Source organism: Ambystoma mexicanum, chromosome 1q (assembly GCF_040938575.1).
Source record: "Ambystoma mexicanum isolate Mex_15411 chromosome 1q, UKY_AmexF1_1, whole genome shotgun sequence".
Taxonomy (NCBI): Eukaryota; Metazoa; Chordata; class Amphibia; order Caudata; family Ambystomatidae; genus Ambystoma; species Ambystoma mexicanum.
In genome coordinates, this window is record NC_090922.1 from 363,100,590 (window position 1) to 363,244,768 (window position 144,179).

Here is a 144,179-nt window from a genome sequence, read left to right on the forward strand (position 1 = left end):
CTTTTCCTTTAGGGGTGGGGTTAGGGGCCTCCGGGCCCTCTGCTGTGAGAATGGTGGGGAAGTTTTGGGTCCTGGGGGATCTGCTTCCCTGCTTATGCCGCTGTAGCATCCAGGCAGCTTGCTGCCCCTCGCGGCTGATTTCTCTGCACCGTGACTTTTAGTAGCCCTTTAAGGTCTGGGATGGTCTATGAGCGGTGGCGTCTCTGGCTGCAGGGTAAGGGTAATAGTCTGCTGGGGTAGTTGGTCATCCGCCCCTGTGAGCTTGCCAATGTGAAATGGATTGCTTGCAAGGAATGGGGAGAGCGTGATGGCCTTCTCCTTGATTCTGGGCCTTCTGGAATTGAGGTCAGTGTCTGAGTTGCACCGGCCCTTTATATATGGCGCAGGGGGTGGTGTGAGCATGGCCTGCTGATATAAGACTGCTGTAACAAGGAGAGGGGGATCCTGTGCACCGTTTGGCTTTCCACTGCATACTGTAAGGCAGTTTGGGGAACAGAGCACTCTGTTGATTGTCCTTGTGGTGTTTGCTCACTGCTCCCAAGGAGGCCGTCCACTTGCTATTGCGGGAAGCCTCACGGCAGTGGCATGCTTTCTTCAGGCTGCCTGGAATGCTGTTGGCATCTGCGGGTTGAGGCTGGGTGGGATGACGGCTCCCAGAATGGAGACCACTGAATAGCGATAATGCAGGGGCAGGGATGCTGCCACTCACGCTTGCATGAAGGTCTCTCCGGGCCACCGTTTGCTCCGGTCTCTCTGGGCCACCGCTTGCTCCGGTCTCTTCTTCCTCCGGCTTGCCCTGGGTGCCGGCAAGCGCACGCTCTTCTGTGGAGCTGCGGGGGATTCACCACCTGCAGCCTTAGCCTTCACTCAGGCTGCCCACTGTTCGTTCGTTTGCTTGGGCCTTGGGGGTGGGAGAGCCAGGCAATTCCATTGTTGTTGAGGAGTGGGGAACGTCTAGCCCGATGCTGTGGCTGGACATTTAATAGGCATGTGTGGGGGTTCTCTCGCCGCTTCTGCTGTTGGGCGCCGCCATGTTGCCAGGCCAGGGGTACCTGCGTCGCTTTACAAACAGGCCCGGTGAAGCTTGTCGTCTCCGGTGTTCTGAGCGGAGCATTGCAATTAGTTCCCCTGATCTTCTGCGGCCGGCGGCACCATTCAGGGTTGGCAGATGTGCTCCCTACATGGCAGAAACAGTCATGAAGGCTCGGCTTCCACCAAGACTCTCATGGAGGCGACTGTCTCATCGGCGCTCTGGGCCATGCCCCCACAGGCATATTTCTGTGAGCTTAATTTCTCCCCGGTCCCAGCAGGCATCAGAGGGCTTGGCTCGCCGACCATGTATGTATCAGCAAGTTCTATTCCCAGTGACTGTTTTCTCCTGGGATCCTTCTGTCTGAGTGAACCTCCCACACATCACTATCGTGAGGGGCCCATGCAATTCCCATGCACATGATGTCTGGGTCCCCCATGCAGTCTACTCACCTGTCATTTTAACCTTATTCACCCTGCGCAGCCACACCCCCTATCGTTGCACAATCATGCTCATCACATGCCCTCAGTTTCGCCCTGGAGCCTCTCAACCCCCCCTTCATCCCTCTAGCTTCTCAGGCTCTGTGAGTGCTTGAGGCATGTAGCATGCTGCTGTCAAGAATGCCCTATCCCTTACCGGGGTGTTCCCTATCCTTTCTACCTATTCCTGCAACTGGTAGATGCGCCCCCTGGGCAGCGCTGTATCAGCACTTTCATTGCACCACCATAAACCTCTGGGCAGTGATGAGGAATCACTGCAGATCACTACATGTACCAGCGAGAAGGATGATATCATAAAGAGAAAGATCTGGTGCATTTGTAGTCCTACCAAACATCACAATGTGGCAGGGGCTTTGGTACCACCCTGCAATTCAGTGTCCCATTAGTGATCAACATTCTGCAATTGTAGGACATAACGTTCCCCTTTAAGTATGTCTGTGTCAAACAATATATGTATTTTTAAGTGTGGATATGAGGAGGGTAGCAACGTGAGTAATTGTGCACGGTTCATCACCCAAGTCTGTTAATTCACAAAGACATGATATCAATCCTTATCTAATTCCCAATCAATCCCTGTAGACAGGTGTGGCAAGTTCTGCATCCACACAAATCAAAGGATTGTGAACAGCATATGGATATACACAACTCAATTGTCGATTCATGAGACAGGTGCTTCTTTGATCACCATTCTCAGTGGTAAACTCAAATGAAGGCTTACAGCAATGGTGAGAGTGAGTTTGGAACCAGAAAGGAAAAGCAGCAGATGTGAAAAAGTACATTTGCAAGGAGCGTATTGGTGTTTTGTTTTGACCCAGACCATAGGTCTTCCATTTGTTCTGTTGTGTACTAGTATTTCCTAAAGCTCACACAATTGCTCCATCGTGTATTATGCACTCATGCAACTGATGCAGGACATCAGGAGTCTGAAGTTGACATGGGGACGGTCTCATAATGTTCCTACTTTTGCTTAAAAAATTCTTTTGTTATGTTATGTTGATTTATACCACCCACCAATACCACCCAAGGGCAGTCCCCAGGCGATAACGTGGCTCTGCAAGAAAAAGGACGAGGTTGGATAGTGAGGGAAGAATGATAGGATAAGCCCAGAACCAGGAGAAATTTGTGCCTGTGTGTGTTGGGTTGCAGATGGTAGGTTGCATGCACTGTCTTGTTGTATCCATATGGATAAGGTCCAATGCCTGGGATGTTTCTATGTGACCATGTATGTGTAGATTGACAGGTGTTTAGGTTGTGCGCACTGGCTTGTGTTCGTATGGGTAATGTCCAGTTTCCTGGTTTGTTTGTTGAAGGTGGGTGTTGCTTGTGTTGGGTGTGTGTTTAGGGTATAGGTTGGCTAGCCCAGTGGGCTTGTATCGTGTTTGGGTGGTGTATTTGAAGAAGTAGAAGTGGGTGGTTAGTGCTTTGGCTTACAGGAATGTTAAGGGTGTGAACTCCACGACTAAGCAGTCACCTGCCGCTAGTGAGTTCCGCAGATCTGGTTTGGACATCTTTCTGTTGCAGGAAACTAGGCTTATAGCAGGACAGGAACATTGTATCCAATGCACACAGATTGGCCAAGACTATTAGGCTTCTGGGCATACTAAAAAAAGGGGAGCTGGAATCCTCTTGCACAAGCAGTTGAAGGTTTGGGACCCGAAAGTGTGGAAGGGAATGGAGGGATGGGTCCATATGGTTAATGGGTGTGGTCACACTGACAGCAACAGTGTACTGTCCAAATCAAGGGCAAATGACATTCTTTCAAGGAGCTCTGGACCGGATCCTGTGGAGAGTTTAGTCTGTTGATACTCTTGGGTGTTTTCAATATGTGGGTGGGGCTGGACAAATTCTCCTTGCGAGACATGGGGCAAGGGGGTTCCCCGCAGGTTCTGGCGTGTTAAGGTCCTCGTAGTTTCAATGGGGTTGATAGATGTGTGTGTTATCAACAACAGCATTGTGCACTTGTTAACATTTGCTTTATGTTGGGTTCTGTGAGGTTTTCAGACCTACAATCTGAAACCCTAAGAAGGAGAATAATTGTAGAGGAGAGGAGTGCCGCTGTGCCCCTAGATGAAGTACGGGGTTGGGCTTTGTGTGATTATAAAATTGGAAAAGTCAGCATTGTAAAGAGGCATTAATGATAGGCACATAACAAAACAATCTCCCACAATTACAAACAGTGCACATGTACAGAGGAGAAAAAGTAGACTCTTTTGAATGCAAGGTTTTACCATATTTCCAGCCACAGTCTAACCATGGAAGGCACACAAGCGATGAATGTTGATGTTTCTAGGTTCAGTTCACCTAGTTCACTCTCATGAATGGTACTTTTCCAGGCCAAAACCCAAGCTTTGCTTGGATGATGTCTCCTTCTATGGAAGACCCAGTTGTGTTCAAATAGCACGATAAGAGAATATGGTTGCCTGGGTATGATGTGAGGTGCAATTGATAATTTCTCCCACTGAATGCCTTGTAGTCCGATTTAGTTTGCAATCTGATGTAAACAATTGTTTACAGTATAATGTTGACACACCAAGGTTTCAGTATCACACCTGCCACTAAGATCCTGCCTTGAAAACCATCTTCTCCAATATCGCCATCTGCACCAAAAAAGATCACATGGTATCTATGGCTCCCTGGATCAAGACAAATCGAACCCTGTGCACTCTCATGAAAAATGGGAGTACTTGAAATTCGAGCTAAATCCAGGAACGGAGTTGGTCTCAAGCAAAATTCCATTTGATACAAGAGTTTGTCCTCATAATATTTAGGGCATCCTTAATGGTAATCAGCTAAAGACTTCAGGGAGTTGTAGGGAATGGGTAACCTCACTCACACAACTCATGCAGTCTTAAGCTGCTTGCTGTAAAGATAGTGAGTGAAAGGATGGCAACCAGGCAAGGTGTTGTACCAGGGCTGTGGGATGCATCAACCCACTTATCCAAGCCCTGCAACAGTACTGTGCATTGCTGGCAGCAGAAACATCAGAATGGCCACTGGAAAGCATGCTGCTCGCTCAAAACAAGCCAAAAATGCACAGTAAAAATCTGAAAGATAGGCTTCCATCCACTTTTGCCTATTTTAGGGAGCACATGTGATCACTGCCTAAAACCACCATTGGGCCATCCACAAAGCAGCCTGAAACCACTTGGAAAAAGCAATGCTGATTGCCAAAAGCAACACAGAGCTGTTTGGGAATTCATTTTTTTGATTGTCAAAATGTGCTAAAATCATGGCTCACAAATCACCAAAACGATCCAACCTTCTTGTTGGGTGTTCCACATTATTCTACTGCAAGAATCCACATCAGTACAATATCAGCGAGAATCCTATGCTATCAAAGTAAAATCCCCTTTTTAAAGATACTTATGGGAAGACAGCTGTCAAAAATGGGTTTAGTACCATTGCTCCCCTCCAACAGGTGCTGGCGATCTCTACATTCTGACAGGAGAGCTGTGTGTCAGAAGCTAAATATGCCAAAGAAGAGAATTCCATCAAAATGCCATATAGAGTGCCACACAGTGATTTCATTCTGAAAAAGACTTGATTTTAAGATATATTGCTTATTTTAAGTTATCAAATGCAATTCTTCACAAGGAACTCTGTTGCAATTGACTAGAAGGAATCTGATTTAATTAAAACCTCAAGAGGCCTTCTGTCCATGGGAACCCTTCACACCTTGTCCTTCCTACCAACAGGAGAGGCTATAGCATGGACATGTTAATTAGAACTGTTGTAAGAGGAGGAGATTTCCCCTGCTGGCAGGAGGAAAGAGACAATAGACTAAGCTGAATAGAATATGCTGATTTGGGTGTGCCTGGTCAACAACTGCTCTAGCAGGAAGGCAGGCCATATGACCATCTGACTCACACAGCTCTGGGGGCGGACCAGACTGGGATGTGGATTTAACATTGCACCAAATATATGTTTAAGGAAAATGGTTCTAAAATATTGTAACAAGCTGACAAAAATATGAAACTTTGAGATTCTTAAAATGACAAATTCACTCACAATTTAAGACTAAGCTGGACGTCGTGTGATGTTCTGAGACCAAACCCTGGGATTTATTAAGATTGTAGCTGTAGTGTTTTTGCTATAAACATAAGAACGTACAGTAATATGCCCAGGGAGGATCTGCATGCATGTATCAAATTTGGTGCAGAACCAATATTGCGAAACCCACCAAAAGCGCAAATAGGTTGTCATTTCTGAACCCAAGCTCGTAGGAACATGGAACTTGACCAGAATGTACCTTAAGTAATATGTGATGTGTATATGTATTATGAACAACTTGTGTATCTGGGAAATATGTTTGTTATGAAAAATTGATTTTCTAGGTAAAAGCAGAGGGGAGGGATTTCAGCTAAGCCATAAACACAGCATCAATATGGCACCTCATGACACGCTGATCATTTTCTCCAGTCAGGGGACAGGAGATTCTCTGACCTATCAAATCCTTAGGTGGTTGGGCATGTAGAATCAGCCTCCACACCCACTTTGAAAACACATATAAAGAGACTGCTTAGGACAGATAGGGGACACATTCATTCCACTCTTCAACCGATTTCTTGGTGCAGCACCCTGCCTGAAGACTCCAGATCCAGATAATATCCAGACAGAGACTCCAGATAGATCCAGAGACCAGACTCTAGAAGCAAGCTCTAGAACCTGAAGCAGAGGCCTAACCCAAGCTGAACTCTTTTCAGCAGGCCTGTAGAATCTAGCAAATGAAAAATACAAAAAGAGGGGGGGAAAAGTCCCAAGAGCAGTAGGGAAAGGGACTACAAACATACTACAACAAGAAAGTTTGCACTGCTTTTAATACAAATCTCAATAGGTTTAGTTTCAATTATTTCCCTGAGCGTACCATTACGATATCACACATTTTGGGATTCTCTTAAAGCAATCGAAGCAGCCCCAAGTTTGTGAAAACATTCTTTGAATGTTTATTTCATAAGAAACAGGTATGCATGAATATTTAGTGAAAAAATAAAAAAAACATAAATAGTTTGTAAACAGGGAAAGATATAATACAAAAACCAACTGAATATAATAACATGTGATTTCAAAATTGGTGAAAAACGAGCTGCAACAGAAAATTAATTATCGTTTCCTGTATTCCGTTGACAGGTCTGCAGACCTGTCAACGAAATACAGGAAACAGAACGAATTCAGACTCTGCCCTTCGTTTATGAAAATAAGCTCTATAGTTGTCCCTCACTAAGCCACTAAACTATGTATGTGGACTTATAATTAGTCACTCTCCACGATTGGCAGTCACTGGGCCTCATTACACGGACGGCGGTAAGGGTTAACGGTCACCGTTAATGGCAACGGTGACCGTTAACCCTTACCGCCGTACTACGAGGTCCCTTAGCGGGTTGGTGCTTTAACGCCTGCTTTTTGCAGGCGTTAAAAACCAACCCGCTAAGGGACCTCGGAGCTAATTACGGCACCGCAAAATTGCGGTGCCGTAATTAGCGCCTTCCCCATTCCCATAGAGCCCTATGGGGCAGAAATGGGAATGGGGAAGGGCAATGACGGAAGGGGGATTTACCGCCCCACCGACCTTGGAATGGGGCGGTAAATCCCCTTACCGCCAAGGCGGTGCCGGTAATTTGGATCACCGCCTTCCGTGTAATGAGGCCCTCTATGTCTAGTTTCCTTTAGTATTTCATTTGTTCCAAGAAATTGATAATTAATTTTCTATTGCAGCTCGTTTTTTCACAAACTTGGGGCTGCTTCGATAGCTTTAAGAGAATCCTAAAATGTGTGATATCATAATGTACGCTCAGGGAAGTAATTGAAACTAAACCTATTGAGATTTGTATTAAAAGCTGTAGAATCTAGCAACCTGATTCTCACATTCAACAGCCAGGCTGAGCTGTTCTATTCTAGCTAAGAACCCTGTGCTAGAACCGAGGTCCAGACCCAGAAAGCAGAGCTGCATCCGGAACCCGTCAGATCCCATCTAAGAGGCCACAGACCGCCATGCAGTGCTGAACGCAGAACCCAGAGGGCCTGAGGCCTGTCCGGTGGCGAGAGTGAAGCCAAAGCTTTGACCAGATCTTGATTGGGCCCATTTCCATTCCTTTCCAAAACTACGAGTGAGTATCTAGTCTAGAACTGTAAAGAACCAATCTCTTAGTTTAAAGTAATCCTCTTCCATTCAGTTCAACCTATCCAGAATTGCATTATAGAATCCTGTGTTCATCCTGTTGATTCCATATCTGTAAAGCGCCATCTGTCATTCTGAAATCTTGACTTTATTTCTGAAAATCTACCTTCATAAAAACATCTGTAACTTTTGAAGCGAAATTTAACTGTCATTTTAAAGCTAAGATCCTAGGCTTTCCAACAAACCTAAAATTTCCAATTCCTTATAGTTTTTCCTTAATCGCGATTTACGCATGCAGAAAAATTGCCACAAATTGCAATTTGGCTAAATTTCATTTCCTGTTAAAATAGCTGTCTCTTGCTTTCCACTGCTGAGTTTCGTTTTCAATCTGATAATCATTCATGAATCATTGCTAGTGTTGACCTGAACCAATCCAAAGTAACTATCACTTATTCTGAATATCCTTTAGTGAATTAAAATCATTTTAGCATATTTTTCCATCCATTGCAATCACATTCCAAAGCATTTTGACCTGTGTTTTAAAATCATACCTGTTTTCTCTAAGCTTGCTGGGGAAACTGGAATTGAACTGCATTCTTGATTGTATCCCTGAAACCTGTGTGCCCTCATTTCCATCTCTTCATATTGCATAGTGGGGAGTGAGTAGTCACAGGGGAAAAAGTGATCATATTATCTTTTGATTGAAATCATATCAAGTCTATTTCTGTGTTGCATTCTTTCCCATTATTGCATTTCCTTGAATTACACAAAGTATTCTCTGCTACAGTATCCTCCATATTCATACTCCTAAGTGATTAAAGAGAGTGTCAATTTTGTAATATTACCCATTGTTGATTACGTCCATATTCATAAGCGTGCTATTCAAATATTATTTTATTCATAAAAGTCTGATATATATATATATATATATAGTTTAATTATTCAAATAAACCTTTTAATTTGCAAAACAAACGTACTTCTTGTCTCAATGAGGTCAGGGAGATTCAAAGAGAGGGGCATTACATAAGGGTTCATCATCCAGATTTAACAAACTTTGACATAAAAATATATAAATAAGGGCTTCCATTGGGCATTCCATCCTAGGCATTGACTTAGTTGGATTGCTGGATTGAAGTCACTTACAGGGCAAACTGCCCAAGATATGTGAATGCTCCCTTTTTTGCAGACACATGCTTGGGGTAATGCTCAGTAGTCTGAAAAGATGAGTGATAATGGAGACAAACAATTCTATCCCCAATGCCCTTTTTTCCCTCAAAGGTACAGTTTGGCTCCATGGTGCAAAATGGATTCTGCACTTTTGAGAGAGTTGAAGGATTGTTTGATGTTAAAAATGGATTTCTAAACTCTGGCTTGGTGGACAGAGTTTAGGAGGTCAACCTAGTTATAGTGAACAGGGGAAACTGGAAGTTCAGCCAAACCAATCAAGGCAGAATGGAGAATGGTCAAGGCTTAGTCCCAGGAGCGGTGAATGGGGTCAGGGATACACAATGAGCAATCAAGTATGTGCAGTAAGTATACACATACTAGATGTATTATTGGCCAAATAACACACTATAAAAATGGCTCAGAACAGGTAATAATATCACACAATACTAATAATATAAAACATGTATACAGTCACACTTAGTCAATGGAGCATAATCAATTCACCCCCACAATACCTGGAAGGGAAGGCAATTAGTTATAGCACCAACCGTCCACAGCAGGAATAGTAACCATAACTTGTTAAGTCCAACCCTAAGTTAATCGTTTTAGGAGTTAAAAAAACGTAGGGAAAGGGTCCGGTGGTTGTCAGGAGATATTCAAAAGGTTGTCCATGGAGTTTACTAGTGAGCAAAATGTTTTTCTAGCTTTTGGAGGGATTTTGCAACAAGTGTTGGCAAAGTAAATGTATGGCTAAACCAATCAAAGTTATTCACAAACCTTTAAAGGATGGAGATAGGAGCACTGATAAGTATTGTTGCTAATCACCACCCACACTCTGATTTTCCCTCAGATTTGGCAGGTGGAAGGAGGATCTCTGGAGGTAGGTTTTACCACCATTGTTAATAATTTTTCAGCTGCTATAGTAAATGGCACAGAAAACTAGATATTCATGGGTCCCCTTGACATTGTTCACCCCACACACAATGTGCACTTTAATCTTTGGCTAGCGACAATGGACACATGTTTGTGAAAAATAATGGCACCAGCATGGTGGCCATCATTACAATGACTCTTTGGGGGTTTGTCATGCTTTTGTCTGGCATGAAAAGGCATATGGAATCCAACCATCTCACACCCCTCAAAATCAGATGGGAGCAGAGGTGTTGTTTTTTTTCCCTGCACGGAGCAAGGTAACGCCGGGCACGGATTTCCCTTTTTTGTTCCCTGATCCTACAATGGAATCACTTCCAAAATGTTCAACCAAAACTATAGGCCTGGAACCGAATGGATCTCAGAGTAGAGATGGTTGTTGCCTAGAGCATTTCAGTATTCCAGAGTGCAAGGGTGAGGAAAACCCTAGTTGTTCCTGTGCCCTACAGGGTCTGTATTAGGACTTATCACATGGGCTTATATTATGTTGACCTGCTTCATAAACAATTCTGTAATATATATTTTAACCTCTGTCCATAAAATTATACTTTCTGATCTTATATTAGAAAAAGGTTTATGTGCAATCTTTATACACAAGTCCAAACTAGAGGTGTACATTTGTTGACAGTTTTTATTGGTGTTGATTTTTAATGAATGATTACATTATAACATGATCTATTGCCAATTGTGACATTAACAGAACATATTCACCTATGGGTGTCTAGGTGGATGCTTGTTTCGCCCCTAAGGGCTTTCTCAAGGTAAACAATCTCTCACTAAATTGTCCAAGGTGGTTACTATAATACTGCTGATTTAGTGCATTGATTGTGGAATTAGTCTAATACTGTTCATTACTTCTTCACTTCATTCTAAATACAGTAAGTTTCACTTTTTTAATATAAGTAGCTTCCCTTGAAAGTGCTAATTGGAGTCAACGGCTCAGTGACATAACCTGTCTTTATTCTGAAGTAGTATGCCACATTAATTTTTGTGCTTTAATCTATATAACAGGGATCCAAACCATGTCCAGGCCTCGTTATCAAGCCAATTGAACACCAACATGGAAAGATTTCAGCTCAGGGGAAACCCATGCAACCTAACATGTGAAAGATAATTGATTAAACGACCTACATCAGGGGTGATGTTATTTGAAATTGTTGTGTTTGTATATTTATTGAACTTGTATAACACTTTTGCCAAAACACTTTGCAACCTTCCGAGCAGAGGAGCTTCCAAAGACCCTTTCCCATGGACTTCACCACTTTCTCATGTAATGCCTGCATGCACAATCTGACAGCCCCACATCCCATTAACTCCCAGTGCCAGATCTCCACCTCCAAAGGCATTGAAATAGTAATCTGAAATGTATGTCACTCGTGTGCAATAAGCCTGTGCCGTGGATAATTATTGTTGCCAACGCTCATTAGGCACGTTTCAGACCTACATATCTTGAAAGAGAAAGAAACTCCTTTCCCAATCTTGACACACAAAAACATGATAGTGTACCAAAGCGTTCAAGGCCTCTGCCAGCGTGAGGGGTTCTCCTCCTTTGAGCCTGTGGGAAAAATGCTGGCTGAATGAAGTAATTAGATATTTCAGTTTTAGTTCCCTCTTGATGCTTGTTAAAAAGTGAAACCCCCAAAACCTCTTTTACCGATTCCGATAAAAAACGCTTTAAATGATTCCCATATTTTCTACACGACTGGGGGTCTACTTTATTAGTGCGAAAGACAGACAAACAGACACACAGAGCGGTTGCAGGGCATGTTTACGGAGAATACAAATTAAAGAAACCAAACGACAACATGTTAAAAGAGTAGAAATGCTCGTGGCTGCTTTATATAGAACGCTAAATGCCTCGGTGCTGTTGTAATTGTAATACAGCTACCTAAATAGGTTGTATTCATTAATTTCAAACAAGAAGTGCTCGGTTTACTACAGCCGGTTCTTTTTTTAATACGTTTGCGCTTTTGAAAATAGCAACAGCGGAGAGGCATTGCTTTGAAAGCTGACAGCATATTGAATCATTTTTTTTTTCACTTTCTGAAGGAGCAGCTACTTAAGAAATCGCTTTACTGAACCGAACAAACGTACCATTTTCCTTTTGTTTCCGCGTTCTTCAGAGGGAACAGAATAGCTCTGTTTCAGAAAGGCAACTTGTAACAGACGTGTTATTTGTGTGCCTGCAATAAGACCCGAATGCATGTTTAAAATTCAAATACAAGCCCGAGCAATCTTTCTAAGGTCGGCAAATGTTTGCAGTGAGTGGACTGTGGAAGTTGTTGTGTGGTGTGACCCCCGACCCCTCTCGCGGGTCACAGCAAGCGACCATGAGATCACACAGTGATTTTGGCATGGACTTCCAGGTTGTGTTTTGAACTTCTGGTCCTTTGTTGGCATGCGAAGTGTTCTGTACACGAGAAATCGAACCTGTTTGCAAAGACAATTACATTCAAATAAGAAATCAACACAGATGCTCAGGCGATTCATTGCAGTTTCGCACACATGGATCTGTGATAGTGTCCCTTGCACATGGCTTCGTTCTGTAGCAGGGCCCTGACTTGGTGGACACAGTCTTGGGCACAAAGCCAGTGTCGTCCCCAGCCACGCCCTCATTTTCATAAGACATCATCTTGTGTGAACTAATCTTGGCTAATTCAATGCCACTCTGGGCCTGATTTACAACAACGTTTTTACAATGTTGCAATCTCATTAGAAAATGCTTTACAAATCAGGCCCTGAGTGTGACAGGCGTTTGCGCTTTACAAAAATATATAATCACATAGACTAACATAACACACCACAATGCGTGCTCATGGTTCTGGTGGCACTGGCTATAGACATAATCACAGGGGAGGGACGCAGCAACAATAATAACAGATTTTCTTTTGTGCAGTAGAATTATGTATTCTAAACTCCACCATTGTTTACTCCCAGGACTTTCTCCTCTTATTAAAAAGCCACTTACTCAACTATGGCATTGAACCAAATGGCCAGTGAGGTCGGGGGAGATGTACAGGAAAATCGATTCCACCAATGCAGTGCATATTTCAGTTGAGAAATGCATGAGTAGGCTGGATTTACAAAGAAAGGCCACCACGAACTAACTACGACATTACTTGCAGCCGTTGTGCCTACAATCTTTCCACATCTACTGGGGCCAGTGAGTATAGTATAGCTCAATGGCGGGCGTCATAAGACGTAACCGTATCATCTTGTGTTCTTTATGTCTCTGTTTTCCCTGAGCGTCTTGGTCCATTTCTTTGCTTGACTTATAGATGCGAATTAGTCGGACATTCCTGTCTAGATCCCCTCTCACATACTGCACTCCAAGCATGTATGGCAGTGATGGTTGCGTTGTTCATTAGATGATTTCTTTTTATAGAGCTAGAATTGAGAAAGGGCATGTCACTCATATCTCTCTCTTCATTGTATATGTAGAGTGTGAAGTATTGCCCCATCACATGGGCTTGTGTCATAGTTGTGCCTCTTTCTCTTGACCTACTTCATTTCGATGCCACATGTGGATGATACTGGGCGAGGCAATGCTTTCACTGCACCACCCAACACACCACGTGCAGTACAGCTATGCCATTCATTGTTTCTTTGTTAATCTGTGAGACTGGCCTTTAGCATTACAAATTAGAACAGGCATGTCCATCGTTTTTGTCGTGGTAGTCTCTAGACTTCTTACAGAGGTTTGACCCAGCAACTTCTTTGATGTCATAACTGTGTCTTTGCCCTTTGGAATGTTTCATTTATTTTACACAGGAGAAGATTGGGGCATGCGGTGCTGTCATCACACCCTCTGACACATCACAGGGCACACAGGTATGCCATTCAGGGTTGTTTGGTGAATTAAAGCGGTCGACCTCTGGGGTCATATTATATAAGATTGTATTTCAGTAATAACTGTCTGGGTAGTGTCTTGGGCTAGTAGAAAATAATGTCCCAGCCCATTTTCATGTGTCATAAGTGTGCCTTTTCCACATAACTCATTGTATTTGTTCTACTGAGGAGGAGACGGGTTGGCCATCGTTTTCACAGGACCATCAGACACATCTGAAAGAGTGAAGGTATGCCCCTGAGGCTGTCTTGGTGCATTTATGAGAATGTTGTCAATGTTAAAGCCCAACAGTGTCTGTCTTTTGATTTTATATTATTTCTATACATTGTCTTCCAACAAATAAGGAATCAAAATCTTAAAACTATGGCTCTTATGTCTTGATCCAGACATACAATATAGCAAGTCTTATACTACAGATATGTGTCTAATGTTTCATTTTTCTATTTGTATTGTTGTAGCCTGAGACTTCCACAGGAACACGTTTGGCTGTTCTGACCCATTGTGCCAAAGAAACAGCGTGCATACTAAAGAAACTGTACTGTAAAATGTTGGAATCAATTGTAATGGAAAGCTTGCTATATCTGACATGTTCACACTGTCTCAGTACTTGTTTCACAATTTTGAAAGTATAATTACTATTTTGAAAAACAACTGTTACTCAGAAGTTTACATTTATTTTTCATGGTTATCACACACCATTTATAATTTTGGATTGTATTACTTTTCTAATAGAGGCCTAGGAAAAGGAAGAACGGGAAAACAATGACCAGACCACAAATAAGAGATGTAGGCTGTCATACGACTGTAGTTTGGGTTGAATTGATGTTGCAGCAACGGATCTATGTGATCACTGCGCCGCTCGCAACTGCAACGCCGAAAATGCAGACGGCAGTTACGGCGCGTTGCAGTGATCATATGGATCACTGTGCCCGCTTCCCCTGGCCTGCATTACCCCTCACAACCCCCCACCCCACTTAACTTTAAGGCGGCACACTTCTGCGTGTACCGCCGCACTCTGCGATCCCTGTGGTGTCCGCTCCTCCCACTAACCTGGTGTGGAGCTGACGCCGCAGTGTGCTTTCCTTTTTATTTCTTACGTGTCCCCCGCTTTCCAAAATGGTAAGCGGTGGACACCCACGCAACCCCTTACCCCCATTATTGTGCCCAGGAAGAGCGGGGACACCCCCGCAACCCTGGCCCTGCTGGGGTGCAGTAAATGTCACCCTCATTTTGTGCACCTCCAAAGTTGCAGTGAATGCGGGGGCGCACAAATGATGGCAACATTTTTGTATGATACCGCAGCAACCAACACCATGAGGCAATATCTTCAACAAGGATGCCTGTATGCAGCAGCTTGATTATAGCCTTGTAGACTGAGGGTGGGCCATTATCTTCGGATATAATGACCCATCACCAAGTTGTGGCCCCAGTTAATGTTGAGGGCCATAAGTTAGGGAAGGGTCATTATCCCAAGTGGTAATGATCCCTCCAGAGGTCTGTAAGGCTATAAGCACATAGTAGTAGTACAAGTACCTGTTTTTGATTTTTGCTGGTGAAATAAACATTGTTACTTTACGATTGGGTGAAGTAAATAGGCAACTCGGTTAATATATTAAATATGGTTTTATTTTGAAATATTGAAATAACATAGCCATCAAAAATGATGCATTGTAATTGCAAACTAGATTGAACTGAAAAAGGTTTAAAATGAGCATGCATTCGGTGTTATGTAAAAGTAAATGGGTTCTCTATAAGAAAGAGAAAGCATTTCCCCATGTTTTAGTTTTTTCTTTTATGTGTTTGTTTGTTTGTTTATTTATTTATAGAGCGCGCAGGGCCGTTGGGCAACTGGGTGCTTGTGAAAATCTTAAGTTACAGTTACATAGATATCTTACATTTCTTATATTACAGTTACAGGCATATCTTACAGGATATATACATGATATTAGGATAAGTTTACAGTTATTGATAGCAGAAAGGGGAAAAGAGGATGTCATAGGAAAGGGGAGATGTCTAGGAGACTGGTCATTCAGAGGAGGGGAGTCAGCTGGCGTTGGTTTGTAGCCAGAGTTTAACATTGGTTTTGAACATGTGAAAGGAGAGAATGGCTCTAAGTGGGTCAGGAATAGAGTTCCATAGATTGGCAGCCAATACTGTACAACTTGAGCCTCCTGATCTTTTCAGATTGAAATTTGGGATTCTGATGCTATTAGATTGGGCCTTTTTAATGGGGCATTCAGATGTATACCTGTAAAATTTTCCTGTGAGGTATGCAGGTGCTTTGTTGTTAAGACAGTTGTGTGTAATGTTCAGGGTTTTAACTTTGATACGGTCAATGATAGACAGCCAGTTAGCCGATCTTCTTTGGTCAGATATATGTTGTCCTTTGGGAATGGCTAGTGCTGTTCTGAGGGCGTTGTTTTGCAGGGTTTGGAGTTTGTGGGTGTTGTGTTTGCTGGTGCCTAGATAGAGTGCGTTACAATAGTCTAATTTAGATAGGATCAGGGCTCGTGCAATGGTGATGCAACTGTCCATAGACAAAAATGGCTTACAAGCGTGAATTAGCTTGCAAGTGTAGCTGGTTGCTTAAACTGTGGCATTTACCTCCTTGTTAAGTTTGAGCGCCGAGTCTTAGTAAAAACCAAGCATTTTAACTTCCTTGGCTACTTTAATTTTGATACCATCAATTGCGAAGGATTTGTATAGGTGGGAGAGTTTGTTTAATTTACTGTTAGATCCAATGATTAAAAGCTCAGTTTTATCGTCATTAAGACAACAGCCGTGTGTAGCCATTCAAGTTGGAATGATTTGGTAGATTTTGTTTATGAGGGTGGGATCTTTGTTGTAATCTCCTTGGATTGGGATGAGGCTCTGGGTGTCATCAGCATAATTGGTATATGAGACACCCAGTTTATCCAAAATATCACAGAGGGGCTTTGTAAAAATATTATACCAGGTAGGTGAAACGCATGAGCCCTGTGGAACCCCACAAGTGATGGGAACTGGGTAAGTGGCTGAGATGGACGAAAAGACTCTTATAGTTGTATTGGTCAGGAATGAGTTTATCCATGCCATTGCCTTGGTGGAAAAGTTAGCAGCTGATTTAAGGTGGTTGCAAAGTACTTTGTGATCTACCAAGTCAAATGCGGCTGATAGATCTAGGAGTTGGAGAATGGATGAGTCTCCGTTGTCTTTGCACTCATCTGGTTGGTTTTTGAGATCAAGGAGGGCTGTCTCGGTTCCATGTCTCGGTCTAAATCCAGATTGTCTAGTACCTAGTAGGTTATTCATCTCCAGGTAGGATTGGATCTGTAGATAGGCAGCTTTATTTAAGATTAATAGGATGCCCCAGCAAATAAAAAGGTCCTCTCAGGAAGGAAGTGCCTTGTTGAAAGAAATATAGACTGCAAATGCCATTGCTGTTTACCTGTCCGCTTTTGAAGACCACATATTCAGAGCTCAGTCAATGCCAGTAGTTAGTGATTGCACTCTAAACATTCCGATTGAATGATTGGAGGTCAATATGAATCTCTGTGTGTTATTTTGAGTGAAATACCTGGGTGGAGCCTTGGATGGCTCTGGAGACCCATTTCTACTACTCAATGTATTTTCTCAACCACATTATCAGAAGAGGTGATGAATTCAGATCTGATGAATATATTTCGCAATCAGCAGCTTCAAAGCCTGATTTGCATGTTACATAGAGTGTTTTCCCAAATCTGCCAACTGCATCCCATGTACCAGAATTATACATTTCTGAAGCTACCAAAGAGTTTCAGGACATTACTGACCATAGATAACTGGACCCAGAGTACACTATATCTAGTGTGGAAGACATGATCACTATTTTTGAGGCTGAAGAAAGTGAATTGCCAAAGGGAGGTATTCTGCGAGAAACTAAACTATGGCCCTCATTACGACCCTGGCGGAAATCGAAAAACGATGGCGGAAATGCAATACCGCCATCGAATAGCGCTCGGTGCGATTATGACCCGTCACCGTAAAGTACGATGCCATTAGCGACACCGTAGTGAACGCCAACGCTAACTGCACCAAGTACGCGCACGCGCGCCATGCCAAACCGTAATTACCACCATGGCGCAACGGTACGCGAATTCTGACCCTAGCGGACATGTACCTAACGCCATCAAGCATGGCGGAAAGTACCATTCCGCCATGGTGAGAAGTACGGCATCGCGAATCAACCGTAAACGGCCCTACTGAGTGCCTGTACACCACTCCCTGGCCACATTGCACAACTCCTCGTAGGTGCAATGAAGTCACACAATGCAACCAGTGAAATGTACAAGTCACCCATGCATGCCAACGAACAAATGAATCCAGGGGCTCCAAGTGCCTTGTGAGTGGGCATCCATATTTGCTATGGCACCATTGCCGCACTGATGCAGCACAGGCATGTGAAGGTTCAAGTACAGCAACATGAGCAGAAAAATGAGACAAACAAAAACAGGCCCCCCCATCGACTGACACCAGTGTAAGGCAACATTCAAAGCAGTATCCTGAGTGAGACTGCACCAGCCCTGTACTCCTGCCAGTAAACAAACCAACCATCAGCATAAGCATGTACCACACAAGTTGGCAGAGTGACAGAGCAGCCAGGCTCATCTCAAGAGGGGCCAATGGGAGCTGCAGGGCACAGATGGCACGAATACAGAAGCTATTCCAATGGACATGACCTCAGTCTCCCTCCAAGAAACGCACGCAAACACAGGTACCTGTGACCAGCCATAGTCTGATAATCACATCATTCCACCAATCCACCTGGCTGACCGGCATCTGTTACACAAAAGCTAATCCCCCGCCCCTGAGCATGACATCATTAAAACAGTCATAATGGCAGGCCCCATTCCTGACCTTACTGGGCTTCGTAGGCAAACGCGGCCAGTACAGTACCACGCAACTATACTCAGAAGCCGGAACCCAATGCAGATCTCCTCACAATACACCGCTCCACAAATAGGAATATGCTACATTACTTGCAAAGAATAACGCTACACGGTTAATATCAGAATAGAAATTTAATGCACCACAAAATCACCAAGCCCATACAGCCATTAGGTCATGAACTCCAAAATACATTTCAGTATTGTGGGCTGCATCCGCAATAAATGACCAGCTTCTGCTTGTGTGACGCCCTATTCCTTCATGGTACACAGGGGCTACATTCATGTTCAAAAAGGCAACATGGAAGCGCCTAGAACCGCAGGGCCGTCCCATTAGGTAGGCACTAGTCCAGCTGAAAGGTCGAAATGTTGCTCCTAGCCACTAGTACTGCGTAAGGGCATGTGGCCCATTGGCGATCGTCCCATAAGATCGTAATGGTGCTCCACTGATTAACTCGAAGCAGCAGGTGTCGGGAGTAAAAGCCATCTGCAGGAGTGGCATACAGATGGCAGCGGCAAAAGGGGAGGAGATACCTGTCACCCAAATGAAATGAAAAAGAATAGTATGGCCATCAGAACTTGATTTGTATTACTCACTTCAATGATCACACTAAATCTACAGCCATATGCATGCTAGCCCACTCAAAAGGATTATTCCCACCCAAAAATCACTTGCGAATCACAACTATAAAAATCGAGGTGAAAACACTATTACAAACGAGTGTTTGTGTGCATGCGTCTGTTAAGACAGAATCCATTAGATGGGATTAGTAACGTGCATAGACACAAGTGTTTGAAGGCGCGTCGAGACAGGGAGGGTTCAACAAGGGCAGAAAGACGATGGTCCCACTATGGCAGCTCTGCATCACATAGCGCAGGGGAGGTGGATAGAATCCAAAAAGCCCTGTACATGGCAAACTCTCCATCAAATCATCTGTCCATGCATCCATACATCATTCCCTCATCCCGGTATGAAAACGCCTGATTATTTACTCACATAACATGTGAAATTTCCATTGAGTCTGTGCGTAATGCAGTCTGCAAAATCCACTGTGCTTCAGGCCGGAATTCCAGTGTTGTGAAGTAACCTGTATTTGGGAACGTCCGGCCTTATCGTCCACTACGCTATTGCGCATCCCATACTATTCATATCAATCATAGCATTCTCGCCATGGCCCCTGTCCCAAGGACATTAAACAATAGAACGTTATATTTGCAGTCAGACCTGTGGGCGTCTCCTCGCCGCTAGCTGAAAACCGAAAACGCTGTCCTTCGAATTCCTCATTTGCAACATCACGTCGAAAAGCCATCTGTGAGCGCTTGAAATCACAAATCCATCCATGTAGTGCGGCAATGTGTGAAAATGCAAACTGGCTTCACTCACAAATGGGACGCCCCGGCCGTCGGTGAACCGCGGTACAGTGCTGCATGAGGGTCCACCGTTAATCGAGTACTACATTCCAATGACCCTTCACAAGTTTGTTCGCGACTGCAAAGATAGTATGTGAAGCAATGGGACCATAGCAGAATGAACATATGAACCAATATCTCACTGCCATCGGGATGAAATACATGATTGTAATGGCAAGATGCCATGCATCGAATTGCAGCGTTGTGTGCGGGACGTGCTCGCCCAAAGGGGATTGCAGCTTGCACAGGTGGAATGAATCACCACAGGTGGAGGCAATACAGCTTGAAAACACATAAATTGCACACCCAACCCCCTCCCACAACCACACCCACTCCAAAATGCTACCGGCAGGACTAGCGATGTTGGCCCTGGGGGACCTGATAGCACTGCAAGTACTCCAACTTCAAGAAGAAGACGAACACCAACTACTACAACAACCGGCCGCACAGAGGAGACGCAGGAGGAGGAGGAGGGCAAGGCAGGGCCAGCAAGGCCCGCCAGCACAGCCACTACCACCACGCAGGCAGCCCGCAATCCCACGCCTCCGAGTACATCCGTTCAACCTCACGGATGAGCAGATCCACACCCTCTACCGTTTGGACCGGGACACCATAACCGCCATTGTGGACATGACACAGGCTGACCTTGTCAGCATGATAGATAGCCCAACCGCCATCCCACCCCTACTGAAGGTGGTGTCTGTACTCCACTTCCTGGCCACAGGCACCTACCAGCACACAGTCGGACAGTTGCATGGCATTTCATAGCCAGTGTTCTCACGGACACTATTGCAAGTGCTCGATGCCCTCCTGAAGCACGCAGACGACTACATCTCTCTACCACGCTCGGAGCAGGAAATTACGAACACAAAAGTGGGATTCCATGCACTTGGCGGCATACCGGGTTGCATTGGTGCCATCGACTACACCCATGTGGAACTGGTCATCCCACATGCCATGGAGGCCCAGTACCGCAACCGAAAACAATTTCATTCTCTTAATGTACAAATGGTGTGTGACTCCAACAGGATCATTACACATTGTTGTGCCCGATTTCCTGGATCAACCCATGATTCTATGGTCTTGAGGAACTCTACAATACCACGCTACATGGAGCGACACACAGGGAACAGATCCTGGCTACTCGGTGAGTCTCATTTCATGCATGATAATGTGGGGTATGTGATGCGGCAATGACCTGGCAGGAAGGGGGGGGGGTGCGTACGTAGCAATGTCATTCCACAAACATCCTTTATTGTCCACATACAGGTGATGCCGGGTATCCACTGAAGAGATGGCCCCTTACACCACTCCGGAACCCACAGAACCAGCATGAGGAGGACTACAACCATGCCCACTCAAGTACCCGTGTAGTCATAGAACAGGCATTCGGCCTACTGAAGACTCGTTTCCGCTGCCTCAGCAGGTCTGGCGGGGCACTCCTGTACCGCCATCAGAAGGTTGCAAAGATGGTCATGGCATGTGTCATGCTACACAACATGTGCGTACGTAGAAATGTGCCCATGCCCCCTGACGCAGAACTGAAAGCACCTGAAGATGGTCATGATGAGGGTGGGGATGTGGCAGCACCTCAAGGAGTCTGCGAGGCACAGGAGGGCCGTGACATTCGTCAGATTCTCATTGATTCATGCTTCTAGCACTCACGCCTGGTGGCTGATACATGGACACGGGACTTGTGGCACTGTGTGTGTCTGGAACATGCACAATATGGACTGTACGCCTATAAAGGCCTCGTACACAAAGATCAATGTCCACACATCTCATTGGATGATCGTGCATTGTTTATAGCATATGTGAAATTATGTTACACACCCCATCGACCCGCCACCCAAGTGAGCCCAACACACCCCCTCCACCCTCCTACCTCCCCCCCGAACACCAGTGTCCAAAGATGCTCATTGTCAGTGGGCAGACGCTATTGAAAGCCCCCTCTCCGGGTATCAGGGGCACCCCTGCCTGTGGAGCGCAGGTTCCTCCCAGATCTACGTTGGGGGCTGCCCTGGACGGAACTTGCAACGGATGATGTCTCTGCCTGCTCACGTCCATGCATGTCCCTAAGGGTTTGTGAGAGCTCAGTGAGCACACGGCGCACAGCGGCAAGTTCAGCACATACGTCTTTGGACGTCGCATGCAGTTCCCCCCTCAGGCTCTCGGTGCTTCTCTCCATTTGTACTCTCAGGCTCTCGGTGCTTCTCTCCATTTGTACTCTCAGGCTCTCGGTGCTTCTCTCCATTTCTGCCCTAAGTGTCTCAGTTGATGTTTCTATGGCTGCCTTAGTACCCCCACATTCATCAGCATGGTCCTTGAGGAGCGTGGCCACTTGCTGCTGTTGCACGATCACCTGGACGAGGGACTGTTGCCTCTGCTGTGCCATGGCCATTTGCGGTGGTGTCACAGAGGGGCTGGTCACCTCATGTTGCCTTGCCACAGGGCTTGTGGGGGATGGCCAGTCGTCGTCTTGTGGGTGCCCCTGCGTGGTATCCTCATGGTGTACGGGATGAAACAAACAGGGGGATTGAGACAGGTCATGGATGGATCTTACTTCGACATCCCCGTTTTCTGTGTCGGAGCATGCTGCCATTAATGCAGTGTCACCTATGGTGCTGCTGCCACCAGAAGCAGTGCCTTCTGTGGCATCCATTGGGGGGACCTGTGGTGGTGCTGTTGTGGGCATGCTGGCTGCTGGGGTGCCTGTTGAAGTTCCCTCCTGTGTGCTGCCACTTGATTTGTGCTGCTGCCGTGTCTTGATGCGTGCAGCTGAGGTGGAGGGTCTTTGGCCGTTGGTCTTGGCCCTCTTTGCAGGTGTGCTGGTAGGGGTGTCCTGGAGCTCGTCGTTTGAATCGGACCCTGTGGTGGAGTAAAGGAGGGCGAGCGTTATTAATGGGTCTGTTGAAATTGGAATGGCAATGTATCACATGCATTGGGGTGGTACCTGAGGGTGATTTGGGTCGGGGCCTTGGAGGTGGTTTCATTTTTGTGTGGATTGAGGATGCAGTTGTTTTGCAGCCTGCAGTTAGGGTGTGCCTGCTGCACGTGTAGAGGGTGTTTTTAGGATTTTTAATTATTTATGTATTTAATGTGAGTTTTAAAGTGCGCTATCAGGCCAATGTATGTGGACTTTCTCCTGGACATGTGTTACTGTTGCACTATGTGGACACATGGTACTTCACATGATTGGACATTGTGGATTTCGCATTGTTTTATTTGGGCCACCTACCTGATTCTTCGGATGTCTGCACTCCTTTCTCCATCCCTCCGACTCCCTCTATACTCTCCATTCCAATGGTGGAGGCACAGATTTCTTCCCAGGGGGTCAACTTGATGGGTGATTCTGATCCTCCCCCGGTAGCTGTGGCAATGTTACGGTTGGCGGATAGTATGCTCCGTACGTGTATCCGCAGGTCGTCCCATCGCTTTCTGCATTGCTGTGGGTTGCGGGGTGCGGTCCCCACCACACTTACCCGCTGTGCCACCAGGGCCCATATGGCCTTCTTGTTCGCAAGTGCCGTCCTGGTCATTTGCGTCGAGAAGACGACGGCAGCATTCTCCTGGAGGGTCTCTGTGAGCACGGTGAGTTCCTCACGGGAGAAGTGGACCTGCCGCTTGCGGTCGCACGCTTTTTTCGCTACTTTTATCATTTCTATTGCTTTCACTAGGGTGGATGACGGGTTGGGATGTGTCTCAGGGTAGTATTTTTAATGGTTGTGTGGGAATTCTGATTTTATAGGTGTACGGCGTGCTGTTTCCCGTTCCGGGACCATGTTTTTACTTCCGTTTCCGTATATTTACGGTCACCGTACTTTCCGATTGCCGCTCATTACGGTGACCGCTAAGATGGGTGGCGGAATTGCACCTAGGGCGCCGTACGACGGCGGTGAGGGGCGTTTTGGGGACATTTCCGCCATCGCGGATTTGCACTTCCGCCATGGCGTAGTGCTCGTGCCCGATGGGTCGGAATTATCCGCACTTTGCTCCGTCGTGCAATGGCGGAAACGCTATTTACGCTATGGCGGTCAGGTCAGTCACTTTCCGCCAGGGTCGTAATGAGGGCCTATTTATGTTGTGGGCTGCCTGATGGATATTTTAAAGCTGCTGATATTCACCACATTAACTTAGAGAAAGACTTGTGGTGAACTACCAGGGCTCAAGGCGAGGGTACATGCGGGTGGACGGAGTCCCAAAACCTTTTTCAGGTGTCCCCCCCACTCTGTTCAGAAGGCACCTTGATATACTGATTTCTGGTGATGCCACGTTCAATTGGTATGTTAATGTGTCTCCCCACATGTTTTCAGTACTTGACCCCTGAAAACCACTGATTGATTTTTATGAAAAATGTAATTGCAACCAACTTAACAGTTAAAGGTACCTGTGAAGATTAACACTACAGCTTTTCTTGATCCACTCAACCACTCCTTGGAAATGTTGCAGGAGGCATTGAGATAAATTAATGTCAACTTTTGTCTAGCAGTTCGACAGTCTCTAAAATCTCAACTATTGTAACTGTTTTGACTGCAGTTCATGTCAGAGAATACCTACTTCGGATAGCAGAGGATATTACTCTCAATGCGATAGCTGATGCATGGTGGCAAGTGCAGGCAGTACAGGACAATGTTTTTACAGGAAAAAAGGCTTTGGTTGGCAGGTGATGGTGAGTGTGACAGTCCTGGATTTAGGGCAGAAATGTGTACTTATCTTGTCCAGGACGTGTGCACTAAAAATACAAGTTAAGCTCTGTGGTGGTTTATGTCACAGATTGCACTTCCTATGTTGCGATTGGGAAGCATTGATTTGTTAAATCCATAGAACTTCTTCAATCAACACGTTTTGGGCTCAGACTGAGTCACTGACTGACACATGCACATAGCCAAAATCATGCAAGAGACGTTCCCACATATCAAGCATCAGTTCTACATTTGGCATGTATGAAAGTCTCTGGCCAGGCAAACCAATTCCGCAGGAAAGAAAAAACTGCGAGGATCTCATAGAATGGTCTCAGTCAATAAATAATCCTCTTTGGTTTAGTTTTCACAATTGTGAATAATCTGAAGATATACTGGTCAAAAAGTGGCAAGCACTTCTGCACCATACTGCCGACAAACATTCATGGCATGCTAATCCACACTACCATTCCTGTGCACACCCACCTCTGACCAATGAAGAGAAGAGGAGGAAGTAATGGCTGGAGCCTGGGTGGTGACCTCATGCAGCCTTTGTGAAGATTGTGTATGACAACAGGGTTAACCAGAGATTTGAAGGGCCCCACAGAATATTGCCACAAAGGGAAATTAGAAGTGTTCCATGAGAAATGTCTCAAATGTCCCAAAAGGTTGCATTCCAGCATCAATGGCCTGCAGTCGAGGACACATTAGCTTTGTTGGCACACAGTTAAAACCTGGGTAGACTATAGGTGTCCAGAAGGCACACAAATCACTCCAACTCTCAGAGGTGGTTCAAGGGTTTTTATGGATATGTGCATGGACCCAGGGCTGCCCCCCGCTAGATTTATTTAGCATCTCCTCTATATTCCCGGCATTCCTGACACCAGATTAGTATACACAGAAGGTTGACCCTTTCTGTCCAATTCTGTCTTTTGCTAGGGATGAGCACCTAAATGAAGATTGCTTTTTCTAGATAAACTCTGTCAAACACTCCCTAACTTTCCCTGCTGTATCCAGTTGTTAGTGTTCTACTGGGATTTGGGAATTGTACATTCTGAACAACCTATTGGATCAGTCCCCCATTGTATCATGCACTCTCTCACCTCTCTGTCTCCTGCTCTTCCTTCTTTCTACCCTCTTCTCACAACTCCTCCCTCCAATGTTCTGTCCCTCTCTTGTCTCCTATTTCTTATAGGCTACACTTTAATTTTACTCCTCCTCCACTACACTACTATTCACTCCTCTAAGCTGCTACTCTTCCCCCACTACTAATCCCTGCTTGAACCATACTACTACCTCCTCCATTCTACTACTCCATCCCCCACTCCTCTACACCCCCTCGCTCCTTCACTCTACTATTACCCTGTCTTCTTCACCCTGGATGCGTTGTATGCCCCCAGGATTACCAATAATGGGCTAAATCACACCCACTTCGTCTGCCTAGGTCCACTGTGGAACAACAGTGGCAGCCCCAAAGATTGAGTGCTCAATTTCATGTTACATGGGCTTTGATCTTTCTGCCACAAAGTAACATTTCATAGTTGGCGGGGCTTGTATCCCGGTTGAAAGTCCCTGGTTGTCTAGGGTGTATACCACCGGTTGCGGTGTGTGGGTGTGTTTTGTAAGGCATGGCTGGTTGCTGCATACTACTTGTTCCACCAGTGATCGCGCTCTCCTTTCTTTGGACGCTGGTAACACGTAAGTCTGAAGGGTTGCCGTTCCCAATGTGGGTCTCAGTCGCCTATAGATCTTGGAGCCGGGTGTCACTGACAGGGGTCTTGCTCTCTTCTGCTGTGGCTATTTTCTCAGGATAACATTGTTGGTTCTGAAACAAAGAGACTGTTGAGTGTTTGTTGTTGGAGAGATGGTATTTAGAAACAGACTGGCGAGGGTGGGGGGCTGGAATTGGGGCCCTCTCAACTTCAAACATCCACTTCAGGGGTTTGACTGGCAATGGATTTCTCCTTGGTAAAGGCTCCCACACCTGGATGAGAAGATTCCCATCCCCTCTTGACAAATCCAGGGTGCTTGCCTTGAAACATAGGAAATAACTGGTGCAGGGCCAATGTGAAAGGAAGGTAGTGTGGAATTGCGTTTCAGATTAGCCTTCACCAAACAAAAGGGAGAGTGAATAGTTAAGTCAAGATTTTAAAAAATGCAAGATGAGTTAATCTATCATGAGGTATTGACGGTGAAGGCAATTGAGCTACATGGCCTTAAAACATGAATTTTACCATGTGCAGAAAAATTGCTAGGAAAGAGTGCACACAAAGAATGTCCTCCAAAGTCTACCATTGTCACCAAACTAAGTAGTCGTTTTAAATGAACATGTTGTGTAGTTTTTGTTACATTTTCCATTGAGATCTAATATCCTTTAAAGGCATATTTCAATATCAAAAATCCTCCGATGACATATGTGACATATGAGAATAATGTACAAAATAGAGCTTGTAGATTCAATAAAGTGAACCAGTGTAATATTTCTCCATACCATTGGTTAGCATATTATGCACATAGTATAAAGCCCATTTTATGCATATCGATGATAAGTGAATGGAAATATTTTGGAGCAGATAGCTATGTGGGTGAAAGGTGCTGCTGTGCAGGACTACTTTGTGTTCATATTCTCTCCATAGGGTGGGCCAGAAACATCTATAGCAGTGGCTTCTTGAAACTGCATTGAAATGTTGGTGTGATTGAAAACAGTGTTTCATGCACTAAGCACACATGTTGTGAAGGGTGACCACCTGCTGTTTCAAAGAACTGAGCCCTGAACTTTTTGACTAGAGAATGTATACAGTTGTGTAGCCAGCAGGGGTGAGGGCGGCATATCTTACATGTGGGCTCTCAGGTAGATGGTTTATGAAACTAAAGGAGATCATTTATTTTATTGTTTCTTTTTCTTTCGTTTGCTCCTGAGACCATGGGAAATATTGAACTATTGTAGCCATTGAATACAGTAAAAAGACACCATTCAACCAAATGCTCAGTACCATTGTCTTTAAACATACATTAGTACCCGGCATGCGCGGCTGAACAGGAATACTGTGTGGTGATTGGCTCATTTGCGAGCCATACCACACAGTATTCCCGTCCACGCCGTGCGTGCCGGCTAATCTATTCCCGGCGAGGGGTGTGGCAGCCCCTCAGCCAATGAGGAGGCTTGAAACGGGGCAATCCCCGCTCCGAGCATCCCCATGGCTGGAAGCTTCCTTCGTCCCCCGCCGGGGACTCAGGTAAGATTTTTTTTTTCCCCCAAGCCTTTCCTCCCTCCTCCCTCCCCACCCCACTTACCTTCTATCCCGCGGTCTCCGGCGGGGGACGATGGAAACCTCCAGCCTTGTGGAGACTCGGAGCCGGGCCATCCCTGCCCCAAGTCTCCACACGGCTGGAGGCTTCCATCGTCCCCCACCGGAGACCGTGGTACGTTTTTTTTTCTTCCTCCCCATCCCCTCCCTTCCGCCCTCCCGACCCCACTTACCTTCTTTTCTCTTCTGGTCTTGGAAGCAAACGCGCTGGGAACACTTCTGTTCCCAGTGCGTTCGCTCCCGATGGCCACCATGGAAAGGGAAAATGGACTACGTTTTCCCTTTCCATGGCGGCGTCCATTTATTTAGCCGTTTTCATTTTTTTTCTGTTCCGAAACGTGTTTCTCCTGAGTTTTACGACTGTACTTTTAAGACAAACATTAAAAGAAATGGGGATCTTGGTACCTGCCTGGAATCATTGTAACGCACTTGCAGCTTTTGGTGTGTTCTGGTAAAAAAGAAATGGTATGCGGTAAATAGAAAGGAAAGGTGGTGTACTTTGAGATTGAATACTTTGTTGTGCAATATTGCCCAGCTTTCTGTGATGGTTGAAGGTCTGTGAAACCAGTTGCACAAACTGTAGTGGGAATGACTCAAACATTTAATATCACAAGAAATAATTGCCACAGACAATGGAGTAAGATTCACTGCAATATTCACTGCATCATAATGATGAGCAGTGGCTTCATAACATGATACATAATTCATGTTAGATTTACCCAATGAAGCAATATCCATGTCATCTATGGTGTAAAAATGAAATGCAGATTTTGCACGAGAAAAATTCAAGAATATTTATATTGTCTCTTTTGGCACAGAACAATACAATGCATGTAAAATAACTGCTGAATAAGAACAATCACAAGCCTTGTAAAGTTTGAAATGCAGAAAAAACATAAACCCCCTTTTTTAACCTAATATATTTCCTTCATGCATACCCCCGCTTCTTACAAATATGCCAAACAGTGCTCTCAAACCATGTGCTGTAGGCCGTGACTTTATATAGCATGCTATTTAGCATTCCTCAACATATTATACATGCAGGGCTACATGTCACAGAATGCTACTTGAAGTTAAACTAAAAGCCAGAATGTGGTTTATTATTTTACTGATGACATGGCACTACTTGATCTGTGCAAAATATCCCACAAATGGATGTGTTCATTTCGAGGTTAATGCTCAGTGTAGTCACATGTCTGTAGTCATCATTTGAAACATCAAGCATTTCGGTTCTATGAATTACGTGCACTTCCAAACAGAACGTCCAGGCTGATTTGTATAGATGGAAGGCACAAACATTGGTGAAATTATTTCATTTGATATAAAAGAGCATGCCAAACTGCACACAAACAGCTGGTGCAAATGGGGCTAAGGTTTATCTCTCTCCTGGCCTGTCCGCTGCTACGTGTGAGTTTGTGTTGGATCTTATTAAGTGTGGGCCATCTTGACATATTTTGGGACCCAGGCACATATGACTTTGAGGTACCCATAACCTATTGAGAGAATCCAGGACTAAATGGTCGCTAGTCATCCCCATCATCCCTTTGGCACTCCCTGAAACTACCATTATTTCTGTCACCCATGGTGGAATGAGAATAATAAATAAAGTGACATTTGAAGGACAACATCAATTGACTGTGGGCTGTTATAAAAGAAATGCAAAAGCACCCTCTGGTTCACTGCACTCCACTGCAGGCAACGTATAACATCACTTTATAAAGTAAAATGACATTGGCCCTCATTCTGAGGTTGGTGGTAGTCATGGCGCTATTTGCGCCATGCCTACCACCAATAATGGTACCGTGTCCAGATTGGTGAAATGGGGACTTACCGGTCCAGTCCGACCTTGGCGGGACCGGTAAGTCCCCATTCACCAAACCATTCCCCATTCCCATTTGAGCCCCCATAGAGCTCAATGCAAATGGGGAGAGCGCAAATAACGGGCCGGCTTATGCAAAGCCCGTTATTTGCGCCCAGGTCCCTTAACAGGTCCCGTCCATAACACCAGGTCAGACCTGGCATTAAGGAAGGGACCCGCTAAGGGGCCTCGTAGTAGGGCGGTAAGGGATTACCGGCACCGGTCTCCTTAGCGGTGCCGGTATCCCTTACCGCCCTACTCAGAATGAGGGCCATGTTATTGAAGGTGTATCGTACTGTTATGGCATTGCATTTGATTGTAAGGTTTAAAAAGCGTAAATCAAATCAAATTTGCAATGCGTCAGTTGAATTGCTAGCTGATGATTGGCTGGTGTTGACATTCAACGTCACAAGATCGATGTTACATTTGAGAAAAAGAGGCCTTTTAATAGTAAGGGGCGCGTACAAGCAGCTAAAAGGAGTTTTGTAAGTATTGATAATGCTGAAGAAATGTAACAACTACTTGTTTGTACAATACACTATTTTTCTGCAAGCGAGTATGAAAAGGTGACACACATTGATTTCAAATACTTACTGATAGTCTTGGGACACAGCAGGTGTTCGGGAGAAGCTGCATACAGTGAGGCCCACCAAGGTAGTGTAAGCACCGAACATTGTACATTGAGTGTCTATTTTTGGCATGGCCAGAGTACTTATTTAAAGTAATATTATTTCAAAAGCATGACACCATAACCAAATCAAAATTAACTATTGCATACTAGAACTTGTAGATTCCCCTTTTACATTGGTGTACAAGTGTCAGCATGCAATTGAAAAAACTGGACTGTCTTTAGGTTAACAAAGGAACATTTTTCAAGCTAGTGTATAGTAACAAGGGACATGTGTGGTTTGTTAAGGCGTGTGGGGCAAGGAGAATTTACATTGGCTAAAAATGTTTTATTTTTTACTTCCACAGATACATCCTGCAGAGCTGGATCTGCCATGGTGTTACTTTGTTGCCCGATGATGTCTTCCACAACTTTTTCAGATATATTACTTCCTAATGGCCAAGTGTTGTCAGTGCTGATGGTGGATCCTTCAATGCCAATTTTCCGTCAAGTAGTTCCAACTATTTACAGCGATGCAAGACTAAACAAGCTGTGAAACGCAGATACAGAATTATTCATTTTAAGAAGGAAAAGAAAATTAAAGTATTTCACACCCTTCTGTCAAAGGTGCCCTTGCGTAGAATGAACATTGCACTCTTTCCTCGCTTTAGCTGATAGCTGAATTTTGAACTGGCATTGAAATGACATGAGGCAGATCACCATTACTGACATGTCAAACTTTAAAGAAGTTTTATGAATTTAGAGACATTGGGCATACTTTTGCAGTCGGCAGTAACCCGCCGGTATTTGCCACCGACCCGGAAACACTGAATCCGCCGCCTGATTTCCCGGTGCCACCAGGACATTACAAGTCCTGGTGGGGCGGAAAGTCAGGCGGCAGATTCAGTAACTCCTGGGAGTGGGGAGACGGATGCACCGGCACCGTTCTTAACGGTGCTCGTGTTTCTGTGAAAAGTCTGCCTGCAGGGGCTGTTGCGTCCGGCAAGTTTGTCCCTGCCAGGCGCAACGGCCCTGCAGGCAGACTCGTCGTTTGGCGGTCTAGAAACAAGAGTGCCCGTAAGCTTACCGGCGCCCTTGTTTCCGAACCGCCACACGTGGAATGAGGCCCAATGACACAAACACACCAAACATATTTTTAATTACATTTAGCTTTTCAGAGCAATGTAGTTGCAGAATATAAAGGATGAACACATCATGTCATTTTTGTTTATTATGCATAATGATCACTGTCTGAATGGCTTTTGTAAATAATAGTGGTGTATATTTTCGTTTACATGGTGATCCAAATACATAAATTACGTTTCTGCGTCGACTGCAGGGCAATTCCTGCTCCTTTCCTTGGACGGCTTTCCACTCAGCTTCACCCCCTTCTCTTTTCCCCCACCGTTGTCTAGGCCCACGGCTTTGGCCCTGGCCCAGTGGTCGCAAGCTTTTTCTCAGCTCCAGTGGGGGAATCATCCAAGTCCAAATGGAGCGTGTCCGCTCCTTCCTGCAGCGTGGTTATCCGCTTTTGGGTTCCCTCCCACTCGAATACCAGTCTGAAAGGAAAGGTCCATTTGTATTTGATCCACCTGGCAGTGAGCGCCCTTAGAACCGGACCCATTTGGTGCCTCTTCATCAGAGTGCTGCTTGACAAATCCTGGAACAGTGCGACGTGATGCTTGTTGTACATTATTGGCTCTTGTTTTCTTGCCTCGTGGAGGACTGCTTCCTTTTGGGCGTACCTGGTAAACGCCGCCAGGACATCTCTAGGTCTCGCCGTTACGCCTCTTCCCCCTCTACCCACTCTGTGTGTACGGTCCAGCTCCACTTTATCCGGGGGGGGACACTCCCAGTATCTTGGCAAAGATGGTTTGGACCACTCCTTTAAGCTCTTTATCTTGGACCGATTCCGGCAACATTTTGATCCTTATGTTGATCCTCCGAGACTTATTTTCCATGTCCTCCATCTGGGTCTCCAGGTTCTGTGTAGCCACATTGAGCCTCTCAATGGCCTCACTGTTAGCTGTCACTTCTTTATCAATTTCCTGCAAGCCTCTCTCTAAGAGGCCTGTTCGCTCCCCCTGTTGCTGCAATTCCTGCTTAATTTCCCCCAGGGGCGAGTTAATGTCTGCTCGTAGGAGCTGGAATTGTTCCTGGAATGTTTTAGTTAAGCTGGCTTGCAAGGTGAGCATCTCCCCTCTTAAGTCCTGTCTCGAGATTGTAGCTGAACCTTCCCCCTCGGGTGGCGTGTCTGCATCATCTAAGCAGTCTCTCTTGCTTTTATCTGTCTCCCTCATCTCCTGTATCGGCCAAATGGTGGGGAGAGTACCCGGGCATCCCCATGGGTCTGCGGTGCTCTCCCGCCTTTCCCTTTGTATTTCGCGGCCATCTCAGCGTAGGCTCTTCTCGCGTGATGGTATCTCTTAGGCACTACTGTCCCTCTCCTCAAGGCTCAGAGTGATCACAACGGGGATGTTTAGGGGTCGTATCTCCTTTTGCTTCACTTCTTGCACTTCCTGTCCAATAGACTTGGTCCAATGACTCCCACTCCTTCCTCTCTGTCCTGCAGTCCCTTAGGTAGTCCCACTAGGTAGCAGGTACGGCTTGCCCTCCGCTCCTCTTGAGTAGACACTTCCTCAGGGTAGTCAGAGCTCTCCCACGCTGTGCCTCTCCTCCCCACACTCCGCCTGAGGCCCCAGTGGTCCAGGGGGTCTATCCCTGTGGGAGCTAAGACTGAGCTGTTCCCAGCTTCCTCCTTTCAGAGGTGTGCTTCACAGGGCTCTCCCCAACCTCCTGGCCTGATGCTCCATCCGCCTCTTGACTACTGCGGCTCCCTGCTCCGTACCTTTAAGCCACTGGGTATCTTCCATGCCAGAGGTCGGGCCTCCTCCGTTGCCAGTGCCAGACTCCTCCCGCAGACTCCACACTTCTCCAGGACCAGCCCCTCTGGGCCTTTCCATGACCGGCCCCTCCGGCTCTCACTCCAGATGTTGCTTTCCTCTGCGCTGCACTGTCTCCAGAGGGGCACCACCTCCTCCTCTCTCAGTGCTGGAGCCACTTAGAGGGGGTGCAGGGCCCCAGCACCTCGCTCTCCCGTCACCAGCTCCGCCTCTCCCCACACCGTCCTCTCCTCCTCTGGGGGCAAATAGACTCACCGCAGCCTCACACCGCCTCAGGCTGACCGCCGCCACACGCCCCTCGCCGATCCACATCCACGCTGCTCCCACCACAGCTCCTCCTCCTCCACCTCGGGCGAATCGTGTGCCCACTCACCAGGGCCGCGGCAGCCCCCTTCACACTCGGGTCCCGGCACGCTCCAACACCGGGAGCACCGCAGCTGAGCCGTGCCCACCAAGGCAGCCGTGAGGCAGAGAGCCCACCACGCACTCGCTGCCGATCCGCTGCAGGGACGTCCCCCCCACGGCCCCTCCTCTTCCAGTGCCGGCAGGCTGCAGGTTCTCTCGCCAAGGCCCCTACAGCCTCCCTCGCCCTCAAGCTCCGGCCCGCTCTACAACCAGAGCAGTCATGGAGACTATACGAGGCGAGCCTTCGCTCCGTTCCTTGCCTCGTTGGGTGTGCACCCGTGCACTAGTTTGTTTGTTTGTTTTATTTGTAAAGCACGCTGGACCCAGAGGTATCAGGGCGCAGTTGAAAGATGACCCACTCCGCAATTCTTGACGATGCTTGGCTAAGCCCGATGACCGGTTGGTGAGCAATTCCCAGGTCTGGGGTGAAGGAGCTCCGTCGGCACGTCTACCCCCTCCAGGCGGCCATCTAAAATCCGTGTTTAGGTTTTAACTTTATATTCTATCTTATTAAAAATAAATTAGACGTTTTATATTCCATTTCGTATTACATCCTAATTAATTCTGCTTGCTCTTTACCTGACATTAGTAAGAGTCATCATGCAGAGAAATTAATTAATTAATTTGATGTGTATATTCAAATCATATGCAGGTGTGAAACTGAGCGCTTCCTTCTTGTTATTCTGTTACCACATTAGTAATTTATTAGATTAACCTTGTCCTGCAATTATTAGGAAATGAGTGCTGGAGCCTACTACTCCCATTGAAAAATTGGCAGAAAAGATGTCTGACAGTACAGACATATTCAAATTAATCTGACTGACACCTATTGTGCAAAGAGGGATAGTATATTGCAGCATCTGTGCTTGTTCAAAGTAGCAGAACACTACTCATAACACAATGGGAAGGTGTACATGAAGTCTGGACATTTTATCAAGTTGTTTGGCTGTCCACATTGCCTGGTCAGACATGAAAAACATTTCTCATCAGTCACAGAAAAAGGTCTTGCCAAACATCTGAAAAAAGGAACTGTTTTAATGTAATCTTTTGTAGTTCTTACCTTGTTATAACGATAAATAGCGGCTTCAAAGTTCTGACAAATTTGATGTATCCTTTAAAGAAAATAAATAAACAATTAATTACTCCACGTTCAACATCATACAGAAATGTTATAAATGGAAAATTATGAAGAAGAATTGGCGGCAGCAGAAATAGCAACAGATGCAGCAGAGAGGATTCAACAGTCTCTACAAAGAAGCCAGAAAGCTCTTGGTGAAGCAAATGTGCAAACTGATATTGAGCTTGCAATGGAGGAAGTGAACATGCTATTAGGCAAAACACATAAAGGTAAAGACAATCACACTGCTGTTGGGTATTTTGTGTAGATTTGCGGCCTGGCAGTATTTTCTTACCACCAAAAATAATTTAGCAACAATCACTCCTTGTATTCAGATTGGGTTATGTATAATAATAATACAGTGGATATGCATTATTTCAGTACACAGACATGCGTGGTTGGTATGCGTGGTGTGTATGCGTGGTTGGTGGTATTTTGGTGAACATAATTCCTTTGTTTTATTTGTGGCCCCAATATCCAGAACCCCTTATTTTTGTTTAGATTTTTCGTGTAATCACTATAGAGACCTCAGGCTTGCATTTCAGGAACACCACATTTTCACTTTTAGTGTGCCACCATGGGCAATTTCTCGCTGTCTTATCTAAGGCAGCGAGCTATCATGTGGTATTTTTCACTAACTTAAATACGGTAGTGAACTATGTCCCGGGTCTCTATTTTTGCTGACTCATGTACCTTCAGCAAAAAGGCTTTGACACACACAGTTATTTATAATTGCTCATACTGAATGACATGCATGCAGCTGCAGCCAAATCTTATTTTTAGCTACCTTGAAAATGACAATTGCACTATCTAAACATCTCCCCACATCATCAGCACTGTATTGGTAAATATAAAACACACCACCCGTCTGCTTTCAGATATTTTTGTGTATTATAAAAGTTGCATTTAAACACGATCTCACTCTTTACAGAAATAAATGAAATAGCACAGTAACAGCATTATTTGTGATACACTGAAAAAAAAGTGGCGGAGACAAGAATTCAATTTGCAACATTAAACATGTGGGTAAAGCACAGGAATCTCCTTTCCTACACTGACTGAATATTTTCATACACACTCAGCCCCCACACCTCAGCGAGATAATTACCAGGCTTATTCAGTATGTAACTTCTTTGGCTGGTCGCCTTCTGGAGGGGTTCACCCAGCAAGGACAAGCATCTGCTGTCACTCAAACTGGGACTTGTTGACTGGAAATCCCAGTCTCTGCAACCAATTTGAATCTGCTTTAGGAATCAGGCATCCCCAGCTATCAACCCAGTCCTTCTTCCAGCTGTGTCAAGATGTCTCTCCCTAGCTCCTTCCTCGAGATTAAACAAAAAAACTCTGGTTACCTCCTACCAAAGGATCCTAACCAATAAAATTCTATCATGCCCTAACCACCCTCTGCACACAATGGCTTGGTTTATACAGTTGCAACTGTAACCAAACTGATTTCCTGCTTATTCAAGGTCTTTGCTTCCTGCAGTTACTGTGGACAGAATAGCAGAGCAAAAAGAAAAAAAAAACTGAATGTGCATTTAAATAATGACTTTCAGAGCCTGTCATTATCCATCCATGTTGCACTGAAGAACACATTATTATTAGTGGGTTATGATCAGGTTAGTTGTTAATGATGTTAGTTTATTAATTTTCAAATGTGTCTCTTGCAACATAGGCATTCCAGGTGAAAAATAGTGCGCATTTTGAATGTACAAATGTGTGCTTTTAATTGTGAAAAAAAATATTTGCTTTTTATATGTAAAAATCGTTTTTGACTGAATAACCTGCCCTCACTTATATGTCCATGTTACACTGGCAACACATAGCTTGAAACAATTGCATTAAACCCATGCAGTGGTGCTGCATACAAATGCTCAATAACACATGTCTTGCTGTACCACATTATATCAATGCACCAAACCCATGCAGTGGCGCTGCACTTCCAAAAAAAACATGCTATACATTGATCCTGTGCAGTGGTGCTGTACTCTGTGCTCCCAAAACACGCTAAACAATCCTACATATACCCTCCTTTTTTTTTTAATTTGGCTAATCCGAGCCACAATTGGAAAAAATCCAACATGTTCCTTTTCTTCTTTCAAAAATGTAACAATCCCATACAATTAACATTCTTGTTGTGAAGATGAAAATTGAAAGTCACTGTTCAATCAATATAATATTAAAATTCATCTGAATTTATCAATTCTTATAAAATGTTCTACATTTGCCTTCCCAATGGAAGTGTCCAGTCCAGTATTTCAATTTTATACTTGAAGTCAATTGAAAATAATAAAATAAAACAACTAACAAACAAATAATTAACATAACAGATTAAAACAATTAATTAAAATAATAAATACGTGGAACTCCATATGTCAGGACTCTTGTCTGCCTGTTTTGGTTCATTCGGGTACTCTTTCATCTTGGTACTCTTGGATCCTTCTCTATAGAAGTCATCTTTTCTTTGGCATTCTGGCTATTTTGTCTTCACCTCCACACGGAGGCAGGCATCTTTTGGTCTTCATCCAGGGGACTCCATATTCCATCGTCTCCCGTGACCTCCGGTATAAATAGTTAATGTTCTAAACCAAAATAGAAAAGAAACAGATTAAGTATATAGCACAATATTAACTTCACCCTTTTGCCAAAAATAAAAAAAAAAAATTTCTGAAATTAAACACAGGTTAAAAAGAAAATAAGCATACATGAAACAACATTTTAAATTTAATGCATTTTCATTCTGCACACCGACCATGAGCTTATATTATATATATATATATATATATATATATATATATATATATATATATATATATATATATATATATATATATTTTTTTTTTTACTTTTTATATTTTTTATTTATTTACATATATTACAGTGTTTATGTGCAATTATAATAATCAACTGTTTAACTTCTCTGTCACTGCCTCCTGACTGTACCCATTTATTTTATCTTTTTGTGTTCAAGGGACTTTCTGTTGTATTGTGTGCATCAGTGGGCAGTAGCCCCAGGGCTTTCTGTTTCTACATGCTCAAGCCGCCTGATCTCGTGTCTGGGATGGCATGGCTTGATTTGATTTACATGGACAAACTGCTCTAACGCTGTTTCACCTTCATTCTTCAAAATTTTATACACTACAGGAGAGATCTTATCTATAATTCGAAATGGCCCCTGCCAGGCTGCTAGAAATTTAGAATTTTTCTGTTTACTTTTTCCAAAATGAAACTTGTACACCTGATCCCCTACACTGTATTCTCTCACTGATGTTCTTTTATCATAGTATGTCTTAGCACTGTCAGCATCCCTTTCCAGATTTCTCTGCACAAAAGCAAATGCATGTTGCAAATGCTTCCTCAGTTCATCAATGTACTCATGAACTGTGGATGCACTCACAAGTGTCTGCTCATGTGTTCTGTATAGTAGGTGTTGTGGTAACACCATTTTCCTACCTGTCAAGACCTCATGGGGGCTAACACCTGTTGCTTTGGCAGGAGTTGATCTGATTGCCATCAAAACCAACGGTAAACGTAAATCCCAGCTGGAACCTGCTTCTGCCACGAATTTCTTTAAAATATCCACAACAGACCTATTGCTCCGTTCAACTCCACCTGAAGAGGCTGCCCGATATGCGATATGTAGTTTCCTTTTCACACCCAGTATTTGCCATACCTTACTCATTAGAGTACTTGTGAAATGACTTCCTCTGTCTGACTCAATTCTTTGTGGCAACCCAAACCTTGAGAACACATGGTTCACCAGCAATGTGGCTGTTGTTTGCGCACTACAATCTGGTGCAGGAATACATTCAATCCACTTCGACATCAAACATATCACACTTAAAATGTAACTGTGTCCTCTGCTCGACCTTTTTAAAGGACCTACATAGTCTATTTGCAAATCTGACCATGGGAGAGTTAGGCCTCTTTTCATCAATGGGGCTCCATGCATTGGTGAAGCAGGTTTAAATTGGGCGCATACTAGACACCCTCTAGTATATAATTCCACATCTTGGGACATATGTGGCCAGTAAGCATAATCTTTTAGTATTTCCAATGTTTTTTGTGAACCTCTGTGGCCTGCAGTTATTGCATCATGTGCATGTTGTAGCATTAGCCCTCTGAATGAAAGGGGTACCACCCACTGTATCTGTCCTGTTATAGACTCTCTAATCATGAGTCCATCTTGTAATCTAATTCGTTTTTTATTCTTTAATAGTACCCTCAACTCTTCTTTTCCCATACAATCATTTTCTGTTAAAGGGTTTTGTTCAGGATCTATCAAATGATTATAATAGATTCCCAAAATTCGATCATTCTTTTGTGCCTCAATCAAATCTTGGTCTGGCGTGTCATGGCCCCATTGCACCACTGGTTGATCTACCTCCTTTGGTGCTTTAGAACGTGTTACTGCATCAATTTGTATTTCACCCAGTAAATCATCAATAGGTAGCAATTCTCCCATCACAGCCCCAATTGTAGCCAGGTGGTCTGCCTTATCATTTCCCTCCTTATCCTCTCCTGGTGTTTTTAAATGTCCACAAATTTTTCTCCAGTATATTGTCAAATCATTTTCTGACACCAATTTGTCTATGGCTTGTATCATTTTTCCATGTTTAAGTGGCTTTTTGTTGTATGTAACCATGCCTCTCGCTTTCCAGCCAGGTAAATACTCCACAAAGCTATTTTGTGCATAGTCAGAATCAGTCACCAGGACAATTTCACTGAATTTATTATCAACTGCAGTAGCAATTGCTTTATAAATGGCCGCCAATTCCGCCACTTGACTGCTTCTAGCTCCAATCCTCATCCCTACACAGGGGACGCCTTCACATTTCAACCAGACATTCCCTATTCCTGACACTAATTGTTTATTACTGTCATTTTCAATGTGAAAAGCACAACCATCCACATATACAGTTGGTAGATCCTTGCATGTTTTTTCATCAAAAGCTTTGAGTGGTGATTGTTCAAATTCCTGCAAACTAGGTTCCACTTCCATTTCGTTTGATACTTGTTCAGCTGCAGAGTCATGTAAGTCAGCTAACCCTTGAGCAATTGGGCTATTTTTATTTTGTCCATATCTCACTTCTACAGGAAAACCTTGTAATGCCAGCGTCCATGAAGTGATTCTGGACTGCGCTAGATTACCTGACCTAATTCTTTTACTCTCTAAAAACTGCAAAGGTTGATGATCTGTTTCAATAATCACCTTTTCGCCCTGAACAATGGGGCGGAAATGTTGTAGCGCCCACACAGTGGTTAATAGGGCCTTTTCACATTCATTGAATTTCATTTCAACTTGGGAAAATGCTTTACTTGCATATGCAATAGTTTTGTGATTCACATCATGTTTTTGTGATAACACTGCTGACATACAATGTTCAGAGAACCCTATTTCTACAAAGAAATCCCTACCCTTTATGGGATATGCTAAATATGGTGCCTTTACAAGACATTCCTTCAATTTAGCTACTGCCTCAGATTGCTCTTTTTCCCATATCCAGGGTATATTCAGTTTAAGCAGTTTAGTCAATGGTTGAGTAATTTCAGCATAAATTTCAATGAACTTTCTATTATAGCCTGTCATCCCTAATAAACTTTTTACCTCTTTCACATTTTTAGGGTCCTTTAGTTTTTGTATGGCCTCTATTTTTTTCTTTTGTGGATTTAGCCCATGTTCAGTCACTTCATGGCCTAGAAAGGTCACTTTTTTCTTGCACCATTGTGCTTTTTGTAAAGACACTTTGGCGCCTTCTTTCTGCAATTGGCCAAGCACATGTCTTATTTCATCAAAATGGCTTTTCAGGCTTTCATTTTTTATCAGGACATTATCCACATAAACTATGGTTCCTCTTTCCGCTGAATCTGGCATTGCCTTTCTCAAAAATATGCCAAATTCACTCCCACTATTGATGTACCCGAACGGAGCTCTAAGCCAGGCGTATTGAGTCCTGTCAAATGTAAAGGAAAACAAGTTCTGTATCTCCTCTGCCAATGGCACGCACCAATATCCAGAGGTGAGATCTAATGTGGTAAACACTTTTGAACCATGTCCCTGAGCTTAGCCCTGATCAATGAATGGTAGTGGCCATCTGGATACTGGCACTCTTTTATTCAACTCCCTCAAGTCTACACATAGCCGCCATTGACCATTTGGCTTTAACACACCTAAAATAGGTGTATTGGATGTGCTATGAATGGGCCTGATGATTCCCCGAGCTTCCAAATTCTTTATAATCTCTGCTAATGATTCTAAACATGCCAGCGGTAGTCTATACTGGCGTACAAATACTGGACTTCTGCTACACCCTTCTGGTAGTGTGGCCACATGTAAATCAGTTAAACCACAATCATAAGCATCTTTTGCAAATACATCCTTAAACTCCATAAATATCTCCCTCAGATTGTTTCTATCCTCATCGCTGTCACACGCATCCGCTAAGGAGATCTGCTCTTCTACCATTTTGCAAAATTCTGGAAAATCTTCTGGTAAGGGAATCTCAGCGCTTTCCTCTAACTGTGTGGCTGTGTCTTTTTGTAAAGCTGCCACTTTTAAATATTTTGGCATATCAGCTTCCACTTCAATGGGCTGATTTCCTGTTTCATTTTCATTTAAATTAAATATTATGCAATCCTCTTGATGGCAGCACACTGTCTCATTTGAATCATAAGAATACACAGAATTAATTTTAAATATTCCTTTGGGCTGAGAGTCCAGGTGTTCTGGCAACTCACCCTTGGCATCTACATACTTTTCAGGGATATTTCCAATCACCATGTTATTTAAATCTGTCGTATAATGTGATTTTTGTATGGCCATTCCTAATGGGGAGTTTTCCTCTAAATGAATATCCTGACAACCTTTATTATTTACCATAATTTTTACAGAACCTTCACCAATATCTACCAATGGAATGTATTCATAATCCAGGCCTTGCTGTTTTATGGATTCATTCAGGCATACAAATGCATCAGAGTCTTTCATCTGCTGTCCATTTTTGCATGTTAGTGTTATTGCAAACTGTTTTGTAAATGCAGGAATAATAGTATCTTTCCTCATTTGTAATTCGATTGCATAAGGAACCAGTTGTGTACAATGATAAGCCCTTCTTTTGTCTTCGAATTCAGGTGCCGGGCCACCTAGGCGTGACCATATTTTTTGATTAAGGAAATCTAACACCATACACATTCTGTGCATGATGTCATTGCCCATGTAAAAGTCATTTTGTGCTCCACTCACTATCCATACATTATGGTAAATTGTTTTCTGCCCAATGCTAATTTTAAGCATGCATCTGCCTGCAATTCGGTTTTCAAAGTCTGGACTGTCCAACCCAGAAACATATTGGTTTTTAATCCTAAATTTCGGGATTTCCTCCCTCTCCATTATTTTTTGCAACAATTTCTCATTAATGAAGCTCCTCTCCTGTTCAAGCGCTAAAGTGGCTTTTATTGTTTTAAAACAGTCATTTATACCAACATGAACCCATGGTTGCTCATCTTCCATGTGTATTTCAGCAAGGGTGGTAATGTGTTTTTCTGAATCTGTTTTAGGAGCAATATTCTGTTTGATTGTTTTCTCTTTTAAATAAAAACGTAATGTGCGCTCATCTATGGCAGTCTGCCAATTTTTCCTTGGGTCCAAGTATATTTGTACAGGTAGTCCTTCATTGTCGCTCTGCATTTTGTCTTGACACATTAATATAACAGTGACACTAGGTATGCAACTATTCTGGAGATATACCTCCACAGCATCATTTGTTTTGGCAACGGTGTGACATTCATTTATGTTGCTGTTTTGTGATTTTAGTTTCTTAGGTCTCAATGGTTTTTTGGTTAAGGACCACAGCACTCCATTCACCCCATCTATGAGAGGAGACAATCTTTTCAGGCAATCTGTCCCCATCAGAAATGGAATTTCACAAATAGATGTGATCAATACCTCTTGTTTCATTCTGTGCTTTCCTATTTTTATGTCAACCTCAGTTACACCTATGATGGGCACCTCCTCCCCATTAAAGTTATGCACTGGACCTTGATTTTCCTTCACTGTGATCTGATTCTGTGGTGGTCTCCCTTCATTGATACTCTTTACCAGCTCCTTGGACATAATTGTGGCCTGTGCGCCAGTGTCAATCATAGCAAATGTGTGGCATTTTTCTTCTACAGTGATGGGTGCATAATATCTGTCCTCAACTTCCTCTAATACACATAAGAAGTGTGAATTCTTACTGATTTCAGGGCTCACCTTTCTCAGGCCTTTTTCACTTTTGGCTAAGCACATTGGAAATGGAAAGACATTTTTCCCTCCTTTTTACCCATTTCTGCGCGAGAGACTTTATTCATTTCTCCATGATCAGAGGTTTTTTGGAGTGTGGCCACTGTTCGCCCATCCATCTGGGTAACGTCAGGGACCACATTACAACCTTCCAACTGAACATGTGTAACAACATCATTTAGCAATTTGTCATTGTTTAATTCTGTGCATTTGTGATCATTTAGTGTGATACCAGTCCTTTCACCCTCTTCAAAAATATGTGGCTCAAAGAATTCTTCAGGTGATTGACCTGCACCCTCCTTTTGAGTATTTCCTTTTTCTGCCTGTGTTTGGTCATTGTTTTGCTTGCCCAGGGAAGGAGCAATAGCATCCCCACTTACTCCCTGTTCACTGGTATTCCCCATGCATGAGTAATTTTTCTTAAATCTGTCTCTTTGTTCTTTTGGCATTTCCGGGTGTTTCTTTTTTATTTGCACAAATCTTCAATGTTTGATTTAGTTCTAGGTTAAACCTTATCTCTTTTTTAGAAGTATTTGCATTTTCTGTTACATGTTCATTTATTGGTGCTTTCACTTTTAAATCATTAGGCATCTCAGAGTCATTATGCAAAATTACATCAGGGCAATCTGTCTTTTTGGCACTGCAGGTGTCATAAGTACTTAGTCACTTCTCAGAAGCCCCCCGGTCATTGCTAGGGCCATCAGCCCCCTCTTTAAATGGTTGTTTTTGCGCTGTATAGAGCTTCCCTATTTGCTCAGCTAACATTTTCACTTGGGCCTCAAGGCACTGGAACCTTTCCATCTCTTTAGAATCCTCTTTCTGTGGCCTAGGTCGATATTGGTTGTTTTCCCCCTGATTGGATATATTCTGATACCTCTCAGGTGATTGATGTCTGTTGGGATGGTTTCTGAACTCTTGATTCATTTGTGGAGGGGAGCGGGGTGCACCCATCCTTTGATTATAGTCCCCTGGTGGGGAATCATTGTACTGACGTGGATTGTAGTTCATGTTTTGCCTCATGTCCTGTCTCTCAGATTGTGGGTACTGGCCCCTATGTTGATTTCCATTATCAGTAAATTGATCCACATATTGGGGTCTATCCTGATTACCATATATCATGGTGTTGGGATCAAATCTGCTCTGTGTCCCCAATGTCTGGTAGGGACCATCATTTCTTTGATCTTGATTTTGTCTCTGGTTATTGTTCATACCTGACCTATCAGGCCGATATCCTACCCGGGGTCTGTCCCCTAAATACCTAGGGCTGATGTAGCTCTCCCTATTACTAGGATCATGTGATTGGAACATTGGTACAGGAAAGGGCGATCTTTGTTGATGACCCCTTTGTTCAGGTGTCACATTATTTTTACCTGGGCTTTGAGCAGACTCAAGGGACATTTTGGCTGACCTGATTTCCATTACTGTGGCTGAGGGTTCTTTAGATTTAGGTCTAGTATCTTTCATTTTATCACTTTCTCTACCCTGACAATAGAGTACCACATATAGTTTTGTGCTTTGATGTACAATCCATTCAAGGGACTTGTCACGTTCAAATTCACGGACCAATTGGGATATGATGTCTTTCTGTAGCCCATAGAAGTAGGCAGTTTTAAACTCATTGGAATTTGGGTCAAAAGATACATCAAATCGAGAAAATGCTCTTTTTAAGTCTTGTAAAAATTGGCGAGGGGATGTATTAGGCCCAGCAGTGATTGTGTAAGCGACTTTCTTTGCCTCCTGCAATGACTGAAAAGGAGAAAAATGACGCCTAATTTCTTTTTCAAACTCCACCCATGTCATATTCTGCTGTTCATTTAATCCCCTTATGATGCTGGCCGTCGGGGCATCTAAAGTTAAATGAAAATATTGTCTGTACTGTTCCTTAGGTATCTGGAGTGCTTTAAAAATGTCAAGAACTGCTTCTAAGTGATCCTCAATGCAGCATTCACCTCCCTTTTTAAATGGTTTGATCAGGGCTTTAATGGATTTCATTATTTTTATGGGGCTACTTGTCGCAATGCATGGAATTGCACTACTTTGTGATTCAATCCTGGTTTCAGGTGTATGGGATTGGTGGCTGCCCCCAATGGGAGTATCAAATCCCCCCACGGCGCTCCAACCAAGTTCAGTCACCGGTCCAGTCACTGGAGCACTAGCTCTTTGGGCAGAACTAGAATTCACCTCCACTCCATTGAATGTGGTACCCTGCCGCCTCTCCTGGGACCTGGGAATGCACATTTGTTGTTCTAAGTCTTTGCACTTTTAAGGAGCCTGCGTGCTTCATTTTGCAGATAGTTGTTTTCATCACTCATTTTATCTATCATCTCCTGCATGTCGCACATTTGCATTTGGCATTAATTGAATTCTTTGTTTCTCTTGTCTTTTTCTTGAATCATTTTAACAATTTCTTGCTCTGCACCTTGGAGATCACTTTCTTTTTCAAAATTTTCTTTTTGTAAAATCTGCATTTCTGAAGCAATCTCATCTTTATCCTGTCTAATGTGGTCCACTAAGGCTTTTAAGTGTACCAATTCTTGCTCACTATCCTCAAATTGTTTCTTGCTTTTGGATAACTGAGCATCAAAGTCTCTGCATTTTAATTGCATGTCTTTTTGGCATACATCCAATTCTGCTCTTAACATTTCCTGATTTTTACTTGCCCCATCTAATTTAGTCTTTAACCTTTTAATTAGCTGGGTATCATTTTCCTGCATTCGCAGGTACCTATTCAAAATAAACCATATTTTGCCGCATAGCCGTATTAGTCTTTCTCTGCACTTTTATCGGCTGCATTCAATAATCTTGTAAGGCAGACCTGAATTATGCTGCCTTCTGCAAAAATATTGTCTAGTTTTTCTTTCTGCACCTCACACTGAATGCGGTCATGCCATTCTAAGGTACTGTTTGACGACCACATCCCATGTGCAAACAACTTTGCCTCTAAATATTGCACTAGGTCTGAGAATGTGGTTTCCCTTTGTGACATTCTGAAATTCGTTTTTAGTAACACACTGCTATTATGAAATGGGTTCCCTTTAATGTACAGATGGCAGTGTGAGACACACTTGCCACGCCCAGTAGGTGCTCTGTGATCACTTTCCCCGCCAACGCACCATAAATATGTTGGGTATTTTGTGTAGATTTGGGGCCTAGCGGTATTTTCTTACTGCCAAAAATAATTTTGCAACAATCACTCCTTGTATTCAGATTGGGTTATGTATAATAATAATACAGTGGATATGCATTATTTCAGTACACAGACATGCGTGGTTGGTATGCGTGGTTGGTATGCATGGTTGGTGGTATTTTGGTGAACATAATTCCTTTGTTTTATTTGTGGCCCCAATATCCAGAACCCCTTATTTTTGTTTAGATTTTTCATGTAATCACTATAGAGACCTCAGGCTTGCATTTCAGGAACACCACATTTTCACTTTTAGTGTGCCACCATGGGCAATTTCTCGCTGTCTTATCTACGGCAGCGAGCTATCATGTGGTATTTTTCACTAACTTATATACGGTAGTGAACTATGTCCCGGGTCTCTATTTTTGCTGACTCATGTACCTTCAGCAAAAAGGCTATGACACACACAGTTATTTATAATTGCTCATACTGAATGACATGCATACAGCTGCAGCCAAATCTTATTTTTAGCTACCTTGAAAATGACAATTGCACTGTCTAAACATCGCCCCACATCATCAGCACTGTATTGGTAAATATAAAACACACCACCCATCTGCTTTCAGATATTTTTGTGTATTATAAAAGTTGCATTTAAACACGATCTCACTCTTTACAGAAATAAATGAAATAGCACAGTAACAGCATTATTTGTGATACACTGAAAAGAGAGTGGCGGAGACAAGAATTCAATTTGCAACATTAAACACATGGGTAAAGCACAGGAATCTCCTTTCCTACACTGACTGAATATTTTCGTACACACTCAGCCCCCACACCTCAGCGAGATAATTACCAGGCTTATTCAGTATGTAACTTCTTTGGCTGGTCGCCTTCTGGAGGGGTTCACCCAGCAAGGACAAGCATCTGCTGTCACTCAAACTGGGACTTGTTGACTGGAAATCCCAGTCTCTGCAACCAATTTGAATCTGCTTTAGGAATCAGGCATCCCCAGCTATCAACCCAGTCCTTCTTCCAGCTGTGTCAAGATGTCTCTCCCAAGCTCCTTCCTCGAGATTAAAAAAAAAAACTCTGGTTACCTCCTACCAAAGGATCCTAACCAATAAAATTCTATCATGCACTAACCACCCTCTGCACACAATGGCTTGGCATATACAGTTGCAACTGTAACCAAACTGATTTCCTGCTTATTCGAGGTCTTTGCTTCCTGCAGTTACTGTGGACAGAATAGCAGAGCAAAAAGAAAAAAAAAACTGAATGTGCATTTAAATAATGACCTTCAGATCCTGTCATTTTCCATCCATGTTGCACTGAAGAACACATTATTATTAGTGGGTTATGATCAGGTTAGTTGTTAATAATGTTAGTTTATTAATTTTCAAATGTGTCTCTTGCAACATAGGCATTCCAGGTGAAAAATAGTGCGCATTTTGAATGTACTAATGTGTGCTTTTAATTGTGAAAAAAATGATTTGCTTTTTATATGTAAAAATCATTTTTGACTGAATAATCTGCCCTCACTTATATGTCCATGTTACACTGGCAACACATAGCTTGAAACAATTGCATTAAAACCATGCAGTGGCGCTGCATAAAAATGCTCAATAACACATGTCTTGCTGTACCACATTATATCAATGCACCAAACCCATGAAGTGGAGCTGCACTTCAAAATAAAACATGCTATACATTGATCCTGTGCAGTGGTGCTGTACTCTGTGCTCCCAAAACACGCTAAACAATCCTACACTGCGGACAATTCAAGGTATTCCATGCATGTGAATTGTTACATCACATATATTGAATTAAACCATTCAATGTGGTACATAGTCAAACATAGTCAACAAGATGAAATGCTGAGGGGCCTGGGAGGTCGGGTAACGGCACAAACCAAATGCCTCATGAGTGGCGTATTCACAATCCTGTTATGATATACGCAAACACGTATATATAGGAATGTAAAGTAAAATATTATATGCACAGAAAATCATCAATGTGTTATACATTTCAACAAATTGCCATTGCGAAGAAAATAGAGAGATGAACACATAGGACATACAAATACACAGAAAGAAAAACAAAAAGAAAAAATTAGAAACAACCTTGGTTAATTTGTGTCCATGTGGAGGAATGAGTTATAAGGCAGCTAGTGTGGTGTGTCACATCACTTCCGCCAATTCAGGCTACATACTAGGTTTAGTACCTTAAGTGCTCCTCTGTTCCAGATATATCTGTATGGAGATGAGAACAATTGTAGTCAAACTCTAATGAGTCGATTTTGACTAAACACTAATCACAAACTCGAGACTGAGTCTGCCTACCACATTAAATAAGATGTGAAAACTGCTAAATGGCCAAAATGTATTGATAACCTTGAAGCCTGTCTTCTACAGAGTAACGCCACTTGGCATTGTGCCGTTATGGTAATGTCAATTAATATTCAGTTTCTGCAAAGATAAAGAATTTATATGTAATGGATTGGACCGTCACCAAACCATATATTGCTCATTGCATATTAGTACCCGGCGAGGGCGCAATCAGAATGAAAGAACATTCTGATTAACTCTCGCCAAGGCATTATCCGTCCGTGAATCCCTCAATCGGGATTCCACTGCCATTGTCCCCGGTGGGGGGCGTGGCAGCCCCTCAGCCAATGAGAAGGCTCGAAGCCAGACCATCCCTGCTCCGAGCCTCCCCACGGCTGAGAGGCTGCCTTCGCTCCTCGCTGGGGACTCAGAGCGGGCCCATGCTTAATAGATAAATTCATTCATTCCAGTGGTCCTCCTGATTATTCCAAAACAAGATCTACCCATTAGGTTGACAGTTTACTCCCAGTAATTTATCCAGTGGCTTTGTAAATATGTTCTGTTCAAATCTGGTGTCACTATGGGGTGATGTATTTAGTTTTCACAGAGAAGAGAGTTCATGAGAAGACCAGCTGTAGAGCAGAATATATTTGTGACCTGCCAACATAGCATTCTTTTAGTGTGGTACATAGGGAAGGAACCAAGCTTCAATAGCAATTATCGATAATCATAACTCTAGATTAAAGCAGAATCTGTAGATCTCACATGTATCTTTAGGGAAGCAGAATTTAAGAGCTTAATATGTGAAATGGGGGGAAAAAATCAATTGCCCCTTATTGAAATTTGTAACGATTTATATCGAGAGATCACCCTTAACCTGAGGAGTTCCTCCCCCTAGTCAAGGTGCCAAGCAATAATTTGTTAATGTTTTTAGTGCTAGCCATATTGACAACTCATATAAAGCCACGTAAATCTCTCCCCCTGTGCCAACAGTGAGCCAAGAACCAGGCCTGGGTATAGAAAGAATATATTTTTTTAAATTATATGCTTAATGAATAATGACTTTAACTGATTACACCCGCCACCTTCTATGTGCCAGACAACAAAGCTTCAATTACAAAACAGGTAAATAGTACTGGATAAAGCTTAGAGTGAAAACAAAGCACAGTTTTGACATGAAAACACTTTACACGTTATACATGCAGTCATTTGTTTATTTCCTGCACACGTTAAAATGCTTGCAGTTTTGGAAACACAGACTTGGACAAATGCATGTGGCAAATGGTGCCCTGGTTCCTTTTCACCCAAAAACTAAAATTGTTCTGCTAGCAGGGTCATACACTCATTCTCAGTAGAGAGTGTATATTGTTCAATGAAAATTACAATAGTTTCACTTTGCAAAGCACCTCTCGCCCAGCACAAAATACCCATGCATCAGTGACATGGAGCACCCCTCTGTTTAAAGGCCAGGGCTAGGGAGTGGGGGCAGTTTAGGAATTTTGTTTGGGGCCAAGGGAACCCCTCTGTTTAAATACAATGTTTAAGGAGTGTTTACAATTGCGACATTCATATTAGAATAAGTATATCTTGTATCTAAAAGCAAGTATTTGGGAGGGGGTATCAGTTGGGAATTTTGTTTTGGGGACAAGGACCTTTTTGTTTTAATGGCAAGCCACTATAAAGGGAAGATATTAAGGAAGGCAGATACCCTACACAGTTGGTTTCAAATGGATGAGTTCTATTTACATGGGACCTCTATTTTGGGGCACTCAAGGAAGACAGCCAAGCTCCTCTTTGGACAGCTCAGGGTCTGGTCCCTTCAGTCAGAGATCATCAACAGCTTTCCTCCTGATCAGGCTCACATTAAGAATCAGGGCCTAGTCAGTTGTTGGATTCCCCCAGTTTTCTCTCCCGGGCAAAGGGTAAGGCCTCTCAATGTTAAGGCTTCTCCGCCAAAGATATCAAGCAGCTAGCTCAGGATACCCCAGGTGGATTAAGGTCAAGTAATGGAAGATGCTTGGCAGCTCTCCCTAATGATGGTATTTTTTAGGCAGCTCTTCTCCTTGTCTGCTTTCCCTCTGCATAAAGCAAGCGTGTTTTAATGTACAAGCCACACCTCCAATTATTACAATTAGGAGGTGCCAGATTAGTGGTGCTAACTTTCCCATTGAAGGATCATTGTCTCTTACTCCTCGCAAGAGTCAACCCCTCCCTGCGGATAGACTAAGGGAGTTCTGTGATTTAAGTGAAGTGAGAGGTACGCACCTTCTATCAATTGTTTTTTTAACATGACAGCTTTCTCAAAGAGTCTCCACATTGCAAATGTATGTAACTTTCTGATGAATGCCATAATATGTAGCTATTAATATTCCCCTCCTCTTGACGGATCGGTAGAGGGTATTTTTATTTCGGCACCCTAATCAGATATTTGATTTCATATGTCATGAGCTTCCCAACTTTAAGATACAGGACATTTTCGGGGTAGCTGGAAACACCTTTTCGATTATAATTTGAGTCCCAAAAATTACATGTGAATGCAATTTGGCGCAACACAATCCCCTTGAAAGTAGCTTTAATATGATACCGGAACGAACTTGCTGTGACTTGTCGTTGCTGAGAACAAGGACAATTATTATATTATATTAAAGCTAATGGAAATGTTCAAACATGTATGCAAATTCAAACTCTAATTGCTCTCCATAGTTTTCGGTTCTCTGAAAACACGTGGCTCAGAACAGCTACAGTATCTTCGGCAATATATTGGTTTAAGACTGGGGTAAAAGCTTTAGCCTTTTGTTCTTTCAGAGTGGATGGGCTGAGGAGATTCATATCTCGCAGCAGACAGCCCACCTCTGCCTTCATGGAGCACAGCTTGCCTCTGACATTTTGTCCTTGTAAAATTAAAATGACCACAATTTTGATCTATTACTTTGTATTTTCAAGCATTTTCACCCACCCAAGTCTGGGTCTGTGTTAAGCTGGTCCATCGTAAATAGTTGGTGTGCACCAGCTTCACAGAGATCTCCCTTCCATATAAGGAGCCATGGTAGCCTTCCCTGGGGCAGGGTACTTGAGAATCCGCTCAACAACAAGACTCATTTGTCTGTGTTTAAGGAGACTCACATGTTTCATCTGAAAGAAAATACACTTTCATTTATTGCCTTCTCTTCTCAATGCCGCAATTTACTTATTGAAGCAACTTGCATCTTTCTATTCTGGTTCAATGCCATTTTTACTAATATAATCATTTCTTCTTTCTTATAGCATTTTCATTAATGTGGTAAACTGAATGTAAAGGGCTGCTGTTCATTTTGATCACTCACAAATGCATTTATATTTACATGATTTCTTTTTTTGTACTGAAAAGTGGGTCATAGCACATGAAAGGAAAGATGTTCACAAGTCTTTGAATCTCGCCTGCCAGGCCCACTTTGTACTCTGAATTGTCATAGTGCACAACATTTTGATGTGTGGCAGTTTCAATGAAAATGCTACGTTTATCCCTCAGCCAGCAATGTGGCTTTTCAATCAGCAATCTGATAATACTTTTCAGCATACTCTGTGTTTAAACTGCAGGAAGACACACACTTTCCCTAAGACACCAATCAGCAAGACGCATCTCTTCATACATTGTTCACTGTGTCATCCTTTCGTGTGCTGGGGCTATCACTAAACCCCACACAAATCCCCCCATATCTTTGATACTGATCAATCATGGGAAAGAGTGAGAGAGAGTGGGGTTTTTCTTGGGTGCTCTGGCCTCCACTTCAGTATTTTTTGTTGTGGTGTGTGGAATGGAACCCTCCTCCTTTTCCTACACTGGGTCCTTGGGGTCCTCCCAGAAATCCCCTCCCGCCCCTATGGTGGAAGTGAAGGAAGTTAGTCATTCTTGACATAGGAAGAAAAATAAGTTTCAGTATTTGGTATAAAATGTACGCCCCCCGGAACTGTTATGGAGAATTAATGGCACAATATTTGAGAAATACATAGAGCAACATTGAAGAGATAGAAAATAAATATGGACAGCAGTTTCAATGACAGTTTTACACAAAACCATTAATTTTTAGTTTTTTACATTTTTGTTTGTTTGTTTGTTTGTTTATTTATTTGTAAAGCGCTCTTGACCCAGGGGTATATGTGCGCTTTGAGCATCAGGTTACAGGCAACAATAGGGATCAATAGTACAACAATAGTGTGGCATAAAAGGTTGACAAGAAGGCAGTTAGTGCATAGATAGTGAAAGGCAAACACAATAAGAAGCATTTGAACATTGGGTGTGCATACATACATGGTTAGTTATTTGTTGAGTAACCAGGTGATGACCTTAGTTCTGAAGGGTTGGAAGGTAGGTGTGGATTTGATATCCAGTGGAATGGTGTTCCAGAGTTGTGAGGACAGAACTGGGAAGCTGGATCCACCAGCTCTTTTGAGGGAGTATTTGGGCACCGTCAGTTGTAGTGTGTTAGATGATCTAGTGGTTCTAGTGTTCTGTCTTAATGTGAATTTGTTAGTGAGATAGGGCGCGGCTAAGTGGTTAAGAGCATTGTATGTAAGGCATATGGTTTTTAAATCTATTTTTTGTTGGATGGAGAGCCATTTACAAGCAATTCTTGTGGTGGAGATATGTTCTCTTCTGAGAAGATTTAGGGCTGCACGAAGTGCGTTATTTTGTAAGACTTGCAATTTATTGATTACTGTTTTATTGGCACCTACATAGAGGCTATTACAGTAGTCCAGTTTGGATTGAATGAGTGCTCTGGCTAAAGTAAGGCAGTTGTTGGGGGAGATCAATGGTCTGCAGGCCCTAATTAATTTACCAGTATGGCTTGTTGGACATTTTCTCCCATCATTTCCCCCCTAGCGCATCAGACCTGGATTTGGGGAATTCTGGGAAGCAGGGTTTGGTTGAGGATTGGACTGAGGCCTCATCATGTGCCTCAGAGTGTCCATCAGTTGCTGGTCCTGTCGCTCCAGCTGCAAGACTTTTTCTGGGCTGTAGGAAAGTCTCGAGTCGTAACCCTGATGCTCCCAAAAAGAGTAACTGTCCCTTCTCCCACAGTAGCTCGGGTACTGGACATTTCCCCCATAATTTTCCCACCTGAATCTCCCTTCTCCTGGGTTCAGACTTCTACTTTGCCAGAAAAGGGGTGAGAGGAGGTGTATACTGGAAGTTCTGGTCCAGTGGGTATCTGGGAAAAAAGTTCAGGTTTGTAGGAGGAGTGATACTTCTCTCATAAGGGAGCTATGGAGGGAAGTTTCCTGGGGCAGTACTTACCTGGTTGGATCTACCCTCCAGGGCTGTGGGAGTGGATACATGCCCCTGGATTGGTTTGTTACCCTTATACCTTGGGCTTACATAGGCAGCAGTGTCAGAGGGATCATTGTCCTGGACCCCTGACTGACTACCATTCGAGTAGGATGGAGCAGGGCATCCATTCTGCCTCCCATTTTGCTTGTTGGCAGGAGTAGTATTTTTAGGCTACACCCATCTCCAGGACCAAAGAGAGGTAGTTCACACCTCTGCATCCTTTGCAGCAGCAGGGTTGTTAGATGTTTTTGGGGTTTTGCAGGTGTTTCTACTCTCAGTGGAATTCTGGACTTCATAGACCCTGGTGGCTTGTCCAACTAACCAATCCAGGGTCCTGTGCTCATGAAAATCATGCACCAATCCAGGCATAATGTATTTGGGGAGAGCATGAAAATAAGTAGTCACAAACACCTTACTGTGGGTATCACTGCCGGGAAGTCTGTACAAATGCACGCTTTAACTCCAGCTAAAACTCCCCAGGCACCTGATACTCCCCATATTGCAAATTATATGCAGCCTAATGGGCCTCTGGTGGGTTTCTGTTTGTGGAGACATTTTTCAAAATGGCCTCCTTATAGGTGGATCATTTATAATGTTCCTGGTCCTTGAGTCCTGCAATGAAACTGTGCGAATGCTATACAAATCACATAATTTCAGATCTAGAATTATGCTATCATCTGCTCATAAGGTTCCAAGTGCACCAAATATTTGGCATTCTTATGGTATGGGGTCAGGAAGCTCTTTCTGGCCTTGATCTGTCTTATTGGGTCTTTAACAAAGCCCTTTCCCTGTTTTGCTGTATTTTTCTTCCTCTGTATTGAGTCCATTCATTTTTTCACTCCATGCTGCTATTAAGACACCATTCCCTGTCCTCCTGGTGCTCCCTATCTCCATAAGATTAGGAATATCTACAAGACTCATATGATCTTGACTCCTCTCGCCTAGACTGCAGTGAATTCTCAGATCATTTTCACTGTGGTCACTTTTAAACCCAGGATAAAACACAGTTTCTTCATCTCTCCTTCCAGGGCGTCTAGGGAAATCCCCCTTCCCGTGAATTTATGAAGGATTTTAGTATGCCCTTCCTAGGCCGAAGCTCTGGCTTTTCTTCTCCAGCAAAACCGGCTAGTTGGTCTCTTTGTAGTCTCATAGTCAGCCAATCTAACATCCTGATTTTCTCATCATTGTAGTTATCATGTTCTGAAGTACTCACAATATTCTTTTAGACTCCCAGGACATGACGGTCCGGCCCCCTTCCCTTCTGTGTGGTAGAGATGAATACTCATCAATATCAGACAAGGACTGGTCTTTTGGATCAGTTTGGCTAAGCCTGGATAAGTTCAGCTGCCTCATGGTCCCCTGTCCTTTTTCAGTGGCATGCATGAGGTCAGTTCATTTGTGCATGGGAAATGATCGATATCTGGCCTGGTGTTCCTAATGGGAGGGGCATCTCTCCTTGATCAGAAGGCCCTACCCCATACCCTGATTGGTCAGGGTGCCTCAAAGCCTGTTTATATTTTTTGATGTAATTGATCAAACTCTCACACTGACTTCTCTCTGTCCTTATCTCCTATTAGTATTCAGAGAGCTAGCTTTTTGAAACTGACACCATGGCCTGACTAGTCTATTGCACCCTGCTGTGCGCCACCAATCGTCTCTTCGTTTGCTGTAATTCCTCCTGAAATGCTAAATTTTCTTTCTGGGAGTCCAGTATTATGCATGCACATTCTTGGCGTTTGTCTTTCAAGAAACTAATCTCTTCCTGTAAGGTGCCACTACTGTCAGTTTCTGCTTGCTTTAAACTCTCCACAAGCTCCATATTTTCCACTCTAATTCAGTTCAGTTCCTGGGAGCTTGATGGTTCTTTTTCTGCATGATGGTCTTTGACTAGCTGTGAATTCTGTTGATTCAGAACATTTGCATGCTGATGCATTTCATCAAACTCTTGTTAGGAGTCCCTTTGTTTTATGATGAAATCCATAATGTCAACCAACAATGTCCTATTGTGAACAGGCAGATCATTCAATTGGCTTTGAAGGTGACTTACAGTTGCTATATTCTCTGTGCATGTATCATGCAGTGCAGACAACTCTATTTCTCTCTCTGCACTAGGTTGCTGCTGTGCTTTCAGCTCATTCTGAATTAGCTCAGTGAGGTCAGTCTGATTCATCATATCAGCCACTTTATATTGCAATCTCTCTTCAAGAAATTGCACCTGAAAATATAAATGTGAGTTGAACAATTTGAATCTGCTCATCCTGAATATTTTGGGTCATGTAAAATGATGTTATTGCTTGAGGCAATGTCCCACCTTCAAGCCAAATGTCAGTGCTCACTGAGGTAACATCCTCAACCATTCTGGTTATCCATCTCCGAGATTCACCCTCACTCCATTCTCCACGAATGAAAAGCTTAGCCAGTAGATGTTTCCTTGCATCATTCACTTCTACAGTACTCATTTCTAAAATTACCTTTTCCAATTTTGTAACACTTTCTTTGAGCAGGGGCAAATTCACCATGTTCCTTCTTGATTTCCACACTATCTCCCTCAATGCAGTTACACCACAATGAATATCCTGTCACCAATGCACTTGTCATGAGTCAAAAATAATAAGCTAGATCCCACACACGCCCCCAATTTGTAACAATATATTGAGATACCACCCTTAACCGGGGGAGTCCCCTCCATCAATGTTCCCCACAATAATTTGTTTACATTTTTAGTGCAAGCCCTATTGATGACTCATATAGAGCCACGTAAATCATCCTCCCTGTGCCAACAGTGAGCCAAGAATCAGGCCAGGGTATAGAAAGAATATATATTTATTTAAATTATAAGCTCAATTAATAATTACTTTAACCGATTGCAGGCACTTCCTTCTCTGTGACAGACAACAAAACTTAAATTACAAAACAGGTGTATAATACTTGATAATGTTTAGAGTGAAAACAAAGCAAAGTTTTAACAAGAGAACACTTTAAACATTGTACATGCAGTACTTTGTTTAATTTCCTGCACAATTTAAAGTGCTTGCAGTTTTGGAAACACTGACTTAGACAAATGCATGTGGCAAATCACACTCGGGTTCCTTTTCACCACCAAGCAATCTAAAATGTATCTGCTAGCAGCTTCACTTGCTCATTCTCAGGAGAGAGTGCATATTGTTCACTGGAAATTACACTAGTTTCACTTTGCAAGGCACCTCTCCCCCAGCACCAAAAACCCATGCATCAGTGACATGCATCACAACTCTGTTTAAAGGCCAGGTTTAGGGAGTGGTTACAGTTTATGAATTTTGTTTGGGGCCAAGGGCACCCCTCTGTTTAAATGCAATGTTTAAGGAGTGGTGACAATTGGGATTTTCGTGTTGTGATAAGTAGTTTTGGGGAGGGGGTATCAGTTTAGTATTCATTTTAGGGACAAGGACCTTTTTGTTTTAAAGGCAAGGTGTGGGAATGGTGACAATTAAAAATTTCATTTTCTGTGGCTAGGACACCCCAATTACATTATGTTACTATACCTTTATACCCGCTAGGAGAGAGGGTGGACGTTTCAAACTCTTCCAAGCTCTTCCCTGCGTCACACTTTCTGGGAGTTAATTAAATTAATAGACAGTCAAATATGCTAAGGGTCTACACAACTTTCCCCCCCACCCACTATGAAGGGAAGTTATTAAGGCAGGCAGATTACCAACACACTTGGTTTCAAATGGATTAGTTCTACATACATGGGAGCTCTGTTTTGGGGTGATTGGGGAAGACAGCCAGGTTCCTCGTTGGACAGCTCAAGCTCCAGTTACTTCAGTCAGAGATTGTCACCTGTTATCCTCCCTGATAGGGCACTCCTTAATGATCATGGCCTAGTCAGCTGTTGGCTTCCCCCAGTGTCCCTCTCCCAGGCAAAGTTTAAGGTCTCTCAATGTTAAGGCCTCTCCACCCAAAATGTCAGGCAGCTAACTCGGCATACCACAGGTGGCTTATGGGCAAGTCCTCGAAGATGTTTAGCAGCTCTCCCTCAAAGTTGGTATTTATTTTAGGCAGCTTTTCTCCTTGTCTGCCCTCCCTCTGCATGAAGCAAGTGCTTTTTAATGTATAAGCCATACCTTCAATTATTACAATTAGGAGGTGCCAAATTATTGGTGCTAACTTTCCCATTGGATGGTCATTCTCTCTTCCTCCTCCTAAAAGTCAACCCCCCCACCTCCCAACCTGTGGATAGGCTAGGGGAGTACTGTGATTGAAATGAAGTGAAGAGGTACACACCTTCTATCAATTACATTTGTTTAACATGACAGCTTTATTCCTCAAAAAGGCCCTACATGGCAAATTTGAATAACTTACTGATAAATGCCATAGGGGCTTGAATGGTAAAGGGGATGTACCGGGTCCGGGTTCCTTGAATGAGGAATTACCGGCCCTCCAAGGTTAGAGTTGCCCAGTAATTCCTCATTTAAGGAACCCAGACCCAGTACCCGGTAAGGGGGTAGCCATGCCGCTATTAACAGCATGATTACCGCCTACCGTGTAATGACCCCCACTGTTCCTTGTGTCATCTTCAGCAAGACACATCATTTCAGGATACACTGTTCACTTTGTCATTCCTTTGTGTGCTGGGGCTATCAATAAACCTCACACATGAGTTCTTTTAATGTTCATAATGGGATTCTCAAATACAGAAATAACTCAGGATCTAAAGGTCGTAGAAACAATTAAAATATACTGATCTCCTTCTGTGTGCCATCTGCTGCTTCATATGAATGTGCCTGCCTGCAGTGATCCAGGGAGACTGGGAGCTTGTGCTCTACTCACCCTTGCTCCGGCCACTCGTGGCTTGATCTGGCTTGATTGGGCTTGATCTTGTCCCTTCTGTTGGGCCTCCCATATCCATTGCTTGCCAGCGGTATCTCAAAGCAGATCAGGGAAGTCATGAGTGGGCCTGCCTCATGATTGCTAGCCTCCCCCCTGCCATAGAGCCCATAACGATAAGAACCGGCTCCTGGGCAAAGCCTCAGTGAAGTCAGGCAAATTCCCTTCAACACTGCATGCAGCTGTCTGCATATGGGGGCTACTTCTAATCCTCTTACTGTCATGCCATATTAACCACTGCCATGTATCTCTCCTGCAGCATATACTTTGCCCCATGGTTTCCACCTACCCTACTTAACCCTCTTCATGTGCCACTAGTCTCTTCAATCACTGGTTGTATCTCTGCTATAATCCTAGTGCTTGCTTTTCCACTTTCTAGTCTGCTGTCTGCCATTCTCCTCATCTGACCTGTTCTAATGTCTTCCTCTAGTCCATCCTGACAATCGAAATGTCTCTAATCTCCTCTACCCCCTTGCTCAAAACTCACTTGTCCTGTCAATCTCACATTTTTTCAGGTCAATTTACAGTTTCTTTGCATCACTGTGACCTGGATTTCTCCTTTAATTCGCTCATATTTGGTACTCTGTCCACCTCACCTTGCTCTTTCCTACATACCACCCACCCTGAGTCGAGGGGCAGGAGTTGGTATTCTCTATCATTCTTCCTTTACTACTACCCCAACTCTTCCTACTCTTATATTTTTTTTTCTTCATTCAAGTGTCTCTATAATCTTTTCTGAAGCCCCATCATTTGGCTTTCATTTTGATCTACCACTCTCCTGGTCCCATCAGGTCCTTCTGTAATGACTGTGACAATCTTTTCTCTTCTCTTCTCCCTTCCTTTACCCCTTTAATCCTCCTGGGCAACTCGTTCTTCTGTTTCTTTGATTCCTATTCTCTCCCTTATTCATAATCCCCTTACCACACCCCTGGCTCTCATCTTGACCTTATTTTCTCTTCTCCTTAATCCACTTCCTATAGCTCTGCTCTTCCTGTATATTCTTCAGAGAACCATCTTCTCATCTTTTCGATTATTCCTTCTTCTAAACAGCCCCTGTCTCTTCCCTCCCCATCCATCCTCACACCTACTATCACTGTGATCTACAATCTTTCAATAATTCCTCCTTCATTTCTTCCTGTACTTCCCTTCAACCATCCCATACTGCCTTTGCATCTCTGTCCACTTACGATGATGCCTACACTCTTTCTCTGGCCTTATCCTCTATCCTTGACTCGCTTTACCCTGCCTTTCCTTTCTCTCCCACTCGTAAAACCCCCTCAACCATGGCTCACATCCCAGCTTCACTCTCTGCAGTGTACCATTTGCAGTGCTGAGAGTCACTGGAGTAAGTCCCATTCCGACTCTGAGTCCTCTATTCTGTTAGTCAATCACTCTTCATCTGATGCTGCTCTTCTCTATGTTAAGAAATCATATTATTCCAATCCTCTCAATTCCTTTTCTTCCCACCTCCTGTTTTAAACATTTAGTCTTATTGTTTATCTGCAATCTCCTGATCCTTTGCTTGCCTCTTCCCTCTCGACCACTGACCTGGCCTCATACATTTCCTCTAAGTTTACCCTTGTGCACTCTGCTATTACTCCATCTTCTGCCTCTGTCTCTTTTAGCCACTCTCATTCTGCTTGTATGTCCTCGTTTCATCCACTGTCCAACTCTGACACTGTCCTTCTTCTGTTTGGAGCCCATCCTACTTCAGCCCCTTCTGATCAAATCCCTTCCTCTGTACTGCGGGTTGCCTCAGAACTCACCAATAAAAATTACAAAGTTAATCCAAAAAGGAGTGTACACCAAGCAAGAAATAAGGCAATTTATTCTGGGCCCAGACACAGCTGGGAAATCAAAATTCACACAGAATGCGGAACAGAACTGCATGGAAGGCTCTGTCAGAAATACGCACCCAAGACAAGAACTTTTATAATCATGCAAACTAATTAGCGTCAAACCACATTGCAACATTAGGTTAGTCCTCCATGTGAGGGTAAGTGGTAGAGCTACGTTATTCCCTTATAGTGGGACATACATTATCCTGAAATGATAGTGTCCGGCAAACCTTGCCACCACACCACCCTTGACCACCTCTGTGATGTCACAGTCCAACCCCCAATTCCCACATCATAGTGCCAAAACATTGAGACGTTTGAGATGGCCAGCAGATCTTTATTCATCTGCCACAGGTCAACTTCATCCATTTCTCATAGAGATACAACCGATCCTGACACTGGAGGAGCCTTGAACCATTGACAGGTTACCGTTTTAATGTTGCATTTTAGGAACTCTTCAAACCTCTTCCAAGGCTCACATGTGCTAGGGGCAATTTGAAACTACAGTGGGACATTTTGAAACTGTCACTATACCAGTTTCATAAACTAATATGCCGAATTATAAAATGAGTGTGCATTCACTACCTTTCTCAAGCAATCATGAGCTTCACTTCCTGACCTCAAAAGTATCAAACATGTAATTTACAATGTGCTGCCAGCCTCTTTGGCTATGAAGCAAGTTAATAAAATGTGAATTAATTTCTAGTGAAAAGCATGCTCTAAGGCTTGTTTTCAGTGCCTCAGTCTAATGTTAAGCCCCGTATACTTACCTGTAACCCAACTTTATCACCTATATTTTATTTGCTTGACACACAATTATTTAGGGCATTCCCCAGCCTAGTGCATAGAACTGTGTTGCTAGCAACAAATCCCTCTCCCATCTTAGTAGGCTAATCCTGCAGCTGGTAAGTTTGCACCATTTTACCGCGCTGAACCTGCATTTTTACCACATTATTCCCCCCTTTTATTGATCCACCAATAACTAATTATTTTCCTTTTCCCAGTCCCCACTCTGATTCTTTCTGTTTAGGGATCCATACTCTGTTTAGTCTGCTCATGTCACCTCCTTCTTCTTCCCAGTCTTCCAATGATCCCTATATCAGCACACAACCCTACCCATTCGTATCGCATGGAATCCAATAGTCATTATAGTTCTCTATATCTAACCCAGTCAACTTCATCATCAACCTTTCACCCTTGGTTAGTTTCTTAATGGGTTTATTTTTATTATTTACCCCATCAACATTCAGGGGAAGCATAAATGTTCCTCTCACTTTGTTAGTATAGAGTCTCAAAATAGTTTAGCCAATGTAGAAGGTGATGAGCATGAGAACCAGCATGGAGACAGTCACTTTAAATACTCCTGAGAGCCAAGTGGGCACCCAGACGAAAAGAGTGTCCAACCAATTGTTAAACTGCACTCCAATAACTTCATGCGTCATCTTCTCATGGAATGTCTGTGTTTCATTGATAGCTGCTCTCAATGTTTCATTTGATGCTGCTCTGTCAGGCACAGCAGCTGCTCCCTATCTTGGTGAAAATTCCTCCCTCTATGGAAGTGAGAAGGTCAAACTCGTATCTATTCTGGAGTGCCACAAACCTAGTTTCCTCAGCTCTTCCTTCACTGCGTTTAGGCCCTTGCTGTTGAACTGGCCAGTCGCAGTAACTCATACTTGTTGTAGCCACTTGGCATTAGTTGCAGTTGGCACACCTGAAAGCAGTAAAGACATGAAAAAAGTGCTTGCCTGTGAGAACTGTCTAAACTCTTCTCGGACCAATACATATTTGCTCTCATTTTCCTGTTTAGCACTCTTCTAATTGATTGCAGTTTTTCCTTCAGCACGATTGACTGCTCCTTTAACGAAATACCATGTCCGTATTCTTGGATTTGCCTGTTGGAATATATAGGCGAATTTTGTGAGGTACATATGAAACTCCTCCTCCAAGATGTTAGAAGAAGAGTTAGCATCAGAAATGGTATGTGCCTGAGGGATAGGCAAATGCATTCTCATTAGGAATGGGTTGATCGTCTCCTCCAGGTGAATTTTGCAATGTAAAGAGAGCAAGCGGTAAGCAGTAAGCAGTACAACCATGTCTTACCAAGTGTCAGTGTTCGCTTAGCCAAGCACTGTTTTAGTAAGCCATTCATTCTCTCAGCCACACCATTGGCCTGTGGCTGTGGGTGATTAATGGTACATAGCTTGTACTGTTTTCCCAGAAGGGCAGTTATTTCCCCAATCAAATAATGTGCAAAATGCTGACCATTGTCAGAGCGAATTTCATCTGGGATCCCACGCCTCAGAATTACTTCCCTCACTAAAAGTGTTGCAGCTGAGCAGGCATCATTACGGGCACAGGGACCAGCCTCAAGCCAACGTGAAACGAGATATACAACACATTTCTATAAGAGGTACATCTATCTTGCAGTGTATACGCAAGTCCCGGAAGGGCCCTTCCAGTCGTGGTAATGTTCCTTGTATCACTCTCAAAGTGTGACGAGAGACATTTTTGGGACAAATTATGCAATTGTTCATAAATTCAGACACACATTCATGTCAATTTGGCACAAACTAATCGTCACTTATCCCTGCAGCCACATGTTCTTTCGATATGTGGGCAAGGTAGTGAAGCTGTTCCACGGCCACATTCAACAACGTTCTTGGCATTACCACCTTGCCCTTTCTGTCTTGTCACCAATCAAATTCCTTTTCTTCCAAAGCTCTTTTTCATCATTTGGTGCTTCTTCCTTTAATTCTATTTTTTGTACTATCAGTGTTGCATTGAAGCCCTCTGGCAGTTGTAAGGAAGGCATGATATCAAAGCAAGACAGACACAAGTGATCACAGTTCACGGGTGTTTATTAAACTGTCAGAATGGGTGAGATAAATGCCTAATCTAAACCTAAATCTAAGATGGGAGCATGCTACGACCATCAAATAATATTAATACAATCCTAGTGGAGTCTAGCCAAATAAAAAGAGACTATACTAAGAAAACCTATTTCCAATCCTTATCGCTATGCTACAAAAGAGTGTGGGATAATGTTCACAAGAAAAGAAATAAGTGTTCACAAAATAATAAGTCAGGAAGTTATGACCAGGGTCTCTCTTCCCCCACTTTATTAGCACAGGACAAGGCTGGAATCTTGAGCACAGCACACTCCTGGGCTTCTCTAGCATGAGCTTACAGTTCCTTTTCTCTGTATCAGGGCCCTCTATAACCAAGTCTCTTTCCTGCAAAGTCTCTTGTTTCAGTGGGCCTGATATGCCATGAAACACAAAAAAGTTCCTTCTATTTACCTTCACATGGGGTGATTATTCTTCACCCTAGGATCCCCCTCTGCCGGGCTCCGAACCTTCTTTCAGTGTCAGCCTCTCGAAGCAATTTGTAATGGTTTATTGAGAAGCCACCCTCAACACGGGGAGTTCCTTCCCTCCCCACTTAAGAGGTTATGCAACAAACTGTTTAACAAAATTCTTTTTTTAGCCCTATCTCAGACACATATCATGCCCCTTTGATCCCTCTCCCCTGAGCTAACAACGAGCCAAGAACCAGGCCGGTGTACTGGAAATATACTGGTATTTATTTAAATTAAAAGTAATATAAATTAGCACGAACTGGTCAAAACACTGCTTTATCCGTGCCACAACACAATCGACTTCTCTCAGCATAATCAACTCACAAAACTGAGTTAAAAAGACCACCACCCCAATTCTTCCATTTCTGTAAATTTCACTTCACAAAATAAATACACTGATCAATAAAGAAGGCACTTATATAATGTTGTGTTATTTTGATTTTTCTGCAGGCTTAAAAGGCTAGCAGTAGGATTTCAAGATTGGTTCAAATACATATGGCAATTATGATTTTGCCCAAACTTTTGGTTTAAAATAACCACAAGGTGATTTAGCGCTTTGATTTTCAGAACCTCCTTGCTTTGGTCTATGTTGGGAAGTCAGACAGAAAAATTGGAATGATTTGGGGAATTATGGATTTCAGACCCCCCCTTACTGAAAGGTCTGTTTTGGGGAAGCTGGATAAAGAGGTTGGATTGATTTAAGAACATAAACACCCCTTCAATATTCTGACGTCATGGGGTCAGGAGCAGTGCACATTGAGATAAAGGAAGGAGCACTGCTGCCACGAGTGAACCAATGCCCACTCTCAGGAGAAGCAGATGATGGTATAAATGAGACACTGTATGCCTTATGGCAGCAAGGTATCATTCAGAAATCTACATCAACATGCAATAAAGCAAATTTTCTGATTAAAAAATCAAAGGGTGGGGTGTGAAGATTCATACAGGATATCGCCATCTTAACCACATCATCGAAGCAGAATTTCCCCTAGTTCCAAATCCAGCAAAATATTTCTGCAGGATCCCAGCAGCGGCATGCGACTTCACAGTAGTGGATTTGAAGAATGTTTTCTTTTCCGTTGACCTGCATCCAGACTCCATGTATCTCACTGTGTTCACGTATTGCGGGATAAGATTCAAACACATGAGCATGCCCCAGGGGTACTATGATGGCCCTTGACCGAACATTGGAGGACACTGTGATGGAGAGGGAGAGCTGTGGAGGATTTGCCAGCCCAAGAAACAGAGTAAGAACGATTAAACAAGTAGGACTAGAACCAGTTTAGAATAGCCCCCGAACACCAAGAGAGGAGAGGGAGGAACATGGATGAGATTGGTCAACAGAATCGAAGGTAGTTGACAAGTCAAGAAGGATCAAGAGGGAAACGTGTTTCACTTAGCAGGCAGAAAGGAGTGAGTCACAGACAGAAAGTCAGGTTTTCTCTGTGGAATGGCAAGGGCAGAAACCAGAATGAAAACAGGGATGATGGGGTTAGAGGTAATAAAGGAAGCAACTTTAGAATAGACAAGACATTCCAGAAGTTTAGAAAGATAAGGGAGAAGTGATATAGGACAGAAATCTGAGGTGACAGTAGGGTCAAGTGAAGGTTTTTCAAGGGTAGGGCGAAAAGTGGCATGATTAACTGAGGAAGGAAGATATGAAGTTAAAAGAGAGACATTTAATATAGCAGTAAGATAAGCAATAGAGGAGGATCAATGTTAGAAATGAGAGAGGTGTGGTAAAAATGCAGGTTCAGCGCAGGAGGATTTGGAAAAAGTTCCAAAGAATTTATGGACCAAAGGACCCCATGACATCTCCCTCTACACCTTCCCTCTTTCTTCTATAATTTCATATTTTGGTCTGTCTCACCACCTCTATGCTGATGACTCTCAGCATTTTCAATCCATTACTGCCTTTTCTTCCCCCATTCACACTACCTTGACCTCATGGCCATCTAATCATAGATGGATGATCCTTAATCCTTCTAAGACTGAGGTTCTTTTCTTCCCTGCTTTAATCATCCCTCCTCTACTGTCTCCTGCTTCTGTTTCCTTCCATCCTTCCTTGCTTCCTATTTCCCTATCTGCCCATAATCTCAGCATCCACCTAGATTTCTCTCTTTCTTTTACTGTGCACATCTCATTTCTTTCTTGCTTTTGCAGTGTTCATCTTTTTAAGATCATAAGGCCCAAACTTTTCTCACATTTCATGCTTCCAGGGGGCTTATTTCATCTCTTATCTTTTCTCGTCTCTGTAAAGACCGGAGGGGGGGTCTGTACTTTCGCTCTCTATATGGTAGAGGGGAGGCCCAGAGACCCCTGCCAAGATTCTCTATTACGGTAGCAATGGATGAGCAATCAAGGCCTAGCTTCTCGGGAGGTGATGCGAGCTGGTTCTTAAGTACAGTGTAGTCCCCAAGCACCCACAAAGGAATGTCCACACACTGTATCGGGTACAACACAGTCTTTATATTATTAATGTTCAAAGGTATATACAATATCACGATAACTCACTTTGTACTCCGAAAATCAGCAATGGCAAATATATACAGTTTCTAAAGTGGTACCACTAACATTGTTAGATCTCATTAAAGTGCATACGGTCAGAATGACACACAGATCAGAATAAAGAGGAAACCAGCAGTAGAGAGAGGAAGGAAAGCAAGATGGTTGAACAATAAGCAGAATACTGGCCCCTACCACTAGACACAGTTCTGTGTGGAGATCCCACCACCTGGGCAACCTGTAGAAGAAAGATACAAGCCCAGTCCATAGATTGTTCCCACTAGACTTTCCAATAGTTCTGCAACCCCAAAGTACCTTGGCGTTGTAGCGTTCCACGTCGGGGAATCGTCGGCCCTTCTTGAGTGTCCTCCCTTTCAGGCAGGAGTCACGGGCCGTCGAACGTCTGACGGAGAACAGGTCGAGCTATGACAGTGAAGTGGCCGTGTCGTTCCTAGCAGTGCTCGTTGACGAGGAAGTGTAAACGTCCTGCAAGGAAGAGGCCTGCGCGGCACCTCAGTGTCGATAGTTCTGGACTGCAAAGAGTTGAAGAACTGTGGCCCAACAAGGGCATCGAGTCGTCGGCGTCTCTGTGGTCTTTGGGTGGCGGGTAACCCATCGGTGGATGCTCCTCAGCAGCTCCACGGTCAGGCCTTCTCCATCACGATACAGCGGCAACGATGCGGACGAGAGGGTCCTTGGATCAATGAAGTTCTTAGGCAACGGGAGCACGGCGGCTCCAGTCGGCGACGGCGGTCGTCGACAGTGGCGACAACAGTCCGGGCGCTTCTCCTTGGAATTCCGCAGAAATCCCCGTATCGGGTCGGCAGCCTGTCGAAGGTCTGTCTACCAGGGTGTTTAGGCAAAGATCCACTGTGCACGATGGTCCCTCGTAGCTCGGGAAGAGGGCACATTACCAGGTCCTCTCTGGGTCAGTTCTTGAAGCACAGCAGCTTTCAGATTGCGAAGGAGAGCAACAGCAATTCTTCTCGTCCAGCAGGGCTTCAAGGTCAAGCGTCAGTTTCACTCCAGTTACTCTTCGTAGTTTGGACTTCAGCTCTGAACACTTCTGAACACGATTCCTAGCAGTGAGAGGTCCCCAGATATAATGTTGATCTCCCATTCATTCCGCTGGGTCACACTGAAGCATCCAATCACTACGAAGGGCATTCATGCAGCAGGCAACCAATCAGGCACAAAACAGTAAAGGACAAGGATACGGAGGCCCTGCCCCTCCGATGCATTTCCAGCATCACAGTTGCCCCCCCCAGACTGAGGTTAGGGTGTCTAATCTCCCACAAGATCGACACCCTCATCCAGACGGTCAACATACCTTCTGGAAAGGCCATCGGCATTATCGTAACCCTTCCCTGGTCTGTGCTCAATGGTAAAGTCTAGTCCTTGCATACTAATGGACCACCTGAGCAGTTTCGGGTTTTCAGCCTTCATCTGCATAAGCCACTTCAGGGGCTTATGATCGGTTTGGACCTTGAAGGTAGACCCGGTAAGGTAGGGTCTAAAATGCCTAAGGCTCAAAACAATACTAAAACATTCCTTTTCAACAGTAGCCCCCCTATGTTCCCTACCCTAAGTTGTCTACTGATGAATATGATCGGATGTTCTCTTCCTTTGTCATCTAACTGGGACAAGACAGCTCCAATTCCGGTGTCGCAGGTGTCCGTTTGAACGATAAAGGGCTTGCTGTAATCAGGCACACACAGCACGGGTGCCCTACACAGAGTTCCTTTCAAGCCATCAAAGGCCCTCTGACAGTCTTCAGTCCAATTAACATTCCTAGGTTGTTTGGGCGAAGTCAACGCTGTCAGGGGTGCAGCTATGGTTCCATAGTCTGCCATGAAATTGCGATAATACCCAGTGAGCCCCAAAAAGGCTCTCACTTGGGTTTGAGTAGTGGGAGTCTCCCAGTCATGTACATCCTGTACTTTACTGGGGAGAGGTTGGATTTGACCCCCTCCTACCTCATGACCAAGATCTGTGACTTTCCCCTGAGCTATCTGGCACTTGGTGGCCTTGATAGTGAGGTTAGCCCTTTTTAACACCTGCAACACTTTATCCAGATGAGTCAAATGCTCTTCCCAGGTGGAACTGTAGACAGCAATGTCATCTAAGTAAGCCACACAAAAGGTTTCCAGCCCACTGAGTGCATGGTTGACTAATCTCTGGAAAGTGGCTGGGCGTTCTTCAACCCGAAAGGCATGACTCTAAACTGGTAGAGTCCCTCTGGTGTTGAGAATGCCGTCTTTTCCTTGGCATGGTCCGTCAGAGCTATTTGCCAATAGCCTGAGGTTAGGTCAAAGGTGCTCACAAATTTGGCAGCACCTATGGTGTCCACAAGCTCATCAGCCCGGGGCATTCGGTGCGCGTCAGTTTTGGGGCATTGTCTCCTCGGTAGTCCACACAGAACCTCCAATCCTTGTTACCTGCCTGGGAACTTGCCTTGGGGACAAGGACCACAGGATTGGACCAGGGACTGGTTGAGGATTCAATAACACCCAGATCCAACATCTTGGTGACCTCAGCCTGGATGTGGTTCTTGACAGTATCTGACATACGGTAGCACCTGCTTTTGACAGGCACACTGTCACCAGTGTCAATCTCATGCCTACACCACGTGTAAGGCCTGGTGTCAGCGAGAACAGAGAGGCGTGCTGCCGGAGCACAGTCCTGCAGGCCTTCTGCTGCTCTGTCGTCAGATCGGGAGAGAGATTTACTCCCTCCACTGAGCCATCCTGAGGGTTGCTATGCAGCAAATCAGGAAGGGGCTCACTCTCATCCTCTTCTTGCTCGGAAGCTAGTAAGAGACATGAGACTTTGGCTTGCTGGTGGGAAGGCTTGAGCCTATTAACATGGAATACCTAGGGGGCTACCCCCGAGGCTCCCATGTCAACCAGATAATTGACCTCGTCCATCTTGGAGATTATCCTGAAGGGTCCAGTCCACTTTTATGGCAAAGCCCGAGGCTTGGTAGGCTCCAACACGAGGACCTCCTGTCCCGGAGTCCAGTCCACCTGCAATGCTTTAAGGTCATGCCAGTACTTATTCAATTTCTGGCTGGCCTTAAGATTCGCTGTTGCTTGACCCATCATCTGTGTCATCCTCCATGTGAGGCCTAACACATAGTACCCCACTTGCTTGGCGGGACCTAGAGGGGTGGCCTCCCAACCTTCTCTGATTAAGGCAAGGGGCCCCCTCACAGGATGTCCAAAGAGTAACTCAAAGGGGCTGAAACCAACACCCTCTTCAGGTACCTCTCGGTAGGCAAACAGCAGGCATGGCAGGAGAAGATCCCACTTCTTCCTTAGGGGCTCTTCCAAAGCACCTAGCATGCCTTTGAGAGTTGTATTAAATCTCTCAACCAGACCATTGGTCTGGGGGTGGTAAGAGGTGGAGAACTTATAGGTTACCCCGCACTCTTTCCACATTGTTTTCATGCAACTCGACCTGAAGTTGGATCCTCTATCAGAGACAACCTCCTTAGGGAATCCAACACGGGTGAACATGCCCAAGAGAGCCCTGGCAACCACCTTGGCTGTAAACGTCCGAAGTTGTATAGCCTCAGGGTACCTGGTGGCATGATCTACCAAGACTAGGATGAACCGATGTCCACCCGACGTGGGAGGGTCAAGGGGGCTGACGATGTCGATGCCCACCCTCTCAAACGGTGTGCCCACCACCAGCAATGGTTGCAGTGGGGCAATGACTCTGCCTCCAGTCTTGCCAGACAACTGACAAGTTGGGCAGGTCCTGCAGTGGGACTCCACTTCTACTCCCATCCGTGGCCAGTAGAAATGGGCAGAGAGCCTCTGCTTAGTCTTCTTGGTACGAAGATGACCAGCCAAGGGCACCTCATGTGCCAACTGCAGCAGGAAGGGCCTGTAAACCTGGGGTACCACCAACCTCTTGAGGGCCACAGGTTCAGGCTTAGTGGGCTCACTAACAAGGAGCTCACCCTCCCAATAAATCCGAAATGTCCTAGGCACTTCTCCTTGTGCCTGGGACAGGGTCTGTTTTCTCAGACCCTCGAAAGAGTGGCACTCTCTCTGACCCTTACAGAAGTCCGCCCGGGAGGGTCCCCTTCAGCCAACAAGGATTGAAGGTCGGGATGATCCTCTGGGTTAAGAGCCTCTCCCACAGGAAAGTCTTCTGGCTTGTCTCCCACAGGAGTTGAGACGGGATTTACCACTGGACCCAGCCTGTCCGGAGCATGGATCCCAATGGGCGCTGTCGGAACAGTGGGAAGAGCAGGGGCTCTCTCCACAGAGGTGGCCTTCTTACTCCTCCGTTTCTTTTGTGCTTTGGGTTTCCCCGTCAGCAAGGGTGCCAGGCTCACAGCCGGACCCTGTGTGACCTGCGATCGGGTGACCGCCACAGCAGCATAGGGTAGACCGTCCGTGAGCATCCCCAACTCGACCAAATCGTTTCCCAACAAAATGTTTGCAGGCACGTTGTCCTGAACCAGGACCGGAAGCTTTGCTGTCTTGTCTCCAATCGTAATGTTGACTAAGGCTACAGGCGATAATTTGGGAGGCCCAACAGCTAACCTGGTGGTTCGCAGAGGGGCACCTACATAGTCCTCTGGTTTGAGCAGGGTCCTGTCCACCACTGTCATGCTTGCCCCAGTGTCTCTCAAACCAGTAGAAGGCTGGCCATTTACAAGGACACTTCTAAAAAACCTATGAGTGTTTTGTGGGATAGTAGCCAGTACTTCGGCGTACTGATCCCAGGCCCCAAGGGACACTAAGGAAATCTCTACGGGAGCACCAAAGGTGATCCCAGTAGAGGAGGGGAGGACAGTGGCCTCCACCTCAGATACGGAGTAGGGGTAGGTCAGGCTGGCAGCCTGGACTCCAAGTGCCTTGCCCTTACACTTGGGGTCACCCCTTCGGTGGTCCAGAGCCCCAAAATCCCAACAAATGCCAGGAGTGCGGGGTACGGTACTGGGGCCACTGGGACCCTACTTTGCAGCAGGCGGACCACTACTCTTACTCCCACCCACAACAGACTTATCCCCACTTGGTTTTCGGGTCTTCAGAGAGGAAGGTTTTGGTTTACCCGACTGTGATTGCTTTTGGAACTCATCAGCTTTCTGAGAGGCCGCCTTTTCTTTGTCCTTGTCCTTCCCACTGGAGTCCTTAGGGGACACCCGGTGGGAGACCCACTTGTCAGCCAGCCTAGCCAGCTTAAAGGGGTCCAAAATGTTCTGGTCAGCAACATACTGACGCAGCTCTGGTGAACAGGCTTCCGAAAAATGCTCAAAAAACAAGAGTTGAGACAATTCAACAAACGTTTTCACTTTGTAACCATCAATCCACCCCATCATGTTCATGTGCGCAGCACTCAACCAGTCAATCCAAGACACATTCTCTTGTTTCTTAAAATCCCTGAACAGTTTAAGATATTGGGTCGGCGTTTTGCCAAACTTGGCGATTAAGGCAGACTTCATGCCCTCATACTGACCCCTTTCTTCCACACTCAGTTTCAAAATACAGTCATATTCAGTTTGAGGCACTCTGCTTAACAAACACTTAGCCCAATCTCTCTTATCAACATCATGAATTGCACAAGCCATTTCAAACGCTTCAATCCATTGGAGGATATCAGAACCCTCCGCATACACACCAAACAAATCTTTCATAAACTTGATTACTGGGGACCTGACACTCTCAACTGGTTTCGCTGAAGTCTCCACTCAAGGTTTCTCTAACTGGATTCACTGACATTCAGTGTCCTTGTCTTTGAGTTGAAGATCCCTATTCTTGAGTTCCACTTGCTGTGCCAACTCCTCTTTCTAAAGCTCAGCATCAATTTCCAACTTGCGATATTCAAAGGCCAACTTCATCCTTAATAACTCAAGTTCCAAGGAACTGCTGGGGTTTGGAACAGAGGCAGCAGGAATGGTGGCATTCCCAGAATCCGATTCGGTGACAACCCCTGTGGTAGAGTCCTCATTGGTTGCATCCCCCCCTTCAAGAGTTTCACAATCGATCTGGTCATCCACCAGGGCAGCTATCAGCTCAGCCCTAGACTTATCCACACATTCTAATTCCCTGGCTTCACAAGCACTCTGGAGAGCATCTAAACTCATCCGAATCAATTTACCATTCGCAATAGATTCCATTGCTTGTAATGCAGCTATCTTGTACACAACTAAACCTTAATTTAACAAAGTGCAGATATCCTTTGTAAGTGGCACGGTTATACACTGAGTCTTAAAACCATAAGCATTCCACCGCTGCCACCAGCTGTAAAGACCGGAGGGGGGGGTCTGTATTTCCGCTCTCTATATGGTAGAGGGGAGGCCCAGAGACCCCTGCCAAGATTCTCTATTACGGTAGCAATGGATGAGCAATCAAGTCCTAGCTTCTCGGGAGGTGATGCGAGCTGGTTCTTAAGTACAGTGTTGTCCCCAAGCACCCATGAAGGAATGTCCACACAGTCTTTATATAATTAATGTTCAAAGGTATATACAATATCACAATAACTCACTTTGTACTCCAAAAATCAGTAATGGTAAATATATACAGTTTCTAAAGTGGTACCACTAACGTTATTAGATCTCATTAAAGTGCATACGGTCAGAATGACACACAGATCAGAATAAAGAGGAAACCAGCAGTAGAGAGAGGAAGGAAAGCAAGATGGTTGAACAATTAGCAGAATACTGGCCCGTACCACTAGACACAGTTCTGTGTGGAGATCCCCCCCATCTGGGCAACCTGTAGAAGAAAGATACAAGCCCAATCCATATATTGTTCCCACTAGACTTTCCAAAAGTTCTGCAACCCCAATGTACCTTGGCGTTGTAGCTTTCCACGTCGGGGAATCGACGGCCCTTCTTGAGTGTCCTCCCTTTCAGGCAGGAGTCACGGGTCGTCGAACGTCTGACGGAGAACAGGTCAAGCTTCGACGGTGAAGTGGCCGCGTCGTTCCTAGTGGTGCTCATTGCGGGGAAGCGTAAATGTCCTGTAAGGAAGAGGCGTGCGGGGCACCTCGGTGTGGATAGTTCTGGACCGCAAAGAGTTGAAGAACTGTGGCCCAGCAAGGGCATCGAGTCGTCGGCGTCTCTGTGGTCTTTGGGTGGTGGGAAACCCACTGGTGGATGCTCCTCAGCGCGTCGATGGTCAGGCCTTCTCCAGCAGGATACAGCGGCGACAATGCTGACGGGAGCGTCCTTGGATCATTGAAGTTCTTAGGCAACGGGAGCACGGCGGCTCCAGTCGGCGACAGCAGTCGTCGACAGTGGCGGACAACAGTCCGGGCGCTTCTCCTTGGAGTTCCGCATCAATCTCCATATCTGGTCGGCAGCCTGTCGAAGGTCTGTCTACCAGGGAGCTTAGGCAAAGATCCGCTATGCACGATGGTCCCTCATAGCTCGGGAAGAGGGCGCCTTACCAGGTCCTCTCTGGGTCAGTTCTTGAAGCACAGCAGCTTTCAGATTGCGAAGGAGAGCAACAGCAATTCTTCTCATCCAGCAGGGCCTCAAGGTCAAGCATCAGTTTCACTCCAGTTACTCTTCGTAGTTTGGACTTCAGCTCTGAACACTTCTGAACACGATTCCTAGCAGTGAGAGGTCCCCAGATGTACTGTTGATCTCCCATTCATTCCGCTGGGTCACACTGAAGCATCCAATCACTACGAAGGGCATTCATGCAGCAGGCAACCAATCAGGCACACAGTGCATTCAGGCCATTCACTTCCCTCCAGACACTCACAACAAGTTATGTGTATTGGGACAAGTACCGAGCCATTCAACACTTCATACTGCATTCATAGCGGTTTCGGGCAGTGCTGTCTCAGTCATTGTGTCAACCACCAGATACTAGACACCCACAACATAGAATGCGTATTCGTCACACACTCCATTCACCCAGGTCCCACCCACAGGCGTACCCACAGCATACGGTCATTGGGAAGGCTCCAGCCAGTCTGGTCAGCACTTCCCCACACTACCATATATGGAACTTCCACCCAACAGCCAGTCAGGGGGAAGGGACAGAGTCAGGGCTTCCCGGGACTTCGGGAAGATCAAGGTAACAGTCGATGGAAGGCAAGAGGCCATGGGGGCCATTTTGTCTCCATCAGGAATATACCGATTCCAATGACAGGGCCTGGGCATCCCAAAATGGAGGATGCTCAGGGCACCAGTCATTTCAGCACAGAGCTGCCACCATCCCATACCCTGCTCTGTGGGCCACCCACAGGTGCCCAAAAACATACACTAGGGGCACAGGGTTGCACCCCTACCCATGGGTGCCATAAAGGTACCCCATGGGTCTGTTTGCCAAACCAAGAGAGAGAGCTGCACCGCCAGGAGTCCCACATGAACTTCTGCGCGGAAAACCTAACAGAACACGATGAAAACAGTAAAGAACAAGGATACGGAGACCCTGTCCCTCCGATTCATTTCCAGCATCACAGTCTCTAATTCTGCTCTTGTCTATTCTTGTACTTCCTTTCTCGTGGCTAAGCCCCTTCAAGTCCATATTTAACTCTTCTATCCACGTTCACTTTTTGCTTTCCCCTCGTGTGTCCATTTCTTCAGCTCTCTCTTCTCTTCGATGGCAACCTTTTCATTCACATCTCAAGTGCAATTTGCTCTTTCTTGTTTTTAAGTCTCTTCACAATCTCACCCCTTTATCTCTCTTCCATACTCTGATTTTATTCTCCCTCTTGTGCTCTCTGTTCCTAATCTCAATGCCTTTATCAGTTCCCTGACCAAATTGTGCACAATCCTGCTTTCATCCCTTTTCTCTCCTGGCACCACTTCATTGGAACCTGCTCCCACTCTTTCTCTACTATTTTTCCTCCTATCCTCTTTTTCGCTCTGTCCTTAAGAACCACCTACTCTCCTCTTAACATTTGCACTATCATTTCATTTTAACTCTTGTAAACTTTTCCTTTGTTAAGCACTTCAGCGTAAATCACTCTATAAATACAAATAAAATACTAATACATAATATTGGCTCAACGGGAATGATCAGCGGAATTTAAAAATATATCATTAATCAAAGTTTGACTAAAATGTCTGCCATAAAAAGATAACATGTTATAACCCTGACGTTTTAAAGTTACAGTCCAGAGTGGACACATTCATTTCACTATACAAGAGACACACTTCATTAGATAATGTATAAACCTGTGAGGCAATTAAAGAGAAAGTAGATTTATGGAAGGTAGAATTATTTAATTTCAGTATAAAACCATATTACATATTGACAGGGGTATTGTCAGCCCACGAATGACCATCATACTATTCAGGACAGAAGATGTTCTTTAGAAGTGACATCAATGCAAAATGTTGGCAGTCCAAATTATCCACCAATGAGATCCTAAATAGGCGTAACAGCTTTGGAAGGTGCAGTTTGCATTTTATATACAGCCCAAAGCATAAGATTTTTGGACAAACAAAACTAACTAGATTGATTGTGGTGGGAGAGAGCAGATTGGATTGAATCCAATTCTTTATCCAGTGGGACAGATTGCAGATAGGATCCCAGAGCAGGACATAGTGCCCAGAATGAGAATGAATTGAGTGTCATATAATGGGCCATGTGCCCAAAGAGGGAGAACGTTGCTTGGTGCCAGCTAGTGGTCCCTTCCTGCCTACCTGCCGTCCGAATTTGAAAGAGAAATAACCAAAGTGAGTATTGATGCTTTAAGGAATTGGACCTATTTCCCATAGAATTGAATTTAATCCATATCTCTTTTTATAGCATTAAAAATAAGTTTGGGTACCATCATAAAAAATGTAAAGCACTTGTAATCAGCATGTATTCCCAAGCGTACGTGCTTTGGGGAAGTAGAACAAGTAATATAGAATCAGTTGTTGTGAACCTCATAGATGATGTATTCCTACACTCTGTGGTATCCGATTTGAATGGGTCTAACAGATTGAAAGTAAGAAAGAACCCTGTGGATCTGACACGGCTCTGACACGGCTCAACTGAATTTGAAGAGATTCATAAAACAAAAATTGTATTGGAAAACCAGATTGCTTCTTGTTCCAGAGAGTGGGAGTGGGATTGTTTTCTGTAGGTCTATGAGATCAATATTTCCCAGGGTTTAGACACAACCCCAAAAAAATCAGGTCTCCCCCAATTTAATGAAAGATGTATTCGACACACCCACAAAATACCATATCTGCTGTTATTTTAATTTGGATTTTGGTGGGGTTGAGTTATGGAAAAGGACGATGCAATTTTAGGGTTTGGTCCCTGAATGAGGAGATCATCAGAGAGTCTTGGGCTGGGGGACATGAAAAGGAGGAGATGGAAGGAAAGGAGGTGGAAGATGTGGAGGTAGAAATAGGCAGGAGGAGTCTTTCCATTGTCTGTTGTGGCTTGGCAGGCTGAAGAATGAAGGTCTGGAGGGTTGCCAAGAGCAATGTCAAAGGTTACGTTTAATTCTAATCTTTCCAGCCATCACCTCTTTTGTTTTGGTTAAGTCACCCCGAGTGGGACAGGTATGCCCAGACATAGGACCCAAGCTACAAATCTTTGGTGACACCTAATGAGTCCAAAACATGTCTGGGGTTTCTTGTGGTCGTGTGTAGAAGGGATGTAACCAAGATGTTTAGGCTGGACTGCCCCCTTTAGGGTGGGACCTAGTCTGATTTACATATGGCCTTTTCCCTTTCTTTAACGGATTAGCAGGTTGAAGAACGGTGGCCTGGAGGATTGCTCAGAGTTTTGTCAGAGGTTAAGAATAATTCTAAACCTTCCAGCCAACACCTTTTTTGTTTTGTCGTACCACAATGTGAATTACAAGTGCAAAGCATGTAATATGCATGATTTGCCAATTTACCGGGAAGCATGGATATTAGACCCCTTGCAACTAGCAATGAAGCACAGCTGTAGGTATTGAGAGTTTATCCAGAGTGCCACCACCTCCTCTACCTTCTCTGAGATGCCAACTTTACTGTGACTTCTGCCTTCATATACTTGTGTACACAAAGTGTATATGTGCCCAACTGCTTGAACCTGCTGCCTCCAAGGGTTACTTCAAGATTGGAACCACTGTCGTCTGTCAGGAAATAAAAAGGCCAGCCAGTGTGTGGTACAGCCATGTAGTCAACGTTCTGCCCGCCAGTCTACCTACCCATGGTGAAGTGCACTTTCTGGTCCTAGGAATGATCTAGCGTCTGCCTCACTCATCAGACATCCCTGGTTCAGTTTTGCATGAAGTGTAAAGTGGACAGGTAATGCCAGCATAGTCATTAATTGTACACCTTAAACCTACATAAACAGTGTTTTTGGCAATATAATACAGTAATAAGTTCAAATAGAACATTACTGCCAGGTTCGAAGTTCGAAGTTGAGCACGTTCACTCTGTCATGCAACATATGATTGTGACCTGTGAATTGTTTTTTTCGATGCTCAAATTGACTCCATCTCACTGACCCGGAGCAAAATTGTTTCACTGCAAAAAATTTAGCTGGGCTTCAGCCTTCAGACCAATGTTGACACTGTAGAAATATGTTCTGATTCGACAATATGGGTTGGGGGTGGTATGGCGATTGGCTGCTGGTAGAGGGGCTGACATTGAGACTATTCCAAACGTATGCATGGTGTGCACATATACATCCTTATGGAAGGGCAAAAGGGGCACTTGCCCCAGGCCACCAACTGGGAGGGGAGCCCCACAAGGCTGCCTGATCTAAATAAGTCAGTTTCCATTGTTCACCAAACATATATGGCACACATCTGTTGTTGACAGTTACATTCTGCTCTGATTAATTCATCCTGTAATGCTTTTTGTGTTCATTGTGGTATACATAGTTTGTGCATTCCGTATGGCACCACTCCTGTAGCATTCTGACTTTTCTGTGGGGATCGTATTGATCATGTGCAATAGACAATGCTGAAATGCATGGTGATACAATCTGTTGCTGGGATGGTTCAGAAGATAGCCCAGTATGTTAAGCACTGCTTGCAGAGATCTGTGTTCATATGTAATATTACAAAACCGAGTTCCAGCAAGGCAAATTCAGCCTTTCCTAGTTCTGAGGTTGATAACATGCATGTATATGTGCTTTGTTTTGTAGCACATCAGGTGTTAATTTCAGCAATATAATTGCTCCAGATAGTAACAGCTAGTCAAATTCAAGACCGTGCTACCAAGGCTTCCCTCTCGGATTCTGGCTTTTCCAGCAGACAATTCAGTGATCCTGGACAAATCATCTTATATCACTGACTGTACTCTGCTGTGTTCTGTGAAAAGGTTTATGTTTACACATGTTGACGGCATTGTTTAACCCATCACCTGATCTTTCTTTTTAAATATGCCATTTGATTGTAAGGGGTTCTAGACAGAAGAACGTGGACCAGATATTGAAGGCCTATGGCAGGCCTATTTTAAGGTCTGCTTATTTGACACACAAGAACGTTTGCTTTTTTAAATAATTCAAAGGTTTATCTGCATGTTTATAAATAAACATTTCACAAGCCTTTTTTGGGGCACATTTAAAGAGCTGTAAAATACAAAAGAGAATACCAGACCCACTATTTTGATATCACATCAGTTAGAATTCTGGTACTTATATACTTCCCTTGACGATGGAGACAATGAAGCTAGAAGCATCCACACTTAGCATAATATGCATCCATAACTTTAAAAATTGTCTTTTTGGGTTATGTGAGTTGTGTACCTTCCAAGTCAGTTCTATAACATTGGATTTGTTTTTTTCATGATAAGAACTGGGTAATAACTGGAAAATAAAGTTGTAACGTGCATAATTTGCGGGTTCAAATCCCAGCGTCACTTCTTAACCAATGTGTGATCCCAAACTCATTTAATCTCATATTGCCTATCCTGCCAAAATAAATAGTCCATAAACCTTTCAAAAGTGTCACCTCAGAGTGATTGTGTTCTCAGGGTATTTTCTTCAAAATAGCCTCACTCATGTTTTCACTGGCTTTCCCTAAAACAATAGTGAGCATTTATATTTTGGACACCACAACAACTTGCCTTGCTTTGCTCTCTAATGGAAACACTACTTGAAAACCATGCCCCTCTTCTAATCTCAGCCTGCCTGGATACGGACACCTTCATGGAGCTTCCAATCTTCACTGACTATTTATGCTAGGGGATGTGTAGCTTTCTCGTTGTTTCTAATTGGTTTCCTGTGTCCATGCTTGAACACTTTTGCATTCTTTGAGGCAGCAAATCGAAGTCATATGTCTATTCTGGATTATGTGCACATTTTTCATATGATCTGTGTCCGGCATTTAAACTATGGCCCGTGTACCTTCCCAGTGGCTGCTATTTATGAAAAGTGCCCTGCATGTATGAGAGAACACAAGTACTCTTGCCATAGACGCTAATGTCGGCCTTGAACCGCTTCTTGTTTATCATTCTTATTACAGCAAGAATTAATAGAATAAAGTGACTGGAAGGGAGTAGCCATGCATATCAAGCTATGGGTGGTGATTGCGGCGAGAGGGGCACAACCAGATAATCAGATCCCTGAATCCCTTTGGTTTGGTGGAGTGGTCCCAAGGGCGTCCGTGCCCAGAGCCCCAAAAGTGTTTAAGATGGCCCAGGGTGTGCATCATGTGGAACTGCATACATGCTTCCCCCTTGCAGACACATTTCCTGCGTAACGTGCAGGAAGTGAGATGTTTATCATCTTTGTCACTACTGAAATACATTCACATTTTGTATTTTGATGCAGGATAACATTTCTTATTATGTTCATCTGAGCAAGAAGCCATGGTGGTGGCGTTGGTACTATTGTTTCCACATACTGATCGTTTTTTAGACCGTGCATCCTTTAATTAGAAAGACACTATACACAGTAGTGAGGTTCATGGACACGTTCTTTTGACTCTTGTGAACCTTTCCCATCTTTCCTGGCATAGTTGCAATCGCACACCTGCCAGCAACAGCAGAACACCAGGTAAAATATGAGAACAGAAACAGGCTCTTACTGCCCTCTGGGAGGCTGATAAAGAAAACAAGGCACATATTACTGCAACCTTCAGCAGGGGTCAAGTGGGGGACTCATTAAAATACCAAATGAATGTGGCATCACCAAAAAAAAGCATATCAAGATGCCCTCTGAAAAAGGTGGGGGGACTCCATCCACCCGCCTGTAACCTCGACTTGAGCCCTGACCTTCAGTTTCCAAAAATAAACAATTAAAAGTATGGGCAAACAGCATCCATAATGTGGATAGGAAGAACTAAAAAAATCTATAACCCTGCGGGCACTCCGATTGTGGCAGTGTCCCAGCATGCACAAACGCCCTCACAGTCCAGGGAGAGAGAGAGAGAGAACACTTCCAGACAGGACAGAGAAAGATCCAGAAAACGGTTTCATGGTAGGGTGAGGGGGGGGCTAATGCCAGAGCCAGCTAAGGACCAATGCAAGGCCAAAACAGGGAACAACTAAGCAATAAGCAGGTGTGGTGTAGGCCATGAGTAAGCGGTCCAGAGCGAGAAAAGAGCTGGAGGCAGAATGGAGCCTACACCGGCAGAGGGAATGGAGAGCAGACATAGGGAATGCAGAAATCTGCAAGACACTAACTGTAATACCTGAAGGGGGAAACAAAGTCCATAACACAACCAAGTTGATGATGAGCAAAACAATGAGCAGATTATGAGGACGGCGATTTTGGCAGTGGAAGGACAGCCTGATAACAAAGGCAGTATGGCATGCCTGTGGGCATGTTACAAGGAGCAATTGCAAGGAGCAGTTGCAACGGCAGGAAGGAAGCAGACCAGGCAGTGGGCAGTAGAGCTCCAGAGGTCACCACAAGACAGGTCACAGGTGACTCTTTCAGGAGCAGTGAGTTGGAAACCTAAACGTGGGATAATAGAAGGTGCAACCTATCAAAACCTGCCCGGCTACTGGCAGTTCTTATCAATGGCAACGCTTTGTACAAATGTCGCAATACTTGCAGATACTGCCTCAGGTGTCAGTCCTGTGAATGGCACCAGAAGAACGGGATGCTGCAGGGGATTATACCGTGTCTGCGGGGATGCCTCTCTTGTGGATTCTGACAGTGACATTGGGCCTCATTACAACCCAGGCTCTAAGCGGCGCCATAAAAGGTGTCGGCGGCGTTAAACCCTTAACGCCTGATTACGAGGTCCCTTTGCGGGTTGCACTTTAACGCCGGCTTTTTGCAGACGTTAAAAAACCAACCCGCAAAGTGACCTAGGAGCTGAATGCGGCACCGTAATTTACGGTTCCGTAATTAGCGCCTTCCCCATTCCCATTGAGCCCTATGGGCCAAAAATGGGAATGGGGAAGGGCCCATGGTGAATGGGGAATTACCGCCCCGCCAACCTTGGAATGGGGCGCTAATTCCGCCATTCACCATGGCGGACCCCGGCATGGACCATGGTGTTAATAGCACCATGGTTTAACGCCGGGGTCATAATGAGGCCCAATTATCTTTCTCTCTGGCTTCTGCAGATGTGGAATTGCTCTCTTCCACCTTGGAAGTGGTTTCCAAAAGCACGTTTAACGGCCTGAACTCAGATGGGCTTTACCTTTATCGAGCTGCTCCTCCTCCTCCTCATTTTCCCCCTCCTCCTCCACTTTATGTTATTGATATGGGTGGTGGTGAACTTCCCGAATCGTGCTCCTCTAGACTGTGTGTTATTTCCAGTATTTATCCTGGCTCCTCTACACAGCAGGCGCCAATAAAAAAAAAAAAAGTAAATTCAACTGAGTTGACCGAGACTACTAACACGTGCATGTCCTAGACCACTCAACTGAATTTTGTAAGGTGAAGAAAGCTGGGCAATCCCCCATGTCCTTAATTTATGACACCTCTAGCGTTAAACAATTGTTAATCCTGCCTACCATGTATGATATGTATGATATGATAGTTTATTTATATAGCGCTTATACACAATGTGTTTCAAAGCACTTCAAGGCATGGGAGGGAACAAAGGAAAATACAATGACATTCTTACAGGCCATGAACAGTAAGGATGTGAAATTAACTATCGGGACTCGGCCTGACGACATTTCAGGTAGTGCAAGAGCTAAGACATAGATAAGGAAGGGAGGAGGAGAATGGGAAGGAAATGGAAACAGACAGGTGACTACCGTACTAGGCCTGACGACATTTCTGAAAGAGCCGGAGAAAAAAAAAAGGTGAGGGAAAGGGGTGCAGAAAGGGAAGGGAGGACAAAACAAGCGACTATCGCACTAAGCTTGACAACATTTCAAATAGTGCTGGGGGGGGGGGGCAGTAAGGGGATGGGGGAGCGACAGACAAGGTTGCTATCATACTAGGACCAGGGACAATTCTGATAGAGTAAGTGCGTAGAAGAAAGCAAGGGGAGGAGATGGGAAAATGGAGAGGGGAGGAGAGAACAGAGAGTAAGCAGTCAAAAAGAGTGGAGAAGCAAGAGGGGAGAGCGAGGCAGAGTATGTGCATGGCAGAGTATATTAACATGGTCCCTATTTTTTTCACCTCATTTTTGCAGGTGCAAAAACGGGGAGTCAAAAGCTATTCCCTAATCTACATCCACATGAGGATTCAGTGTGGGCAGAGAGGGATGCAGACTTGCAGCACCTAGCTATTGGGGAGATGAGCATGAACTCTCCAGGCTGCCCCCAGCTGCGTTCTAGAAGCCACTTGAATGCAAGTCTCCTTACTTACTGCACTGAATGTAGTCTCCTGCCTGCCACCAAACCTTTCCAGGACTTAGTTTTACTACCGAAACACTGACATTCTTAGGCACCTGAGAAACAGGGTGAAAACTCCAGATGCCAAAAGCATCTAGCCGGCTGTCTTTCCTATCATGTGGATACTTTATAAATACGGATGCTCTATCAAGTATCTCCATTTTGACTGTCACTGGAACAAAAGGCTCCCTACAACTGCACACCAGCTGGCATAGTATGAGAGGCAAACCATTTTGTAAAATGTCAGTCCCCGGTCAACCCCATTTGACCCGGAACTCAAACATGGTATTTCTCGCATGGTAGCACACAGCACACTGCCATTGTGCCAGAAGGCCTAAAATAGACTCTCTTAAACAGTACCAAATGTGCTGTATGCTTTAATGTTTGAAACACGCCTCTGCTTCTTCACAGAATGCCGCATTTCACTTACTTTCATTGCCAGAGATTATTATCTGCTTTCGTGTACTGTAAGAACAAAAGAACATGGCAATACTAAACAATGGCTGCGGCTGGTTCGCACACCTAAATTGGATTATTTGCAGCAGTCCAGTGCACCCGATGTTTATCGGTAACCACGAGACAGCCATGCAGAGGGAAAACCTTAATTCTGTCTCAGACAGCTTCTTATTGCTATTGATAGTTAGCATCAGTGTCCAGTCTGAGAAATGAAACTGCTGCAGGCCACTCCAGTCAAGACACCGGATTGATCTACGGCGTTCTCGGCCTCCCTGGAGCAAGAGAAGAAAAACACAGAGAGCACAAGCCCGCCATATCAGGAGCAGTGCTGTGGCGCAGGCCTCACAATCATTCAAAATGAGGACGCCGTATGCTGCTATGCAAATAGATATTCAGGGCTTTAGACAGTTATAAATCATACATACAGCTTTGATAAGCATATATGTACATTTGCATTAAGCACATTAATTTAACATGTCCTAGGCCGACATCAATATGGCGAGTGAGTGGTTCATCCATCCAGGCAGCAGGCGGACACATTCAGGGAAATGCACAATCATGTTTCCGCCTAACATGCAGATTCGGTAATGCAATATCCATCGAGTGCAGACTGGCTTAAGAAGGTCTTATTTAGTCTATTCAAAACAGCATATTTACATCGAATTTACTATGATCTTTTTAATTGTGTGCTTTTAAACCTGGATTGTATCAGCTAAGAAACGATATCAACAGTTCTCTGTGTTTGTGCACAGAAAATACCCAGTTTCCTTTACCTTCTTGGTTTTATTATCTGCTACTTTGCTGCACTTCCCACTGTACAAACTATTTCAAGTAACAGAGGTTTCATATTAAAACATCATTTTGAGGTTTTCCTTCCAATCGTTGAGCGCTTTGAAACACTTGCCTTGCGCATAGGCGCTTTATAAATAAACAATACCATACCATAGCTCTAGTTATTGATATAACCCCAGCGAAGTTCATTTTGCCCACTTACAATGGGGCTAGATTTCAGCAATAAAACCTGCGGCCATAGGGTGGATGGGTCAATAACAGCCCAAGTTAACGCTGGCCCTGGGTGCTTCTACAGGCTGTTCCAGTACGCCACCACGGGCGTTATTGATATTAACTCCCTGGGGCTGAGCTTTGAGATGCTAAGAGGGTTTTAGAGAGAAAAACATGAAAACATTGGCAAGTGGTCCCAGTTGAGGCAGTTAAGGGAATGGAAGACGTCTTCAGGCAGAGTCTAGCTTTTATTTCTATGATGCCCTGGAGAAGAACATGGAGCAGAGAAAGAGAGGAGATAAATGAGGGTGTGAACAGGTGAGTGATGGGAAAGGTGGCAGGGATTTAGTGGGGAAGGACGCCGGCTCACTGGAGTCCAAGGAATTGCCAGACTCAGAAAGGAAGGAGTGGCCCCAGGATAGAACATAGGCTTGCACATGAGATTTAGGGCCAAATTCACAGAGCGTTTTCCAATGGGGTTCTGCCATTAAAAAGCGTGTCTGTGAATTAGGCCCTAAGCCTGCGTTCCTTTGGATGTTTATAGAGCCAACACAGTAGTACATGCCACCCTCTGCTGGTGGCTGTTGCCTCATAGTAGCACTGCAGCAATTAATTGAAGCTAAAACAAAAGCATTCTTCAGTGGACATCGCATGACTGAAGTGTCTGCTCCAGTATTGAGACTTGGGGGAGGATAGAGGGAGGATAGAAGTAAGTTTAGCATGTCATTGATCATGAACCTCTTTTTGACACCCAGATACACATCACTTCAGTGGATAGAAAACCCATGTCAAAGAAATAGGCTGGGACTGCCTGGACCTGGACAATAAAGCAAGCCCTTTTAGTGCCTGTCCTTCCGACCGTGCCTGGAAAACTAGACTGGGCATCTGTCTTTACTAGGGGTGCACTGAAACGTAGTTTTAAGTATTTGGCAGAATACTGAATAGTTGGTAAAGTATTCAGCCGAATATGGAGCTGAATAGTTGCCTTTTTAGCAAAGTTATGTAGACAAGAAAAACACTACGTAATTTAAAAATACACATTAAAATCCATTCTAATGGAGTGGATTGACGCCGATCTTGACCTTCTGCGACCTAAAATTAATTTTACGAGAGTTCACTTATCATTGTAGATGTCGCATTTGGCAAGAGAGATAGAGGTACACCCTCCAACCTCTATACTGGAAACAGGTAATGAAAACTCTCTTTCGTACAAATGCGCCAAACTGGTGTAATGATATCTCAAAAGTTAAGATTTATTGGTGAGCGCCCTTCATGGTAACACGTGTTTCGGCGACATAACATAGTGCCTTTCTCAAACCAGGGCTGTTAAATATGGTTGCACGTTGGATAATGGAATGCATAAAGTGCACAAATCAACATATAACATTAAATAATAAAGATTGACCATTATTTGTCATGATTTGCCAACAAAAATATCATGTATGTCACACATTGATCAATAGACAGAAAGCATAAGGGATGGGCTTAGGGGAGGATATGTGGGGTAAAAAGAGTATGCATAGAGAGAAAACGAGAAACAGAAAAAAATAGAAACAACATAATCAATTAGGATCATCATTTTGTACGTTAATTAGTCATATATTACATTATGCGCTTTTGTTTTTGAACTAGTACCAATTTTTGTCGTAGGTTTTACCCGAACTGAGTTTAATAATGTCACGAACACCTGATATTCATGTGTTCTTACTTTCAAATTATTGTATGCGAATTAAGCAGAATATTGTCTACATTGCTCCAAACTTATTATATTTGTGTTGTACATTGCACTATGAACCACTAGTAAGTACTTGAAATTGATATGGGCTCGAAATAAATCCCCCTTCCTTCCTTCCCTTCCTTTTTTCCAACACCATTTTGACATAGCTTGTACCAATGTTACTTGTAAGAATGATGCACCTTGATTTTAACTTTCGTCTGTTCCTGATATTTTAAATGGGTTAAATCCCTGAAATGAAATGAGTCTGGTTATTCTCCTTATTGAATTATCATGTCTTTGGCTATAGGCTGATGTTGCCTGTTGATTGAAACTGAATTTCTTAAAAATACTTATAGATGCATAGTTATTCTGCACTGAATATGCTGCTGATATCACTCTACTCATTGAAAAAAGCACCCGATACTACAAAGACACTGTTATTTGTTTAAGAAGCATAGGTGTCATACATTGCGTGATGCCATTTCATCGTAGACTGCATAGAACACTAATTAGCATTTTTATGCATTATCTTATCCTCGAAAATAATTATGATTGCATGGTTGTTCCGCACTACATATGCCACAGAAATTGGTCTACTCTACAAAAAACGCACCCGATACTACACAGACACTATTATTTAATTGTAGCATAAGTGTCACACATTATGTAATACCATATCGTCGTATGCTACATAAATCGTTAGTTAGCATCTTATATGTCATGCACGTGTGATGTACACACGCCAACTATTGCTGCCGAATGCCGCAATATGATCGCGTGCGCTCGGATTCAGTAAATGACCTTCAATTTACCAGATCGTCCCGGACGTCCGAAGGGCACCGATCAACCCGCATTCTGGCTTTGTTTGTACTTTTATACAAACTCGGCATTCGTGTTGATGGCGGGAGTCTTGGCAACAAAGGTAGTCCTTCCTTGATTGCCATGACCCCGTTGGCCATCTTTTGGGCAATTTAGTGTGCACTAACATGGTGAAACGTATTTTCAATACAGCACTGTTGTTTAATGTTACGCTTTTACGGTGTGCACATACGGATTACACTGGCAATATATCTCATATTACTAATATTCATTTTTCATTTCTCAGTAGAATGGCACTGCGTTATTTCTGATGATTTTAGCCTTGCAATATTATAAATGTATTAATACTTGTGACCTGATCGTCAGAATGTGCATAATTATAAATACAATAAGTTATACACGGGCGGGATACCAGTTAGCATTGCATTTTGCATGGAATGCTTTCAGATAGGTACTGAGTAAAGAGGTTTCATGTGTCACCTCTCATATTTTGATAGTTTCTCTTAGAACAAAAGTGGATGATTGCCTATATCAACCTAATTAATGGGTCAGTCATTTTTGTGCAAATTAAGTAAACTTATGTCAATGCATTGGGAAATTTTGTCCATTGCCACTTTGCACCTTATCGCAATCTAGTATGCAAAATATACATTAAATCATATTTTTAATTAAAATTATAGAAAGCAATACATTTCACTGTCCGTGTTCAAACCAAATTTCAAAGTCTGAAAATGACAAATAAGTCTGGCTTCTGATTGTCTCAGTGCTAGCTCAAGGTTTTCTCCTCGGATGCCGAGTTTCTCCTGTTTCAAACCAATGAACCTGATCCCTTTTTTGTCACACATTTGGTGTTCTGGTTGCCAATGTGCGGCTGGTGGTAAGTTCTGATTTTGACTTCCAATACCTGCCAAATGTTCGCAAATTCTTATTCGAAGTTGACGGATCGTACTTCCGATATATATTTTGTGACAGATGCATATGATGGCATATACTAAATGTTTAGTTTGGCAATTGATATTCTGTTTAATCTTCAAATTACTTTCATGATCATCCTGACATTTTTTTGCCGGTGCGTGTGCATAAGGACAATGGAACATGTCCCACATTTTCTGAACCCAAATCTATCCGGGGTGAGCCAGTTGGGTGGCTGGCTGGCTGTTGCTGATGCTCGGGAGCAGAGAGAGGCTGACAATGTTCCTCAATGTTTTCGCTCTGGTAAATACAATTTGAGGTTTCCTCTGTGTGAAAGACGTTAGATCCGGATCCAATTGTAATAAGTGCCAATTCCGATTCAGTATTTGCCTGATCTTGGAGTGGTCATTTGAGTATGTTGTAATGAATCTCATGTTTTCCGATTGACTTTTGTGGTCTGTTTTTGGCACAAGGTTTCCGACTGTTTTAACGTTGAAGCTTTGTCTTGTGCTTTTATGATATGCCTGATGGTATAGCCTCTTTGCTTGAATCTTGTGGATAATAACTCGCATTCTCTTTGAAACTGTGACTGTTCTTTGCAATTATGTCTTGCACGTATAAACTCCCCTGCCGGAATGTTGTCCTTGACCCTTTGTAAGTGACAACTAGTTGCACATAATGTTGAATTTACTTCAGTAGGTTTACGAAATGTTTTAGTATATATTTGGTTGTCGTTTATGTGCATAGTAAGATCTAAGAACTTGATAGATGTAGCATCTATTTCTGATGTGAACTGTATTCCATATTTGTTGGTGTTGATGCATTCTATGAATTGTTCTAATATCTGCTTCTCTCCTCTCCAGATCAGGAGAATATCATCAATATAGCGAGCCCATACAATTACATGCTCGCTACATAGGCTGTCATTGGAGACTACGTCATCCTCTAGCATCCCCATGAATAAATTGGCTAATCCCGGTGCATATTTTGTACCCATTGCCACTCCCTATCGTTGGTGATAGTAGTCTCCATTAAACATAAACACATTTAGTTCCAATGTTGCTTTCAACATTTCCTTTAACATATGAATTTGCTGAAAATGCGATGCGCTGGTATCTTTATACACATAGTCTATAGTTTGGATGGCTAAATGGTGTGGGATAGAGGTATAGAGAGCTCGGACATCAAGTGATGCAAGGGTGCTTTTTTCAATGAGTAGAATGATATCAGCAGCATATTCAGTGCAGAATAACTATGCATCTATACGTATTTTTAAGAAATTCAGTTTCAATCAACAGGCAACATCAGCCTATAGCCAAAGACATGATAATTCAATTAGGAAAATAACCAGACTCATTTCATTTCAGGGATTTAACCCATTTAAAATATCAGGAACATACGGAAAGTTAAAATCAAGGTGCATCATTCTTACAGGTAACATTGGTACAAGCTATGTCAAAATGGTGTTGGAAAAAAGGAAGGGAAGGAAGGAAGGGGGGTTTATTTCGAGCCCATATCAATTCCAAGTACTTACTAGTGGTTCATAGTGCAATGCAAAACACAAATATAATAAGTTTGGAGCAATGTAGACAATATTCTGCTTAATTTGCATACAATAATTTGAAAATAAGAACTGAATATCAGGTGTTCGTGACATTATTAAACTCAGTTCGGGGTAAAACCTACGACCAGAATTTGTACTAGTTCAAAAACAAAAGCGCATAATGTAATATATGACTAATTAACATACAAAATGATTATCCTAATTGATTGTGTTGTTTCTATTTTTTTCTATTTCTCGCTTTCTCTCTATGCATATTCTTTTTACCCCACACATCCTCCCCTATGCCCATCCCTTATGCTTTCTGTCTATTAATCAATGTGTGACATACATGATATTTTTGTTGGCAAATCCTGACAAATAATGGTCAATCGTTATTATTTAATGTTATATTTTGATTTGTGCACTTTATGAATTCCATTATCCAATGTGCAACCGTATTTAACAGCCCTGGTTTGAGAAAGGCACTATGTTATGTCACCAAAACACATGTTACCATGAAGGGCACTCACCAATAAATCTTAACTTTTGAGATATCATTACACCAGTTTGGCGCATTTGTGCGAAAGAGAGTTTTCATTGCCTAAAATCCATTCTATATTGCATTTAGTTTCTTTTTTGTCTATGCAAGATGTTTGTGCAAATCATGAAAGAAAAATATTATCCAAAAATACATTGTTCAATAACAGCACAGTTTGTATTTTTGTGCATTCATAGGTATCGCTTGTTGGACAGGACCCAAGTAACTAAGACTAGCCGAAAAGTATAGCATGAAAGTATGCAATCACGGTGAAGGGAGACTGCAATGTTTGTTTGTTTGTTTATTTATTTATATATTGCTCCAAACTCAGAGGTATCTGGGCACGTTACAAGTTGCTTACAATAATTTTTACAGAATAATTGTTTCAGTTGTAAGAATAAACAAGTTACATGACAAAGAATGCAAATACGAATTAACATGTTAAGTAAAAGATTTACAGCATATACAAAGCTATGGAGTCCACAGCAAGAGAGGTCTATGGGGTACAAATGGTAAGAAATAACAGTCATAGATCTCTAGTAAGGAGCTAGAATTTCGTTTAATTTCTGAAGCTTAAGAAAGATGGGTCTACTCTGAAATCTGTAGGGCTAGAGTACCACAATTGTGCGTCAAACAAAGGGAAACTACTTCCTCTTACCTTTTTAAGGTTATATCTAGGGACTTTAAGTGAATGTGAATACCTACACCTGGTTGGTCGTGTAGAAATATTTTTGATAAATTTATCAACCATGTATTTAGGCGCTGTAAGATATTTAGTCTTATTGGGGTAAATTTGGGATTTTGCGGTATTTTCTTACTGTAAAAATATTGGCAGTAATTTGGTGGAAAATTAGTCTTGCATTTAGATTGGGGTTGGCCTCATATTATTTTAGTGACCATACCTTGTTAGCTTATATTGGTGGTAATTTAGTGGTATTTCTTTTGTGGTATTTAGTGGTGGGCATGGTTTTCTTCCTTATACTATAACCCTATCATAAAACCAACTTTCCTTTCTATTAGAACACCTCCTAGTTGTCTGTAGAGAGCTCAAGACCTATGCATTTGATAGAAACCCAATGATTTTATTTAGAGCGCCACCTGTAGGTTGTGGCTGGTATCACTGGCTTATATACATCCAGTAATCTATATGTCACAAAAAATCACTGGCTTATTTACATCCAGTAATCTATGAATCAGATCCTTTCCCATCAGCATGCAAGAAAAGGGCATTCATCATACCGCACACAAACCTTCGCTTATCTGTTACTTTACTTGCGTTGATAAATTGGCAAATGCGCTACTGCACTAATATGAGTCTCCCCTTTAGATATTACCTATGTAAAAAAGTAATTCACAGATGCATGAATGACACAAACTCCCATTTGTTTTCATAGGAACTCATTATATTGAATTACATATACATGTCATCAAGTCTTACCATGGTTATTTACAGCAGCCTCTGGAATACAAAAAGAAAACAAAGCAGAACAACCAGGTCTATTTGAAAGGTATATTAATATTCCCACATTCAGAAATTGACAAAAATAAACATGCAGTGGTTTCATAACCTTTCTACACTGTAATAAACCTTAGCCAAACATACAGCGTTCAAATGATCCTCACTTGGCACAAATCTTACCGAGATTAGCACTTCTTTGAAGTTCTCAGCACGACCTTGCTCCACTCGCAAAGGTAGGCCCAGCCAGCGCGAAATGCCTCTGTAAATCTTGTGTGGGGAGCGCTCGCGAGATATCTCTCATAGCCAGCGCTCTAACCCTTTTGGAATTCTGTCAGCTTTCACAGCTCAGCCTGAACTAATTCCTCCCCGCAATTTTTGCCTTTAGCAAAACTCGGATCCTTCCCATTTTTTTACGTGGCATATCTGCCTATAATTCTCCCCAATCAGATTAACAAGAATGCATACTGTATCAACCCTCATTATTAGAACAATGAGGGCTTAAGGCCCCCCTGAATAAATGTTTCATTCTGTTTCCTGCTGCCTCTTTCCCTCTGCTCTCCACAAGCTAATACAGAATGGAAAATAATTGCCAGTGTGCATTTAAAATGCATTTCAGTAGTGTCACCAAAACATGTATTTTCACCTCATTTTTGCACATGAGACTACATTATAATGTTATGGAGGTTAGAATTAGTATTTAGCAATGTTAATTAAGTTAGTCAGTTAGTCAGTTATATGATTAATGTAGTTTCCATGTATAAGGCATACAAAAAATAATAGGTGCACTTCAATATTTGGCCTGGCAGAACTAAGCTTTTCTATGCGTGCATTTCATTCTCTGCAGTTTCAAGTTGGGCTTGGCTGTGTTGTCAAACCTGTACCTTACATGCCACCAACAACATATTTACATGTTATACTGGCAAGATAAATATATATATATATGCCATATTACTGCTGGCAATAAAATGCCACTACATTTTGCAATAAAATATATATACACCCTTACATACCCTCCTTTTCCGACAATTCCGGCTACCCAAATCCACAATTGGAGGAAACCCAAATTGCTCTTCTTTCTTTTTATCATATGAATCACAATTGAAATAATAGCAACTTAATACAATCAACATTGAACTATTTCATAATAAACCACTGCTCAATCATAATAGCAGTAAAACATATCCCAAATGGTTCATGAGTCCTCATACACATGTGCATATGTATGTATAACTTTTTTTTTACAAAGTGTTCGCCATCAACATTTGATGTATAATAACAAAACAATAAAATAAAATAAATAAAATAAACGACTAATATAATTAACTAAAACAACATTGTACCATAATAATTCAAACTGCTTCAGCCTCTTATGTCAATGTTTATCACCTTTGGTATTTTCATTTACATTTATCTCTATAATAAGGACCACACCTATTTTTTATTTCTATGATGTGGGATACTACGAAAACAGCCACTGCGTCTTCCCTTCCATGTCTTCAGGGCACTTAGGCTGTTTCTAATTGCTCAAGTCTCCTGATTTCATGTTTGGGATGACAGGGCTTGATTTGGTTAACATGAACAAATTGCTCTGTTAGCGTTTCACCCTCTGTCTTTAATATTTAGTAAACTACTGGAGACACCTTATCCACAATTTGAAACGGCCCTTGCCAGGCCGCAAGAAATGTAAAATTTGTATGTTTACCTTTTCCAAAATGAAATGCATATACTTGATCCCCCACGTTATACTCTTTCACAGAAGTCTTTCTATCATAATATGATTTTGCACTGTCTGCAGCTCTTTCCAAATTTCACTGCGCAAATGCAAATGCATGTTGTAAATGGTTTCTCAGTTCTTCTACAAATTTGTGAACTGTAGATGCACTTACAAGTGTCTGTTCATGTGTCCTGTATAATAAATGTTTTGGGAGTACCATCTTCCTACCTGTCAACACCTCATGAGGGCTGATACCTGTTGCTTTGGCAGGAGTCAATCTGATTGCCATCAAAATCAGGCGTAATCGTAAATCCCAGATGGAACCTGCCCCTGCTACAAACTTCTTTAATATCTACACAACAGACCTGTTGCAACATTCAATATTCCCATAAGAGGTGGGTCGGTACGCAATATGCAGTTTCCTTTTCACCCCCAGTATCTGCCACACTTTATTAAAGCGCTTGTAAAATGACTTCCTCTGTCTGACTCTATTCTTTGTGGTAACCCAAATCTTGAAAATATATGATTTACCAGTAATGTAGCTGCGGTTTGCACATTACAATCTGATGCAGGAATACACTCTATCCATTTCGACATCAAACAAACACGCTCAAAATATAACGTTTCCCCCTAATCGACCTTTTTACAGGCCCTACATAGTCAATTTGCAAATCTGACCATGGAAGGGTTAAGCCTCTTTTCATCAGTGGAGCGTTATACATTGGTGAAGCCGGTTTAAATTGGGCACATACTAGGCACCCCCTAGTATATAATTCCACATCTTGGGACATATGTGGGCAGTAAGCATAATCTTTCAGTATCTCTAAAGTCTTTTGTGAACCTCTGTGTCCTGCAGTTATTGCATCATGTGCATGGTGTAGCATTAGCCCTCTGAATGAAAGGGGTACCACCCACTGTATTTGTCCTGTTATGTATTCCCTGATCATAAGTCCATCCTGTAGTCTAATTCATTTTCTATTCTTTAATAATACCCTCAACTCCTCTTTTCCTGTACAATCGTTCTCAGTTAAAGGGTTTTGTTTGGGATCCATCAAATGATTATAATAGATCCCCAATATTGGATCATCTTTTTGCGTCTTAATCAAATCTTGATCTGGTGTGTCATAACTCCATTTCACTAATGGTTGTTCTACCTCTTTTGGAGCCTTAGAGCATGTAACTGCATCTCTCTGTATTTCACCAATTAAGGGGCTGATTCATGAAATTTGTGCGCCGAAAAACAGGGATTTGTGTGCCATTCTGCCCACAAATCCCTGTTTAACAAATGGGGATTTGCGGGCAGAATGGCGCACAAATCTCTGTTTTTCGGCGTACAAATTCGATGAATCAGCCCCTAAGTGTTCAATTGGTAGCAACTCTCCCATCACAGCCCCAATTTTGGCTAAATGATCTGCTTCATCATTTCCCTCCTTATCTTCTCCTGGAGTTTTTAAATGTCCACAAATGTTCTTCCAGTATACTGTTAAATCATTCTCTGACCCTAATTTGTCTTTAACCTGTATAATTGTTTCCATGTTTGAGGGGCTTTTTATTATATGTAAGCATGCCTCTTGTTTTCCAGCCAGGCAAATACTCTACAAAACTATTTCATGCATAATCAGAATCAGTCACCAGGACCATTTCACTGAATTTATTATCAACTGCAGTAGTAATTGCTTTATAAATGGCTGCCAATTCCGCTACCTGACTACTCCTAGCCCCAATTCTCATCCCTATAGTAGGAATGCCTTCACATTTCAACCAGACATTTCCTATTCCTGATACCAATTGTTTATTTTTGTCATTTTCAATATAAAAAGCATAGCCGTCAATATATACAGTTGGTAAATTCCTGCATGTCTTTTCATCAAAAGCTTTGTGTGGTGATTGTTCAAACTCCTGCAAACTAGATTCCGCCTCTACTTCATCTGATACACATTCAGCTGCACAGTCATGTAAATCTGCTGTAAGTTATTTCAACCCAGCACTCCACCTAAGGCAGTGCCTAGCGTGTGATGCACAGCTGGAACCCTTAATTATTTATTTATGTCTATAAATTCTTTTATTTCTGAATGATGTACCTTTATATCACGCCCCTCTTTTTGAATCCCCCCCGGTCACACTGAACCAGGAAGCAGGCTGTTTTGCAAAGTTAAAATATTTATTTTATGTTGTTGCACAATATATATATCACACTATTTTAATGGTTATGCAATGATCACCAATGGGGTGATGTCTCAATACATCTCTTTAATCTCAAGGAGTAATGATAGGAAAAATAATGCAGCATAGAAATAATACTTTGTGTGGGTTCAATCAAAATGCAGTGTTATAAATCTTTCGCCTACTCAGTCCCCCCAATATGCAATATAAAGAAATGGAAGGAGAGAAAACTGGTTTCAGGAATACACACTCAACAAATACAATCTCAATCCCAATTTCCTCCCAGCAAACACAGAGAAAACAGGAATGATTGCAAACGGGTCCAAAATGGTTTTGAATTTGGCTTTGAATGAATGGAAAAACACTGAAAATGGGTTTAATTCACCAAAATGGTTTCAATACTAGTGGGAGCCGCTTTGTATAGTATCAGACCAACACTAGCAATGATTATTGAGGAACTTGCAGTTTGAACACTTAATTCTGAGGTCAGATGCTATGAACAGCTATTTCACACGTGATGGATTTGAGTCAAACGAAAAATTTGCTGCAAACTTTTCTGCATGCGGTAAGCATGATTGCGGAGAAAGTATAAGGAGTTGGGATTCAGCTTATGATTTGCTGGAACGCTGGGGATGTTAACTTCAATTAGACACTGGAATTTCATTTTTAGCATGCACAGTGACGAAGTTATGAAGGTTTTTGTGGAGGTTGTTTTTTTCAGAAAGAGTCAAAATTTGTAAAACAAGATTGTGCTTTTTAACATTACAAACAAGGTTTCTTACACTAGGGAGACTATGAAGCCACAAAATACACGACAGCACAGCCACCAGCCCAGCGACCCCTCTAGATGGATTTTGCCGACCGAGATGCTTGCCTTTCTTCAGCAAATATATTAGCGCAAAGATGATTTTAACACTACTATTACCAAAGGACTATAGGGATGAGAGAAAGATTCAGGTAAGGCAAAAGATTTTCTACAATGCAGTTCTGGATATAATAGAACGGGTATGGATAGGATTACTTATGGATAAGATATTTGCTAGAGACAATCAAATGCTATGGATAATCACTACCACTGTTTGGAATGGACCCGTCAGAGATCTGGTCAGGGAGACTTTCTGGACAGGAATTCAGCTAGCACACCGGACTGGACTCAAGGCGCTCTGGTTCTGCACTTAGCACGGCACTCTGGACACTGCACGGCAAGATTGGACTGGATCTTACGGGTTGGTTCTGGTTCGCAGCTATCTGGTCACCGCTCTGCTCTATTGGGTTGGATCTCTCGATTCTGGCAGGAATTCTTAGCAAGAAAGCAGCAACAGCACAACCAGACTGTTCTTTTTTTTTGTTCCCCTTGGAGGTCTGGGGTAAAATCTGGTTTCAGGATTTATTAAAGGCCAAGCTGAGAAGGGTTCAGTTTTTCTGCTTTCAAAGTTCTGGTATTCTGGAATATGGATTTCTCTTGCAAAGTGCTCCACCAGCAATCAGATGGGATGGTGGGTGAATGTGTGTGTGTCTCTAGGTCCTAAGCTATCTCTATTTATGTATTTTCTAAATGGGTGGGTATGTTGACTTCTACTAGGCACACCCCCTTGTATTCTATTGGTTAGGGTCTTTCATCTCCCCTAATTTGAGAAGAAAACAGAGTGTCATGATGATGCTGTATTTTATGATCCAGGGAGAACCTGCCCTTTGTTTCTGCACATGAAATCTATTTTTCATACAAGACATATTTACAATTTTACAAACTTGCTAGCAACAGCATATTGATATCATAGATTTAGTGGAGCAAGTATTCATCCCAGCCCCGTCTCGGTGAGAGCTTGGGTCTAGATTTGGCAATTTTTTGCACTTTTGGTCCGGTACCCAATGTCAGATTTGTCCACATTTTTACACATATGTGTGTATGATAGCTGGGCATAATCATGTGACGTTTCATGTTTCTGGCATCACCACAATTGCTACAAAACCACAAATTCTGTAGTCATGTCCCTGAACATAGCACAGAGTTCTGAGTAGTTTTAAAACGTAACCAGAATTTTCATATTAACAATACTGTCATTTTACAAATTTTAAAAATTTTGCCCAATCCTCTGTCAGTCCTTTTCAAAAATATACTTTCTTGTGCTTTAAGAATACAAATAACTGTCTGTCCCTGTCCCAAAAGTTTTGGTGGGTCAAGAGCAATCCCTGCCTCTGTCCTTTGGCAGGAGTTTCTGTTGACAGTTGCATCTGCATATCTTTTCAATCAAGGGAGTCTTTTGTCTCTCCCCAGAGCAGGTGAGAAAATCCCCTCCCTCTTCATTAACACCTGACTGGGAGTTCCTGGGCTTTGATGGGAAGCATGAGAGATGCCTTTTGTTGGAGCAAACTGTGGAATTTGCTTTGAAGCTCTTTGGCTGGCATCAGATTTACTTTAAAGTCAATTTGTTTAAAATTGTCTTTGATAAAATAAACTTACATTTTCAATATAGGCAAGCATATCTCTAATTCCAGTCTTTTTAAACATAAAGATTAAACAGTTGCAACATATATTGTTTTTGATGGCAAGTCACTTAATTTCAACAATGTGATTTTAACTGCACAAGTTAAGCTTCCAATGTAATTACATGACAGATGTTACACAGGCGGCCAGAGGTAGTGCGCCCATTTCTGACAGATTTTACAGACCAGCACACTTTTTAATGTGGATATTCTTGTGATGACATCTTCTTTTCCTGACATTGTGTGCTTATGTGGATTCTTTAAATAAATTGACGGGTAACACCCAGCAAGGAGGTTGGATATTTTCTGATGCTTGGAATCCATTATTTTGTAATTTCAGCAACCAAGGAAAACGGATTTCAGAGCACTTCTGGGTTTCCTTGCAATGAAGCACTGCCTTTCATTTAGTTTCCCTTTTCACTCTGTGGGCAGCCCAATGACAGGTTTTAGCAGTGTGGTCTCCTGTTCCACCACTGACACAGGAAAAGTAGATTGGCAGCCAACTTTCTGGTTTCACAGCGTGATTTTCATGGGTTTAGCGCGCATAGGGCTTTTTGCGGCCATTATGCTGGTTCTGGTGCCACCAGCACACAGTGATGTCGCAGGGCAGAGCTAGTGGGTCAGGACATCCAACACCGCTAATCCTTGAGCAATTGGGCTCTTTTTATTTTGGCCATACCTCACTTCTACAGGAAAGCCTTGCAATGCCAATGTCCATGAAGTAATTCTGGACTGTGCTAGGTTGCCTGACCTAATCCTTTTACTCTGTAAAAACTGCAATGGTTGATGATTTGTCTCAATGATTACCTTTTCTCCTTGAACAATGGGGCGGAAATGCTGCAACGAACATCAGTGGTCAAAAGGGCCTTTTCACATTCACTGAATTTAATTTCAACTTGAGAAAACGCCTTACTTGCATAAGCAATAGTTTTGTGGTTCAAATCCTGTTTTTGAGATAACACTGCTGACATACAATGTTCAGTGAAACCTATTTCTATAAAGAAATCTCTGTTTTTTATGGGATATGCAAAACATGGTGTCTTTATGAGACATTCCTTTAATTTAGCAACTGCCTCAGATTGCTCCTTTTCCTATTTCCATGGCGTATTCAGCTTCAATAGTTTAGTTAATGGTTGAGTAATTTCAGCATCATTTTCAATACATTTCCTGTTATATCACGTCATTCCTAATAAAAAACTTTTCACATTTCTAGGATCTTTCAATTTCTGCATGGCCTCCACCTTTTTCTTTTCTGGATTTAGTCCATGTTCAGTTACTTCATGGCTTAGGAAATTCACCTTTTTCTTGCACCATTGTGCTTTCTGTAAAGATACTTTGGCACCCGCCTTTTGCAATTGGCCAAGTTCATGTCTAATTTCATCAAAATGGCTTTTTAAGTTTTCATTTTTTATCAGGACATCATCCACATAAACTATAGTTCCTCTTTCCGCTGCATCAGGCATAGCCTTTTCCAAAAATATACCGAATTCGCTCCCACTATTGACGCACCCGAATGGTGTTCTAGCCCATGCGTATTGCGTTTTATCAAGTGAAAATTAAAACAAGTTCTGAATATCCTCTGCCAGTGGCACACAACAATATCCAGATGTGAGATCTAATGTGGTAAATACCTTTGAGCCATGCACCTGAGCAAGGCCTTGATCAATGAATGGCTGTGGCCATCTGGACACTGGCACTCTTTTATTTAACTCTCTCAAGTCTACACAAAGACGCCATTGACCATTTGGCTTTAACACACCCAAAATAGGAGTCTTGGAGGTGCTATGAATGGGCCTAATAATTCCCCTAGACTCCAAATGTTTTATTATCTCTGCCAATGACTCTAAACATGCCAGTGGTAATTGATATTGGCACACAAATTTTGGATTTCTACCACATCCTTCTGGTAATGTGGCAACGTGTAAATTAGTTAGGCTGCAATCATATGCATCTTTGGCAACAACCTCTTTAAATTCCATAAATATTGTTCTCAATTCATTCTTATCCTCTTCACTTTCACATGCATCTGCTAACAAAATCTGCTCCTCTACCATTTTTGAAAATTCAGGGAAATCCTCCAGTGGAGGAATCTCTGTGCTTTCTTCCAACTGTGTGGCTGTGTCTCTCTGTAAAGCTGGCATCTATTAAATATTTTGGCATATCATCCACCACTTCAATGTACTGATTTTCTATTTCATTTTCATTTAAGTCAAATACTATACAATTCTCTTGGTGACAGCACACTGTCTCATTGGAATCATAAGGATACACAGACTGAATTTTAAATATCCTTTTGGGTTGAGAATCCAGATATTCTGGCAACACACCCTGTGCATCTACATATCTCTCAGGGATATTTCCAATCACATGTTATTGAAATCTGCGGTATAATGTGATTTTTTCATGGCCATTCCTACTAAAGAATTCTCTTCTAAATGAATATCCTGACATCCTTTATTATTCACCATAATTTTAACAGGCCCATCTCCAATATCTATCAATGATGTGTATTCATAATCCAGGCCTTGCTGTTTCATGGATTCATTCAAGCACACACATGCATCAGAATATTTCATTTTCTGTCCATTCTTGCACTTTAGTGTTATAGCAACCTGCTTGGTGAATGCAGGAATAGTAATATCCTTTTTCACCTGCAATTCAATTGCATATGGTACCAATTGTGCACAATGATAAGCCTTTCTTTTATCTTCAAATTCAGGTGCAGGCCCGCCTAGCTGGGACCATACATTTTGGTTAAGGAAATCTAACACCATGCACGTTCTGTGCATGATATCATTACACATGTAAAAATCATTTTGTGTTCCATTCACTATCCACACATTGTGGTAGATGGTTTTTTGTCCAATATTAATCTTTACCATGCACCTTCCTGCAATTCGATTTACAAAATTTGGGTTGTCCAAACCAGAGACATATTGGTTTTTAATTCTAAATTTTGGGATCTCCTCCCTCTCCATTATTTTCTGCAGTAATTTCTCATTAATAATGCTCATTTCCTGTTCAAGCGCCAAAGTAGCTTTTATCACTTTAGAATGGTCATTTATACCAATGTGAACCCACGGCTGCCCATCTTCCATGTGTATTTCAGCAAGGGTGGTAATGTGTTTTTCTGTGTCTGTTTTAGGAATAGTATTCTGTTTGCATTTCTTCTCTTTTAAATAGAAGCGCAATGTGTGTTCATCTATTTCAGTTTGCCATTTCTTCCTGGGATCCAAATAAATCTGCACAGATTGTTTTTATTTTTCATTTTGCATTTTATCCTGACACAGCAACATGACAGTGACACTAGGCATACAGCTATTCTGTAGGTATACCTCCACTGCATCATTCGTTTTAGCAACAGTGTGGCATTCATTTATACTCTTGTTTTGTGATTTTATTTTCTTAGGTCTTAATGGTTTTTTGGTTAAAGACCACAGTACCCCATTTACCCTATCTATGGCAGGAGACAACCTTTTCAAGCAATCTGTTCCAATCAGGAATGGAATTTCACAAATAGATGTGATCAATACTTCCTGTTTCATTCTGTGTTTTCCTATCTTTATGTCAACCTCAGTGACACCCACAATAGGCACCTCCTCCCTGTTAAAGTTATGCACTGGACCTTCACTATGCCTCACTGTGATCTGGTTCTGTGGAGATCTCCCTTCATTGATACTTTTTACCAATTCTTTGGACATAATTGTGGCCTGTGCGCCAGTGTCAATCATTGCGAATGTATTGTATTTCCCTTTCACAGTAATGGGAGCATAATATCGGTCTTCAACTTCCTCTAACACACACAAAAATGGTGAATTCTTACTAATTTCAGGATTCACTTTTCTCAGACCTTTTTCACTTTTGGCTAAGCACATTGGTAAATGAAAGGACATTTTCCCCTCTTTTTTGTCCATTTTCGTTTGAGAAACCTTACTCATTTCCCCATATTCAGAGGTCCTTGGGTGTGTGGCCACTGTTTGACCTTCCATCCAGGAATCATCAGAGTTCACACTACAATCCTCCAACTGAATATGCGTAGAAACATCACTTGATAATTTGTCATTTTCTATCTCTGGGCATTTGTGGGTGTTTGACATGGTGCCAATCTATTTAACTTCCTCAAAAATATGTGGCTCAAAGAATTCTTCAGGTGACAGATTTGTACCGTCATTTTGAGTACTTATTTTTCCTGCCTGTATTTTGTTAGTGTTTTGGTTGTCTAGGGAGAGCGTTCTAACATCCCCACTTATTCCCTGTTCAATTGTATTACCCATGCATGAGTTGTCTTTCTTAAATCTGTCCCTTTGTTCTTTTGGAATTTCATGTTTTCCTTTTTCATTTGTACAAATCTCCAAAGTTTGATTTAACTCTAGGTCAAACCGAACCCCCCGCTCATACCCCGTGTCTCCCTCCTGTTGCCCCCTACCCCCTGCTCATGCCCCGTGTCTCCCTTGTGTTCCCCCACCCCGTGCTCATGCTCCGTGTCTCCCTCGTGTTCCCCCCACCCCCGCTCATGCCCTGTGTCTTCCTCGTGTACTCCCCCACCCCCGCTCATGCCCTGTGTGTCTCCTGTTGCCCCCACCCCCCGCTCATGCCCCGTGTCTCCCTTGTGTTCTCCCCACCCCTGCTCATGCCCAGTGTTTCCCTCGTGTTACCCGCACCCCCCCCCGCTCATGCTCTGTGTCTCCCTCGTGTTCCGCCCACCCCACGCTCATGCCTCGTGTCTCCCTCGTGTTCTCCCCACCCCCTGCTCATTCTCCATGTCTTCCTCGTGTACTCCCCACCCCCTGATCATGCCCCGTGTGTCTCCTGTTGCCACCCAACCCCCCGCTCATGCCCCGTGTCTCCCTCATGTTTCCCCCACCCCCCGCTCATGCCCCGTGTCTCCCTCCTGTTCCCCCCACCCCCCGCTCATGCCCCGTGTCTCTCTCTTGTTCCCCCACCGCCCGCTCATGCCCCGTGTCTCCCTCCTGTACCCCCCTCATGCCCCATGTCTGCCTCCTGTACCCCTCACCCCCCGCTCATGCCCTGTGTCTCCCCTGTTTCCCACACGCCCCGCTCATGCCCCGTGTCACCACTGTTCCCCCCACCCCCCACTCATGCCCCGTGTCTCCACTGTTCCCCGACCCCCTGCTCATGCCCCGTATCTCCCATACCGTTCCCCCCACCCCCCGCTCATGCCCTGTGTCTCCCTCCTGTACCTCCCCACCCCCCGCTCATGCCCTGTGTCTGCCCTGCTCCCCCCACCCCCCGCTCATGCCCCATGTCTCCCTCGTGTTCCCCCAACCCCTGCTCATGCCCCGTGTCTCCCCTGTTCCCAACTCCCCACTCATGCCTCGTGTCTCCCTTCCATTCACCCCCACCCCCGATCATGCCCCGTGTCTCCACTGTTCCCCCCACCCGCCGCTCATGCCCGTGTCTCCCCTGTTCTCCCCACCCCCCGCTCATGCCCTGTGTCTCCCTCCTTTCCCCCTCCACCCCCCGCTCATGCTCTGTGTCTCCCCTGTTCCCCCCACCCCCTGCTCATGCCCCGTGTGTCCCCTGTTCCCCCCACCCCCTGCTCATGCTCCGTGTGTGCCTTGTTCCCCCCACCCCCCACTCATGCCCCGTGTGTGCTCTGTTCCCCCCACCCCCGCTCATGCCCCGTGTCTCCCTCCCGTTCTCCCCCACCCCCCGCTTATGCCCCGTGTCTCCCCTGTTCCACCCCACCCCCGCTCATGCCCCGTGTCTCCCACGTGTTACCCCCACCCCCTGCTCATGCCCTGTGTGTGCCCTGTTCCCCCCACACCCTGCTCATGCCCCGTGTGGGGCCTGTTCCCCCCAGCCCCCGCTCATGTGCAGTGTGTGCCCTGATCCCCCACCCCCCGCTCATGCCCCGTGTGTGCCTTTTTCCCCCCCACCCCTGCTCATGCCCCGTGTCTCCCTCACGTTCCCCCCACCCCCTGCTCATGCCCCATGTCTCCCTCGTGTTACCCCCCACCCCCGCTCATGCCCCGTGTCTCCAATGTTCCCCCCACCCCCTGCTCATGCTCCATGTGGGCCATGTTCCCCCCCACCCCCGGTCATGCCCCGTGTTTTCCCTGTTCCCCCCAACCCCCTCTCATGCCCCATGTCTCCCCTGTTCTACCCCACCCCCTGCTCATGCCCCGTGTCTCCCTCCTTTTCCCCACCACCCCCCGCTCATGCCTTGTGTCTCCCTCCCATTCCCCCCACCCTCGCTCATGCCCTGTGTGTGCCCTGTGTTTTCCCTGTTCCCCCAACCCCCGCTCATTGCCCGTGTCTCCCCTGTTCCACCCCACCCCCTGCTCATGCCCCATGTCTCCCTCCTTTTCCCCCCACCCCCGCTCATGCCCCGTGTCTCCCCTGTTGCCCCACCCCCATTCATGCCCCGTGTTTCCTTCCTTTCCCCCCACCCCCCGCTCATGCCCCGTTTCTACTTCCGTTCCCACCCAGCCCCTGCTCATGCCCACGTGTCTCCCCTGTTCTCCCCCACTCCGCTCATGCCCCATGTCTCTCTCCTTTTCCCCTCCAACCCCCGCTCATGCCCACGTGTCCACCCTGTACCCCTCCACCCCCCGCTCATGCCCACGTGTCTCCTCTGTTCCCCCCAACCCCCGCTCATGCCCACGCGTCTCCCCTGTTCCCCTCCACCCCCCGCTCACGCCCTGTGTCTCCCTACTGTTCCCCCCACCCCCCGCTAATGGCCCATGTCTCCTTCTTGTTCCCCCCACCCCCTGCTCATGCCCTGTGTCTCCTTCCTTTCCCCCAACCCCCTGCTCATGCCCCTTGTCTCCCCTGTTCCCCCACCCCCTGCTCATGCCCAGTGTGTGCCCTGTTCCCCCCACGCCCCGCTCATGCCCACGTGTCTCCCCTGTACCCCCAACCCCCCGCTCATGCCCCATGTCTCCCTCCTTTTCCACTCCATCCCCGCTCATGCCCCATGTCTCCCCTGTTCCCCCCACCCCCCGCTCATGTCCGTGTCCCCCTCCTTTCCCCCTCCACCCCCCGCTCATGCACCATGTGTGCCCTGTTCCCCCCACCCCTGATCATGCCCAGTGTCTCCCTCCCGGTCCCCCCCCTCCCCCCACTCATGCCCCGTGTTTTCCCTGTTCCCCCACCCCCTCTCATGCCCCATGTCTCCCCTGTTCCACCCCACCCCCTGCTCATGCCCTGTGTCTCCCTCCTTTTCCCTGCCACCCCCCGCTAATGCCCTGTGTCTCCCTCCCGTCCCCCCCACCCCCCGCTCATGCCCCATGTGTGCCCTGTGTTTTCCCTGTTTCCCCAACCCTCCGTTCATTGCCCGTGTCTCCCCTGTTCCACCCCACCCCCTGCTCATGCCAATTGTCTCCCTCCTTTTCCCGCCACCCCCGCTCATGCCCCGTGTCTCCCCTGTTGCCCCCACCCCCGCTCATGCCCCATGTTTCCTTCCTTCCCCTCCAACCCCCGCTCATGCCCTGTGTCTACCTCCGTTCCCACCCAGCCCCCGCTCATGCCCACGAGTCTCCCCTGTTCTCCCCCACCCCCCGCTCATGCCCCATGTCTCCGTCCTTTCCCCTCCAACCCCCGCTCATGCCCACGTGTCCACTCTGTTCCACTCCACCCCCCGCTCATGCCTCGTGTCTCCTCTGTCCCCCCCCACCCCCGCTCATGCCCACGTGTCTCCCCTGTTCCCCTCTACCCCCTGCTCATGCCCTGTGTCTCCCTATTGTTCCCCCCACCCCCCGCTAATGGCCCATGTCTCCTTCTTGTTCCACCACCCCCTGCTCATGCCCTGTGTCTCCTTCCTTTCCCCCCACCCCCTGCTCATGCCCCTAGTCTCCCCTGTTCCCCCACCCCCTGCTCATGCCCCGTGTGTGCCCTGTTCCGCCCACCCCCCGCTCATGCTGACGTGTCTCCCCTGTTCCCCCCACCCCCTGCTCATGTCCCGTGTCTCCCTCCTTTCCCCCCTACCGCCCGCTCATGCACTGTGTGTGCCCTGTTCCCCCCACCCCCGCTCATGCCCAGTGTCTCCCTCCCGGTCCCCCCCTCCGTGTCTCCCCTGTTCCACCCCACCCCCACGCTCATGCCCCGTGTCTCCCTCGTGTTCCCCCATCCCCCGCTCATGCCCCGAGTCTTCCTCGTGTACCCACCACCCCCGTTCATGCCCCGTGTGTCTCCTGTTGCCCCCCACCCCCCGCTCATGCCCCGTGTCTCCCTCATGTTCCCCCCACCCCCGCTCATGCCCCGTGTTACCCCCCACACCCTGCTCATGCCCCGTGTCTCCCTCGTGTTCTCCCCACCCCCCGCTCAAGCCCGTATCTTCCTCGTGTACCCCCCCACCCCCTGCTCGTGCCCCGTGTGTCTCCTGTTGCCCCCACCCCCCGCTCATGCCCCGTGTCTCCCTCGTGTTTCCCCCACCCCCCGCTCATGCCCCGTGTTTCCCTTTTGTTACCCCCCACACCCCACTCATGCCCCGTGTCTCCCTCCTGTTCCCCCCACCCCCCGCTCATGCCCCGTGTCTCCCTCCTGTACCCCCCACCCCCTGCTCATGCCCCGTTTCTCCCTCCTGTACCCCCCACCACCCACTCATGCCCAGTATCTGTCCTTTTCCCCCCACCCCCCGCTCATGCCCCTTGTCTCCCTTGTGTTACCCCCCACCCCTGCTCATGCCCTGTGTCTCCCCTGTTCCCCCCCACCCCCGCTCACTGTCCGTGTCCCTCTCTTGTTCCCCCCACCCCCCGCTCATGCCCCATGTCTCCCTCCTGCACCCCCACCCCCCGCTCATGCCCTGTGTCTGACCTGTTCCCCCCTCCCCCTGCTCATGCCCTGTGTCTCCCTCGTGTTCCCCCCACCCCCGCTGATGCCCTGTGTCTCCCCTGTTCCCCCCACCCCCACTCATGCCTTGTGTCTCCCTTCTGTTCCCCCCCAACCCCCGCTTATGCCCCGTGTCTCCCTCCTGTACCCCCCAACCCCTGCTCATGCCCCGTGTCTCCCCTGTTCCCCCCCACCCTCTGCTCATGCCCCGTGTCTCCTTTTCCCCCCACCCCCTGCTCATGCTCTGTGTCTCCCCTGTTCCCCCCCATCCCCTGCTCATGCCTCGTGTGTCTCCTGTTCCCCCCGACACCCTGCTCATGCCCCATGTGTGCCCTGTTCTCCACCACCCCTGCTCATGCTCCACATGTGCCCTGTTCACCCCCACCCCCCGCTCATGCCCCGTATGTGCCCTGTTCCCCCCTGCTCATGCCCCTTGTCTCCCTTGTGTTACCCCCACCCCCGCTCATACCCCATGTTTTCCCTGTTCCCCCCACCCCCGCTCATGCCCTGTGTCTCCCTCCTGTACCCCCCACCCCCTGCTCATGCCCTGTGTCTCCCCTGTTCCCCACACCCCCTGCTCATGCCTCGTTATCCGCTGTTCCCCCAGTCCCCGCTCATGCCCCGTGTCTCCACTGTTCCCCCCACCCCCCGCTCATGCCCCGTGTCTCCCTGCTGTTCCCCCCAACCCCCGCTCATGCCCCGTGTCTCCCTCCTGTACCCCCCACCCCCTGCTCATGCCCCATGTCTCCCTCCTGTACCCCCCACCCCCCACTCATGCCCAGTATCTGCCCTGTTCCCCCAGCCCTCGCTCATGCCCTGTGTCTCCCCTATTCCCCACCCCCCCGCTCATGCCCCGTATCTCCATTGTTCCCCCCACCCCCCGTTCATGCCCCGTGTATGCCTACTGTTCCACCCACCCCCCCGCTCATGCCCCGTGTCGCCCTCCTGTACCCCACACCCCCCGCTCATGCCCCGTGTCTGCCCTGTTCCCCCCTGCCCCCGCTCATGGCCTGTGTCTCCATCGTGTTCACCCCACCCCCCGCTCATGCCCCGTGTCTCCCCTGTTCCCCCTACCCCCGTTCATGCCTCGTGTCTCCACTGTTCCCCCACCCTCCTATCATGCCCCGTGTCACCCCTGATCCCTCCCACCCCCACTCATGTCCTGTGTCTCCCTCCTTTCCCCCCACGCTGCGCTCATGCTCCGTGTCTCCCCTGTTCCCCCACCCCCTGCTCATGCCCCGTGTGTCCCCTGATCCCCCACCCCCTGCTCATGCCCAGTGTGTGCCCTGTTCCCCCACCCCCCGCTCATGCCCCGTGTGTGCCCTGTTCCCCCCACCCCCCGCTTATGCCCCGTGTCTCCCACCTGTTCCCCCCACACCCTCCGCTCATGCCCCATGTTTTCCCTGTTCCCCCCACCCCCCGCTCATGCCCCGTGTTTCCCTCGTGTTACCCCCACCCCCCGCTCATGCTCTGTGTGTGCCCTGTTCCACCCCACCCCCACTCATGTCCTGTGTCTCCCTCCTTTCCCCCCCACGCTGCGCTCGTGCTCCGTGTCTCCCCTGTTCCCCCACCCCCTGCTCATGCCCCGTGTGTCCCCTGTTCCCCCCACCCCCCGCTCATGCCACGTGTGTGCCCTGTTCCCTCCCACCCCCCGCTCATGCCCTGTGTGTGCCCTGTTCCCCCCACCCCCGCTCATGCCCCGTGTCTCCCTCCTGTTCCCCCCACCCCCTGCTCATGCTCTTTGTCTCCCTCCTTTTCCCCCCAACCCACGCTCATGCCCCTTGTCTCCCCTGTTCCCCCACCTGTCGCTCATGCCCCGTGTCTCCCCTGTTCCCCTCCACCCCCCGCTCATGCTTTGTGTCTCCCTTGTGTTACCCCCCCGCTCATGGCCCATGTCTCCCTCGTATTACCCCCACCCCACGCTCATGCCCCGTGTCTCCCCTGTTCCCCCCACCCCCTGCTCATGCCCCGTGTCTCCCTCCCGTTCCCCCCACCCCCTGCTCCTGCCCTGTGTGTTCCCTGTGTTCCCCCCAGCCCCCGCTCATGCCCCGTGTCTCCCCTGTTCCACCCCACCCCCTGCCCCATGTCTTCCTCCTTTCCCCCCACCCTCCGCTCATGCCCAGTCTCTCCCTCCCGTTCCCCCCACCTCCCCTCATGCCCCGTGTATGCCCTGTGTTTTCCCTGTTCCCCCCACCCCCGATCATGCCCTGTGCCTCCCCTGTTTCACCCCACCCCCTGCTCATGCCCCATGTCTCCCTCCTTTTCCCCCCCCACCCCCACTCATGCCCAGTGTCTCCCCTGTTGCCCCCACCCCCCTGCTCATGCCCTGTGTTTCCTTCCTTTCCCCCCCATGCCCCATGCCCCATGTCTACCTCCGTTCCCCCCACCCCCCACTCATGCCCACCTGTCTCCCCTGTTCCCCCCACACCCCGCTCATGCCAACGTGTTTCCCCTGTTCCCCCCCCACCCCTGCTCATGCCCACGTGTCTCCCCTGGTCCCCTCCACCCCCGCTCATGCCCTGTGTCTCCCTACTGTTCCCCCCACCCCCCACTAATGGCCCATGTCTCCTTCTTGTTCCACCCCACCCCGTGCTCATGCCCTGTGTCTCCTTCCTTTCCCCTCCACCCCCTGCCCCTTATCTCCCCTGTTCCCCCACCCCCTGCTCATGCCCCGTGTGTGCCCTGTTCCCCCCACGCCCTTGCTCATCCCCACGTGTCTCCCCTGTAACCCCCACCCCCCGATCATGCCCCGTTTCTCCCTCCTTTTCCCCCCACCCTCCGCTCATGCCCCGTGTCTCCCCTGTTCCCCCCCACCCCCGCTCATGTCCCGTGTCTCCCTCCTTTCCCCCCACCCCCTGCTCATGCCCCGTGTGTGCCCTGTTCCCCCCCACCCCCCGCTCATGCCCTGTGTTTCCACTGTTCCCCTGACCCCCTTGCTCATGCCCCGTGTCTCCCCTGTTCCACCCCACCCCCGCTCATGCCCCGTGTCCCCCTCGTGTTTCCCCCCACCCTCCGCTCATGCCCCTTGTCTCCCTCGTGTTCCTCCCACCCCCCACTCATGCCCCGTGTCTTCCTCGTGTAACCCCCCACCCCCCCTCATGCCCTGTGTGTCTCCTGTTGCCCCCCACCCCCGCTCATGCCCCGTGTCTCTCTCATTTTCCCTCCATCCCCCGCTCATGCCCTGTGTCTCCCTCGTGTTTTCCCCACCCCCGCTCATGCCCCGTGTTTCCCTCGTGTTACCCCCCACCCCCAGCTCATGCCTTGTGTCTCCCTTGTGTTCCCCCACCCCCTGCACATGCCCCGTGTCTCCCTCGTGTTCTCCCCACCCCCCGCTCATGCCCCGTGTCTTCCTCGTGTACCCAACTTCCCCCGCTCATGCCCCGTGTGTCTCCTGTTGCCCCCCCACCCCTGCTCATGCCCCGTGTCTCCCTCGTGTTTCCCCGTACCCCCGCTCATGCCCCGTGTTTCCCTCGTGTTACCCCCCACTCCCCGCTCATGCCCCATGTCTCCCTCCTGTTTCCCCCACCCCCGCTCATGCCCTGTGTCTCCCTCCTGTACCGCCCACCCCCCGCTCATGCCCAGTATCTGCCCTGTTCCCCCCACCCCCCGCTCATGCCCCGTGTCTCCCTCCTGTACCCCCCACCCCCCGCTCATGCCCAGTATCTGCCCTGTTCCCCCCACCCCCCGCTCATGCCCGTGTCTCCCTTGTGTTTCCCCCCACCCCTGCTCATGCCCTGTGTCTCCCCTGTTCCCCCAACCCCCCGCTCATGCCCCTTGTCTCCCTTGTGTTACCCCCCACCCCTGCTCATGCCCTGTGTCTCCCCTGTTCCCCCCCACCCCCGCTCACTGTCCGTGTCCCTCTCTTGTTCCCCCCACCCCCCGCTCATGCCCCATGTCTCCCTCCTGCACCCCCCACCCCCCGCTCATGCCCTGTGTCTGACCTGTTCCCCCCACCCCCTGCTCATGCCCCGTATCTCCCTCGTGTTCCCCCCACCCCCGCTGATGCCCTGTGTCTCCCCTGTTCCCCCCACCCCCCACTCATGCCTTGTGTCTCCCTTCTGTTCCCCCCAACGCCCGCTTATGCCCCGTGTCTCCCTCCTGTACCCCCCAACCCCTGCTCATGCCCCGTGTCTCCCCTGTTCCCCCCCACCCTCTGCTCATGCCCCGTGTCTCCTTTTCCCCCCACCCCCTGCTCATGCTCTGTGTCTCCCCTGTTCCCCCCCACCCCCTGCTCATGCCTCGTGTGTCTCCTGTTCCCCCCGACACCCTGCTCATGCCCCATGTGTGCCCTGTTCTCCACCACCCCTGCTCATGCTCCACATGTGCCCTGTTCACCCCCACCCCCCGCTCATGCCCCGTATGTGCCCTGTTCCCCCCTGCTCATGCCCCTTGTCTCCCTTGTGTTACCCCCACCCCCGCTCATGCCCCATGTTTTCCCTGTTCCCCCCACCCCCGCTCATGCCCTGTGTCTCCCTCCTGTACCCCCCACCCCCTCTTATGCCCAGTATCTGCCCTGTTCCCCCCACCCCCCGCTCATGCCCTGTGTCTCCCCTGTTCCCCACACCCCCTGCTCATGCCCCTTGTCTCCACTGTTCCCCCAGTCCCCGCTCATGCCCCGTGTCTCCACTGTTCCCCCCACCCCCCGCTCATGCCCCGTGTCTCCCTGCTGTTCCCCCCAACCCCCGCTCATGCCCAGTGTCTCCCTCCTGTACCCCCCACCCCCTGCTCATGCCCCATGTCTCCCTCCTATACCCCCCCACCCCCCACTCATGCCCAGTATCTGCCCTGTTCCCCCAGCCCTCGCTCATGCCCTGTTTCTCCCCTATTCCCCACCCCCCTGCTCATGCCCCGTATCTCCATTGTTCCCCCCACCCCCCGCTCATGCCCCGTGTATGCCTACTGTTCCGCCCACCCCCCCGCTCATGCCCCGTGTCGCCCTCCTGTACCCCACACCCCCCGCTCATGCCCCGTGTCTGCCCTGTTCCCCCCTGCCCCCGCTCATGGCCTGTGTCTCCATCGTGTTCACCCCACCCCCCGCTCATGCCCCCTGTCTCCCCTGTTCCCCCTACCCCCGTTCATGCCTCGTGTCTCCACTGTTCCCCCACCCTCCTATCATGCCCCGTGTCTCCCCTGATCCCTCCCACCCCCACTCATGTCCTGTGTCTCCCTCCTTTCCCCCCCACGCTGCGCTCATGCTCCGTGTCTCCCCTGTTCCCCCACCCCCTGCTCATGCCCCGTGTGTCCCCTGTTCCCCCACCCCCTGCTCATGCCCAGTGTGTGCCCTGTTCCCCCACCCCCCGCTCATGCCCCGTGTGTGCCCTGTTCCCCCCACCCCCCGCTTATGCCCCGTGTCTCCCGCCTGTTCCCCCCACACCCTCCACTCATGCCCCATGTTTTCCCTGTTCCCCCCACCCCCCGCTCATGCCCCGTGTTTCCCTCGTGTTACCCCCCCGCTCATGCTCTGTGTGTGCCCTGTTCCACCCCACACCCTGCTCATGCCCCGTTTGTGCCCTGTTCCCCCCACCCCCCGCTCATGCCACGTGTGTGCCCTGTTACCCCCCACCCCCCGCTCATGCCCTGTGTGTGCCCTGTTCCCCCCACCCCCGCTCATGCCCCGTGTCTCCCTCCTGTTCCCCCCACCCCCTGCTCATGCACTTTGTCTCCCTCCTTTTCCCCCCAACCCACGCTCATGCCCCTTGTCTCCCCTGTTCCCCCACCTGTCGCTCATGCCCCGTGTCTCCCCTGTTCCCCCCCACCCCCCGCTCATGCTTTGTGTCTCCCTTGTGTTACCCCCCACACCCCCGCTCATGGCCCATGTCTCCCTCGTGTTACCCCCACCCCCCGCTCATGCCCCGTGTCTCCCCTGTTCCCCCACCCCCTGCTCATGCCCCGTGTGTGCCCTGTTCCCCCCGCTCATGCCCCGTGTCTCCCTCCCATTCCCCCCACCCCCTGCTCCTGCCCTGTGTGTTCCCTGTGTTCCCCCCAGCCCCCGCTCATGCCCCGTGTCTCCCCTGTTCCACCCCACCCCCTGCCCCATGTCTCCCTCCGTTCCCCCCACCCTCCGCTCATGCCCAGTGTCTCCCTCCCGTTCCCCCCACCTCCCCTCATGCCCCGTGTGTGCCCTGTGTTTTCCCTGTTCCCCCCACCCCCGATCATGCCCTGTGCCTCCCCTGTTTCACCCCACCCCCTGCTCATGCCCCATGTCTCCCTCCTTTTCCCCCCCACCCCCGCTCATGCCCAGTGTCTCCCCTGTTGCCCCCACCCCCCTGCTCATGCCCTGTGTTTCCTTCCTTTCCCCCCCACCCCGCTCATGCCCCATGCCCCATGTCTACCTCCGTTCCCCCCAACCCCCACTCATGCCCACGTGTCTCCCCTGTTCTCTCCCACCCCCGCTCATGCCCTGCGTCTCCCTCCTTTTTCCCTCCAACCCCGCTCATGCCCACATGTCTCCCCTGTTCCCCCCACACCCCGCTCATGCCAACGTGTTTCCCCTGTTCCCCCCCACCCCTGCTCATGCCCACGTGTCTCCCCTGGTCCCCTCCACCCCCGCTCATGCCCTGTGTCTCCCTACTGTTCCCCCCACCCCCCGCTAATGGCCCATGTCTCCTTCTTGTTCCACCCCACCCCGTGCTCATGCCCTGTGTCTCCTTCCTTTCCCCTCCACCCCCTGCCCCTTGTCTCCCCTGTTCCCCCACCCCCTGCTCATGCCTCATGTGTGCCCTGTTCCCCCCACGCCCTTGCTCATCCCCACGTGTCTCACCTGTAACCCCCACCCCCGATCATGCCCCGTTTCTCCCTCCTTTTCCCCCCCACCCCCGCTCATGTCCCGTGTCTCCCTCCTTTCCCCCCACCCCCTGCTCATGCCCCGTGTGTGCCCTGTTCCCCCCCACCCCCGCTTAAGCCCAGTGTCTCCCTCCCGGTCCCCCCCACCCCCCGCTCATGCCCTGTGTTTCCCCTGTTCCCCTGACCCCCTTGCTCATGCCCCGTGTCTCCCCTGTTCCACCCCACCCCCGCTCATGCCCCGTGTCCCCCTCGTGTTTCCCCCCACCCTCCGCTCATGCCCCTTGTCTCCCTCGTGTTCCCCCCACCCCCCACTCATGCCCCGTGTCTTCCTCGTGTACACCCCCCACCCCCCCTCATGCCCCGTGTGTCTCCTGTTGCCCCCCACCCCCGCTCATGCCCCGTGTCTCTCTCATTTTCCCCCCATCCCCCGCTCATGCCCTGTGTCTCCCTCGTGTTTTCCCCACCCCCGCTCATGCCCCGTGTTTCCCTTGTGTTACCCCCCACCCCCAGCTCATGCCTTGTGTCTCCCTTGTGTTCCCCCCACCCCCTGCTCATGCCCCGTGTCTCCCTCGTGTTCTCCCCACCCCCCGCTCATGCACCGTGTCTTCCTCGTGTACCCCCTTCCCCCCGCTCATGCACCGTGTGTCTCCTGTTGCCCCCCCACCCCTGCTCATGCCCCGTGTCTCCCTCGTGTTTCCCCGTACCCCCGCTCATGCCCCGTGTTTCCCTCGTGTTACCCCCCACACCCCGCTCATGCCCCGTGTCTCCCTCCTGTTTCCCCCACCCCCGCTCATGCCCTGTGTCTCCCTCCTGTACCCCCCACCCCCCGCTCATGCCCAGTATCTGCCCTGTTCCCCCCACCCCCCGCTCATGCCCCGTGTCTCCCTCCTGTACCCCCCACCCCCTGCTCATGCCCAGTATCTGCCCTGTTCCCCCCACCCCCCGCTCATGCCCGTGTCTCCCTTGTGTTTCCCCCCACCCCTGCTCATGCCCTGTGTCTCCCCTGTTCCCCCTACCCCCCGCTCACTGTCCATTTCTCTTTCTAGTCCCCCCCACCCCCGCTCATGCCCCGTGTCTCCCTCCTGTACCCCCCACCCCCTGCTCATGCCCGGTGTCTGCCCTGTTCCCCCCACCCCCTGCTCATGCCCCGTGTCTCCCTTGTGTTTCCCCCATCCCCCGCTCATGCCCCGTGTCTCCCCTGTTCCTCCCCACCCCCCGCTCATGCCTCGTGTCTCCCTTCCATTGCCCTCCAACCCCCGCTTATGCCCCGTGTCTCCCTCCTGTACCACCCACCCCCTGCTCATGCCCCATGTGTCCCCTGCTCCCCCCACACCCTGCTCATGCCCCGTGTGTGCCCTGTTCTCCCCCACCCCCCGCTCATGCCCCGTGTGTGCCCTGTTCCCCTCCACCCCCCGCTCATGCCCCGTGTGTGCCCTGTTCCCGCCCACCCCCCGCTCATGCCCCGTGTCTCCCTCCCATTCCCCCCACCCCCCGCTCATGCCCCGTGTCTTCCCTGTTCCCCCACCTCCCGCTCATGCCCAGTGTCTTCCTCATGTTACCCCCACCCCCGCTCATGCCCCGTGTGTGCCCTGTTCCCCCCCACCCCTTGCTCATGCCCCGTGTGTGCCATGTTCCCCCCACCCCCACTCATGCCCCGTGTCTCCCTCCCGTTCCCCCCCACCCCCTGCTCATGCCCTGTGTCTCCCACCTTTTCCCCCCTACCCCCTGTTCATGCCCCTTGTCTCCCTTGTTCCCCCCAACCGCCGCTCATGCCCCATATCTCCCCTCTTCCCCCCACCCCCGTTCATGCTTCGTGTCTCCCTTGTGTTACCCCCTGCTCTTGCCCCGTGTCTCCCTCGTGTTACCCCCCACCACCCGCTCATGCCCCATGTCTTCCTTGTTCCCCCACCCTCTGCTCATGCCCCGTGTGTGCCCTGTTCCCCCCACCCCCCGCTCATGCCCCATGTGTGCCCTCTTCCCCCCTACCCCCCGCTCATTCCCCATGTCTCCCTCCCATTCCCCCCACCCCCCGCTAATGCCCCGTGTGTGCCCTATACCCCCCAGCCCCTGGTCATGCCCTGTGTCTCCCTCCCGTTCCCCCCACCCCCTGCTCATGCCCCGTGTTTTCCCTGTTCCCCCACCCCCCGCTCATGCCCCGTGTCTCCCTCCTTTTCCCCCCACCCCCCGCTCATGCCCCGTGTCTCCCTCCTTTTCCCCCCACCCCCCGCTCATGCCCTGTGTGTGCCCTGTGTTTTCCCTGTTCCCCCCACCCCCCGCTCATGCAAAGTGTCTCCCCTGTTCCCTCCACCCCCGCTCATGCCCACGTGTCTCCCTTGTTCCCACCCGCCCCCCGCTCAAGCACACGTGTCTCCCTTGTTCCCCCCACCCCCGCTCATGCCCACGTGTCTCCCCTGTTCCCCTCCACCCCCCGCTCATGCCTTGTGTCTCCCTACTGTTCCCCCCAAACCCCGCTCATGGCCCGTGTCTCTCTCTTGTTCCCCCCACCCCCTGCCCTGTGTCTCCCTCCTTTTCCCCCAACCCCCACTCATGGCCCCTTGTCTCCCCTATTCCCAGACCCCCTGCTCATGCCCCGTGTGTGCCCTGTTCCCCGCACCCCCCGCTCATGCCCACGTGTCTCCCCTGTTCCCCCCACCCCTCTCTCATGCCCATGTGTCTCCCCTATTCCCCCCACCCCCCGCTCATGCCCCGTGTCTCCCTACTGTTCCCCCCATGCCCCACTCATGGCCGTGTCTCTCTCTTGTTCCCCCCCACCCCCTGCTCATGCACCGTGTCTCCCTCCTTTTCCCCCAGCCCCCGCTCATGCCCCTTGTCTCCCCTTTCCCCCCCACCCCCAGCTCATGCCCCGTGTCTCCCTACTGTTCCCCCCAGCCCCCGCTCATGCCCCGTGTCTCCCTCCTTTTCCTTCGCCACCCCCCGCTGATGCCCTGTTGTGTTCTCTTTATACACCTGGCCTTCCCTTTCCATGGTGGCCATCTTGATAAAAGATGTTCCTTCCTACAGCGTCCCGGTTTGGGAAGAAAAATCTTTTTTTTACCACCCGGGGTTCCCACTTTAAGGACCTAAGATGCTAGTGGTCTTCATCTATTGAAAAGGATGTTATGGTGACGTTGCACTAATAAAAACCTATGAAATTCTGAAAAAAGAAATGTGTTACAGGGGCGTTATGGTTAAGTTGGACTAATAAAAACCTATGAAATTCAATGAAAAAACTTTGTTAAAGGGACTTTATGGTTAAGTTGCACTAATAAAAACCTATGAAATTAAATGAAAAAACTTTGTAAAAGGGACGTTATGGTTAAGTTGCGCTACTAAAAACCTATGAAATTCAGTGAAAAAACTTTGACATCAATGACATTTGTGATGTCATCTTTGATGTCGTGGGTATCAGTCTTAGCAGTGCACGGTGGTGGCGCGAGTTATGGTTGCTTAGCTAACCATAACTGGCGAATTTCAAGGGTTTTTAGGCTTTACTTGGAACCATAACGTCCCTTTAACAAAGTTTTTTCACTAAATTTCATAGGTTTTTAGTAGCGAAACTTAACCATAATGTCCCTTTAACAAAGTTTTTTCATTGATATATATATATTCAGTGAAAAAAACTTTGTTAAAGGGACGTTATGGTTAAGTTGCGCTACTAAAAACCTATGAAATTCAGTGAAAAAACTTTGTTAAAGGGACATTATGGTTCCAAGTAAAACCGAAAAACCCTTGAAATTCGCCAGTTATGGTAAGCTAAGCAACCATAACTCGCGCCACCACCGTGCACTGCTAAGACTAACACCCAGGACATCAAAGATGACATCACAAATGTCATTGATGACATCACTGATGACATCACATGTGTATGTACTTCTCATGAAATATGTGTAGAAGGGATTCTTATTATGTTGCGAAAAAAGTGTTAAGAATCATTGCAAGAAATATACCCTAATAAGTGCATTGAACGATGCATTGATATAAATAGCATCCTATTATGGGGTTCTATCTAGTATACTAAGCTACTCATACAGAAACATAACATTGTGTGCAGAGTACAAGATGAAGGTATGATATTGGTAATGTTAATATGTTGAATAATGAAATGATAATTGTTTTCTTAATAGATTTTTGTGTACTGTGAAATATGTAATAAGTAGCTAATAAAACCCATGTATTACATAATTGCATTACTATAGACAAAATACAAAGACACAAGAACACATACCAATATGGGTATGTACAGGGAAAGTGAAGTTAGCAAAAAAGCACAAGTAGTAGCAGAAACAACTCATAACTTAACTGATTAGTTTCATGCAAATAAATGATTGCTCTGTTTCAAAGCTGCTATTTACCCTATGTATATGTATCACTTGATGTGATTGGACCCACAGGGAAAGTACAGCCATAAAAAAAAACAACAGAACTATCAGAAAGTGCTCATAAATCTAGTGATTATCTTTATGCACAAAAAGGATTGCTGTCTTTCAAGCTCGTGTTTTCCCATATGTATATGTTTCATATGATGTGACTGTACTCTAAGGGAATTACTGTAAGAACCTACTTGAAGGATACGTCTACAAATAAAATAAAATTCTTAGTTTCTGACTGTTACTGAAGAAAACCATGTGGCCTAGATATGTCAGCAAAAGAAAAATAGTGAGCCAGACATGTGATGTCATCAGTGATGTCATCAATGACATTTGTGATGTCATCTTTGATGTCCTGGGTGTTAGTCTTAGCAGTGCACGGTGGTGGCACGAGTTATGGTTGCTTAGCTTACCATAACTGGCGAATTTCAAGGGTTTTTCGGTTTTACTTGGAACCATAACATCCCTTTAACAAAGTTTCTTCACTGAATTTCATAGGTTTTTAGTTGCGCAACTTAACCATAACGTCCCTTTAACAAAGATTTTTTCACTGAATTTCATAGGTTTTTAGTAGCGCAACTTAACCATAACGTCCCTTTAACAAAGTTTTTTCACTGAATTTCATAGTTTTTTAGTAGCACAACTTAACAATAATGACTTTCACTTTATATACATGTCATATGGAACTGACTAGATCTCTTCTTATGAACTTGATGTCCGCAAACTTATTTAATGTTCGCAGACATGTTCGGAGAACAGTACCACTACCTAAAAACTGTGGGGGGGGATGGGGGTGGTGGGTATGTTTGATTGTTATATCATATTATAGGAACATTTAACAAATTCAAAAAGCAGCACACAAACACATTATATATAGTAATACATAAGAAATGTAACCCATATATGTAACACACTAACCATTCATTTAAATACAATATGTTCTGAAATGGAATATACCACAAGAAGATAAATTGGCTTCCAACATAATTACCTCACAGACACAACAGAACTGAGAACAAGACCAGACCCACTGAATACATAGGACTTATCTTACCAGAAATAGTAAGTGTACTCCATTTTACTCATATATTTATAAACTTTCTGTATTAGATTAAAAAATATATTATCTTTTTTTTTTCTCACAGAAATGTCTAGTACTCTGGAATGGCTAGAGGACAATTTCCCACATCCAGAAATGTCACAAGATAGTGAAACTAATGGTAAACACTTTATAATATAAACCATTTACATATTATTATTTTGTATACATTTAACATATATATATATTTTTTGTACAGAGCATAGCAAAATAGAAACTACCTCTGAAGAAGCTGTTATGGAAAACACGCTTGACAACATAAAAGAAAAAATTGATTTATTGTTGACCAATTTTAATAATTTGAAAACTTTTGTTGAAGATCATTTTAAAACAAAAACGTCATACCATTGCCCCACATGTACTTGTCCCTCCTCACCATATCCCAGTCAATTATCCCCAAACCCTCTCCATAATCCAAAACGTTTTGATGAGATTTCCATCCCTTCTTCACCTAATACCAATCATGTTGAAACCCCAAATTCTCCTGTTTTTGTTTCTGTTTCTGCCTCACTTTCTCTGTCATAAATTATTAACATATGTTAAATAAAGTTTAATTTTTATATTGTATTGTGAATAGTTTCGTTTTTTTTTTAAAAAAACAATAAAAGTGTCCGCGGACAGTGCGAGTGTTCTGAAATGTTCGTACATAAATGAAAATGGAGGTGTCCTGAAGAACACCACACCTGTTCGTACTGTTCGCTAGCAAGTTGAAACTGTTCTAAGAACACACGTGGTGTCCTGAAATGTTCGTAAAGAAACAACAATTAAAGTGTTCTAAAGCACACTATATCTGTCCGTAATGTTCGCTATGAACTTAAAACTGTCCTAAGAACACAATTGCTGTCCTGAAATGTTCGTAAATAAACGAAAATGATGTGTCCTGAACAACAGTACAACTGTTCGTAGTGTTCGCTAGCAACATGAAACTGTACTAAGAACACACGTGGTGTCCTGAATTGTTCGTAAACAAACAAAAATTAAAGTGTCCTAAAGAACACGATACCTGTCCGGTACTGTTGGCTAGCAAGTTCAAACTGTTCTAAGAACGCTATTGGTGTCCTGAAATGTTCGTACGTAAACGAAAATGGAGGTGTCCTGAAGAACACTTTACCTGTGCGTAGTGTTCGCTACCCAATTGAAACTGTTCTAAGAACACAATTGGTGTCCTGAAATGTTCGTACATAAACTAAATTACACGTGTCCTGAAGAACACTATATCTGTCCTTACTGTTCGCTACCAAGTTTAAACTGTTCTAAGAACACACGCGGTGTCCTGAAATGTTAGTTTCACGTGTGACGCACTTTTAATTACTTTAGAACCCGAACAGTGTCCGTAGGACATCAATGTGCATGCGCTAACCAATCTCCGTGCACTTGGTGTCCTGCGGACAGGCGCTTCCTTCGCAGACTAGTTCGCAAACAGATCATATGACCGCGCCCACGCTCATCGTGTGTCTTGAAATGCGGACACTGTTCGTGTCCCCGAACAATTTAAAAGTACATTTTCAGTTAATCCATAATATTTTTCAATAAAATCTCACCATGGCACATGTCCCACATAGCAATCTTGAGTTTCTATATACCTTTTGAAACTTTCCGATCCTTTTTTTGTGTTCGATCTGTCCGCGCACAGTACGCATTTCCGCGGACCGCGCACAAGCACCCCTATAAAAGACCACACCCAAGAGCTTATTCCCATTGTGTTTCTGGCTATTCTTCAGAACACAGTGATTTTTGCTGCCACCTGCAGACTACACCATCATCGAGATGGCATCCTTGGCTGCTGAACTGCCACTTGGTGCTGCACCTGCGTCAGCACCACCACCACCCGCTCCACCACCACCACCTCCCCAGGGGCCTGAAGAGGGGAACAGGACTGAGGATGCAGAGGAGGAAGAAGAGGATGATGAGAATGAGGTAGAGGAAATCCCTACTACCCGCACTAGGCGTGAGTCTTGGGTGTGGCGGTTATTTACCATTCATGGGAATGGTCCTAAGGCTCGTGCGAACCATGTTACCTGCAATGAGTGCAAAATGATACTCAGTCGCGGGAAGCACGGTACCTACAGCTTTGGGACCAGTACTATGAAGCGACACCTGAGGTAATTTCACTCTGGGGCTATTCGCAGGGTTGTACCTTGCGAAGAACGTAGCAGGTTGATTTCCTCTACTTCATCCTCTGTTTCTGATCCTGTCACCACAAGGACCACCTCTGTGGGACAGCGTCTTTCTCAAGCTGCCTCACAGGCCATACAGAATGCTGATGACAATTACCTTTCAAGGGTCACAGTTGTATGTATGTACTGTAACACAGTACTCTGCAGGGGGGAGCGACTTCGGAGTGCTTTTGAGACTATCGTCTCAGAGCACGAGAAGAACTGCTCACTACCCAAATAAAACCCACTCTACATCTTCCTCTCTCAGCTCGCCCTTTCTTATCCCTGTGCTTGGTGTCCCCCCTTTACCCTCCTTTAACCTCCTCTCCTAGTGTGTCGTGTCTGAAAAACCAAAAAAAATACAAAAATTACAAAAATCAAAAATAAATAAGGCTCTTTTCAGAGCCGCCTTTCCCAGTTAAAAAATAGAACTGAAAATAAATGAAGCAGGGCTCTTTGTATTTTTTAGAAGTCCGCGGACAGTTCGCGAACATTAAAAAAATTGGGTTGCTACTCCATCACAAACATTGTAATTTTCTCTGGAAAGAAGTGGTGGCTCTGAAAAGAGCCTTTGGGTGGTGTTTGTAAGTCAAAAATTGTAAATGCTTAACATCTACTTCAAAATCGTTGTTGTAATCCCAAAAAAGGTTGCAATGCATTTTGTACATTTCTCAGAAAAATCTGATTGCCAGCATAAGTAAGATGGACTCCATCTCTGCGAAAAATGTATGTACTACAAAACATAATATTTTCATTGTGAAAAGAAGACATGCCAAAATCTCTTAGAAAGCCACAAACAGCCATATTAACATTGCGCCTTGCTTTTTCCATTTGTGGACCAAATGAAGAAGAACGAAGCCACATTTGTCTCTGCGCAATCTGTGAAAATATCACTTGAGAATTAGGAAACATCTCCATAACCTTCCTAAGTCCTTCTTTCATAGCAAATTGCAAAGAAATTCCAGGCACATGTCCTAAACTGTTCCCTCCACAATGAATTACAATTATGTCTGGATGTTGCTCTGTCTCCAAAGTAGCACAGAGAGGTAGCAAGTCCAATCACTTCATTCCACGTACTCCATGCCAGTGTACTTCCACATGTTGGAATCCAAGATCTACAGCTACTCCACAGCTTTCTGCATGCACCTTCAACCAATGTATCCACGAATCTCCTAAAATCCAAACAATCTGTTTTCTGAAACACACAGCCATAGCTATCTTTTGTTCTCTCAGCAAAAAGAGTATCTGAGAAAATCTCTCCTGGCACAACACACCCACCAAACTTTCCTGACCAATCCCTTTCAGTGCTTATTCTCATTTGCATGACTTCTGAACCCGAAAATCCCCGGATGTAACTCCCGATGTCCGCGAACTACCGCCATGTCCGCGGACATATCGTAACATGAACAGCCCTTCTACCATTTCCACTACACTCTCTCTACCATTCCCTCATTGAGTGTACCTCAAAAATCACATGACCATGCACCAATCGCATTCAAGACCTCTACATCTAACTGCATCATCATAGATCAGCACTGCAAATGTACTCTGAATCTCTCTGAGTACAAGTGTCATATCATTGGCAAGCAGCATCTACCAGAAATACTGTACAAGTCTTCAAGATTTCTACTTGCAGCTCCATGCATATCCATATGCATCAACACAAACTTCAGGTATGCATATTTTCTGTATAGTAGATGACATAGCTCTCAACCATTTTTGTTTTACAGGCGGGTTAAATCACCCGATTTTGTTTTTGGCGGGTGAGACGCCCATTGGAATGAATGGGCGTGCAGGAGGCTTGGCGGGTGAGTCAGCCCTTTACAAGGCGTGTGACACCCGCCAAAAGCGTGTGAGTTGAGAGCTATGAGATGAACACATTTTCAAACAGACTTTTACCTTGTAAAATCTGTAAAATGAATTTACTGTACTTTTTTCAATTTCCTAAAATCAACTATCACTTATAAACCTTTATACTTTTTACTTTCTTTATACACACACACACTCAAATCATGTTAAACTAACATTTTTTAAATGAAATATATAGACATATATTCAAACAAAATTGCATGCAAACACAATCTATGTTTAAACCTTTATAAAAATACTTATACAATTTCATATTTTCTGTTTTTATTTATTTATTTACTTAATTACTTTAAATTAGACATAACATTGAGGCGCTATTACCTAGAACAGTTTACTTACAGAAATAGTCGTATTCACTAATATATTATAAATTTCACAAGACATAGATATTTTTTTTTGCTACAGTTAGTCATTCAATACAATTTGTTCATTAAGAACACATCATATGTACTGAACTGATGCAATGTATCTTATGTAAATAAATTAGTTTAATGGTTTTACAGAGGCACTGAAGATTTCAATTAAAAAAATCAATATCTAAATTAAAAACAGTGCTATATACAAACAAAGTTACTAATTTGAAGCTTTTACAATTGCAGTGAAGACAGGTTTCCTGAAAAGAAGCAGCCAAATTCGAAGAAGAAAGAAAAACTAAGAAGTTACCTGTTAATTTAAAAAAAAAAGTAAGTAAAATACCACCATAATATTTGTATTATTAATCAAATATACTATAACATTAATACGAGCTATTTTGGTTTCTTAAAATAGAGATTTTGTACCATTTTGTCCAAAAATTTCCATGTCTTAAACAGCGATTTACAGCCAGAATGGCCCACAAATTTCTATTTTTGGACACACAAATTAGCCAACTGAACCACTACAATTTTCATATTATAGAACAAACAACTGTTTTAATTGTATACATTAGATTTACTATTTGTACTTTTCCACACCACTAGCTTACATTTTTTTGTTATCTGAACCCCAGTTTAGTAACACATACATTCAAGAATACCTATCCCTACTAGTTTTAGTTCCCAACGCACAATCACACACCATTACATACATCTTTATCATCTTACTCAAACACTCATGTACACAGCACACATACATTCCAGAACACCCCAACCCATATCTTCTTTATTTTTTTCAACAGACCCTAAAGAATGCCTACCAAAGGACAAGTCCGTAGAAAGCAACGCAAAAGTAGAGCAAATGAAAATAAAGGTGTCCAACATAAGCATCCATCTCTAGCAGAATTTGTAAAATAAGTTGAAACAAAACAGCTACTACAAACATTTAGTGAAACACAAGAACTTCGCTTCCTCTATCAAAATGTCAAACAAACCAAAAAACAATTAACAGAAAATCAGCTATCAGTACAGATAAAACTACTTCTTCAAATTTTAATATAGTGCAAAGTAAGCATACCAAGAAAAGTATTTTAGCCAAAATATACCGTCGCAAAGTCCTTCAAAATCTTATAAAAACAGGAGAGGAAATTAATCTTAGAAGCACTGATGGACAGTGCAATTCTTCTCAAAAGAAATTTATTTATTTTACTGTTAAACAAAATGAAACCACTAACAAAACTAATAACTAAATTACAAAAAAGACTTCTCAATAAGCGAAATGTCAACAGAAAGAACTTCTTAAGTATCTGCAGAGGTGAATGGAATCACACTACGAGCACAGAACCATATTTTAATGAAGAAGCGTACAAACAAAAGCAAAAGAATACAATTGTCATAAATAGCAGTGGTCGAGGTTATGAAAAAGTGAATAATACCATAATGGAACAAGAAGTACTCCTTACAAAAATATGCCCTGAAAACTTAGAATTACCCCTCCATTCAACTGAATCAGAACGTCTAGTGTACAAATGACCATGCACGTCAATGTGTAACATTCCCAAACAATGTTTCAAATCTTACACCAATTCCTCAATAAATATGTAAAAAGCAAAGACAAAATCAAAATTAAATTACTGCAAAATATAGATACCTGTCCAGTGCGCAAGTACACAGTACTACAAGGACATTCATTGGCCTGCATTACAGGACCTACTTGTAAAACCACTTTCCATGATATCAAAAGGATATCAACACATTATTCACTATAAGAAATCTAGTCTATAAACTGTACTATGCTAAAAGTCCTGCTTTAGCACTAGCAAAGTTAAATAACATCCTTCTACATGGTACAGCAAAAGACCTACTTGAAGAAATTCACTATATCCAGAAAAAATATTTTGGAAGTGAAAGCCATTTACAGAATGAAATAGCTTTAAACCAATTAAGCAACAATTCTACACATGGCAACCTTTTGCTAAACACATACAAAAAAGAAATACTAAAATTTAAAAGTACATCAGCTGAAGTACCAAACCGTGTATGTATATGTTGCCGTAGAATTCTTTATAAAAGTAACACAAAAACTGTGCACCTATCATACAAAATAGAAGACAATGAAGATTCTAAATGGTTTGAATTAGCTCTCTACCTTCTAGCAGAAAACAAATATGAAATAACTGAGCCCTTAATACTTTGCAGTTATTGCACTACAAAACTTGACAACAACCAAACTCCTTCACGTTCTATCACAAATAATTTGGAATTATACCCAGTACCAAAACCTCTACAACAACTTAATTTATATGAGAGCATCATAATTCAAACAGTACACCCATTTCAAGCAATAATACGCCTTCAACCAAAAACAGCAAAATTACCTCCCTCTGAATTGGTAAAAGGCATTCGTGGAAAAGTAGTTTATTTACCATTAAATCTAAAAGAAAATGTGCATACTCTAGGAGTGCAACGTCCAATGCAGCAATCTTTAATTATATTAGTAAATGGAGTACCTACAAAAGACAAAAAAATATGGCAACAACTGGTAGATTTACATAAATTTAGAGAAGCCCTGCAATATCTTAAAGAGAATAATGAATATTACAAAGAAATTAATGTTGAATAAAACTTGAAAGATACAACTGAAATAATTCAAGAAACACAAGAAGCTGGTCAATTTGAGCTACTAGATCCTGCTACAATATCAAATACTTTAGACCATTATACAATTCATCCTTTGCACTGTAATGACACCGTACACGATGTACTAGAAACTTACCAAATGCATCAAACAAAAGGATCGCCAATCAGTATATGGGAAAAAAGTATAGAAGCACGTGCTTTTCCTCTACTCTTTCCTACTGGCAAAGGAGGAAGGTATGATGATAGACCTATTCAAATATCAGCTTCAGAATACCGCTCATTACGGATGTATTCTGAAGATCCCAGATTTAGACAAAATGTCGAATACATATTCCACCTACTCTTTGAAAGTGAACTAGCAACTTTATGTTACGGAGTTGCACACATATTAAAATCAGGATCACACTTTCAAAATATGACAGCTACACAATTATTAGAGAAAGTGCAACAAAAGGATGAGGTTTTACAATCAAATATTACAAATCTATTAGCAAATATGCGTGGTACTAAAGAGTACTGGTTTCGACGTCATGGAGATGTACGTTGTATGATCAGAAACCTTGGCCCACCCACTTGGTTTGTTACATTAAGTTGTGCAGAATATGCATGGGAAGATTTACATGATTTCCAACGCATATCAAATAAAAACAAAACAAACATAGATATTCTAACACTGGAGAACTTTGTTCTTTGGATCCTGTTAATGTTTCAAGATATTTTCACCATCGCTTCATTGCTATGCTACATTTTATTTGTAATAAAACTGTTCCTCCCCTTGGAGAAGTGCAACACTTCTTTTGGAGAAAATAATACCAAGCCAGAGGAGCACCACATATCCACATGCTTTTATGGATTAAAGATGCTCCTAAATTTGGTCAAGACAGTGATGCCACTGTTTTACAGTTTATTGAAAAATATGTCACTTGTGAAATTCCATCAGAAGCCACAAATAGTGATCTTCGTGCACAAATTTTACAATTTCAAAGACACAAATGTGGAAAATATTGTCGTCGCAAATACAAAAACAAAGGCAAATACTACACCAAATGCCGATTTGGTTTCCCTAGACCAGTTACAAATACAGGTCAAGTAAACAACCTCATATCTTCAGTTAGACATAGTGTTAAAGGTAAGTCACCTAAAAATACATATTACATAAAAAGAAAAGAAGAAGAAAAATATATCAATGATTATAATGCAATCATTGCCCACTTATGGAATGCAAACATAGATGTGCAGTACATTGCAGACAATTCTACTGCAGTTGCACGATATGTCACAGAATACTTAACTAAAGCAGAAAAGACAGAGCTCCAAGACCTCTGGAATGACCTGTCATCAGATAAAACAGTATCTCAGAAATTATACAGCTTGGGCATAAAAATGCTCACCCATAGAGAATGTGGATCTTATGAAGCAGCTGATCGTTTAACTGGTACTTCATTGTATGGTGAATCTGAAAATATAGTATGGCTAAGTCTTGGTCCAGCTAAATCTAGAAAAAGAGTTCTAAAATCATATGAAGATATAGAAACAATAGCCAAACATGATCCCAACAGCCAAGACATTTTAAAAAACAATTTATTGGACACATACTACCCAAACAGAAGTAATACTTTGGAAAACATGTGCCTATACCAAATAGCCCAAAACTACACATACAAAAATAATATGAAACCTGATGAAAAAAAGGTAAATATAGAGTGACAGACTGTGAAGGCAGCTTAGTTAAACTCACTAGACCAAATTTAATTAATCATATCAAATTGTCATTGAAGACTCCTCAACATAAAGAAGTATATTACATGTCCCTGCTACAACTCTTCAAACCATGGAGAAAAGAAGAACAATTACTAGATAACTATGACTCATATGAGGATGCTTTCAAAGCAAATGAAAGCACTATAACTGATGTAAACTTTACACAGTACAAAACAATGTTGCACAATGAACAGCAACATGAAGAAGAACTCCAAGCCCAACTAGATAAGGATACTCCTGACAGTAGTCAACCATCTGTAACAGGAAGCCAAGAACCACTAATAACAAATGAGGCAGAATTAGCTATGATAGAAGTAGAAAACACCATGTGTCAGTATGAAGATAAGGAAGACTTAACTATACTACAATCAAAACTAAACAATGAGCAAAGTAGCATTTTTCAAGAAGTGACAAAACAAATTGCACATGGTGTAAAACATGAAAATAAAGAATGTTCCTGCCATAATTATAAACCTATACTACTGTACGTCAGTGGTGAAGCTGGTTCTGGCAAAACATTCCTAATCAAAATCATTAGTAAGTTCCTTCAACAATTGACAAACAACAAACTGTCAGCTGTTGTCACTGCCCCCACAGGTTTAGCTGCCTACAACATAGGTGGTGTTACATTACACCGATTACTACTATTACCAGTAGCACACCAGAACAAATTAGACTATTACAAACTTTCTGCAGAAGCTGCAATGGAATTACGCAGAGTATTGAAACAAATGAAAATGCTACTAATAGATGAAGTGAGCATGGTCTCCAACCTGATGTTAGCTTTGATTCACCTCAGATTACAAGAAGTACTCAAAACAGACTATTAAGAGCTCTTTGCAGGAAAACACATTGTTGTTTTTGGAGATCTGCTTCAATTAACACCAGTAAAAGGTGAACCTATTTTTAAAACATTAGGGCACAAACTCTGCCGTAAAACTGTTGGCAGCATTGGAAATGTCAACCTTTGGCAACATTTCCAATACAGAGAATTAACAGAAAACATGCGCCAATCTGCAGATCTCACTTATGCCAACATTTTAAAAAGTTTGAGAGTTGGTATACTTTCTAAAGAAGCAGAAGCAACATTGAAAAACCGGCACATTAATGCACTTTATGGCGATAATGCATGTGCTACAGATGTTATGGAACAATTAGCCCACAAAAATGTCAATTGTATGGCCTTAATGCCAACTCTTGCAAGCTGTCTCAAATTCAATGAAATAATGTTAAGTATAGAAATGCAACCAATAATGGAAATTAGCGCCACAGACAAACTAGATGTACATGGTATGACACTACCCATGTGTGACCAAGCCACAACAAGACTAAATAACTTAGAAAAATCAATCTCAAACACAGCAGGCTTAGAAAAGATGTTAAAATTATCCTTAAATTGCAGAGTAATGCTTAAACGTAACCTTGACGTGGACCAAGGACTAGTTAATGGAGCACTGGGTACAGTTGTTGGCTTTCAAACATACTCACGTGACAACAAAATTCAGTTTGTCAATATACTCTTTGACAAACTTTCAGAAGTAAAACAGATAGGACGCTCAATAGCTAGATTCCTTCTCTTCAAAGATATCTATGTACGCAGAGAACAATTTTCTCTAACTCTTGCATACGCAGTCACGATTCATAAATCGCAAGGTCTTACCCTAGACAAAGCAATGATAGATATTGGTAACACAGTCTTTAAAGAAGGCATGAGCTACGTAGCACTATCACGCTTACGTACACTTGACGGTCTATTTCTAATCAACTTTGATGCAAGTAAAGTAAACACTGATATTCCTTGCATTTTAGAATATAATAGACTTCGCTCACTATACACTCCCCATCTAAACACATATTCGGTTCCACAAAAACTAAAACGTTATAAAAGAAAACTAAATCAAACAGAAATGCAACAGGACGTCACTGCAAATCCTCCAAAGAGAGTAAAAGAAACTAATACTTCATCAAGTACCACAAACAAAAAAGAATCAATTAGAGAAAGTAAACCAGGTACTTCTTTAAAGAAGGAAGACAAACTCCAAAAAAAGTAGTTAGATACAGAACTACCTGGACCATTTAAATTCTCAAATATAGTTGGTGTAAGTTGCTATGCAAATGTAGCAATGACTATTCTATTTCAATTACCACCAATTGTTGAAAACATTTACTTACACAGTACAGACCCATTGTGTTTGCAAATGTTAGTACTTCACAGAAATGCATCAAACAATCCTGACAACACATATAGTGTTTTTGGAATAAGACGACAATTGGACTACTGTGCTGGAATGGTGAAATTCACTATAAACTCACAGGAAGATCCACAAGAATTTCTAATGTACTTACTACAAGTACTGGAAAACAAAAACATACCTATAAATGAAATCTTTCAGATTTCATACATGTGGAAACATACATGCACTCTCTGCAACAATGTGACACAAGAAGAAATCCCCAATGAAAGCTTCATATATATATCAATACCAAATTGTGAATCCATTCCATTTCAGCAACTTGTACAAAATGCTAACCATGGTAGATTATGCTCTACCTGCAATTCAGATAATTGCTCCACGTTAGTAATACAAACACATAGTAAATACATAATACTAATGCTTCTGCGTTACAATGCAGATGGTACCAAAAACAACTGTAAGCTGACTGGATTCACACATGGTCAAATATCACTTGGTAAGAAAACCTTCACAACAATAGGTCTAATCTACCACTTAGGAGCCACAACCAATTCAGGGCACTACACTGCATATATAAAAAAGAAATGTGGATGGTTTGAATGTAATGATAGTACCATTACTCTAAAGCAGAGATTACCAGCAAATCTTATAAACGCGTATTTGATGTTCTTAAAACCAAAATTTGATAAATAAACTGTATTTAAACCTTTAAATAAATTTCTGTTCAAAAAATATAAACTGTTAGAATACTCCAAAAGCTATGTAACTGCTCAAAGATTCTACAACAACTAATCAGATAAATGAATACCACTAAATTAGACCAAAAAATACACAGTTAGAATACGCCAATTGGTATCTAACTGTCCCAAAATTATAAATTTGTGTTAAAATAATATAAACTGTTGGAATACTCCAAAAGCTATCTAACAGCTCAAAGATTCTACAACAACTAATCAGATAAATGAATACCACTAAATTAGGCCAAAAAATACACAGTTAGAATACGCCAATTGGTATCTAACTGTCCCAAAATTTAACAATATCCAAATAGATAAATCAAAACCACTAAAATATATTAAAAAAATAGACAGTTAGAATACGCCAATTGGTATCTAACTGCTCCAAAATTTTCTAATATCAAAACAAATGAAGAATCTGTTACTGCTCCAAAACAAATACAACGAAGCAAAGTATAAAGCATTAGCCAGAAACAAGTGAACACTGAAAACAAACAAACAAATAAACTGTAGCATAACAGAAAAAGGGTTTTTTTTAATCCAACATGGATTTTTTTTTTCCCACAGACCCAATGATTTTAGCAACAAATACAGAAACTGAGCAAATTGCACAGTACTCTGATTTGTACTCTACTAAATATGAGGGTAGAAAAAAAATAAAAGTATATTGCTTATACAATGTAATAAGTCATTACAAAATACTAATACTAACATGCTATTTTCTTTTATCACAGAAATGAAGAAGAAAAACATGGACTCCCATTACTAGACCAAACAGTAAGTATACAATAATAAGGACAACCATAGCAGCATATCACATCCATAGTATCTAATACCTTTGTTCCTTATACATTTGTTTTTCACCCAAAGTTATAAGCAAATATGAATGTGATATGCTGCGGTGGTTGTTGCCAGGGCATAGAGTCTTGGGTGCATGGCCAAATGGCCATGCACCCAAGACTCTATGCCCTGGCAACAACCACCGCAGCATATAACATCCATAGAGTCAAACATTTCAACTATGATCTATGGGAAACTTATAATGTCCGCGCACAATGTGAGTGTTCTTAGAACACTTTGAACTTGCCAGCGAACAATACGTACACCGTTTTCAGGACACCCCCTACGAACATTTCAGAACAACGCAATAGTTCTTAGAACACTTTCAACTTAACAACGAACAATACGGACAGCGTCCTAAGGACACCCCCTACGAACATTCCAGGACACCGGGAGTGTTCTCAAAAACGTCTTCAGAACACCCCCATCTTGTTTATTTGCTAACATTTCAGGACACCGCGAATGTTCTTAGGACACATTCAACTTGACAGAGAACAATACGGACAGCGTCCTCAGGACACCCCCTACGAACATTCCAGGACACCGGGAGTGTTCTTAGAAGCGTCTTCAGAACACCACCATCTTGTTTATTTGCGAACATTTCAGGACACCGCGAGTGTTCTTAGGACACATTCAACTTGACAGAGAACAATACGGACAGCGTCCTCAGGACACCCCCTACGAACACTCCCCGGACACCGCAAGTGTTCTTTGAAGCGTCTTCAGAACACCCCCATTTTGTTTATTTGCGAACATTTCAGGACACCACGGGTGTTCTTAGAACACATTCAACTTGACAGAGAACAATACGGACAGCGTCCTCAGGACACCCCCTACGAACACTCCCCGGACACCGCGAGTGTTCTTAGAACAGTTTCACTTTGCTTGCGAACAAAACGGACACATATTGACTCCTTAGAACACCCCCTAGTCAGTTTATTTAGAACATTTCAGAACACCCGTGATGTCCGCAAACAAATCGAACACAAAAAAAACGTCTAACACATAAAAAACACAACTTTCATCCTATCTCATACACTCCCACCCTCCCCAAACACTCCTACACACCAACACACTCTACAAAATACACATTTTGAACAAAGTTTCACCGCGCTGTCCGGGGACGTCCGCGAATCCAAGATGGCGGGCGCTACCGAAAAATCTGACGCGCTTCACGCTCCACGCCGTCCAATCAGCGAACACGTTGCATGTCCGCGAACATCACGCAAGACGATTGGCCAATCAGGACACTGTCCACGGAGCGAACAGGGAAGTGTGTCCGCGAACCGAACACAGATATCACTAATTTTTTTTTTACCTACTTTTTGGTCATTTTAAAAAAAAACTACTGGACGGATTTTCACCAAATTTGCAAAAGCATGCTTTTGGGACCAAGCCGCTGCTCCTGGTCCAAATTTGGTGGAAATCCGTCCAGCGGTTTGGGCTGTAGGCGCGAGCAAAATTTTTTTCCCATTCACTCCATGGAGAGTGAGTATAATGTATACAAATATGAGCATATAGAGGGAAGGTAGAGTAATAAAAATAAAACTATGAGAAAGTGCTCATAACCATAATGATTATCTTCATGCACAGAAAGGATTGCTCTCTTTCAAGCCTGTATCTTCCGCTATGTATATGTTTCATATGATGTGACTGGACCCTAAGTCTACAAATATAGTACCTTTTCAATTTTTACTTCCTGACTGTTACTGAAGAAAACCATGTGGCTTCGATATGTCAGTAAAGGATAAAAAGGGAGAGCCAGCCATGTGATGTCATCAGTGATGTCATCAATGACATTTGTGATGTCATCTTTGATGTCCTGGGTATTAGTGTTAGCAGTGCACGGTGGCGCGAGTTATGGTTGCTTATGTTACCATAACAGCCGAATTTCAGGGGTTTTTCGGTTTTACTTTGAGCCATAACGTCCCTTTAACAAAGTTTTTTCACTGAATTTCATAGGTTTTTAGTAGCGCAACTTAACCATAACGTTCCTTTAACAAAGTTTTTTTTTACTGAATTTCACAGGTTTTTAGTAGCACAACTTAACCATAATATCCCTGACTTCATATACATGTAACATAGAACATACTAACCCCCTCATAGTGATTTTCATGTCCGCGGACTACCGCGAACACATCGAAAATCTGAGCGTGGTGAATGTAAATTTAAATAGTGTGCCCCATTTCCCCTTTGAAGTTGGCTCTGAAAAGAGCCGTTTTTTTTTTTTTTTTTTTTTACAGATGCTTGACAGACACCTGTTATTTTGTATTTTTTTTCTTGTTTTTTTTTCTTACTTTACTCCTAAAATCTTCACATAACCTTCTCCAAAGCAACCCTTACATTCCAAAATAGAAAGGCATTTCCCGTAAAAGATAAAGAAATGCCATCTTCTTTAAAATTAACAACATTACTGGCATCAATATTCTCATTATTACAAAAGAACATACCAGCTCTAAGCATTAAGGCACACATGCCTCGGTTGAAGACACACCTAGCAATATTTTGCTGAGGACAAAAAACTGAACTATTGTCCCATATTGCCCTAGGTAGTAATCCAGAAAAAAAATACTTTTGCATTTGGAAGGATCTTTATTACTGCTTGAACCAAGCGTTCCAAATCAGCCAACAAAGTAGGGGCACTGACGTTGCCCAAATGGAAAGTACCATAGTGCAAAACTACCACATGCAGACTGTTCATCGTGGCCATATCCTCACAAACTTACAACACCCTGTACATTGCAATCAGGCACACTGCTCCACACCACCTCCACTCCTTTCACATCAAAGTTCTTTGCAACATGCCTGCATTCAGCGTACTGCTGTAAACCATGCACAAACATATCTCCAAGCACCAACACCCTGACTTTCTCCACTTCTGCCATCTTCACCACACACAGTCTCTTTCAACACAAATCCACAACCTCGACATCTGATTAGCTGATCCGTACAGTCTTCTTTCCATGTTGGATTTCCTGGAAAAACCCGGATGTAGCACGCCCTGTCCACGAACAGCCGCGGTGTCCGTGGACGGCGTCCACTTTACTCTCTGTGCCATTCCCTCATTACATACAGCTAAGCAATCACACAATACGAATAACGTCCTCAGAACAACCCCATTTTGTGAATTTTCAAACATTTCAGGACAAATGTTATTTCATTATTCAACATATTAACATTACAAATATTATACTTTCATCTTGTACTCTGCACACAATGCTATGTTTCTCCATTAGTAGCTCACTATACTAGATAGAATCCCATAATACAATGCTATTTATATCAATGCATCGTTCAAAGCACTAATAACGGTATGATATTTATTGCAATATCCTTGACACTTTTTTCGCAACATTATAATAAAAATCCCTAGTACACAAATTCCATGAAAAGTACATACACATGTGATGTCATCAGTGATTTCATCAATGACATTTGCGATGTCATCTTTGATGTCCTGGGTGTTAGTCTTAGCAGTGCACGGTGGTGGCGCCAGTTATTTTTCATAGCTTACCATAACTTGCGATTTTCAGGGGTCTTTCGGCTGTACTTAGAACCATAACTTCCTTTAAACAAACTTTTTTTAATATCACGCAAACAATATACAAACATGGCGTGCAAAAACCAACTTCTACAGATGTCTTTACACAGAATGTTGCAAAATAAGAATTTATGCTCGTTCACAGTGAAGATCAGCTGCTTCCACAACTTCTACAGATGGCTTTACACAGAATGTTGCAAAGTAAGAATTTATGCTCGTTCGCAGTGAAGTTCAGCTGCTTCCATTTTTTTCTCGGGCCCCGGAGAGGCTCACGAAGCGGACTATAAGGTTGTATTGTGTTTTGACCTTGACAGACAGAGATTGTGATGAAAGACTTCTCTTGAAGGAGTGTTGCTAAAACGTAAGAGAAGATAAAGATGAAATTTCTGAAACGAAACCACTTTTATATATTATATCACTATGCGAAAGATCGTTGGCACACGCAGAGTCTTATTTTGGGACTGCACCACTCGTAGACAATGGAAATTGCAATTGTACTGTAAGTAACCCTTTAGATTATTTTATACCAAATATGATTACAATAGCATAGCATTAAAGACCGCTCAAGTTGAACTTGTTCGTTGAAAGTGGCATAATGTTTTCTACCGCGCACTATCACCGCCAAATTGATCCCCTGTCGTTTAGAGGGCTCTGAAAAAGGCAGACGACACAGGATGGGTTAATAGAAATAATGTAACCGGTCTGTAGGCGGTCAAGCGCTCTACTCGCTGTGCCACTTCACTGTAGCCTGTCAAGTGGCACAGCGAGTACAGCGCTCGCTTTGACATCCGTGCACTGCTTACTAACGCAAGTTTGAATCCGGGCAAGGCCAAACTCAGCCTTTCATCATTCCGTGGTCGATAAATGAGCACCACACACCGTGGTTAATAATAAGCACCGCTTAGATACCTCACGGTTCTTAGCGCTATATGAATGGGAAAATATTATTATTTTATTATTAACATACTCTGTTCCACTATCTCCGATAGCAAATAGTTTCACGCCCTAATAAATAAAATGATGATTTTTAATGAAGATCGGCTGGTGAGACTAATTTATGTTTTTTAAAACAGGTATGTGGCTCCATTTTGCCTATGTCACGATTTACAGACTCCAGCGGATGGGGTCTCCAACTGCCAGGTGCAGGTCCAAATATGCAACTTCATGACCCTCACCATTTTATGGGACAATCGCCAGGGACCAATATGCCCTTACGCAGTACTAGCGGCTACAAACAACATACCAACCAATAGGGTGGTCTAATGGCTCGTTGTTGGAGCAACCTTCCGATTATCAGAGCGACCATTTACTGCTTTTATCATAAACCAACAGCCTATCTACCGCAAAGGAACAACGCGTGGCTCCAAATAAACTTTCGCTGATCGACAGCAGAGACAATAGCAAATCGCTGAATATTCACTAAACATTTGTGAAATAAATGTACTTTACCAAATGTACAATCCTGATGTTTACTTTTAAACCACAGTTTCATATTCCGAATTGTGGCGCACTGAGTTGTAAGCTGATCTAACACCCTCTGTACCGCAAAGGAACATCGCATGCCTCAACATGAACTTTTGCGGATCGACAACAAAGACAAATGCAAATTGCTGAATATTCTCTAAACATTTGATGTCAAATAAATGTACTTTACAACATTTACAATCTTGCTGTTTGCTTTTAAATCACTGTTTCATATTCCGAATTGTGGCGCGCTGTGTTGTGACATAATATGTGTTGTCTTCCGGGTTCTGTGTAAAGTCACTTAGGACTGCAGAGAACTGGGCGTGTTTGATTACGCACCCTGTAACGTCACAGAGAGAGGCGGGGAATATGAATGCTTTGATAATATCAGGCTTGGGGGCGGGAGATATGATTTAGTGTCGCAAAAGCAAGTCAGCCAGGTCAATAGCGCCAGTCATAGGATTATCACATAATGTCGGCACACACCAGCCGGATTCATTGTTTCTTTAGTGGACAAAAAGTCGGTTGACGCCCCTAGGAAATTGTACTATTAACGGACAAAAGGAGTGGTCTTAAAACACTTTCACCCTGACAACGAACAATACAAACAACGTTCTCAGAACACCCCCATTTTGTGTAATTGCAACCATTTCGGGACACTGCAAGTGTTCTTAGAACACATTCAACTAGACAGATTACAATACGGACAGCGTCCTGAGGACACCCCCAGTTTGTGTATTTACGAACAATTAAGTACACCGCAAGTGTTCATAGCTCATTTCTACCTTCCTTGCGAACAAAAATGACACATACTCCGTCCTCTAAACACCCCACCATTTAGTTTATTTACAAAATGTCAGAACAGCCGTATTCTCCGCGGACAAATCGAACGCAACAAAAACGTCTAGCACATAAAAAATCAAAACATTGAACCTATCTCATACTCCCCCACCCTCCCCAAACACTCTTACACACCAACACACGGCACTAAATACAATTTTTTATCCACGTTTCACTGCGCTGTACGCGGTCGACTGCGAATACAAGATGGCGGGCGCCACAGAAAATCTGACGCACTCCACGCCCCTCGCCGTCCAATCAGCGAACACGTCGCATGTCCGCGGACATGATGCAAGGCCATGGGCCAATCGGGGTGCTGTCCGCGGAGCGAACAGGGAAGTCCGTCGGCAAAGCGAACACAGATATCACTAATTGTTTTGCCTTACATTTTGGTCATTTTTAAAAAAACTACTGGACAGATATACACCAAATTTACAAAAGCACGCTTTTGGGACCAGGCCGCCGCTCCTGCCGCAAATCTGGTGTAAATCCGTCCAGCGGTTCGGGCTGTAGCCGTGCGCAAAGTTTTTTCCCATTCAGTCTATGGGAAAAAAAAAGTTTTGGGACCCCCCCTATAACTTTTCCCCCCCTGGACGAATCCTCACCAAACTTTGCAAAAAAATTCAGAGTGACCCAACTACTTTTTTGCAAAGTTTGGTGAGGATCCGTCCAGGGAGAGCGAAGTTATAAGCCACCCAAAAAGTGCTCTTCCTATGGAAACAGCAACTTAACCATAACTACATGGCCACTACCGTGGCCATGTAATTTATATATATATATAAATATCAATGAAAAAACTTTAGATATATATATATATATATATATATATATATATATATATATATATATATATATATATTTTTTTTTTTTTTTTTTTTTTTTCAAAAAAGGAAAAAATGCCCTAAAACAGGGCAAAATTTGTTGGATTGCACTCCCAAGAGCAGCTGACAATCGAAATCCAGTCTCAGCAAGGAAAAGGCATGACAGCAAATCCAGGCAGCACAAATGTTTCTTTATTAATAAAAAGGTGCAGCAAAAAGGGAAAGCCTGGATACAAAACGACGCATTTTGCGGTACACTGACCGCTTGTTCACGTAGGTAGGGTGTTACATGGAAGAAGGACTTCTTATATATGCTTTAAAAACTTCTATGATACAAGTACATAGAATGTCCCCATTCACGAGGTGGTACACAATGATGAACACATGGCAGCCATCTTAGAACATTTAAGGCACTGCAACATGCAGTGTATTAAGTAAAATTAAATAAAATAAAATAAAAACACATCGTTGGTGTCAATACATCAACCAAATATTATATGATGAAGAATATAACAACAATTGGACAGATGTGCTGGCTGCGAGGACTGTGGAGGAAAATGGCAAAAAGAAAACCTCAGGTACATAACGAGTGTCAAAAGGAAAAATATATATAAAAAAGGATATATAAATATATATAAATACACATCGTTCAAAATAAACGTGTGTTTACCAGTGGTATGTCTATCAACAAAGGCTGGTACCCAAGATAAAATAAAGTAAAAAAATAATGCCATTCTAGGGCAACCGCCAAAAATGACGAGCCCTGCCTTGTAGGTCTGTCCACATTATAACGTCTGAAACAGCCATTACCTCAACGCTGTCCAAGCAGCCACACAACATGATGTGTACACTAGACAAAATGTAGCCATTCTAAGTGTCCAACGTTAGTCTCGAATAAACAAAGATATATAGTCATGTAGGTCTAAGATTACGCATACATATGCAAGATGTAATACAAATCAAACTTAATAATGCAGTCTTGAGACAATATAAAGTGCTTAGTGCTTTAGCAGCAATGTAAAGTGCTAAGTGCTTTAGCAGCAAATTTAAAGTGCTTAGTGCAATAGCAGCAGTTGTTGAAATGCATAATATTTAGCAGCAAGGTAGGGAAAAAGTTTAAAGGAGAGAAATGTCCAGACAACAGCAATGATAAAATGCACAGTGCTCTACGTCCATGGATGCACAAATATGTTCCTAAATGTGTGGTGCATATACTAAGTCACATAATACAATATGACAATCAAATAGATAAAAGAATGAAAGTCAATAAATATATATATCTCACAAAAATGCTACTACATTTTGCAATTAAATAAATATATGCCCTTACAGCGTTGAATTGGCTAGGCATTTGTGGGTAAGGGTTAAAGCTTTGAGTTGTATTTGATCATTGATTGCAAGCCATTTGGTGTTCCGTCTAGCCACCGAGATATGTTGTGTTTTCAGGATGCTTAGTGCAGTTCTGAGAGCATTGTTCTGCAAAATGTGTAGTTTATTTATGTTTTGCTTACTGGAACCCAGATATAGTGCATTACAATTATTTAGTTTTGAAAGAACTAGTGCTCTGGCTAAAGTAATACAGCTAGTTGTCGAGAGAAAAGGTTTGCAGGCGTGGGTAAGCTTACATGTGTATGCTGTCGCAGATGCCGTAGCGATAACTTGCCTATGTAAATTCAAGGCTGAGTCTAGGTGGAAACCCAAGGTTTTTGCTTATTTTGCCACTTTAATGTATATTACATCAATGTTAAATTAATGAAACTGGTCACTGAGTTTGCTGAGTTTGGCTGGCGCTCCTATGAGCAGGGGTTCCGTTTTTTCATCGTTCAGACATATGCCATGTGAGGCCATACAGGTCAGGATTAAGAGATAGACTTTATTCATTGAGGCAGCGTCAGTCCCATAATCGCCCGACATAGGTATCAGGATCTGGGTCTCATCTGCATAGTTAGTGTAGGTGACACCCAGATTGTCAAGGTCATCAAACAATGGCTTTGTGAAAATGTTGTACATCGTAGGCGATACACATGAACCTTGCGGGACTCCACAGGTTATTGGTGCGGGCTTTGCTGATGCAGAAGGCGAGAATATTCTTATGGACTGGTTGTCTAGAAAGGATTTAATCCAGGCTTTCACTTCTGGAGACAAATGGGCAGCTGTAGATAGATGATTGCATAGCACTTTAAGGTTCACTAAGTCAAACGCGACTGACAGGTCTGATAGAAGGAGGAGCGCCAATTTTCCTTTATCCTTCAAGTCATCGATTTCGTTTTTTCAGATACACCAAGGCAGTTTCCGTGCCATGTTTAGGCCGAAAGCCAGAGTGGCGAAGTCCCAACAGATTGTGAGTCTCCAGGTAAGTTTGGATCTGAATGTAGGCCACTTTATCAATAATTTTTAACAGAAAGGGGACCATAGTTATCGGTCTGTAATTTGTTGGGATATTAGGGTCCAGAGTTGGTTTCTTTAAAAATGGTCAAACCCAGGCGTTCTTGAGGTTGTTGGGAACCGAACAAGAATTGAATTAGGCATTCATTAAGGTTGTGATGAAGGGGGCTAGGTAATAGAAACTGGGCAGGTGTCACCCTGACATGTGGAGGTTATGATGTTCTCCACCTACCGGTAGAGACAGGTGAAAATTTCAATCCAATAGCTGGCTTGATCACGTCTGGCAGGGTTGCCTGTGAAAGAGGAGAGGGTTGGAGGTTTTGTTTTTTGGTTGTAATGTTATCTTGTAAAAGGTACATTTTATTAGACAATGCTGACTGAATATTAGTGCACCAGATCTTGTCCTTGATGCACGTATCAGTTGTGGGAGTAGGAGACTCGAGTTCTCTCAGTATGACAAAGAGCTCTCTCGTGCTTGAACTCGCTTTGGTGATCCTATCATTATAGGTATCACGTTTAGTTAGGATAAGCTCAGATTTGTATTTTGCTGAGGTTTTGGCAAGATTATCCTTGTTTAGTACTGAAGGATTATTTTTCCAACGTAGTTCGGCTTTGCTTTTTTCTGCTAGTAGGGCTTTGAGATTTGGGGTGAACCAAGAGTTGAGGTGGGTTTTGGGTTTACCTTTGCATAATTTTAAAGGTGCAATGTTATTAATGGCTTGATTCATTGTTGAATTGTATAAATCCACTAGGGCTGCCGGGGTCAGTACATGCCGGCCTAGGATCAGTGATGGGATGGAGGAGAGGTAGAAGGTTGTCCAGAGTAATGCTCTGTTTATTTCTGGTGAGTAGGGGAGGTGCCAAAATGTTAGTCCAAGTGAGTTGAAGGCTATCTTGGATCGTAAATATAAGTAGATGATGGTCTGTCCATGCACATGGTTCATTCAACAGTTTGGTAGTATCACAATTAAGGTCAACCAACCAGTCTAAGGTTGTACCTTTGGAATGTGTTGGTGTATTAACCCTCCAAGTAAAGCCTAATTCTGCAATAGTATTGTCAATTGCCAATGGATGCTTGTCATTTGAGTCACTGAGAACTAGATTGAAGTCTCTGAGTATTAAAATTTGAGAAGAGGGTTTGGTATTGGTAAAGAGTAAGATGGCTATGTCTTCTTCGAAAGGAGTAATAGGGCCTGGTGGTCTGTATATCAGATGCATAGTTATGGTCCGTGTGGCTGAAAGAGACAGTTTAACTGTCAGACATTCCCCTAATGGGAAAGGTGGATGCGTTGAGACCCTTGGATCTATTGAGTCTTAGAATGGTAAAGTTGTCTGGAATAGAGAGTGAAAGGGCAGGTCTTGCAGCTGCATGGAGCCAAGTCTCTGTGACTGCTAGAAAGTCTAGTTGATTAGGTGTTATCAGATCCGCAATGTCTAGAGCATGGGCCACTATGGATCTCGCGTTGATAAGAGCGCCTTTAATGTTGTCTGATACATTAAGTGAAGTTAGTTGCTCAGACAAGTTGGTGATGTGGTTGATATTAGTTTTGGAGTTCTTCTTTGGCCGAAGTTGGTACATGTGGTTGTCCTTGAGAACAGGAGATGCTAGAGGATTTTTTAGTCGTCTGGATCCCAGCCTGTAGTTTCTTATGTTAGTAGGGTAAGGAAGGTTGGGCGTGGGTCTAGTGGCAAACCGTTGAATCCATTGTTCGGGAGTTAAAAAACTTGTAGAGGCGAAGTTAGCCAATTCAGGGAGATGTAGGTTATTGGCTAGCAGGATTTGTTGAGGCAAATGTATGGTTGGTTTGATTGTTCAAGCCAAGGCCATGTATTAGGAGGGTCAGTAGTGGGAATTAGCGAGGGCAGGAATAAGGTATGTTTGATGTCATATCCCAGAGTCGTGGAGGTTGCCATTGTAGGATGGCAGCAGGTGAGTACCATGATGAAATTGCCTGTGGTAAATGTTAGGCAGTCAACCTTGTGCTTAACAGTATTGTTAGCTAGAGCAGGTAAGCGTCTGTTGATCTGTAGTACTAGTACGCCTACAAGTAATAGGTTGACAGTGTAGTTACTGACAGATCTAATAGGAGGCCTAGTGTTGTGGCACGGTATGTTAGAATGTGACAGGATGCTAATAATATTCATACATAATAGGCTGCAATAATAGGATCGAAGCAGCAGTCTTATTCCACATGCAGTGGTGAAAGTGCAGAGCTGCACAATCAGTCGCAATACTTTTTGAATATATACTACATAGACCCATAATACGAAAATCTTGGATCAAAAAATACATGAGCAAGAACGTGACCTTGCGAAGTAAAAGGTAGTCATCATGTAGAAATCCTCATGACATAATATGAACATAGTGCTGGTGCTGAGAGAATAATGACAGATAGTAAGCCTAGCGATGATAATGTAATATGGGTCTTAATATACATTCAGGCATCTGTTAGCGGGAACAACAGCAATGAGACTATGGCTAGTCATTGTAACAGACGTAATGCAAAGCAAAGGCAGTGGAGTGGTACAGTTAAGAGTAGGCTTTGAATACCAGAGCGGTGAATGCTCCTTGAGTATTAAGGCATGCTCATATGATCACAGCTCAAATAGAGTAATTACCATTATGAGAAGTACGCAGCCTTAGGTATGAGTGCACCGGCTAGTCCATAAGAAAGTAGGACATTGCCAACATTGCAAATATTTATCAAATAATAATACTTTTGTCAGTTGTATAGTAACTATCACTGTGCATTTTCCTTACGTCATAGACCTAATGTTCCTTGGTGTTCGAGCGAGGTCAAGAGAGCTGGTGTGCCGATCGGCGTCCAAATTGTTAATATCTTGGTGCTAGCCGGCTTTTCAGCGTGGGAATCGGAGCGTCTGGTAACTAAGGCAGATATAGAGCAGGATGGCAATGCTAAAGTAGTGTGGTATGACCACGGCCTTACAAGGTGCCATAATGAACACATAAGGGGGACTGGAATGTTCCTCGCGTTTCTCCTGGCTCCGACAGGCTTGGGGCAGGAGCCTTTGACAGTGGCCTTCAACGGGGCTTTTAGGGAGAATTCTCATAAATGTGCTAATTCCGTTCATCTTAGAGACGCCCAGCAACTTTGCTGGATTTTTGAGGACTTGATTTTTTACCTGGAAAGAGTGTGAGCCTTTTTTCCCGCTCTTTCATGTATTTTGATGTGTGTTTTTCACTTGTGTTATTTGATTATGGGGTTTTAGATAACTCCATAGGCATCATCATTTCATATGTGTTACACAGCACCCTCAGTGCAGTGAGAAGGGGATGCCTTTTAAACTTCCCAAAGGTTTAAATACCTTCTCTGGGATAAACTACTTTTTCCCCAGAGAATGTAAAGTGAAATTGACTTTACTAGTATTTCCAAATTCCTAGACCCAGCACACACCATCTTACAATGGAGTGCTGGAGGGCTTACATAGTATCCCCTGTGTCTAAATACTCATGTAGCAGTCAAATGCTACCCTTTCCTATTTAAAAGGCTGGTGGCAGTGGTTTTACGACAAACTACCATGATTTTTGCCGACTGTGAACACCGGTAGCTAAAAATCACGGGAGCCATGTTTTTCAAGTTGGCACCTTAAGCCCCTTTATTTAAACAGTTCCCAGTCTTCTTTTTATGCCATTTCTTTTTGGAAGGTCCTTCT